Consider the following 144,179-nt stretch of genomic DNA (forward strand, 5'->3'; position numbering starts at 1 on the left):
CCGAAAGTTCAGCTACTTTCTCCGATAATGAACTAATTTCCTCCATGTGTCTCTCTGAACCAATTTTCAGAGTATCTACTGTGTCCTTTAAGTTTTCCTGAGTTTTTGCAAGTTGCGTAACCGAATCGGTGGATGCAACTGAGACAATTTTAGCCCGCTAGGTCTCGTGATTTTCATGAACAATAGTTTGCAGTTTTTTTATGGCTGGTGCGTGATTCTGTAATGCATTTTCATGTCGCGAAAAAATAGGTTGAAAATGCTCACAAATTTGTGTTTTTACGTCATTATAGACTTTTTGACATTTCGATTCGATGTTATGTAACTTAGTAGTTAGATCTTCAAGTGTTTGTTGAAGTGTTACTTTGTTTCTGATTTTTTTCCATTATGTTGCTGTGACTGTTTTTGATTTTGTTCCTTTGCGTCTAACTGTTGCTGTGTTTGTCACTGGTGTTGTTCCATTGCGTCTAACTTTTGAAGATTTTGTTCCATTGTGTCTAACTGTTGCTGTGTTGGTCTCTAATTTTGTTTCATTAGTTGCATTAATTGCAATAATAATGTATTAGTGTCTGGAATCTGTTCCTCTATGCTTTTCGGCAGTGCGTTTGCACCGGCAATATTCACATTTTGCAAAGCAGAAAATGCGTCTTGACTTATTTGAGAAAACGGTGAGGACGCAAATCCTGAATCTTCGGTATTTGCAAGATTGTGTCCTGTCATTGCGGGTTCCTGGGGCGAGCTGTTCCCGACCGATCGATCGATAATGTTTCTGTGTTCACTAATTGTTTCACTGTCTACACCATTATTTGCCGCCTGGTCCATTTCCCTATGCACAATTACCAAATTACTATGTTGCACATTAGTTAATTCATTACACAGTGGCGCTACCACACTGCTTTCGTCTTCACTGTCATTTCTCAGTTTACTTTGGAGCCTAATATTACGTTTTTCACACGCCATAATTGTCACAATATTTCACACGATAACACAGAAAAGCACAATTTGAAGAGTAAAATAAGAAAACACATTAACATAGCACTGAAAATAATATCTAATTAATTGCAAACGCAGCTGCGAAATACTTGGTGCAAATCTACATGCATGCCACAACGGTTTTTTACTGTACAACAATGAAAAACTACAACTACAAAGGAAATTCTCTCTATAATTACGCGCTAGCAATAAACAATCCCGACACTAATTACACAAACTACAAGTAAAATTAGAAGATTCCAGTGAGGTATCCTCGGCTAAGGGTCGACATATGAAACGTCCCCTTTGGAAAATTTATGAATTTGATTTTCAAACAGCTGAGCAAAACTGAACGTACTCAGACATTTCTCTCTTTACTTATTCTGATCAACACTGATCTGACAAACAATATTTTCAGCGCAACGCAATCTCACGGCTCACCTTCAACTGCGCAACACTACGCGCTGTTGACATCCAATTGCCCAACACTACAATAGCAAATATTGCAACAATGCCAACCAGCCACAGACTGCACACAGCGCAGTCAGTGATTTTCATACAGAGCGCTACGTGGCGTTACCAACATAAAAACCTAAACAGCCTACTTACAGTATCAGCACTCCAGGCCCTAGTAAATGTTAATCATCGCATCACATACAGCTGTCACTAGAACCTTGCGTACTAAGCAAGTTGAAATTAATGCATTCCAGGACAGATTCAGTAGGAGTAGCAACGGCCGGTCAAAAAAATGAAGTCAACAGCACTGAACACAGTAGTCGATTCCGGCCACAATTTACAGCACAAGCAAGGCCCTTACCCTCTGGCATTTTCGACGAAGCCAACCGCCGCAGATACCTGAAGCGAAATACACCAACGGCTTCCCAGTAACGCGACTGCTTCCACGCAGGCAATATTTGCTACGGCGCTGTCACCCGGATAAACAGCCCCTTTTAGATGTGCTCTTCCTGCTGCCTCGCACGGCGCCTGTACTGCCCACCAGACTTACCAAATGACGTGACTGCTAGGCGTCCCAAGGCAACAATCCTCGCTGCTTGCTAGAGCTTACCCCTCGCCCCCCGATCGGCCCGTTAGGTGGCGCCACCGCGCGCTCTGCGCACACCACGGGAAAGATGACCCGTACCGGCGGCGGGAATATCGCTGATCCACGATTTATTATTGCCAGTCACTGGTGTTTTTATGTCGTAGGGTAGTGATTCTGTTATATGAGGGGCGTTCAATAAGTAATGCAAAAATTTTTTTCTCGTCCAGTTTCGGTTGCAAAAATGTGGAATTTGCTGTGGGAAATCGTGTAAAATTCCCGCTTCAGCTCCTATAGCTCCATGAAATTCCGATAAGTGGTGAGACTATACGTAACCTACAAAATGGTGACTGTAAAGGATGTGCATTCCAAGCAAAGAGTTGTTATTGAGCATCGCAGATATTCAGAGGCGCTTGCTGTCAATGAAAGCACGGTGATTCGTTGAGCGAGGCTTCTGTCATCACCGCAACAAGTTCACGGAAATCTCTCCACTCTCCCGTGCGCCTGCCGGCCACTCAGCTGTGTCTCCTGCAAGTTCGCAAAGTGCGGACACACTCATGCAATGTGATCTACGGATCACAATCAAACACCTCGCTGCAGAGCTGTACATCTCCATTGGTAGTGTTGATACAACTGCCCACCATTTGGAGTACTCAAAGGTGTGCCCTACAGCCCGGATCTTGCACCTTCCGACTACCACCTGTTTGTCCCAATGAAGGCTGCACTCTACAGGAAGCAGTACTTGGATGACGGGGAGGTTGATGCAGCGAGACGTTTGCTCCACGTCCACCAGTAGAGTGGTACCACAGACCCTCCCAGTAAGGTGGCGCGTGGCCGTCGCATTGGACGGAAAATATATTGAATAACAGGTTTTTGTAGCTAAAAGAGTGGGGAATAATATGGTGTACTGGAGCCCTGAAGAAAACCAATTTGATTCCAGAAAGAAAAAAAATGTTCCATTACTTATTGAACGCCGCTTGTACTATGAGTGATTTGCAAATGTGGTGTGTCTGATCCCCCTATTCAGTGCTTTAGGTGTTCCGACTAGTTTATCTTTCACAACTATAGTGCATGACGGTCATTGAAGGTTAAATGAAATACGTCTGTTTTGCTGAATTGATATGAAGTTGCGCAGAGTGCTTGTAGTCGTGTTTTTCAGTATCACCATGAATCATCTCGAGTATGTAAAAGAACGTCTTTCTCTTCATTTTATATTGGAACCTGGTTGATAGGTACTCAGAGAGCGCACAGGATAAGGTTATGGTTTTGGATGGGGCTGTAAACAGTTACTGTGAGTTGCACAGTCAAACACACAACTTTATTTTTCTAAGAACCACTTATTTACACGTTGCTTTAAAAGATTACAACTAAACAATACGGTTGAAGGTCTATTTAAAGAAAACTTGAGATGCTTTTTGGGATGAAGGCTCAAAACCATACCAAAAACAAGAACGGCTGAAGGCCTGGTTTAGAAATCAAAAGCAATTAAAAATAGAATGTAAAAAATTTCTTTTAAGAAAAACATGCAACTGAAAACAATTAGCGGCTGAAGGCATACACTACACGTCTGAAGAACTACTATAATTAAAACACATTAACAAACAATTTTTCTAACCAAGAAATTTCTTTTAAAACTTACAACACAACGGCCGAAAGCATAATTAAAGAAATATTAACTTATTGCACGGCTGAAGGCCGCAAACAAATTTGAAACAACGGCTAAAGGACTAGAGAACAAGTCAGACAATCAAGTTTAAATAAACCCCTTCCTTCTTATAAAAATTTTCCTTTAAAGAATACACATGGTTGAAGGCCTTATTAAAAGGGGTTCACGTAAATCTTCGCTGAAGGCCACACATAACACTTCGAACAACTAACGGCTTAGGGCCTGGATTACAAATAATTTCAGATAGAACAAATTTTAGGGAAAATTTTTTTAAAAGAAAATCTATCTTCAGAATTTTAATTTAACACAGCTGAAGGCCTTTATGTAAAATTTAAAAGGAACTGAATTAAAACACAGCCGAAGGTCTTACACCATACTTCAAACTAAAATGAAAATCACAATGTAAAACAAACAGAACAAGTGGTGCTCATCAGTGTTCCAAAGGTTGGCTTGGGAAGGTAGCTCAAACATAAGGTGAGGTGAGACAGGCAGTCAAGAGTTGAAGTTAAATAATCGGATGGCAACCCAAACTAGGGACGGCCCAAGGACTGACCAACAATTTAACCAATTCCCTTCCATCTGACCAATGGCACAACGATGGAAAATGTCGGTCGAGGACGAGGATACGAACAGCAATACGTCTTCAGAAATTGGCCTCCAAAACCAGCCAAGGGAACAATAACCACTCTAAACAAAATATGAACCAAACAAATAAAAGGCTTTCGAACTACACGCCATGCAGGACAGCATCAACACAAGGAAAGGCACACAGCCGGAAAACTACGCTAACGACCAGGTCAAGTAATTGGGGCCTTAACGGCCACAGGGCAGAAAATACCACTGGTGCACTTCACTGGTAAGTAACAGTCAATTTGATAATTAATCACCATATAGGAAGACGGCAGGAAGATTTCGCCCACTCCAACACATCATACATTGCTGCTAGCTCGAATGGCCCAGAGAGCAACAACCCACAAATGAACGAAGAGATGTCACAATAGTTGAGGCTTCATAACAGGTTAACTGATGACTCAACTTCAGCGTCCAGGTTCTGTGGGCAACGAACATTGTCACTGTCGCAGCTAGCGCCTCACGATCTGACAGTGTGTGCACGCCGCCAGCAATCCCGGCGTAGCTCTGCACCACCAACAGATCCTCGCTGCTCCGTCCCAACCGACTGACCACATGCAGCACGCAGACAGAATTAAAATAGCTGCTCAGTCAAAACCACACAAGCTACACACGGTTCCACGAAAACATTTCCACAAACAACTCAGACAATACTAAAACCAGTGACTGTGGGACAAGGACGACGAATCACAAGTCGACACACACGAAGAACCCAGAAGCGGTCGGCGACCAAATACACGTCGTCCGATGAGACGACCGACCGAACGACCAAGCAAGGTCTTCCCCACTCAAGTCATGTGTGTTGGCAATGGTCAGGCGAGTCACGGCTGTCCGGACCTCACTGCTGCCCCGTCCCAACTGAACTCCCGACACACGACGACCAGGAAATACTAGCGGTCGCTCCAAAGATAGTATGACGGTGCTCTTATCGATAAGCGCTGCTGTTGCTGCCACTCACAAGCAGGCAAGCCAGCAACTTAGTGATGCCAGTAAATCGAAAACAAAATGTGAAGCAATAAACGGCACGAACACAAGCCGCGCACGGCTCATATATATTTGCAAAACTTATTCCAATTACAGAGGAAAGAGTGTACAGTACTCGTCACATTCTTCTACAGGCACATATAGGTTTCAACAGATTGTAACTTACTTGATAGAATAGCAGGAAATTGATGGAGATTGGTAGCTCCGTATTCAGTCCCTCGGATGATGTTAATAGGTGATACCTGGCGATAGCATCTTGGATTGCATAAACCGATCAACTGCCTACTGTTACACGTAATATGCTTTGAATGAAAATACAGTGAGAGAAAGAGGCGGAAATGTTACAAGACACATTATAAATTCGACATTATAGCGTATGCCGCCTCCGGTTCTAAGGAGCAGTAGACTCGGTCTAATCTTTCGTTCTACTGGGTTACCTCGTGGACAAATACAGATCACTTCTTGGGAAGCAAACAGACTGTTACACGTAATATGCTTTGAATGAAAATGCAGTTAGAGCAAGAGGCGGAAATGTTATAAGACACATTATAAATTCGACATTATAGCATAGCCCGCTTCCGGTTCTAAGGAACAGTAGACTCGGTCTAATCTTTCGTTCTACTGGATTACCTCGTGGACAAATACAGATCACTTCTTGGGAAGCAAACAGACTGGCGAGTACAGTGGCAATGTAATTGTCCACCGCTGTGCAGTGCTCGGCGCCTGCGGCTTAGCCGGGCCCGCGGCGCACAGTGGCTGCCCAGCTCTGGCGCTAATCCGCGCGAGTGCGCGCCGCAAGCCGCTGTCGCCGCCGGCGCTTCCGGCGCTGGCAGGCTGCCCCGCGCCGCTGCTTCCGCCGGAAGCGGCCGTGCTACGCCCCGCTGCAGGGCGGTCTGCGATGCGCCGCTACGCGCAACTTCTACTCCGCCCTATTAGCTTCTGCAAACCGTGGCACACCACGCCGAGAGACAACCATCCACAGTGATCCAAATAAATGTTGCATATTGCCGAAACTTTACTACTGAGCGATGTGACCCAGATATGCATTATAATTTGAACATAATGATGAAACGTTCTTCAACTAAGGAATAGGGAAACAATAGGAAGGACTGGACCTCTTTTGTTATCACTCGTTTTATTTAACCATCATATCAAAAATTCCATTAAAACAACTATATCTTAATCCTGATTACTTTAGGTAATAAGAATAGTAAGTCACAACAATTTAGTGAATCTGCTACCAGTGTCTACTTATGAAACAAAGTCTATCTCATATTCAGGGTGGTCCATTAATCGCAACAGGGCCAGATATCTCACGAAGTAAGCGTCAAACGAAAAAACTACAAAGATCGAAACTTGTCTAGCTTGAAGGGGGAAATCAGATGGCGCTATCGTTGTCCCGCTAGATAGCGCTGCCATAGGTCAAACGGATACCATTTGCGTTTTTTTAAATAGGAACCCCCATTTTTTATTACCTATTCGTATAGTACGTAAAGAAATATGAATGTTTTAGTTGGACCACATTTTCGCTCTGTGATACATGACGCTGTAATAGTCACAAACATATGGCTCACAATTTTAGACGAATAGTTGGTAAAAGGTAGGTTTTTTTAAACTAAAATACAGAACTTAGGTACGTTTGAACATTTTATTTCGGTTGTTCCAATGTGATACATGTACCTATGTGAACTTCTCATTTCTGAGAACGCATGCTGTTACAGCGTGATTACCTGTAAATACCACATTAAAGCAATAAATGCTCAAAATGATGTCCGTCAACCTCAAAGCATTTGGCAATACGTGTAACGACATTCCTCTCAACAGCGAGTAGTTCGTCTTCCGTAATGTTCGCACGTGCACTGACAATGCGCTGACGCATGTTGTCAGGCGTTGTCGGTGGATCACGATAGCAAATGTCCTTCAACTTTCCCCACAGAAGGAAATCCGGGACGTCAGATACGGTGATCGTGCGGGCCATGGTATGGTGCTTCGACGACCAATTCACCTGTCATGAAATATGCTATTCAATACCGCCTCAACCGCAGCCGAGCTCTGTGCCGGACATCCATCATGTTGGAAGTACATCGCCATTCTGTCATGCAGTGAAACATCTTGTAGTAACATCGGTAGAACAAGACGTAGGAAATCACCATACATTGCACCATTTAGATTGCCATGAATAAAATGGGGACCAATTATCCTTCCTCCCATAATGCCGCACCATACATTAACCCGCCAAGGTCGCTGATGTTCCACTTGTCGCAGCCATCGTGGATTTTCCGTTGCCCAATACTGCATATTATGCTGGTTTACGTTACCGCTGTTGGTGAATGACGCTTCGTCGCTAAATAGAACGCCTGCAAAAAATCTGTCATTGTCCCGTAATTTCTCTTGTGCCCAGTGGCAGAACTGTAAACGACTTTCAAAGTCGTCGCCATGCAATTCCTGGTGCATAGAAATATGGTACGGGTGTAATCGATGTTGATGTAGCATTCTCAACACCGACGGTTTTGAGATTCCCGATTCTCGCGCAATTTGTCTGCTACTGATGTGCGGATTAGCCGCAACAGCAGCTAAAACACCTACTTGGGTATCATTTTTTGTTTCAGGTTGTGGTTGACGTTTCACATCTGCCTGAACACTTCTTGTTTCCTTAAATAACGTAACTATCTGGCGAACTGTCCGGACACTTGGATGATGTCGTCCAGGATACCGAGCAGCATACATAGCACACGCCCGTTGGGCATTTTGATCACAATAGCCATACATCAACACGATATCGACCTTCTCCGCAATTTTTTTTCCTTATTGATTTTCAATTCCCCCCGAAGGGGGCGGCCGGCAGCAGCTTACTACGCTGCTCTACAGCCTACAGACTTTTTTTAAATAAAGGAAGAAGAAAGAAACAAGGTAAAACAGGCGAGAAAATGGTGATTTAAAGTGTAAAATGGCGTAAAAAGGCGGAAAGTTAAAACAGAAAGCAAAAGGGGTTGGCAATGTAGATAAAATACACAGGAATCAGACAAGTAACATAGTAGACACACAATTTAAAAAAAAACACGGCGACAGTCTGGTTTCTGTTCGCAAGAGATAAAAGGCACACTCAGCGACAGTATGATGGCCGTTCGCAACAAGTCCCAAAAAACACAACACGGAACACTCACTGTAAAACACGCACTGTAGAACACTCACTGGAGAACACCTTCTCCGAAATTGGTAAACGGTCCATTTTAAGACGAAGCAAATACCCTCCACACTGGCGGTATGTTACGTGATACCACGTACTTATAAGTTTGTGACTATTACAGCGCCATCTATCACAAAGCGAAAAAAGTGGTCGAACTAAAACATTCATATTTCTTTACGTACTACACGAATATGTAATAAAAATTGCGGATTCCTATTTAAAAAAACGCAGTTGATATCCGTTTGACCTATGGCAGCGCCATCTAGCGGGCCAACCATAGCGCCATCTGCTTTCCCCCTTCAAGCTAGACGAGTTTCGTTCTATGTAGTTTTTTCGTTTGATGCTTATTTCGTGAGATATTTGGCCGGGTCACTATCAATGGACCACCCTGTATAAGAAAATTTTAAAACCACTAACAATTATGCACCTAACGGCTTAAATTAAGACACACGATATTTCTGACTAGTCTTTGGACACAGAGAACTAATGTTCTCAAAAACATTTATCTAAATAACAACCTGCCAGAGATGCACCCAATAAATAGCAGGATGAAGTTAATACAAAGGCACTTGTTTCACGCTCAGGAGTCAATCAATATCGCTAAGGTTTACTAAGGTTTCAATCTTCGGCTCCAAGGCCCAGTAACACAATTAGTCAGCATAAAGTCTTACTAAGAGTAGGACGGCAACAACGTTTCACAATTGTATGTTGCTCTTGAGACAAGGTTTAATAAATATAAGAAATACCGAAGTAAATATAATTAGCGCCAGAATTAATTTGTGAGTAGTGACGCCAGGTCGCTCGAAGGCAGAACGAAAACTTAACTTGGAGAAGCCAAAGCGAAAGGCGAAAGGTGGCAGTTCGTACAAGACCCATTTCTCGAGCTTCGACGAGAAGTCACCTCCCGCTACCCAGGACTTCACAGCCCCGGTACCCATGGGTGGAAAGGTAGCGCTTACTCCAAAACACCAGTCAGTCAGCTGTAACATTTAACAAGCGCACATAACAGGTCTACAGGGACAACGTAAACAACCACCAAAAGATATTAAATAACAGGTTAAAGTATTGACTAATAAAACGGCACTCTACCTTTGCCCCATTACGAATGAACTAAACAGGCAAGGTACAACCAACAGCGCAAATCTTATCAATACCCTTAAGTAGAACTGCCTGCTATTAAGATATTTTTAAAAAAAACTTACAATTACTAGCAAGGCCAGAGGGCACTCCAGTCTTAGTCACAATTAAATTACGTGATCTCTTATGCCCTACTGTTCAGTGAAAACCGTAACGAGCACAATTCTGAAAATTTCGTTATAGCTTTACTGGAGCTCACTGCACTAAGGCTACTAAACACTCGAATGCAGTATATTTCATCAACAGATTACGGCCTTGCAGCTGATTACGTATTACATCAAACAACAATTTCCCACTAGCTGGAAGAGGCACGCTCGTGCATTATATTAATATTTAACAGCTGTCTTAAACACTTTGAACTTTTCATAGGCACACCTTTACTTCCATGGTAACACCCATGCGCTTACAGTTACCAGAAGTGAGGTAGCAGCCCTCAACACCTTCACACACATGCCCTAAGAACAATCTCACTTAACTTTTCGCTGGACGTCCGATATGGCTTGCGTCGGGTGCAGCAGGCGGCAATAAGGCAGCGGACGACCGTAGACAACCGTGTCCGGAACCAGCAGCACCCAACCCAAGGCTGTCCACCAAGCTGCCGCACACACGTGGCCGGTTCCCGCTCCACTACAAGGGCACTCCGGCCTCAGGTAACATCGAACTCCAACTGTTCACGTCTTTGGCGAAAGCCTCCAGTTAACTCCTCCGGCAAAGATAAAGCAGCCAAGACTCAGTACGAGCCACAAGCAAAGATAAGAGCGCGAAGGCGAGGTACTTGCAACTACGCTGGTGCACCAGCAAAACGCCACGGCTCAAATGATTTGTTCGCAATGTACATTCTAAGCCAAGAAAACGACGCGCCACGACAGAATGGTCCGAATCGGATGGAAGTCGGTATTCAAGAGAAAGCTTCACAAACTAAGCCAATAACGCGTTGGTCCACCTCTGGCCCTTATCCAAGCACTTATTCGGCTTGCCTTTGATTGATAGACTTTTTGGATGTCCTCCTGAGGCATATCGTGTCATATTCCATCCAACTGGCACGTTAAATTGTCAAAATATCGAGCTGATTGGAAGATCTTGCCTGTAACGTTTCAAACGTTCTCTATTGCGGAGAGACTCGGCAAATTGCTGCTGTGCTTGGCAATCTCGAAGACAAGCAGTAGAAACTCTCGCCATGTGTGGGCAGGTATTATGTTGCCGAAATGTAAGTCCATGATTGCTTGTCACGAAGGGCAACATAACGGGGCGCAGAATATCCTCGGCGTGCCGTTGTACTGTAAGGCTGCCGTGGATGAGAACCAAAGCGGTCCAGCTCTGTAATGAAATAGCATCCCCGACGATCACTCCTGGTTGATGGCCGTATGGCGAGCGACTATCAAATTGGTATCCCACAGTTGTTTGGGGCTTCTCGATACAGGTATTTGCTCGCCAATAAGGTCCAGTTTAAAGCGGGACTCATCACTGAAGACTACTCCAGTCAATGTGATTCCAGGCCGAAGACGTATTTGGAGACGCTCCAGACAGCGGTGGGATACCAAGCTGTCATCTTCCATATGGCCCGAGAGCAAGGAATGATAGTCCGGGATGCTATTTCATTTCATCGCAAGAGACATTTGGCTGGCTTCCGCAGCATTCTTACAGCATAGAGGTACGTCGACGACATTCTAAATCGAGTTTGTACCGTTTGTCTTCGAGATCGCATAACCATACTTTGGTCAACAAGGTCGCCGGGTCTCTCCCCAATTGACGACGCTTGGAACATTATGAGCAGGGCCATCCAAGCAGGTCGGGATTTTGACGATCTAGATAGAATTTGGCACGAGGTAGGAAGATATCCAACAAGACTGTTAATCAATGACAAGGCGAGTAATTGCTTGCATTAGGGCCAGACTTACGTGTCACTGACTTGCACAATTTGTGAAGCTCTTTCTCTTGAATAAATCATCTATTTTTCGAAATTGTAATCTTATTTTTTTCCTCTATACATATACATCACGTCTATGGTTTCCCGTCCTATTCGGATAATTCCTTCGTGGTGTGTCGCTTTTTTCTCTAGTATAGTGCTAGCGGAAACAGTCCATGTTTCCACCCTGGGAGGGGGGGGGGGAGGTGGGGTGTATGTAAAGTGTATAGAAACATTGCAGTATTTGTGCTGTGTGTCATTACAACAGTTGTGTTGCTTCGGGATGGTTCGGACAGCAATGACATAGTATCAGCGGCTCCGTGTAGTCACTCTAATGGATGAGGGAATGAGACGGTTGGACATCGCAGCAAATGTAGTTGTGAGTCAAAGTGATGTCTCCAGACTCTAGAAAACATTTATAGCGACAGAATCAGATGTGGCCGCGGAAAAAAAACAACACGTATGCAGGATCGATATCAGTGCATGAAACCAAGCAGAAACTCTCAACACAATGCTACACGTGTAGAATGGCAGTTCCAAACAGCTACAGGAGTGCAGGCATCAACACAAACGACAGGAAATAGGCTCCATGAGCATGATTTGCTAGCCACAGGAACTCTCAAGACTCCTTCTCTAAATCGGATTCGGACGAATGTTAGTATCGCATTTGCACGAAACCATTCTTTGGGGGACGCTAGGCACCAGTGGGACACGACGCTTTTTTTCTGATGAGATCCGTATCAGTCTCGACCCTGATAATACTGACATTCGTGTGTGGAGGCAACGAGGACAACATTTAAACCCTAACTGTGTCACTGAGCGCCACTTTTATCAAGACGATTCAGTCATGTTTCAGGGCGGAAACATACATGGCAGCAGCCCCCCCCCCCCCCCTTTGTGTCAATAGATGGGAGTATGGCAGGTATGAAGTATCGAGACGACATCCTTGCATGCCTTTTGGTTTCATTTGGTGAACGTATTCGATCGGGATTCACGCTGATGGGTGACAATGCTCGCTCCCATCGTCACAAAATACGTGTACTGGTATGGAGACAACGTCATGAATCCCTGTAGCCTGCATGTCAGCAGCTGGTGGAGGCTCTGCAATAGTGTGCGACGTATGCAAAATCTGGAAATTTGTGGTAAGATCTTATGCGACCAAACTGCTGAGGTCATCGGCCCCTAAGTTTACACACTACTTAATCTAATTTAAACTATCTTACGTAAGGGCAACACACACATCCATGCCCGAGGGAGGACTCGAACCTCATACGGCGTGAGCCGTGCGAACCGTGACAGGATGCCAAAGACCGCACGGCGCGGTATGTGCAGTTGGAGTGATGTGGGACTCCTGATACGTCTAGATACGACTGCGAAAGGTGAGACGTACGTAAGCATCCTGTCTGATCACCTGCATCCATTCATGTCCATTGTTCATTCCGACGGACTTGGGCAATTCCAGCAGGACAATGCGACTCCCCATACTTACTGAACTGCTACAGACTGGCTCCAGGTACACCCTTCTTAGTTTATCAGGCCACCATACTCCTCAAACACGAACATTATTGAGGATATGCTGGATGCCTTGTAACGTGCCGTTCATAAGAGATCTCGACACCCTCGTATTCTGCCAGATTTGTAGATAGCCATGAAGGATTCGTGGTGTCTGTTCCCTCCAGCACTACTTCAGACATTATTCGACTCCATACCACGTCGTGTTGCTGCACTTCTGCATGCTCGCGGGGGCTCTACACGATATTAGGCAGGTGTACCAGTTTCTTTGGCTCTTCAATGTATATTACCCGTCTCTCCCTATAGCTTACCCCTACTTTTCTCGGAATTTAGAACATCTTGCACCATTTCACACTGTCGAACGATTTTTCTAGGTGCAAAAATCCTTTTTTTTTCTTGCTTCCATTATCAACTGCAACGTCAGAATTGCCTATTTCATGCCTGTACCTTTTATAAAGCAAGATTATCGTCATCTAGCACATCCTCAATTTTATTTTCTATTCTTCTGTATATTATTCTTGTCAGCAACTTGGATGCGTGAACTGTTAAGCTGATTGTAAGATAATTTTCGCACTTGTCAGCTCTCTCAGTCTTCGGAATTGTGTAGAGATATTTTTCCGAAAGTCAAATGTCATGGCCGGCCGAAGTGGCCGAACGGTTCTAGACGCTTCATTCTGGAACCGCGCGACTGCTACGGTCGCAGGTTCGAATCCTGCCTCGAGCATGGATGTCTGTGATGTCCTTAGGTTAGTTAGGTTTAAGTAGTTCTAAGTTCTATGGGACTGATGACCTCAGATGTTAAGTGCCATAGTGCTCAAAGCCATTTGAACCATTTTCAGATGGCATGTCCCCAGACTCATACATTCTACACACCAACGTAAATAGTCGTTATGTTGCCACATCCCCCAATTATTTCAGAAATTCTGATGGAATGTTATCAACTCCTGCCTCTTTTGATCTTATATCCTCCAAAGCTCTTTTAAATTCTGATTCTAATACTGGTCCCCCTATCTCTTCCAAATCGACTCTTGTTTATTCTTCTATGACATCAAACAAGTCTTCCCCCTCATAGAGACATTCAGTGTATTCTTTCCACATAGCCGCTCTCTCCTGTGTATTTAACAGTGGAACTCCCATTGCACTCATAATGTTACCACCCTTCCTTTAAATGTCACAGAAGGTGATTTTGACTTTCCTGTATGTTGAGTCTGTCCTTCCGACAATAATTTCTTTTTCCATTTTTTCACATTTTTCATGCAGCCATTTCGTCTTAGCTTCATTGCACTTTCTATTTATTGCAGTCCTCAGCGACCTGTATTTCTGTATTCCTGAATTTCCAGTAAAATTTTTGTACTTCCTCCTTTCATCGATCAACTGAAGTATTTCTTCTGTTATCCATGGTTTCTTCGAAATTAGCTTCTTTGTACCTATATTTTTCTTTCCAACTTCTGTGATGGCCCTTTTTAGAGACGTCCATTCCTCTTCAACTGCACTGCCTATTGAGCTATTCCTTATTTGCTGTATCTATAGCCTTAGAGAACTTCAAGTGCATCTCTTCGTTCCTTAGTACTTCAGTATCCCATTTCTTTGTCTACTGAAGCACTCGCTGATCACGGCACGAGTCAGGAGGTGTGCATCCGACTCAACGACTGAGCATGTTGGACACAAGCGGTCGTACGTCAGATGAATGGAATGTAGCCTCTGACGAGTAGCGAACTTCCCATTTACAACCACATACCACAATGAACGCATCGTTGTAAGTACAAAAGGCGTGTGTACCGCTCGCCACACCGTGTTCCAGGCAACTTCAGAATGTCTGTGTGCGACCGTTTTGATAGGTTGCTGCTGTTTATAGAGGCGATAATAGTCTTTCGTGCTGGGCATCCGTGTCGTCGGAAGGTCTGACCGATAGTAGCTGAGGTCAATCAGAACTGTCTGATGTAGGCGAGTGCCAGTGAAATGTGTCCTTACAGGCACCGGGAAATTCAGAGAGTGTGGTGCCACTTCAACTATCAGGGTACCCGTCAGAGTGGCGTGGGCAGAGATAAAATGATCGCACACGGTTATAGACATCAATGAAACCGGGGTGGCGTATCGGACTTTAAAAACAAGACCAGCGCTCACGAAAAGTCCATATGCTGCATAAAATCTACATCTACATCTACGTGATTACTCTGCTATTCACAATAAAGTGCCTGGCAGAGGGTTCATTGAACCACCGTTCCACTCTCGAACGGCAGGCGGGAAAAACGCGCACTTACGTTTCTCTGTGCGAGCCCTGATTTCTCTTGTTTTATTGTGATGATCATTTCCCCCTTTGTAGGTGGGTGCCAACAGAATGTTTTCACAATCTGAGGGGAAAACTGGTTATTGAAATTTCATGAGAAGATCCCGACGCAACGAAAAACGCCGTTCCAATTCACGTATCACGTCTGTGACACTATCTCCCCTACTTCGCGATAATACAAAACGAGCTGCCCTTCTTTGTACTTTTTCGATGTCATCCGTCAGTCCCACCTGATTCGGATCCCACACCGCACAGCAATATTCCAGAATATGGCGGACAAGCGTGGTGTAAGCATTCTCTTTAGTAGACCTGTTGCACCTTCTAAGTATTCTGCCAATGAATCTTTGGTTTGCTCTACCCACAATATTATCTATGTGATCGTTCCAATTTAGGTTATTTGTAATTGTGATCTCTAAGTATTTAGCTGAATTTACAGACTTAAGATTTGTGTGACTTATCGCGTAATAGAATTTTAGCGGATTTCTTTTAGTACTCATGTGAATAACTTCACACTTTTCTTTATTCAGGGTCAATTGCCACACTTCGCACCATACAGATATCTTATCTAAATCATTTTGCAAGTCGTTTTGATCATCTGATGACTTTACAAGACGGTAAATGACAGCATCATCTGCAAGCAATCTAAGACGGCTACTCAGTTTGTCTCCTATGTTGTTAATACACATCAGGATCAATAGAGGGCCTATAACACTTCCTTGCGGAACGCCTGATTTTACTTTTGTTTTACTCGATCACTTTCCGTCTATTACTACGAACTGTGACCTTTCTGACAGGAAATCACGAATCCAGTCGCATAACTGAGGCACGCAGTTTGGTTAGAAGTCGCTCATGAGGAACGGTGTCGAAAGCCTTCTGGAAATATAAAAATATGGAATCAATCTGACATCCCCTGTCGATAGCATTATTACTTCATGAGTATAAAGAGCTAGTTGTGTTTCACAAGAACGATATTTTCTGAATCCGTGCTGACTATGTGTCAATAAATCGTTTTCTTCGAGGTACTTCATAATGTTCGAATACAGTATATGTTCCAAAACCCTACTGCAAATCGACGTTAGTGATATAGGCCTGTAATTCAGCGGATTACTCCTACTTCCCTTTTTGGGTATTGGTGTGACTTGAGCAACTTTCCAGCCTTGTGGTACGGATCTTTCTGTGAGCGAGTGGTTGTAGATGTTTGCTAAATATGGAGCTATTTTATCAGCATACTCTGAGAGGAACCTGACTGATACACAATCTGGACCGGAGGCCTTGCCTTTATTAAGTGATTTAAGCTGCTTTGTTACACCGAGTATATATACTTCTATGTTTCTCATCTTGGCAGTTTCTCTTGATTGGAATTCAGGAATATTAACTTCGTCTTCGTTGGTGAAGGAGTTTCGGAAAACCGTGTTTAATAACTCTGCTTTAGTGGCACTGTTATCAATGACTTCACCGTCGTTGTCGCGCTGTGAACGTATTGATTGCGTATTGCCACTGGTGTGCTTTATGTATGACCAGAATCTCTTTGGGTTTTCTGTCAGACTTAGAGACAGAATTTCGTTGTGGAAATTATTAAAAGCATCTCGTATTGAAGTACGCGCCATATTCCGAACTTCTGTAAAACTTTGCCAATCTTGGAGATTTTTACGTTCTTTTAAATTTTTGCATGATTTTTTCTTTGCTTCTGCAACAACGACCTTACCAGTTTTGGGTACCATGAGGGGTTCAGTACCATTACTTATTAGTTTATGTGGTATATATCTCTCAATTGCTGTCGATACTGTCTCTTTGAAAACATTCCACAATTTTTCTACACTTACATGATCAGATCTGAAGGAGTTAAGACTGTCTCCTATAAAGGCGTTAAGAGCATTTTTATCAGCTTTTTAAATATATTTTGCGTTTTTTTTTATGGTTGTAGGTACTACGGTATTCAGCGTAGCAGCAACTGCCTTGTGGTCGCTAATCTCTGTATTCGTTACAGTACTCACTATTTGTCTGTCGGCCATCGTAACTGTCACGGGAAGGACATACACAAAATAATTCAGTTTGGAGTCAAGATAGGTGTTGACATAACGTGTTGTGAGGAGCGTATCCATGCGACGCAATTTGCTGTACTGCAGCAGAGCACGTGTCTGGTGTTGGAGACGGCGGTACGTAGCAGCCGCCGTGCGGCACACGTTGCTATAGAACTACACTCCTAAACATTTGAGTACCTTGTCAAAGGGCACCGCCCTTGAATGGGAAAGCCCCCCCTCCGACACCAATGTATTTTGTCTTCTTCACGTTGATGACGCTCCCAGCGACCGCCCCGTACTGGCGTTGCCACTGAAGCGCCATATGCATTTCATCCTATGATTTGGCCAGGACACCACATCATTGGCGAATGCAACACAACGAAAGGTTACGTCCCGCATGGAAATGCCTGTTAATCGCTGCCGTAGGCCATGCAAAGCTGGTTCAAGCGCTGCCGCAAATAATATACTTGACAAGGGGCACCCTTGTCTCACTGACCGTCCAACAACAATATGGCCAGACTGGTAACCGTTGACCATCATGCGGAAGCGCGATCCGTGGACCAGTCGAAGGACCACCTGTGCAGACTGTGTTCCAAAATTGCGCGTAGGAAGCCGTGGTCGACGCGGTCGAATTCACGGTCAAAATCGACGGCGACAAGGGCGCCTCGTATTTTGCAGGCCGCCGTCAAAGCAATTACGTCGCGGTATTCTCCTAACGCTGTATGAATGTTGCTGACACCATCTAAACATGTCTGATAGGTGTGGATGGCTTTCCCGATAGTGGTGTGGAGACGAGCGCGGAGGATGCGGGCGAAGATCTTGTAGTTATTGTTGAGGAGTGTGAGTGGGCGAAAGTCCTGCCACCTACAACCACCATTCGGTTTCGGTACTAGGATCAAGATGCCGTCTGTGAGTTCCGTGGGGACAGTGAAATCAGGGCGGATCAGTTCTTGAAACATTTTGAGTCATAAGGTCATAAAAATTGCGGTAGAATTCCGGGGGTAAACCGTCCGGCCAAGGCCAATTTTTCGGTGCTCCACGTGCCAAGGCCGATGTCAGCTCGTCAGATGTAAAGGGGAACTGCAGAGTATCATCGGGTGCCACGTCCCTAGGGGCGGGAAAATTGTGCAACAGCTCCTCATAATCAAGTACGTTTCGAGGATCTTCCATGTACAAGGTCCCATAGTATGGGACGAACGTGTGCGCTATGTCCGTTTGTATCACTGAGCGGCCGCCCTCCTCCGTGTTTACTGACGTAATGAGCTGACGTTTGCGGTGGTTAATCTCGTGCACAATGTGATAGACCTATGTCGTTTCGTTGGGGATGCAGTCTTGCACTCGCGCACAGAAGCGGACACCTTCTAGGTGGTCTACCCTGATGCGAAGTAAACGAGCTTTGATGCGTCGTACAGACATCTAACGTTCGGGAGACTTCGGTTGCGTCACCAGCTCACGTAACGCTGTAAAATTCCGATGTTGTCCTTTGCCAGCTCGCTCTGTCACGCCCGTTGGCCATCAGGGTCTGTCCGAGTGCAGTTTTGACACATCCCAGCCACCACAGCACCGTAGAATCATACATGGGCAGGAGCCTGAAACAACGACGCCACATGTCAGTAACTGCTTGCCGACAAGCTTCCTCGAAAAGGAGGATAACGTTCAACGTCCACGGGCCTCTGTTGTGTCTTGTGAGCTGTCGGGGTAAAGTGATAGTGCAGATATACGCGAGATGATCCGTGAAGGCCGTCGGCCAAGTTCTGTATCACGGGTTGCTGTGCGGAGGGCACGCGAGACGTATATCCGGACCAGATGACTCGCAGAGTGGCTGGTAAAGTGCGTATATCGGCGCTGGTTCTCATGATGTAAGAGCCATATGTCGTACAGCGCGAGGTCACGAACCAGTGCTTGTAGAGCAGGGCATAGGACGTAATGCGTTATCTGGTCCTCGGGCCGCAGAACACTGTTAAAATCGCCGCCCACTATGTAATGGTCCATATTTCCTTGCAAAAGTGGGGCTACCTCCTCCTAACAGAAGACACGCCTATCATCGCGGAGCGAAGTACCAGAGGGAGCGCAGACATTGACGAGGCGGACCGCACCAAGTGTGAGAGCGATTTCTCGCACGTTCCCCAAGTATGTCACGTCCGTCTCTTCCATGCCATCTCGGAGAAGGATGGCCGTTCCTCCTGCGCCATTACCGGAGGGTAGGCTGTAGCTGGTGTAGCCTTATAGGTCTAAACGCAGCTCAGGACGGACCTACTGGAGAAGGGCAATATCCAAGTCTGCTGCTCTTATCATGTCGTGTAACATGCGGGTCTTGACAGTGAAGTGGACACCATTGACAGTGACTGTTCCCACACGGTATGACTGAGACATATCGGGTGGTGCAGGCAGTGTGCTGGTGTAAGCCCACGCTGAGGTCGCACACCACACAGCCATCCAGCCACATGATGTGCATTACTGTGCCATATAATCCCTTACTGGCACAGCTCTCCAGAATGTCAGCCATGGACTCTGGGGGAGGTATCGATGTGTGTCATGCATCATCAGCCTCGAGAGGATTGGGAGGTCAGTGGTGGCTGGTCACTTTTAGAGGAGCCCACATTTTGGGAGTCGACCCGACGTGCCGCGTTTTCAGGGCCACCAGATGTAGGAGAGTGTTCCTTATCGTCAGGCACCTTCTGGTGAACCGAGCGAGGTGGCGCAGTGGTTAGACACTGGACTCGCATTCGGGAGGACGACGGTTCAATCCCGCGTCCGGCCATCCTGATTTAGGTTTTCCGTGATTTCCCTAAATCACTCCAGGCAAATGCCGGCATGGTTCCTTTCAAAGGGCACGGCCGACTTCCTTCCCCATCCTTCCCTAATCTGATGAGACCGATGACCTCGCTGTCTGGTCTCCTTCCCCCAACAAACCAACCAACCTTCTGGTGAATAAGGCCGCTGGAATCCGTTGCAACTGTAGACGCGTCAATGGAGTCGATGACTTCCGCCAGTCTCACATCCCTGTCCCATTCTGCAGTTGACAATCACCTCTTCTTGTGTCGCTGGGTGATTTTCGCTTGCGGGTTGGAGATTCGACATTCACTGGAGGGCGGGGCTCGACACGGACTCGGTCGTCGGGAATCCCTGTGTCCGATCTCGACAGTGACGGCGGCTGGGTGCCCACGACGCCGCGGTGGGCAGAGGCTGCATGAACGTCTGCACCGTTTGGCTGCTGTGGTGTCGTCGTTGTCGTCGTCGGCGCTGACTCTCCAAAGGAGCTCGCTGCGGCTTGAGGTGGTAGAAGGTTTTGATCATGTCGTGCCACTTCCACGTACGTTAGCGGGAGAGAGGTCATCGTGGATCGTTGGGGAAGGTCATTGCGGGGCACCTGAACGAGGCGGCGCTGCATACACTCAGTTCTAACATGGCCTTCCTGGCCGCAGCCCCAGCAGGTCCTCGTTTGGCCATCATATATAACAATTACGCGGCAGCCGCCAACGAAAACATATGATGGAACGTGCTTCTTAAGTTCTATGCACACTTTTCGTAACCCGTAGGTTTCGAATGTATTCCATTTCTCCTCTGTGTGGGTCAGAACTGTGCCATAACACTGCAGCGCATCAATGACAAGGTTGGCAGGAACATCGAATGGTAGTTCAAAGATCCGCATGGTACGCACCTCCAGACCAGCATGGTCAACTGCTACCACGCTCACATTACCGTCTGCGTGGCAGAAGCGAAAGCCGTTTGCAGATCGTTGGAGGAGTCTGTCGCAGGCAGCTTCGTCAGTCAGTTTGCGATACACTGTGCTGGACAACAAACAAATGAATGCCTATCAGTTCTTGCGGTTCTATGTGCATGTTGTCTCGAAGAAACAGTTCAATTTCATGGCCTTCGGTCTCGTGTACGCTGCGTTGAACGTTAGATTGATTGTAGCTTGTCGATATGAGAACGCCATGGCGGGCCGATACCGGTACTATAAGGCAATACAACGACGCAACCGCGCGCTAGCGGGTAAACAACAACGCCTGCGAAGCGCTGCTCGGCGCGCCGAGTCCGTCCTCACGCTATCACGGCTGAAAGCCGACTGCCCCTAGACCACGGCTGCACAGCGAATGTTCAGCCCATTTTAGCGGCTCCTGCCAGAAGGGCATTTGTGGGAAGACAACCACAACTCTCAGAGGTATCCAAATTGCGCTGTATTGCATGACATCGATTTTTTTAAAGACATATTTCGTATCATTGCCGTAGAGAATGCCATACGATACTGCAGTGTCTATTTTGTTATGAAGAACGATGTGATGTTCCTTCGCTCATACTTGCATGTCTGAAGGAACAAGCACTGCGGTGACTAAAGCCGTTATGAAATACATGAAATACATTCGCAGTTGCGAATATAACCAGCCATCAGCTGTATAATGGAATGACGACAGTGAAAATTTGTGCGCGACTGGGACTCGAACTGGGATTTCCCGCTTTACACGAGCGGTTGCTTTAACCGCTTTGGCCATCTGTGCACGACTCAGTCACAACCAAACTTCCATATTTCGTCGTTCTTGCGTCACAGCCTATTCTCATACACACAGTTCGTAGAAAACAGCAGACAAAAAGACCAAAGAACAACGTAACAGAGCAGAAAAACAAGAAAAAGGTAGATTTTCAACAGAAAGACAAAAATTTCAGAAAGCAAGATGAGAAACATGATGTGGTTTTAAAAAGTCTGAAGAAAATGTCAGGGAACGTAGTTATCATTTTCGGAGTTTGCAACAGTTAACAGGTTACGTACAAGGGTGTGACGAATGGATGGTCAAATTAGACAAAAAGATCGGAAAAGAAGTTTAAAAAAATCGGAAGAGAGTTCAAAATAGGAAACGATCGTATCGATCTTCGCCTCCCCCCCCCCCCCTTTAAGGCGGAACTGGGAGAACGTAACCAGAACGACCTTAGGGCCAGAACCTAGGCATCCGTTCGTGATCTGGCTGCCATCTAGTCATCGAGTAAAACAGAAGTAATATCAGGCGTTCCCCAAGGAAGTGTTACAGGCCCTCTACTGTTCCTCATCTATGTTAATGACATAGGAGGCAATCTGAGAAACCGTCTTAGATTGTTTACAGATGATGCTGTCATTTACCGTCTTGTAAGGTCACCAAATGACCAAAACGAATTGCAACGAATTGCAAAATGATCTAGGTAATATATCTGTATGGTGCGAAAAGTGGCAATTGTCCCTGAATAAAGAAAAGACTGAAGTTATTCACATGAGTACTAAAAGAAATTCGCTAAATTTCGATTACGCGATAAGTCACACAAATCTGAAGGCCGTAAATTCAACTAAATGCTTACGGATTACACTTACAAATAACCTACATTGGAAAAATTACAATTGATAATGTTGTGTGTAGAGCAAACCAAAGACTGCGATTCATTGGTAGAACACTTAGAAGGTGCAACAGGTCTACTAAAGAGACTGCTTACGCCACGCTTGCCCGCCCTAATGTGGAGTACTGCTTGCGGTGTGGGAACCGCATCAGGTGGGACTGACGGATGACATCGAAAAGTACAAAGAAGGGCGGCTCGTTTTGTGTTATTGCGAAATAGGGGAGATAGTGCCACAGACATGATACGTGAATTGGAGTGGCAAAGGCGTTTTTCGTTGCGACGGGATCTTCTCATGAAATTTCAATCACCAGTTTTCTCCTCCGATTGCTAAAACCTTCTGTTGGCACCCACCTACCTGACCGTCACGATAAAATAAATCAGGGCAAGCACAGCAAATTTAAGTGATCGTTTTCCCCGGGCGCCGTTCGAGAGTGGATCGGTAGAGAGACGGCTTGAAGATGGTTCAAAAATGTTCAAATATGTGTGAAATCTTATGGGACTTAACTACTAAGGTCATCAGTCCCTAAGCTTACACACTACTTAACCTAAATTGTCCTAGGGACAAACACACACATCCATGCCCGAGGGAGGACTCGAACCTCCGCCGGGACCAGCCGCACAGTCCATGACTGCAGCGCCTTAGACCGCTAAGATGGTCCATTGAACCCTCTGCGAGGCACTTTATTGTGAATAGCAGAGTAATCACGTAGATGTAGATAACACAACCAGTGACAAGAGCACAGGAGGAACGTTAATATTTGGTTTAAAATAATTACTATAATGGGCACAATTCTGACTGATCCCCCTTCAAAAGGTTTCTTTTCAAAATCAGGGCCAAAATTACTCTCAATCAACCTTAAAGGGTCGATAAAAACTGAAAAAAATTATCTTCAGGCGCGTCTAAATGTGGATTAAAAACAACTTCCCAAGCTCAAGCAACTTTCAAGGGATACTTAAGCATTTAAACAAATCTACACAATTGAAAATAGTGCGGTTGCACAGAGCCGTCTTTAAATGGAGATAATTTTTCAAACTTTAAACGAAATAGTAAGATTACACTGACCAAATCTGAAACTGCGAACACTTTATCTTCTAGATCCCCTGCCCCACTCAGGTCGGGGACAGGAGTTGCAGAATGACAGCACCAACAACCAATTAGCAAGCTGGAAGTTGCGTAGAACGTGAGACACTGGACGAGGCTAAGAAGGAGGGCTGAGCCAAGCCAAATCAAATAACAACTACGCCGACATGATGTAGGGAGACAGTGCACTGCTGATCGGGCAGCTTTAACAGTCACCACTAACGCGGAAAACCAAAGAACAACTGCCAAATAGTAATATTCAAATAAAGCGGCTCACCAGGAAGGGTGCTGGCCAGCAAAGACGCTCGCGTGGACTCACTACTGCAAGCAATGCCGCAAGGTGACACCCATTGCCCGTCGAAACGGTGTTCCACCATACAATGTGCAGCTCCTGTGAAGCGTTGCAGCAGCCACTAGCCGCTCCAAAGTCACCTCTCCCGCCCCCAGGCACACCCTTGCCAGCGACGCTCTGCCACGGCCTGCTTCTCCTTCATGCCTGCTGCCGCTCCACTGGCAGCCCTCACTGCCCCCTCTGTGTCACTCGTGTAACGACTAACCCCCAGCTCCCTTCGAAGAGGCTCTCCCTAGCACTACGATGGCTCCTGCTTCAGACCTGGCAAAACCAAAGAGTTCAAATGGCTCTGACCACTATGGGACTTAACATCTGAGGTCATCAGTCCCCTAGAACTTAGAACCACTTTAACCTAACTAAGGACATCACACACATCCATGCCTGAGGCAGGATTCCAACCTGCTACCGTAGCGGTCGCGCTGTTCCAGACTGTAGCGCCTAGAACCGCACGGCCACTTCGGCCGGCCTGATGTATGGGGAGCGTAGCCATTCTCACCCCAGTTGCAGCTGCTGTCTGCGTGTGTGTGTTCTTTCTCCGAGTAGCGGCCCACCCCTGTGAGATCTGTTCCTCCACACGAACGATAAATCACTCCACTCGACATGGGGCACCACCGCAAAAGCTTACGGCATGTTTGACTGACTTCAGCAGTCGCCACGTCAACCCTCCTTCGGACCAATCCACACCGGCAACGTGAATTATCAAGCACACTGTATGTCGACCTCAATCATTAGTGATCCTGTGTGGGAGATCTTTATGAGGAACTTTCTATAAACACTGAGATACCCACTAGATCACTCTAAACTTATAAACGTTATGTATTAGACAACAGACATAAACTCTCGCGTTAGTTACCCATTTAAATTCTGAGTGATTCAGTACCGGTTCATGCATATTACTGCTGCAAACGCGTCATATTTCGACATTGCTTAGTGGGTTAATGAAGATTTTAATGACACTCGCAACAATCTCAAGTTTTTTGTGAGTAAAAAATATGAGTGTCGTTCAATAAGTAATGCCCCACATTTTTTTTTAAAGAAGCATTTGAAATAAATAGACAAACGTCCTTGTTGGTGCTTCGCATTTGATGTTTGTTGTGTGCGCCGGTGAATTTTCGAACCGTTCTGGCAGATGGCGGAGCCGCAGTACAGCGTCAAAATGGCTTCTACATACGACTCAAGTTACAAGCAGCTTGCTGTTACTGAATTCTTGTGTGCAGATAAAGAAACCGTGGTAAACATCCATAAACGATTGTGTGCAATGTATGGCGGTGCTGAAGTTGAGAGGACTACAGTCTGGCAATGGGTAAAGAAAGTTACAGCCTTGGGAAATGCAGAAACAGAGCTCCATGATGAGCCACGCTCGGGACGTCCTGTCACAGCCACTGCTCCAGACATGCTGAATCGTGCGGATGCCGTTATTCGTGCCGACCGGCGCATCACAACTCGACAATTTGCTCTACAGTTTCGGTCAGCATTGGATGTGCGTCTCCAATGATCGAGGCTCTCGGATATTCAAAGAGGTGCTCACGATGGTTTCCACGAATGCTCACAGCAGACCACAAGATTCTAAGAAAGGCCATTTCATCTGAACTGTTGGAGCGTTTTGAGACCGACTGAGAGGCCTTTCTGTCACAGACCGTTACGAGGGGCGAAAACTTGGTGCACCACTTGGCGCCAGTCCATGGAGTGGCATCATCCTCATTCACCACAAAATAAGAAATTCAAGACAACCCCCTCTGCCGGAAAAATCATGGTGACAATCTTCTGGGATTGTGACGGCGTCATTCTCGTGGATGTGTTGCCAAGAAGGTCAACCATCAACTCGGAGGCATACGTGAAGACCCTGAATAAACTCAAGAAACGTTTCCGACGTGTTCGTTAGGACAAGAATTAAGCAGAGATCTTTCTCCAACACGATAATGCACAAGTCTGAGAACCGGGAAAACATCGCCAAATTGGGTTGGACATCATTCCCTCATCCAAATTCTGACTCTTAACAATAAATATGTTCTGAGGAAAAAAGTGGGGCATTACTTACTGAACGACCCTCGTACTTTTTGACACACACAGTGGTTACTGTTACTACAAGCTACACTACAAGTTGGGAAACGGGGCCAAATTTCTAGTAGTTTACTGTCGAGTTGAGATTTTCACACACAAATGCTTTATTCATATCTTACAGAAACTAGTAGTACGGCCATAAACAGCCTTTTAAACACGCCGCTAATGGCAATCAAATCATTTATAGCAATACAACAATTTTTTTAAAAAATTCTTTTTAAAAAACGGCAATCCAGTAATTTATAGCAATACAACAGTTTAAAATTTCTTTTAAAAAAAACACACAGAAGCTAGCAGTACGGCAATAACAGCCTTTCAAAACACACCGCTAACGGCAAACAAGTAATTTATAGCAATACCACAATTTAAAAAATTTAAGGAACATTAGTAAACAAGCTACTAAAGTAAATACAGAACTTTGTTAATAAAGTACGGTGAGGTAGTAAAGCTACCAACACCGCCATTAAAAAAAAGTCAAAGGTCTCAGCAAACACACGATTAATGGCTATAAAGGAACGGAGGAATTTAAAAAAGTTTTTAAACAAAAGTGTCCTGGAACATCATTAGAACATAACAGATATGACGGACCAATGTAAGACGGCCATAAATTACCCACTAAGAGATGCTCAGGCTAGGCAGAATACTGACCAATTTAAATACGCCAGTAAACACCATTGCCACTCTCAGGCTGGTCACTGCACCGACTTTTAGCCAATGAAAACATGTAATAAGATGGCTTAACTTGCTGACAGAATTAGAACTAACCTCGTGCAAGAAAACATTACATCACACAGTCCTGAATGAGCAACCACATGATCAACCGACAAGAAGCATGAATTTACTCATAACACACACAGAATAGCGAAACAATTAAACTGCCAAAGCTACGCCTCCCATCAGGCAGCAACGAGAGGAGGAGGAAAGATCACTGTCTTCGATTACACCGGTGGCAGGGACAGGAAACCCGGTCGCCGGAGGCCACAAGGCAGAAAAGACACTGGCTACGCAAACTTATTACGAATGATTAAACCTTCCACTAACTTAACTTGTAATTATGCTCGAACAGGCAGTACACGATGGCAAGGATCCACACATCCGACCGCGCACGCGTCGCCAGTGTACCCAACACGCCACGGTAACGCAACAACACGCTCTGTCACCGGAGTTCACGTCTTCTCTGCAACGTTGACAGGTAGTGACCGCTCCTTCGTGTTAGGTGTCTCCTTTTTAAACTCCAGTGTTGAAATGGAGGACTTAAAGAAGCTTGTTAATGTCCCACCAAGGTGAAATGAACAGCAACTACTCGTTGGGCGATTCTGTATACAATCAACCCGCGGGGAGCTCTTCCGTCAACTCTACCCGCCCGTTACACACAACCGACATACATCACGTGGCGACTCGGCACAACCGACCACGCCTCGTCCGCGCTGGCGAGCCACACCACCCTCCCGTGTCCACCAGACTCTCCGAGCGCACGCCCCTACTTCCGCGCCACCACACGAAGTTACCACCGGTCAAAGATTTCACTTCATAGCAGTTTCCCGAAAGCAAAAACGCAGATATCGATATCAGAGGGAAAAGACAACATATCAAACAAACATGTCAGGGGAAGAAAAGGAAAACCAATGCAATTTAAACACAAGGTGAAGCACGAGTCGATACACGGCTCATTTTTACTGTTTCTCATGAATTAATTAAAGACTAGTCAAACGTTAGAGCAGGAAAATCGTGAACTGCATTATGCTGGACACTTTTGTAATGTGGAAAAGAAACAATTATTGTAACGAGCAGGCTACCGACACGAACTTCATGCTAGTTAACACATCAATTACACTCAAGATGTACCATTTGAATGAGCTACAAATTTTGACTTGTGAATCATGTCACATGCCAGCGAGAATACGAACTGCAGCTATGGCCCAAACACAAATTTTCCATTTCCGTGTTTTCTCATGTGTTGAGCGCTTCATAAAAACCATCCATATGACGAAAAGTGTATGGCCCAAGAACAGTCAAGTGGATGCTCTTTTGTCTTATTCTTCTGTTTTTTTTCTGCATTCCAGGGACTGTTGTAAAGACCGATCAGTCAGTCCAACCAACAGTTATTCAATAATTCTAATGCATCTCGTCAGTTGTGCAATAAACATGGTTACAATTGTTGTTTGATAGTATTCACACAGTAATTCTAATGCACACCATTAGAAAAGTAGCATTTTCTGAGAACCTGTGAATTTATAATATTTATGATGAGAACATGCTTATTTATGTCACTTATTGTTTCATACTGCTGTATCCTTGCCAACGACCCCCAGCCACCCACCGACCCTCGGCCGTGGCATAGTGCTACTTTGTGCCTTCGGCAGCGGCGGCCGTGTGAGGTCACGGCCGAGGGTCGGTGGGTGGCTGGGGGTCGTTGGCAAGTAATCAGTTATGTAAAAATGTCCTCATTTGTATTACTAATGTTCTTTTGTGTTACAAATGTTCATTTGTATTACAAATGAAGTTGTGAGTAGGTATATAAGAGGCAGCGTTGGACATTATGGTTAGTTCTACTGAGTTAACGATGGGTTATGGAGTCAAATCGTGGGAAGTTTAAAAAGTATACTGCTCGTGGTGAAGAGAAATGGTTACCTTGGTCAGCAATACGAGAGATTAATCGTAAACGTGCAACAAAACGTAAGAGAGCTATTTTAGATGAATCATTGGAGTTAACTACTGAAGACAAGGATTTTTTTGATGCTTTAGAAGATCTTCATTTAACGGAATTATTTAGTGATACTCCATCTGAAGCGAAACGTCCTAAACAAGACAACGAACCGACACCAGGACCATCTTCAAGACCTGATAATCAACCTAATTTAATAGACAACGAGTTTCAAGATCAAGGATTACAAATTCCCAGTACTTCTGCAGCCACAGAAATGGAAGTAGAAGAACAACCACGATCTTCTCAACAATTAAGGCAAGGTGCTAGTAATACTGATACATCAACTGGAGGTACAAGTTCTGGACAATTAACTACATTTCAATTATGGAAGTCAGTAGAACAAATTAAACACAACAGTGTTATAATTATTAATACACATATATTTTTTGTATGGGGTTATGCATATATATGGTTCTAAAGTGTGGGTTCAATTCGAGGAAGTTTTCCAGGATGTGAGGATATGCAACACAAAGCAAACAATTAGTAATAACTTGTATTAAGAGAACTAAACTTCTGATATGTTGGGCGAAGTAAAGTACAGGATACAATGTTCATAGACAATTTGTTCTTCTCCGCTGGCTAGCTGGTGTACGTCTGCTGTATGGCTCGTCGTCTTCTCAGCAGGAAGACTCGGTGCTGTTCTTCTATTGGCTGCCGCGTGGCGGGGCGCCCTCGTGGCGGGCCGCAGCAACTTTGCTGCCAACCTGCGTTTCGTCTCGTGGCAGGCGCAGTATCGCAGCTATCGATACTGCACACACTGTCTAATTTGATGTCACAGCTACGATACTCATTTACCGACATGTACGTTAGCATGTGTTACGCAAGTTTTTGCGTATGAGAATTTATTTAGTATTCATTCTCGCATTTTTACATGTCTTATGTAGTCAGGACTACATGTCTAAGAATTTACAATTTTTACTGCTACACAACCACGTAGCGCCGTAAGTGTAGTACGTTTTGGCTCTGGCTCTTAGCACTATGGGACTTAACATCTAGGTCATCAGTCCCCTAGACTTAGAACTACTTAAACCTAACTAACCTAAGGACATCACACACATCCATGCCCGAGTAGTACGTTTTGTTTTGATTATGTCTTGTTTAACTTGAACAAGTGTTTCCTTAAATGTCATTCCTGCTTTTCGATGTGATTTACTGTACATGTGTTTCTTTAAATGTCATTCTCATTGTTCAGTGTTACATGGTATTTAGTAGGCTATGGTTGTAATGAAGTGAATGATTTGGAATTGTAATATAATAAGTGTGAATGGAGCAATTAATTGTAGAATGAATTGAGTATGTGTGAATCTTGACAACGAGCCATCAATGAGTGTATGACTCTATGAAGGCATTTAGTATGTGAGTGTAATATTGTAAGCGCTGCTGTTCCTCCGCGTTATTATATGTTCCACAAATATATATATATATATATATATATATATATATATATATATATATATATATATATATATATACTCCTGGAAATGGAAAAAAGAACACATTGACACCGGTGTGTCAGACCCACCATACTTGCTCCGGACACTGCGAGAGGGCTGTACAAGCAATGATCACACGCACGGCACAGCGGACACACCAGGAACCGCGGTGTTGGCCGTCGAATGGCGCTAGCTGCGCAGCATTTGTGCACCGCCGCCGTCAGTGTCAGCCAGTTTGCCGTGGCATACGGAGCTCCATCGCAGTCTTTAACACTGGTAGCATGCCGCGACAGCGTGGACGTGAACCGTATGTGCAGTTGACGGACTTTGAGCGAGGGCGTATAGTGGGCATGCGGGAGGCCGGGTGGACGTACCGCCGAATTGCTCAACACGTGGGGCGTGAGGTCTCCACAGTACATCGATGTTGTCGCCAGTGGTCGGCGGAAGGTGCACGTGCCCGTCGACCTGGGACCGGACCGCAGCGACGCACGGATGCACGCCAAGACCGTAGGATCCTACGCAGTGCCGTAGGGGACCGCACCGCCACTTCCCAGCAAATTAGGGACACTGTTGCTCCTGGGGTATCGGCGAGGACCATTCGCAACCGTCTCCATGAAGCTGGGCTACGGTCCCGCACACCGTTAGGCCGTCTTCCGCTCACGCCCCAACATCGTGCAGCCCGCCTCCAGTGGTGTCGCGACAGGCGTGAATGGAGGGACGAATGGAGACGTGTCGTCTTCAGCGATGAGAGTCGCTTCTGCCTTAGTGCCAATGATGGTCGTATGCGTGTTTGGCGCCGTGCAGGTGAGCGCCACAATCAGGACTGCATACGACCGAGGCACACAGGGCCAACACCCGGCATCATGGTGTGCAGAGCGATCTCCTACACTGGCCGTACACCACTGGTGATCGTCGAGGGGACACTGAATAGTGCACGGTACATCCAAACCGTCATCGAACCCATCGTTCTACCATTCCTAGACCGGCAAGGGAACTTGCTGTTCCAACAGGACAATGCACGTCCGCATGTATCCCGTGCCACCCAACGTGCTCTAGAAGGTGTAAGTCAACTACCCTGGCCAGCAAGATCTCCGGATCTGTCCCCCATTGAGCATGTTTGGGACTGGATGAAGCGTCGTCTCACGCGGTCTGCACGTCCAGCACGAACGCTGGTCCAACTGAGGCGCCAGGTGGAAATGGCATGGCAAGCCGTTCCACAGGACTACATCCAGCATCTCTACGATCGTCTCCATGGGAGAATAGCAGCCTGCATTGCTGCGAAAGGTGGATATACACTGTACTAGTGCCGACATTGTGCATGCTCTGTTGCCTGTGTCTATGTGCCTGTGGTTCTGTCAGTGTGATCATGTGATGTATCTGACCCCAGGAATGTGTCAATAAAGTTTCCCCTTTCTGGGACAATGAATTCACGGTGTTCTTATTTCAATTTCCAGGAGTGTATATATATATGCTTATTTATGTCACTTATTGTTTCATACTGCTGTATCCTTGCCAACGACCGCCAGCCACCCACCGACCCTCGGCCGTGACATAGTGCTACTTTGTGCCTTCGGCAGCGGCGGCCGTGTGAGGTCACGGCCGAGGGTCGGTGGGTGGCTGGGGGTCGTTGGCAAGGATACAGCAGTATGAAACAATAAGTGACATAAATAAGCATATATATATATATATATATATATATATATATATGTGGAACATATAATAACGCGGAGGAACAGCAGTGCTTACAATATTACACTCACATACTAAATGCCTTCATAGAGTCATACACTCATTGATGGCTCGTTGTCAAGATCCACACATACTCAATTCATTCTACAGTTAATTGCTCCATTCACACTTCTTATATTATATTATATATATATTATATTATATTATATTATATTATATTATATTATATTATATTATATTATATTATATTATATTATATTATATTATATTATATTATATTATATATACACACACTTTGCACCAGCAATAATGAGTGAACCTGCGGTGGCTTGAACATAAGTGTGTTTTTATATTTACATATTATTTACTTTTGGCAGTAGGTATATACTTCTAACCTATGGCATGATACTCATCAGATGATGAACATGCGAAACAAAAATCGAAATTCCTATCGATCCCCAGTTAAAACAATTGTGATGAACTTCTAGAGATGAATTTCAGCACAATTTAATCAGTATCCATTTCATTCACTAAAAGGAAGTGATGTAACACAGCAGCTTATCCCTAAAATGTCATGCAACGTGCTTTATAATTTACTATGCACATCCCTGCGGTCAGTCTAGTTGACCTCTTACGCTGCAGCATAACCGAAAAAATTATTCAATACTCTCAGTGACTGCCCATCTGATTGCTTCTTCTCTTCCCTTCTTTTATTACGGTGAGTGTCCTTTTATTTTTTTGCAGACGCACAAGCTTTCTATTTGGCTTGGGCGACGTAGTGCTCTTAAAAGGAGCAGAAGAGGGCTATAAATTTGCATTTTGAATAATGCTTCCTTCAAGGGATTCTTTGTATCATATCGGCCAACATTTTGAGAAAAACATCACGGCCTTTTTTGAGGATGAACTTTTATCATCTTAGTTTCAGTTTAATGACGAATTTTATGAGCAAATTGATGAAGTTGCTACGGCAAGTCTCCTCTTCCCTCTGGTAGCTAATTTATTTTTGGAAGATTTGAGCACAATACACTGGACTCGGAGAGTTTTAAACCAACGGTCTTCTGGAGTATGTAGACGGCACATGTTTAGTTTGGCCTCACGAGAAAGGTGAGTGACATCGATTTCTTGAGCATATGAATTCTATCCAAGCTAGTATTAAATTTGTTATGGAAATAAAAAAAGATGGATGTCTCCCTGTTTTGGATATTTTAGTTCGTCGTAAAGTTAACGGCACTTAAAGACATGTTATGCATCGTAAACGAACATGCTAGTAGCTGTCATTCCCCTTCACAAACAATAGGTGTCCTTAAGACCTTAGTGCACGAGGCGCATTGTATATCCGGTAATGATAATTTGCAAGACAAGCTCACACACCTCAAGAGTATTTTTAAAGCTAATGGATATTCCCAGCAACAAATTTGCACAGCATTCAATGTGAATCCTAGAATACAAGTATGTGATCTGGAAGATCTTCAAATCAAGAGCATTTTTCTCTTTGTGAGTGCACTTTCGTCGAAGGTAAACCGTATGCTCGAGAAACATCATGTTAAGGTAATCTTCCGACCTCCTATGAAAATTGCATCCCTACTCGGTTCTGTGAACGATGATTTATTGCTTCGTAAAGCGGGTGTGTATCAGATTCCTTGCGGAAATTGTGATATGTCATACATAAGTCAGAAAACAGGCACCGTTCATGAGAGGTGCTGGAACACCGAAGATACACAATCTTACACAGTTAAACAAGTCAGCTGTGGCAAAACTTTGTATCGATATGGGCCATTCGATGAGATACATTATCGTGAGAATTCTAACATCCACCTCTTCCTTTTGGGATTCTATTTTCAAGAAAGCCATAGAAATTAGATTAACCAATAACTTAATAAATGGAGGCAATGGTTTTAATTTGGATAAGCATGGAATCCGGCTTTTGGTGTTAATTAAATTGCAGCGCAAAAGAATGTTAGTTTAAAATCCTTGCAACAGTCTTTCTGACTTGCTCATAATATTTATCTCCACAGAACACGCAGTTTTTCAAGTGCGCTTACATGCAAGCCTTTAGATTTGTCAGCTTTGGAATCCTGTAATGGAGAAGTTTTTTGCATTCCTTCCCATGTCGTGGTACCATGGGTTAATAATATAAAGATCCGTAGCAGTAGGAGATTGCTCAACTAATTTACAAAATTATTGCTAGACGTAATTCACAAGATCTGCTGTCATTGGCCGGCGACATTCCTACTCTAGCAGAAACAGCCAAGCTCCGGAGAGTTGAGAACTCTTGCCGCTGGAGACGATAGATTGAACTCTTGCCAGTGGGAAGCTGAAGAGAACACTCACTTTCTTCTGAGAGACCGATGTGACGAGTCTTGGTGTCATACAGAAAGAAGTCTCCACTTTAACAGTGACTACAGAAAGCGAGATGGACTCGGAATTTCCAACTCTTGCAGCGGTCTCTCCGCGATATTTTCAGAAATTTTATAAATTATATAACTCAGTACATACCTCGAAATATCTCTTCTTATCTTGCCGATTCCTAAACTTTAATATACGATGATTATCAATACAAAGTAGTTTCAAGCCCTATTATTCCTTGGAGCGTGCATTTACTCAATGGAATAGCTTCTCTGCTATCTATGTTTTCTCGTATAAAAAGAGCGATTGAGATCTTGCCGATTAGGCGTGAAAGAACGAAGAGGTATATGTATGTATTGTTGAGCTAGTCGCCATCTTGATGAGATTCTGTATGAGAAGGAATTTAATACGTGAACTAAACTAAAGTAAGTGTGTTCGCGTATTATTTAACTGATTATTATTGACAGTGTCTGCTTACTACGCTGTGTTGCACGGGATCAGTGGGGAACGTCTGATTTACACTGTACGAACCTGCCGTTTTGCATGCTCAAGATATCCAGTTTATTACTTCCAATAAATAGGCTAACACGGTCTTACCAGCAGATCTCCGGTCTTCCCCATGTGATCACCGAAAGTTAATAATTATTACAAATGTTTTCAGGAGATCGACTGACAATTTTCGTCGCACCGAGACTTCGAAATTGCTTCACTGCCTTATGAAATTTAAGTTAAGCTCAATTTAATCAGGATAGAACAGTATTGAACTGTGTGAATGTGATAAGCCTGCTTTGTGAATGAAAATTCCCTTAATATACGCATGTTTTTTACTATCCTGATCGGTGAAGCTAAATCAGGCCGGTGTGAGAGAGGTTTTTAAATTTTTAGATCCCACAAAAAATATTAAACTGTATTCCGTCTTCACACTTTATGAGTGTGGTGAGAATGAGTCCACGATGCAGTCTCTGATTCGAGTGGAACTCTATGTTAGTTAACTTTCATCAGAGCTGATTGCTCAGTTTTAACATATGCAACCAGCTAGTTGCTTCCATTATGCACCCTGGCGATGCTACTGGTATGTGTACTTATTTTTCAGGCGTTCTTCCTTTAAATCACTAACCGTTCTTGCAGTAATTATCTATGCCCACGATTTAGTTTCAAGATTTTGCTTTCATTGTGCTCTCCTGCCTGTATCAAGATTAGATTTCAGAGTTATAATCTCTTGTCCATTTATTAAGCGTTCATTTACTTATTTCATTCTGTAATTCACGTGCTGATACGGCAAGAAGCGACTGTTGGGAGGGAGTGCGTAGAGTTGTATTTGTGTCAGGAGGCACTCTCTCAGTTCGTTCCTTGCCGGTTTTCTTCGGTGGGATTGTAGTGACCCGTGGTCGCCGGTAGACGCAGTGAAAGAAGATTCAGAATTAGTAATTTATTCCCATAAAAATACAGATAGCGCCTTGACTTACGTTTGGCATCGTCTGTCAGTGCCTGCTGAAGAATCACTTGCGGCCTTCAGCCAGCCCACGGCAGCTGATACCGCAGACATATCCAGCGCCCGATCCTGAGCCTCTATCAGTAAAACTGCGTAGCGTCCAGTTTTGTTACTCAGCTCATAAGTTTGGATGTTCAGCTTGCGTATACTGTCCGAAAACGCTCCGACGGTCTCATTTGGCAGCTGTCACAAATTATTTTTCTCGAAAGAGACAAACACTATTTTGTTTTCTATACGGTTGCTTTAACCCATCTGCCAGCTCTGTAAAAGTAGTTACTTTACTCAGAACGTCATCGTACATGATGTGCGTCTTAGCCTCACCCGACAAAAGCAAATTTGTCCATTTGCAAATGATGTTTTTCAGACCAGTTGAACAAGCCGGCTGCTGATAAAACGTCCTGAATAAAAATAGTGACATCCTCCGATATTTTGCTAGAAAAAAGGGAAATACGACAAGCGACTAGAGGATCTGTGGATGAGGAAAGTACTGCCAGTATTGATTTAACTTCAGTAGGACCTGATTGTGAAGGATCTCCCATTTGGCTACGTAACTACTGTGCCATTTGCTCGTTCTGTTGTTTCACTAATTAACCTGTTCTGTCACTGCTGATACCATGTCTGTTATAAAAGCTGCCCTATTCAGCCCGCCGGAGTGTCAGTAATCCTGGTATCCTGATCCTGGTTCGACGGAAAGACCTCCAGGTCCTCCCATCTGCGATAGAGGCAGACTGTGGTTTTAAACGTCGTGACTGGTGATTATGGTGAGGTAGCCATCTCGCCCAGTAGCGAATGTTGTCCGTAGTGTCCAGGAAATCTACAACACGCTTGCACCAGATGTAAATTCGCTGCAATCGGGGAATCTAGTGCGAATGTCGTGTACGCCTTACGAGCGAAACTGCTGGGGTATTTATGGACCGACGTAGTGGCAAATATTTACCCGACGTCATTCGTCACGACCGCATAGGTTTTGCTGTTACGAAGGTGTCAGCGATTTTCCTTCTGCCGTACTTGTTTAACGCGTTTGTTGTAGCATAGAAATGGTTCGTAAAAGCTCTTGGTACCATTTGTTGCATTTGTCTTAGCCTTTCGTTCGCCACATAACGAAGGTGGAGTAAGCCTGTTCGGCTGTTCTGATCCACAACATTCTGCTGAAGTTCGCTGCAGGACTCGCCAGAAACGCCTATGTTGCCTTTTACCCTGACCCAGTTTCCGTGGCGACATTGTTTTCATCATGGCCGCCTCTTGTCGACATTGTCGTGATGTAGCGAGATAGCTTCGCTCTGGGACTTTGCAAATTTTACTCTTTTTCCTGACCTATACAAGGTTAGCATGCAACAATACTTTACAGTAGTACCCTAAATTGAGTGTCTGTTTCTATTAAAGATACATTATCTGTCCTCTTATAAATGTATCCGTGTGTAATGTGGTAACCGTATTTTCATTCTTGGTTGGGTTAGGCCTATTAATTATCATTCAATAAGACGTTTCCATTGCACGACATTGTCATTTCCTTAAAAAATTCATTATCTTATGGGGAGCTTTTTGTCCGTGTAGGTTATCAGAGATCAGGAATATACCATCTCTGCGCTAAACAACTCAACCGGCAGCCTACACAGGAATTTGTGATGGTACTAGAAAGAGCTGTAGGGGAATACAGAGCCTGAATTGGGGCCAAAAAATAATTGAGTACGTTTGTTGGAAGCGCTACTCTGAGATGAAGAGGTCGGCACAAGAAAGGAACTCGTGGGGGCCGCAACAAACAGATCAGAATGTTGATGACTCAAAAAAAGAAGAAATCTTATAAACATCACTAAATATCGCTGTAAACAGGAATGTAAAGTAAGACAGGAAAACATTTCTGCTTAACAAGATCAACAGAAAACGTATTTCGAGTTCCTTGAGCAGTCAACGTAAAAAATTCATCTCCTGAGCCGAAAATGTTGATGATCAATGGAGGAAAGTTGTGAGGGATGGGGAAGATGGTTCAAATGGCTCTGAGCACTATGGGACTTAACATCTGAGGTCATCAGTCCCCTAGAACTTAGAACTACTTAAACCTAATTAACCTGAGAACGTCACACACATCCATGCCCAAGGCAGGATTCGAACCTGCGACCGTAGCAGTCGCGCGGTTCCGAACTGAGGCGCCTAGAACCGCTCGGCCACCGTGGCCGGCGATGGGGAAGACCCTCCTGGATTCTACAGCCATGTCACAAAGCTGCAACGAAATCAAAGGCAGTTTGACTGCAAATTTAAATTTATCCAAAGCCTCATAGACAAAAAACTGAAAGAAACCACATTTAAGGTAAGGAGAGGTAAGTCTGAATAAGTGCCCACGGGATAGAAAAGAAATTGAAATCGCTCAATAGAGGCCATTGGACATGATGAGATACCCGTTCAATTCTATTAAATTATGCGAAATAACTTGCTCCTCCTCTAGCAACAATGTACAGTAGGTCGCTGAAGGAGCGAAGCGTTCTTCATGGCTGAAAAAAGAAAAACCTATGTCGTTCCCGTTTTCGAGAAGAGTCGTCTAAAACAATAGGCATACAGCTCTGACACAGATCTGTTGTAGAATTTTGGCACATATTTTATGCTCGTGTATTGCGCTATTTCTGGAAGCCGGAATTCTTGCCAGTGGGGATCAACATGGGTTTCGAAAACAATAACCGTATGAAACTCAGTTCGCTGTGTTCGTCTAACAGACCCAGGAAACAGTAGAGACCGGTGCCCACGTTGATACCGTGCTCCTTGCCTCCCAGAAGATATTCAATATTGTCCGCGCTGCTGCCTATTGAACAAAACACGAACGGCGTCCAATAAATAATAAAAAACCTTTTTTTTCTCTCCCACTTTCGGTTGAAAAAATGCGAAATGTGTTGTGGGACACCGCGGAATATTCCTGCTTCGGCCCCTATAGTTCATGAAGTTCCGGCTATAGACAACCTTCAAAATGTTATCAATGGCGGAGATGTGATCCAAGCAGAGTTCTGTCATTGAGTTTCTTTTGGCGGAAAACCAGAGCATTGCAAATATTCATACGCGCTTGCAGAATTTCTATGGGGACCTGGCAGCGAACAAAAGCACGGTGGGGCGTCTAAAGAAACAAGGTCGCGCAAACTTGCTCGATCTCCTGCGTGTCGGTCGGCAACATACAGTTCTGACTCCTGCAGTGTTGTAACGTGTGACAGGGGGATCACAGTCAAACCTCGCTGCTCAGCTGGACGTCTCTGTTGGTAGTGCTGACACACTCCTCCACCCATCGGGTAGGTGTGTGCACGTTGGGGTCCTCACCGCATAACAAAAGACCGCAAAATAAAAAGCTTGCGCGTTACGAGGCTAATCGTAACAAAAATTTTGTCGAACATCGTCACAGACGATGAAATATGCGTTCATCACTTCGAACCGGAAACAAAACGGCAGTCTATGGAGTGGTGCCGCATCACTTCTCCTCCGAGGAAAACATTCAAAGCCGCACCCTCAACCAGTGAAGTCATGGCGACGGTGTTCTTGGACTCTGAAGGAGTCATTCTGTTTGATGTCCTCCATCATGGTGCAACGATCATCTCTGAACCGTACTGCGCTGCCCTCGGGAAACTGAAGGAACGACTTCAGGGCGGTCGTCACCACAAAAATGCAAACGAACTTCTCCTTCTCCATGGCAACGTAAGGCCTCACATAAGTTTGCGCAACCGAGAGGACCGCACAAAACTTCTTTAGACTGTTCTTCCTCATCCACGTTACATCCCGGATCTCGCACCTTCCGACTTTCATCTGTGTGGATGCACTCCGATGATGGAGAGGTTATTGGTGAAGTAGGACTTTGGTTCCAAGGTCTATCAGTACAGTGGTACCAAACGAGCGTGCCGGCCTTCCCAGTAAGGTGGCATAAGGCCACGCATTGAACGGAGATTATGTTGAAAAATAGGACTTTTTAGCCAAAATACTGGGGAATAATATGGTGTATTGAAGTCCTGAATGAAACCAATCTGCTTCCAGAAAAAAATGTGTAACGTTACTTGCTGCACGCTCCTCGTGAGAGCATATGGAGTATCGGACCAATTGTGTGATTAGATTGAATAGTTTCTACCAAATACACCATGTCATTCTCAAAGGAGAGAAATCTTCAGGTACATCACAAGTGAGTGTTATAAGATCATTATTTTTCAGAATATGTAAATGACCCATTGCACAACATCGGAAGTTCCAGGGGGATTTTCGTGGATGATGCTGTTATACGCACAGAATTCGAATTCTACATCTACATCCATACTCCGCAAGCCACCTGACGGTGTGTGGCGGAGGGTACCTTGAGTACCTCTATCGGTTCTCCCTTCTATTCCAGTCTCGTATTGTTCGTGCAAAGAAAGATTGTCGGTATGCCACTGTGTGGGCTCTAATCTCTCCGATTTTATCCTCTTGGTCTCTTCGCGAGATATACGTAGGAGGGAGCAATATACTGCTTGACTCCTCGGTGAAAGTATGTTCTCGAACTTCAACAAAATCCCGTACCGAGCTACTGAGCGTCTCTCCTGCAGAGTCTTCCACTGGAGTTTATCTATCAGCTCCGTAACGCTTTCGCGATTACTAAATGATCCTGTAACGAAGCGCGCTGCTCTCCGTTGGATCTTCTCTATCTCTTCTATCAACCCTATCTGGTACGGATCCCACACTGGTGAGAAATATTCAAGCAGTGGGCGAACAAGTTTACTGTAACCTACTTCCTATGTTTTCGGATTGCATTTCCTTAGGAATTCTTCCAATGAATCTCAGTGTGGCATCTGCTTTACCGACGATCAACTTTATATGATCATTCCATTTTAAATCACCCCTAATGCCTACTCGCAGATAATTTATGGAATTAACTGCTTCCAGTTGCTGACGTGCTATATTTTAGCTAAATGATAAGGGATCTTTCTTTCTATGTATTCGCAGCACATTACACTTGTCTACATTAAGATTCAATTGCCATTCCCTGCACCATTCGTCAATTCGCTGCAGATCCTCCTCCATTTCAGTACAATTTTCCATTGTTACAACTTCTCGATATACCACAGCATCATCCGCAAAAAGCCTCAGTGAACTTCCGATGTTATCCACAAGGTCATTTACGTATATTGTGAACAGCAACGGTCCTACGACACTCCTCTGCGGCACACCTCAAATCACTTTTACTTCAGAAGACTTCTCTCCATTGAGAATGACATGCTGCGTTCTGTTATCTAGGAACTCTTCAATCCAATCACACAATTGGTCTGATAGTCCATATACTCTTACTTTGTTCATTAAGCGACTGTGGGGAACTGTATCGAACGCCTTGCGGAAGTCAAGAAACATGGCATCTACCTGGGAACCCGTGTCTGCGGCCCTCTGAGTCTCGTGGACGAATAGCGCGAGCTGGGTTTCACACGATCGTCTTTTTCGAAACCTATGCTGATTCCTACAGAGTAGATTTCTAGTCTCCAGAAAAGTCACTACACTCGAACATAATACGTGTTTCAAAATTCTACAACTGATCGACGTTAGAAATATAGGTCTATAGTTCTGTAGCGAAACGCAAGAGACCTGGAGCGGGCGACGGTGTATAAAATAAATAAAATAAATTAAAATATTAATTATTGTATATGTATGATAGTGATTGAATGTAATTAGTATTTGCTTATCTGGAACGTGGACGTTTAATTATTCGGTATCAGACGCTTGGCAATGGCTTTTTCGTAAATGCAATGTTATTCGTAGTTGACCGTGAAATGTGATTCAAATAATCGGACTTCGTATTTAAATCGTTTCCAAAGACTGCTGCGGTAGGTGCGGACTCAAAATCTAAATCTCAATATTAGAATAATTTGCCAGCCATGTCAATACGTCGTACAGAGGTGACAGTCTACTAAACATAAAAAATTTACACAGTTAGTTAAATCAGATATATTCAACGAATAAGCCTACAGTTAAATAACTCTACTTACTTTCATAAATATAAATTCTTTACAGAATCGAGTGCCTAGTAAGATTGCAACTCGCAGTGTTCTTATATAACATCAAATATGGCGGTGTGCCAGTTAATAAAATACAGGTGCTTCCCGCTCCAGACCTACTTCTTCTTAATCAAACATAAGAGTATCGTAATTGTGTTTTGTTTCATCAGCGACACAGCGCTGTGGTTCTGTGCCATAGGCTTTATTTATTTGTCACAGATTAATTATTTAAATAAGATTTCGCGTTTCCGAGGCATGCAAATGTGCCTTTATAGGTGGTGCAGGGATTGCAGTAGACTCAGCATGAGCAAATGTAAAATACTGCACAGAAATGGACAGAAAGTCCCATTATCGAATGATTACTCGATTGCAGAACCATCACTGGAAGCAGTTCCATCTACAAAATATCTAATAGTATGCGCATGGATCGATTTGAAGTGGAACTACCACATAAGACTAGTGGCTGGCAAGGCAAATGCCAGACGGATTCATTGGAGAATTCCCAGGAAACGTAGTCCATCTGTAGAGGAGGTAGCTTACAAAACCCTCGTTCGACTAGCACTTGAATATTGCTCTTCAGTCTGCCATTTGTACCTCACAGGATTGATGGAGGAAATAGAGAAGCTCCAAAAAGAAAGTTTTTACAGGGTATTTAGCAAGCGCGAAAGCGTCGCGGAGATGCTCAACAACTCCAACGGCAGATACCACAAGCGAGCTATTCCGTATCACAGCGTGAATTGCTGTTAAATTTCCGAAGCATACGTTCCTAGAAGAATCAATGAATTTATTGCTTCCGCGTAAGCATATCTCAATAAAAGACCATGAGCGTAAAATTATATTCGAGCTCACAACAATCTTTCTTTCTGCGAAACAGTCGCTTCTGGAACACGAAATAAAAGGAAGGAAGGAAGATTAGGGTTTAACGCCCGACGACATCGACGTCGCTAGTATCGGAGCACAAGCCGATATTGTTTCAGGGGTGGGGAAGTAAATCGGCCATGCCCTTTCAAAGGCACCATCCCCTCATTTTCATGGAGCGATTAGGAGACAGGATGGTCGGACGCGACAGAAATATGGAAAGTGAGTCTGGTACAGAAAGTACCCTTCGCCACACACCGTCAGGTGGCGTGCAGAGTATAGATGAAGATACATATAGTCGATTTTTGATAGAGACCTTAATAAAGACCTTAAACATTGTGTAAATTTTTGTCCTCTCGATGCGCTTATATAGTAAAACAGTATAGAAGTTTGCAAAATCTAGCGATAAAGCGAGTAGTGTTAACTTCTGGATCGTATTTTTTCGTCAGTATTCGTAAGACATATGCGTCCCATCAAGACGACGGAAGATGAAACGATCTACAAGTAGCTTCGAAAAAGGCAGCATGTATAATTATCATCGATAACTATAGAAAAGATATCTTTCGTCAAAATTGAACAACTGAAATAGAATAAACAAGATAGACTTTGTTCACTTGTACGTCACAGCCAGTGCATAGAGAATTGTGGATTGCGCGCTGCGCTAAAAGAGTCCACTAATTCTATATGGAAGACAAGGTCCAAAGGGCTTTCCATAATCGCGATGCGCTTTACATACCTCTGCCCCTGTGTTTAGGAGTCTCACCTACCACTATTTACTTCAGCCAATAACTTCTTTATAGTGCTGAAAATAAAACGAGGTACCATTTGTGTCATGAGATCTCAGTTAAAATATTACAGCCCATTTTGTGCATTGGCGTTAAACGAGACACTTTTCATAAACAACGTTTTTCCTTTGTTTCTTCATAGGAATGTAATAGGATAGGTCGAGGAACAATGAAAATGCCGTACAAGTAACATTGCATCACGTGTTGTATGTTTTAACCGACTTCTCTCTTACAACCATTCATATGGCAGAGCTATTCTTCAGAAAGATCCATTTGGGACCTTGTTTGCTTGTGTGATATATGTATTTTGAATGTTTTGTCTTGAGCAATACCTAGTTTCTAGTTTTTCTCCCTAAATATTGAAACAGTGAATGTTGTGAACACAGTTTATAGAATTAAGATAATGTGAAGTACAGTACCACTAACAACGATATTGCAGACAAACTGACGTTGATGTAATATTACCAGAATGTGCATGGTTTAACAGAGAATATCAGGAATTTGGACATATTGTGCCCAATGCAGGCAGAATTCTCAGTGTAGATATATTTTGAAGACAATTATTTATTGTAAAACAATTCTTGCTTTAGCAAGATAGCGCTATTCATTTGACCCCAAACTTCAGTGTGAATGTCATTATAGGAGAGCAAATACAGATGCTCAACAACAATGGAAAAAAGAAACATCAGTGGTGGTTTCATAAAGTTTATTTTAACTAGCTCTGATTGGCCAAATGCGTAACAATAAATCAGTACTGATCAATGCGCAATGCTTCTCCAAACAACTCATCGGTAAAGTCAGCTCGATAACAATAAAATTCTGCACAAAAATTATTCGTATGATTTACTGAATGAAATGTAGCGAGCGAAATATTATTTGCAAAATGAAATTCCCAGGTCACATCATACACACCACACTGTGGCGGAGGTGCGTGCGACCATGAATAAAACATGAAGCCAATCAGTTTTAAATATGATATAAGCCATAAAATCTGCGTGAATAGCCGTAGCTCAAAAGCGCAGGTAAATCGAAACTGTGTCCAGAGGACGAGGATTCAAGCACGAGTATTTGCCTCGGCTTCTTTGTGACCCATCAATATTAATCCAGGCTGCACTTCCGACCGCTGAGTAACCTGTGATGCATCAAACCCAATGCCAATGTTACTGCTGCTCGTTTCCGTAAATACACTGGTTTCCAAAATTGGAGCAACAAACGGAAATTTTGCAAGGTTTCGTTTATTTTGCCACAAAAATGTATAAACTGGTGATAGCAAAATAGTAACAATGTAAAGAAAACAGAATGTAAACAACTACAACATGCAGAACCGTAGACGAAAATGTTCTTCGTTCTTTCCAACTTTCTGAACACACATTCCGACAACTGGTTAATGTGCACATTATGGGGTGTGACCACCTCTGGCAGCAATAGAGGCCTGACGACGACGGAGCATGTTGTGGATAACGGCATCAATGTCATGTTGAGGCAATAACGCCCGTTATTCCTTCGGGGCTGCTCGCAAGTCTTGGAGGGTGGTTGGTGGATGATTACGTGACGGAACCCGTCTCCCTAGTGCATCGCACGGTACGCAATTCGATTCAAATCGGGAGAGCGAGCAGGGCACACCATGCTTGCAATATCTTCCGTTTCCAAGTACATATCAGCGACACGTGCTCTATGAGTTCGAGTACTCGTATTATTGTCCAGCAATACGACGTCCGCGTGCACAGCACGTCCAGCGACCGTACATGAGGCCCCAAGACCTCGTCGCGGTATCTGACAGCAGTTAAACCTTTCCGATTCATCCGTACAATTTCATGATGACGTATTAGAGTGGTGAACGTAATCCCCGCCCACACCGTTAGCGATGCTCCTCGATATCGATCTCTTTCCACAATGTTCGTGTTTCAAAATCGCGTTCCACATTCCCTCCAGATGCGAATCCATCGTGAATCAGTCTCTAGACGAAATGTGGACTCATCTCTGTAAAGAACATTGGCCCACTGTTTGACTGTCCAGGTGGCATATTGATGGCTCCACTGTAACCGTTCCATTCCGTGAAGTCGGGTCAGAGGCATACATACAGCAGGTCTTCGACAATAAAGACATCATCAAATTATCTAAAAGGAAAAAGGAGGCTAATTTACTAGCTATCCTATAAACAACGGCGAAACGCGCTGTTCTTATATAAAAATAACTTATTAGCTGTGACTTTTGTTTTCGATATTATCTTATACGAAAGTCCAAGGAGAATAGTATCACCACAATCAGTAAGGTAAGTGTTGCTATTATTATTGCGGTCTTCAATCCAAATACTGGTTTGATACAGTTCTCCTTGCTAATCGGTAGTGTGCACGCCTCTTCGTTTCTGCGTAACTGCCGCAACTTACATCCATTTGAACCTGCTTACTGTTTTCCAGTCTTGGTCTCCCTCTACAATTCTAACCACCCACACTTCCCTCCATGAAGAAATTGCCTCAGAATTTGTCGTATCAAGTAATAATAATTGTGACATAAAATTCTTTTTTTCGTCATTCGATTCAATACCTTCTTATCAGTTATTCGATCTGTGCAGCAAATCTTCAACGTTCTTCCTTAGCACCGAGTTTCAAAAGCTTCTGTTCTCTTCAACTGCTTACTGACCACATTTCACTTTCATATAACGTTTCATTCCAGACAAATACCTTCAGAAAATTCTTCCAAGCAATTAAAGTCATGTTAATTGTTAACAAATTACTTTTTTGGAAATGCTTTTATTGCTTGACCAGTCTGCTATTTGTATCCCCTTTGCTTCGGCTATCATCAGTTATTTTACTGCCCAAACAGCAAATCTCATCTACTGCTTTTAGTGTCTCTTTCCTAATCTAATCCCATAGGCATCACCTGATTTAATTCCACTGCATTCCGTTACCCTTGTTTTACATTTGTTGAGGTTCCTTTTATAATTCCTTTTAAAATAGTATCCGTTCAAGTGTCTTCTTAGTTCCTTTGCCGTCTCTAACAGAATTGCAATGTCATCGGCAATCCTTGAAGTTTTCGTTTTATCTCTCTGAACTTCAATTCCTTTTCCAAATATCTCTCTGGTTTCCTCCACAGCTTACTTAATGTTCAGATTGAATAAAAGCTCGGGTTAGACCACAACACTTCCACACTCTCTTCTCAATTATGGTTTGAATTTCGTGTCCTTCGACTCTTGTAATTGCTTTCTGATATCCATAAAATTTTAGGGAGTCTATTCTTGTCAACAGTATCAGAAGCTGTCTCTAAATCTACAATATTGTGAATATAGGTTTTGTTGTGTCCCGTTGAGACGGCGTTGGGTTCTATGGCAGAAAATATACACTCCTGGAAATTGAAATAAGAACACCGTGAATTCATTGTCCCAGGAAGGGGAAACTTTATTGACACATTCCTGGGGTCAGATACATCACATGATCACACTGACAGAACCACAGGCACATAGACACAGGCAACAGAGCATGCACAATGTCGGCACTAGTACAGTGTATATCCACCTTTCGCAGCAATGCAGGCTGCTATTCTCCCATGGAGACGATCGTAGAGATTCTGGATGTAGTCCTGTGGAACGGCTTGCCATGCCATTTCCACCTGGCGCCTCAGTTGGACCAGCGTTCGTGCTGGACGTGCAGACCGCGTGAGACGACACTTCATCCAGTCCCAAACATGCTCAATGGGGGACAGATCCGCGATGGAGCTCCGTATGCCACGGCAAACTGGCTGACACTGACGGCGGCGGTGCACAAATGCTGCGCAGCTAGCGCCATTCGACGGCCAACACCGCGGTCCCTGGTGTGTCCGCTGTGCCGTGCGTGTGATCATTGCTTGTACAGCCCTCTCGCAGTGTCCGGAGCAAGTATGGTGGGTCTGACACACCGGTGTCAATGTGTTCTTTTTTCCATTTCCAGGAGTGTAGATTGGAAACACATACACTGGTAAAAGTTTAATGTAATTGTATATTTAACTTGGTACAATGATTCCACTGAATGCCACGATATAAATCCAGATAGCAGCCTGAAGTACGTATGTACAGGTACTGCTACTAACAACAAGTCCTACTTGAACTTTAGTCACTGTATGATAACAAGCAGAGGCCTGACTCTGTTACACTTTTATTCGCAACACTGTATCAACTAAGCTTACTTCGGACATAGACCGAAGACTGAACATCCTAGAGACTCAAACGCTGTAGCCAGAACGCTGGAGCTCGAACACTGGAGACTGGAGGCTCCTTGCGATGGCGATATGGTATCATATTTGGGGGTAACTCTACAAACAGAGAAAACATTTTTAGAGTAAGGAAGCGTATAATAAGAGTAATGAGTAGTGTAAATCCGAGAAACCTATTCAAAGAATTGGGCATATTAACCACAGCTTCTCAGTATATTTATTCCTTAATGAAGTTTGTTGTGATGGCTGGGTGCTGTGTGCTGTCCTTAGGTTAGTTACGTTTAAGTAGTTCTAAGTTCTAGGGGACTTATGACCACAGCTGTTGAGTCCCATAGTGCTCAGAGCCATTTTGAAGTTTGTTGTAAATAATACATCTCTTTTTCCAACTAACTGTTTAGTACACAGTATTAATTCTAGGAATAATAATAATATACACAAAGATTTAAAATCACTTACTCTTGCCCAGAAACGAGTCCACTATTCAGCAACGCATATTTTCAATAAGTTACCAGCAACCATTAAGAGTTTAGTTTCAGACAAGGCACAATTTAAATATAATTTAAAAGAATTTTTGGTGGCCAACTCCTTCTATTCCATCCATGAGTTTCTCAACAAGTACAGTAGACCATTTTAATGAAAATTTATTATACTTTATTTTTTGACAATACTTGATTGTAATCGCCAAGAAACTAGCAAATGTCTGAATGATGGATTTAATGAAAGCAAATGTAAGTATTAAATATGTAAATATTAGAAGTTTAAATTTAATTCATGTTCATAATTTTACTGTTTATTGACTGAGGGTCATTAAAAATAATGTAATTCAAGTTTTTCTGATTACATTTTTGTGGGTCTATGGAATGAATAATTAATCTAATCTAATCTAATCCTCTCTCTGGAGGCGTCGACGGGCCACCGGCGGTTGGAGGAAGTGGTCGCTCGTGGCTGCACTCTCGGTAACATGCATAGCGGAATGATGCCCTCCTCTACGTGGTATCTTTCTCTGATGATACTACAGGTTTGACTTTCTTCAACCTAGTCGTAGGGACAGTATCGCCTAACATGTTCCTACACTTCTCCAGAACACAAACTGATCTTACACTAAGACATATTCTAGCAGTTTATCCATTCTTCTGTAATAAATTCGTTCCAGTATTTTGAAATCATAACATTTTAAACTGATGGTTCGATAGTATTCACACCTGTCAACACTTACCTTCTTTGAGGATTTGGAATTCGTACATTCTTCCTTTAGTCTGACTCTAAAAAGAGTTCTGCAAGTTTTGAAGACTGCTAATCACCTATGAACATTTAGTCATATGGGTATTGTATTTACAAGAACTCCACTTGAGTGTTGTGCATATTCTTGGAAAGGAAAATGTCATTGCAAACGCTCTCTTGAGGTCACCTCTAAGGCTGAATAGTGAGCCGAAGGGAGATCACAGCGAGCTATTTTTGTGTTCTATATTTAAAGAGTGCTCCATTTGAGAATTTCGTCACATGACCGCTTGTGGATATTGACCTAGAATAGTTGCTTGACAGGAGCTTTATGATTTTATGTTGCACTTCGTTACTGTTTTATATGTAGCTCTCTCCCTCTTTCTCAGTAACGTACGTGCGGCCACTTTTAATAGCCCATAAGCATAATAAGCAAAATACAGCTTCAGCGCAGCCTCGAAAAGAATGGAATGAACAAAAACGCTTTGTTCTCCTTCAAAGCTTCCAGTTCCCTTAGCAGTCCATGGCTTACTTGCCTTTGTAATGGCTTTTTTGCATAACGTTTTAGGAAAGCAACTCTCAAATACTGAGACAAATTTACGGTGGAGTAAATTGAATTTGGCATCAGCATCATTTTCTGTGTACACTTCGTCCCATTCTACCTCTTCTAGGCTGCTCTTAAAACTCTGTACCCTGTTCGCATGAATAATCCTCCCTGTCTTGTATGAACCTGCCTGAAGCCTGTAAGGTGCTATATGTGTTTTTTCCATTAACTGTGCATCATGATCAGATAGCCCATTAACAACTAGGTATACATTAATTGTTTCTGCCTGAGCACTGTCTATGAAAATGTTATCGACAAGTGACCTAGTATCCTGCTGCACATGAGTTGGAAAATTTACAACAGATACTAGACTGAAACAACCAAACAAAGATTCTAGCTAATTTTTCCTATCCGTATCTTTTAAGAAAACTACATTAAAATCACCACAAACAAACTAACTAACTGCTTCTTTTTGTCTGGCAGGTAACTCAATAACGCCTCCTGAGTTTTCATGAATAGCTGAAAGTTACCTTGAGGGGATCTGTAGATTGTTACAATTACTACAGAAGTAATTCTTGAGTTTCTCCCGGCGTATTTGATAATCAAAATATCCACGGGTGTACTGCCGGTGTACAGTGTCCAACGGGCACAATATTTCGGCGATCATACATGTCACCACCATCAGGTGAACTGACGGACTGAGCTCCTGTGAACGTGCCGGCACGGTGATCCGTACGCTATGGCTGCTCAGAGAGAACTGGGTTCGGTCGCGGCGGCGGCCGACTTAAATACCCTCCGTCCGCGGAGCGCTCCCTCTGCTGTCCGCGCCCCGCGCCACGGTCGCGCGGTGGAACAGATTGCGACGGCGTCTGAGATGACGTCGGTGTGATGGCTCTGTCCGCCGTGGTCGTCACAACTATACGTTTGATCGATTTACTCTTGATTAACCCAATCGCTGGTTCCCAAGCCTTGCTAAGATTATAGCCACAGTCACGGTTTATGAGGTCGTCATTGGTGCGAATTTCGATGGCCTCTCTAACAACGCTGTCCCAGTATCTCGACGTCTGTACCAGAATCCTCGTGCGTTCATACTCCATAGCGTGATTTTCCGACAAACAATGTTCAGCGACCGCCGACTTGCTCGGATACATCAGTCGAGTGTGCCTCTGGTGTTCACGGCATCGATCCTCGACGGTACGCATCGTCTGACCAATATACGACTTGCCACATTGACACGGAATCTGGTACACGCCGGCCTTCCTCAAACCGAGGTCATCTTTGGCGCTCCCCACCAGTGCACGAGTTTTATTCGGAGGACCAAAAACAGTTCCGACCTGGTGTTTCTTCAAAATGCGGGCGATTTTCCTCGAGAGTGCGCCTGTATATGGAATAAACGCAGTGCCTACCTCCTCCCTCGTGATTTCATCCATCTCCACAGGTTGTGCTGTAGTAGTTGGGCGGAGAGCACGTTGAATCTGCCACTCTGAGTACCCATTTTTTCGAAATATAGTTCTCAGATGTTCCAATTCCTGGGGTAGACTCTCTGTGTCAGAGATAGTGAGCGCCCTATGTACTAGAGTTTTAAGTACCCCATTCCTCTGTGAAGGGTGGTGGCAGCTGTCTGCGTGCAAATACAGATCAGTGTGCGTTGTCTTCCGATACACCCTATGACCTAGGGTGCCGTCAGCCCTTCTCTTGACCAAGACGTCAAGGAAAGGTAATTTACCCTCCGTTTCAGTCTCCATAGTGAATTTCATGTTGGGGTGTATGGAGTTTGGATGTGTCAATGTAATGATCGCCGAAATATTGTGCCCGTTGGACACTGAAGACCGGCAGTACACCCGTGGATATTTTGACTACAGAAGTATATTGCAGTAGCAACTCACAAGCACATGCTTCAAGGATCTGATCTACACAAAAACTATTTGTTTCAATATTTTTAACTTTGTGTCCAGTTTTTATATAAGTAACAACTCCTCCTTTTTCCATATTGACTCTACATGAATAAGATGCTAATCTGTAATCCCTTAAATTTAACTTCTCTATCCCTGCGGTTACATAGTCTTCAGAGAGACACAAAACATTTATACCTTCAGAATTTACCTCATTTTCTAGGCAATTTGGTTGCACGAGCTGTCTGTATTGTAAGTTACCGGCCACATTTTACGAGAATTGACGATCTCTGTCAAATATTTGCAGGTATGATGTGGTTGACCGCCATCTGCCCCTGGTTTGCACTGCTGCTGCTTCCGTGTTCCAGCAGCCTCTTCGAGTCGTCCGTTCGCCGCCTCCGTGTCGACTCCAACGCGCTCACCGCACAAACGCTTCGCCATCTTCTGTCGCTGGGTGGATGACAGCACACGAGCGTGCATTTCCTGGTACCAGGACCTGGTGAACAAAACGCCGTCGCACTCCAGCGGGTCATGTTGCGCCACCTGTTCTCCTACTACGCAGCGTCAGCTCCTGGTCCCGTTGCTCAGGTGACCATCCTGCTGCAGACGACCTTCCACAGATCACTAATGTCAGAGCTGCCTCCAGCACCAGAATGGGCCTACTGGAAGCCGCTGCTCATTGTCCACGCCGGCGAGGCGAACGACTCCACCGTTGACACTGCCAGGTCAATCCTGCGTGAGGCACTTAACAAGAAGTATAACAAGGTGAGGTTCGTGGTGCAAGTGGCTGGGAGGCTGCGAGTATTCGCACTAAACCCGTACTCGGGCACCGACTCTTCTGGTTGCGTCTTGGAAATAGCAGAGAGAGAAGTAGAAAACTACGACCCAGCGCTCGACATGAACGGACGTCCGTTGATAGCAAGTCTGATACAGTTCCCTCCGAGAGCTTTCAAGGACAATGTCGGCGTGTGGGGAGCAGATATTCGTATGTATGAAACGCTAGTGCGAAAGTTGAATGCTAGCGAGAAAGTTTTTTGGCGTTCACTTTTAGCCAGAGATGGAAATATTCCTGGTACTATAACTGATGCGGAAGAAGGAACTATCGATATTATCGCTAACTCGCAGTTTTACAAACTTGGAAGAGCCTCCCAGGATTATCTTTACCCCCACCACTGGTGTTGCTACTGTTTATTCGTGCCAAAGGCGCAAATACTTCCTCGGTATCAGAATTTGTTCCTTCCGTTCCAGCGTCCTACTTGGCTGTGCCTCCTGATGAGCGTTATCAGCGCCTCCTGCTTGTGGCGTCTCGTCTCTAAGGCCAGGCAGTTCTTGTTTGGCGGTCTTCACAGTGACTTTGTTGTTGCAGTTTTCCTCACGATCCGCATCGTTATTACAGGTAAGTACGAGGAGTAACAATTAGCCTTGCATGAACTGACACAACTGTGTTAACCAGTTTCTCGTCTACACTACTGGCCATTAAAATTGCTACACCAAGAAGAAATGCAGATGATAAACGGGTATTCATTGGACAAATATATTATATTAGAACTGACATGTGATTACATTTTCACGCAATTTGGGTGCATAGATCCTGAGAAATCACTACCCACCACCTCTGGCCGTAATAACGGCCTTGATACCCCTGGGCATTGAGTCAAACAGAGCTTGGATGGCGTGTACAGGTACAGCTGCCCATGCAGCTTCAACACGATACGACAGTTCATCAAGAGTAGTGACTGGCGTATTGTGACGAGCCAGTTGCTCGGCCACCATTGACCAGACGTTCTCAATTGGTGAGAGATCTGGAGAATGTGCTGGCCAGCGCAGCAGTCGAACATTTTCTGCATCCAGAAAGGCACGTACAGGACCTGCAACATGCGGTCGTGCATTAACCTGCTGAAATGGAGGGTTTCGCAGGAATCGAATAAAGGGTAGAGCCACGGGTCGTAACACATCTGAAATGTAACGTCCACTGTTCAAAGTGCCGCCAATGCGAACAAGAGGTGACCGAGACGTGTAACCAATGACACCACATACCATCACGCCGAGTGATACGCCAGTATGGCGATGACGAATACACGCTTCCAATGTGCGTTCACCGTGATGTCGCCAAACACGGATGCAACCATCATGATGCTGTAAACAGAACCTGGATTCATCCGAAAAAATGACGTTTTGCCATTCGTGCACCCAGGTTCATCATTGAATACACCATCACAGGCGCTCCTGCCTGTGATGCAGCGTCAAGGGTAACCGTAGCCATGGTCTCCGAGCTGATAGTCCATGCTGCTGCAAACGTGGTTGAACTGTTCGTGCAGATGGTTGTTGTCATGCAAGCAATCCCATCTGTTGACTCAGGAATGGAGACGTGGCTGCACGATCCGTTACAGCCATGCGGATAAGATGCCTGTCATATCGACTGCTAGTGATCGAGGCTGTTGGGATCCAGGACGGCGTTCCGTATTACCCTCCTGAACCTACCGATTCCATATTCTGCTAACAGTCATTGGATCTCGACCAACGCGAGCAGCAATGTCGCGATACGATAAACCGAAATCGCGATAGGCTACAATCCGATCTTTATCAAAGTTGGAAACGTGATGGTACGCATTTCGCCTTCTTACACGTGGCATCACAACAACTTTTCACCAGGCAACGCTGGTCAACTGCTGTTTGTGTATGAGAAATCGGTTGGAAACTTTCATCTCAGCACGTTGTAGGTGTCGCCACCGGCGCCAACCTTCTGTGAATGCACTGAAAAGTTAATCATTTGCTTATCACAGCATCTTCTTCCTGTCGGTTAGATTTCGCGTCTGTAGCACGTCATCTTCGTGGTGTAGCAATTTTAATGGCCAGTAGTGTATATCATAATAGCTGACCCACATATTCCACTGATAGGCTGACGGAAATGGATAATATTGCGTGAAGCACCAGTCCGCTACCTATCAAACCTGATGGAGATATTTTTCACACAGCGGGTACTGAATGATTAAATTTCATTATATTCCGAACTGATGTTCTTCATTAACACCAGCATAAGGTGTGGCCCACAAGGGCACTAATAGATTCTTTCGTTAATTGTGGCATGACATCCCCAAATATCATTTCAAGCAATTTCTTGTTATGCCTGAAAAACATTCTGTGTTAGTTCGTGAAGACTGCTGACTGCAGGTTAGCATGAAAGTATACGTCTTCCCGTATCATCCTACGCATGATCTACGAGTGAAAACTCAAGGGATCGAACAGGCCAGCCAAAGATCCGTACACACGATAGTAGTGTGAACTGCGGTTTGGGGTCTTGCGTTATCCTACTCGAATATGCCTTTTGGTATCCTGGACATGAATGGTATAACAACATACTTTACCATTCTTGCCACATACTGTCGCTAGACATCGTGGAATACCAGTAGCGTCTACTACGTAAGTTCTTGTTGCCTACAGTACGGTGTCGCCGATAAACAAGGTCTTCACCCACCTTGCAGTAATCTGTTCGCTACGTTTCATAGCGACACTCGGCTTGTAACCTCTTTCCATACATCAGTTGTTATCATCTTAATATTCGTCAGAGATAGCAGAACAGTCCACCAATATTCTCGTGATATTGTCTTTCTGAAAGCATGTATACCTACTTCTCTGTTGTCCTCAGTCCATCTCGTCATAACTCGCTGCAGTCATTGGACTGCAGCAAGCTCTCTGCTCGAACTGTAGTGTTATTGTCATGTCCCTCACGCCAATGATTCGATCTTTCTTAAACTCCGAAACAGGCGATAAGCTGCACATGCGCGCCCTTTGCGCATGCTGTGATGCTACGACCACCCGAATATTTCCAGTAACGTTAGGCTCACCCAACAGCCATCGTACACTCACGCTATTCTTCATTTGTAGGGATGGATTTTTCTGTATTGAAAATAAACTCGCATAAGAATGAAATTTTAATAAATATATGCCACAGACAAGGAAATATTGCATTATCAATTTAGTAGTGTTCTGTCAAGTGTCCATTGTGTAACACTTTCAGTTTCCGTCGGTATATTTTAGTGTCCCATAAAGAAGAAAAGGGATCTTAAAATTTAATTTTTAACAAATTCATATATTAGTCATACACTGACATAAGAAAGCTTACTGTTTTTTTTATCTGTTGTGCATTTTGCCATTTTATTTAAGCGCCATCTTCAACACGACAAAAACCAAATAAATATTCTTGTTACTTATTTCAGTCACAGTTGCAAGATAATTCGACTTCAACGTCTAAAGACCATACTGAGAACTATAAGCAATACCAATGACATCAGCAAGATGGCACATTGTGGAAAACTTAAAAATCCAAGATTTCGGGTGGGGAGGTTATTCAAAAATTAAAAATGGCGGATGGCGGAAAATTTATAAAAATGCAATGTGGAGGATGGGGAGAAATTTTTTTTTTAAATGCAAGATGACTCTTGGCGGGAATAATAAATAACAAAAAACGAAAGATGGTACTGATAGGAAATTTTTTTACAGCGAACCACAGCGCAGTATACATTTTTGTCAAAGTCTGCCTTTCTCAAAAGCATACAGTCATAATACAGCACTAAAAAGAATTTTTCCAAAAAAATAACATAAAGGGTGTAACCTCCAGTATTTCCGACTGTGCTCGAAAGTATTCAGATGCTCCATCTTTTGTGTCGTGTTCAAAAATATTTATCCTAAAAATTGCGTAAAGGTTGTTACTTGCAGTATTTCCACATGTAAAATTACTTTACAGGTCATTAAAATGTAACGGCCAATCACTGTGTAATCATCGTGGCTATGATCGAAAGTAGCTAACGTTCTAATTTGTTTTTCTCTTTTGGTCGTGTTCAGAATGTTTATCCAAAAAAAATCATACAAAGCAGCACTTTCGTGCAGGAAAAGTTCGATATCTGTACTGTAGATGGTGTAAGGCACAACACAGCCTCAGATTAATTATGTTCCACATCTAAATTGTCCTATGATACTTATTAAGTGTTATAAGGCATGCAGACAGGCATCGGTAAGACTGATTGAGTGTTTTACTTGTTCTCACAAGTGTTGTCTTGCCAACATCCATTGCATTTCATTTTGGGGTCTATGTATTAGTTCGACATGCATGCCGCATTCTAATACCTATATGGTCACTACTCCTCATCTGATTTGCAGCTTACATTGCACTTGTCATGAGAATTGCCAAGGTAAACTGTGTTATACACACATAAAAACCTCGTCTCTAAAATACTATAGTAACCCAAACTATAGTATTAGCTTCATTTTGCAGTTCCAACCGTTTGTCCTCTTCTGCTGTCACACAGCGGAAACTACATGACAATTCATTGGAATACCGTATTGAACAGCAGTAATACACAACTGTACAGGTAAGAACCGACGGTTGCTATACTTTAGAAGTCAGCCAAACGCTATAGCGACTCCATGCTACGGCACTTATTTCGTCTACCAGTACAAAACGTTTCGCATCTTCTGCTTATAATGCTAGCACAGAGAGGAAAATTGTGTCTTTGAACTGGATATTTTCCAGAAATTTTATACATCAGAGGTTTTCTGGGAACTTTGTACAGTTTACTAGCACTTGTTATGAGATGTCAGCTACTGATGGTGTCAGCTGCTGGAGATCATTTTCCAGTGTAAATGGGAAAATTGCACTTTAACTTGCAAGTTAGATCAGCAATAGTGTCCACGTGTGTTTCGCAATTTGTCACGCATCGTATAAAACGCTGACCCAGAATCAAGTGCATAGAATGTCAGTAAGACCAGACTTTTTGGAACAAGGAAAGGCTCAGTCAGCGAGTTCAGTCTTGCCATAGCTTATCTGTGACATTTGAAAATCACCATAGAACAGTTAAGATGTGGGAGATAAATAATTTTAGGATCTGTTGTGCCTTGCATGCTCTGTAGCGCAGAAATTGGGCTTTGCACCTATCCAACTGCTAATTTTTGTATGTTTTTGGACTAATACGTTTCAATACGAAGCAAAAAATTCAGAGCAGTCACATACTTTTTTTGCATAAATATTTCTGAAAGTGACTAAAATTCAGAGCACTTGGATACTTTTGAGCAAGCCGAGATGACTACACTATGATTATCTCTTTCATTGAAATGATCTGTATAGCACTTTTAGATGTGGAAATACTGCAAGCTACACCCTTTAGGTAACTCCTTGTATAAATACTTTCGAATATCATCATGCAAAAAAATTCAGTATTCCTATATTTTTAGCTTGGTAAAAAATACTGCAAAATACAACAATTAGTCAATTTGTTTCTATAAATGCTTTTGAATATGGCAAAAAATAAAATTAAGAGCGTTTGCATACTTTTGACTCAGGTCAAAAACATTGCAGATTGCACTCCTTGTGTAATTTTTTGGATAAATACCTTTGAACATAATGCAAAACCAAGTCAGGGGGTTTGGATACAGTCAGCATCATCAAAAATACTGCAAGTTATACCCTTTATGTATTTGTTTGATAAATGCTCTTAAACTCACCACAGAAAAAAATCAGAGCATTTAGATACTTTGGAGCACGACCAAAATTACTGCTAGGTACATGCTTTATGTAAGTTTTTTGACAAATACTTCTGAAAAGATCACCAAAAAAATTCAGAGTTCTTGGGTACTTTTGAGCCCAATTAGAAATACTGCAAGTTACATTCATTACATAATTTTTTAAATAAATACTTTCTGCACTGTTGGAAGTACTGTATTATAAGTGCATACTTTTGAATATGGTGGACTTTGTGAAAAATAAATAAAACGTATTACGCTATGAGTGGCTGCAAAAATTTTCCCACCAGTACCATCTTGCATTCTTTAAATTTCCTGCCATCAGCCATTTTTAATTTCTTTTAAAATGTCCGGCCATTGACATCTAGCATTTTTTTTTAATTTCCTACTATCAATCATACTTAATTTTTAAATTTCTCAAGCATCCACCATTTTGGATTTCAAAATTTCCTGCCATCCGCAATCTAGATGACATCACTACAACTGGCATGCAGGCAAGCCTATACCTCTGCATGTAGGCAATCTGACAGACAAAAATTAATGTTGTCCCGAGCCCTAATGCATTCCGGCTCATTGCCAGTGAAACTGGGTTTCGAATTGTAGATTGAAACACAGTTTTAATTTATAACAAACAATTACACCGTAGCATTGGACATGAGAGATAATTCTTCAGGAACAGAGGGCTCATTGTTATTGTACAGATGAGATACGTGTCCAGGAAGATAACTATGTGGCCATCACACTGATAAAATAGAGGAGGGGCTGGGCACATGATAGTTTACGACTGGTCAGTGGCCATTAGCCATGAGAAACATTTCTTACATAAATAATTACTATAGTTTAATAAAGATTCAGAATATTATGAGTAGGCCCTAGTTGTTTAGTGCTCGTTCCAAATATTTTTAAGTAACGTAGATACATCAAATCAACGACTTCCATTCCCTTATCCACTTCTGATAAAATGGTGGGATATTTGAAGAAGATGTAACTAGCTTACTTGTCCTCATAACAATTCAATATGGGAGAAACAGGTTACTTCTATTTGGTACGTTGCAGTCATGGTTGTCAGATGTTCATACCCTTGCCGATCATGCACCAACTTGTTTTAGACCTACATTCGACTGGTTTCAAATACCTGCTCATATCCTACAGGTAAATGTGACTGAATGTTGCATGGGAGAGGAGGGAGGATGTTCATAGCAGAATACTTTCATTGTGTGAGAATGGTAACGTAATTCATAGGTATTTTAGTACTTAGTAAGTTGGTTAAGATTTTCATTAAGATGTAGTGCAAAACAGTAGTAATAATATAAGGTACATATATCAATTAAGCCCCATATAAGGTTCTGCAGCTCCTGTACTTTTAATTTGGACTTTCAGGAAAATACTATCCACATTATTAGAAAGTCAATTGATTTCTCTATGAGGTAAAAAATTGGGGAAATCAAGTATTTCATAATTTTCACTGGTGTAAATAATGGAGAGTTCATCAAGTGGGCCTTATTAAAACCATGGGTCTTAAATAATGCCCAGTGGGTCTTGTGATCCCTGTCCTAGCTTTTTGGCTTTGTTGAGATCACACATGACTTTTTTCCTTGAGAGAAGCAAAAACGCTTATTAATTTAGGATTGTTTGTTTTATGAACATAAGTAAAATCGTCAACTCCATGCTCCCTAATCACCTAACTGTGAGAAGATTGGCGACAGGTGGTAATCCTCACATAAACAGCTATGGCAGAGAACAGTATGATTCTAAGTAAGGAAAACTAATAACTCTTACTATAACAACAAATGTATTAAACCAGACACACTCAGGCATTGATAGAAGCTTCCTACTTTTCCTCTTTCAGTTACTGACTACTTCCACAACACTAATAATTTCGCAAATTTATTAATAGTTTCGTAGACAAGCTCTCTAATACAACGAGTTCATTAGAATGCAGATGTCCAGTTCTCTCTCTCTCTCTCTCTCTCTCTCTCTCTCTCTCTCTCGCACACACACACACACACACACACGTTCCCTGGACACTAATGGCTATGTTAAACAGGAGATACAGTACTCCACATTCAACATGCACTTTTCCTTTTGGGTCATCAGTCCATGAGCACGTTGATGCAACCTGCCATAAGTTCATTAGAATCCAGATGTCCAGTACACTCTTACACACACACACACATACACACACACATTCCCTTGACACTAATGGCTATGTTAAACAGAAGATACAGTACTCCACATTCAACATGCACTTTTCCTTTTGGGTCATTAGTTCTTGAGTACTTTGATGTGGTCCACCATAAGTACTACTCCTGTGATACCTTTTCATCTCAAGATAGCACTCACACCAAAAGTCTGGAATTGTTCGTTGAATATATTCTAATCTCTCACTTCTGTACCAGTTTCTACCCTCTATGGATCTCTTTAATACCATGGAAATTCTTTCCTGTTGTCTTAACACATGTCCTGTCATCCTCTCCCTTCTTCTTGTTGATGTTTACCACACACTTTGTTCCTCGTCGATTTTGTGGAGAGCCACCCCGGCTGGTAAAAACTGAACCCTTGTAGGATCACTTAGTTGTCTGCCTGTGTGTCTGTCTGTTAATACTGATTTTTCTCAGGACCGGCTAAACATATTAAGTTGAAATTTATGCTAAATACTAAGGACTATGGTCCCTTGGCGATGTAAGAAATTTAAGCTTACAAGTCATAGTAATTAAAAGGCACCATCATTTATGCCACATATTTTGATAATCGCGAACGCACTCATCAAAACCTATAGATTAACTGTCTATATACATTATTATTTTTTAGGTAACCCTCACAGCGCTAATTCTACTCGCATTTGTCAGTTTTTTTTAATTTTATCAGTGCACCTAATTTTCAACATTCTTGTACAGCATCACACTTTAAACATTTACAACGCTGAGAACAGTCATTTGTAGCCAACATACGGATGAGGCAGCAATTGGAACTTTTAAATGTACACAATTTTGGTCAGTAGAAAAAGTGGTATTTTGAACTTCCTTTGCAATTACTAAAATACTGCTATAGATCTCTTTTCCCCTGTTTAAGATCACAGATACTTGTTGCGTATATTTCCATAAAAATGCATTATAAAAGTGTTGGCGATTTATTGAAATTTATTTCAAATGACTCTAGACTGCATGCTGTCAAACTTTAAACTTCTTAGAACTTATTTTGACTATTGCTGCATCCAGAACAACAGAGAAGCGTTCCAGGCTTAAAAAGCAACTAGAAGTTGCACCAACATCCTTCATTGAAATTAACACAGTTGTACATATTCTAAAAACAAAAGCTCTTGTCAGGTGGATGGAATTTCAAACAGAATTCTGAAAAGCTGTTCCAACTTAATAAGCAATGCCCTTAATGATATACACAGAGCATCACTCACACACAATTATTAAACCACTTCAAAAGAAAGATGACAAGATAGACTTAAATAATTATCATACAGTTTCCTTACTCAGATCTTTTTTACAAAATATTCGGACAAGTAATGTACTCAAGAGTAGTTACACACTTAAGTGGAAACAATTTACTTAGCGTATAACAGTTTGGAATCCAATAAGGTTGATCGACTGAGAATACGATCTATACATTTACTCACCAAATAGTACAATCCTTAAATTGAAATATATCAACTGTTGGTAATATTTTGTGAGCTGTTCAAGGCCTTAGATTGTGTAGATCACGATACTCTCTTAGAAAAACTCAAGTTTTATGTAATTGATGGTTTTACACACAGCTGGTCTATATCGTACTTGACAAACTGATATACTTGACAAACAGATATATATTTTCTTCCACTTAACATTCAACAAGAAAAATTGGTACATTTAGCAGATGATACTAGTGTTATAATAAATCCAATTGGAGAGAAAGCAATAGAAGTGAATTATTAAGTGGTTCTCTGAAATTGGACTGTACCAAATTTTGAAAAAACACGTTACATTCAGTTCTGCCTAACAGTGTCATACCACCAATTGATCTAGCACATGAGTAGCAGTTGTAAGTAGGGTAGAATGCTCCAAATTTTTGGTTGAACATATTGATGAAACTTGAACAAGAAAAAGCATAGTACTGAGCTACTCAAACAATTAAGTTCAGCTACTTTAATTCTTCACATAATTGCTACTCTTGGAAACAAACATATTTCTCCTGAGATATTTTGCATATTTACACTTAATAATGTCATATGGAATTATTTTCTGGGGTAACTCTTCACTTACAAAGATAGTACTGACACCAAAATAGCGAGCAGTTAGAATAAAATGTGAATTTCGCCCACAGATGTCAAGTAGGTACCTATGCAAGGAGACACACATTTTAACAGCGATGTCAAATACATATTTTAGCTAATGAAATTTGTCATAAATAATCCATCAAGATTTGACAAGAAAATGTATGTACATACCTACAACACTAAAGGGAAAAATAACCTTTATTACCCACTGTTAAAGCTGTCAGTGGCTTAGAGGGGAGTTCAATATGTAACAATAAAAGTTTCTGATCATTTGCCCAATAACATAAAATGCCTGACAGGTAGTGAACCAAGTTTTAAATCTAACTTAAAATCCTTTCTCTTGTACAACTCCTTCTATTTCACTGAATAATTTCTATTTAAAAACTAGTAGCGAGGGAAACAAGAAAAAAAACATGGACTAAATTTCTTTAAGTTTATCTGCATGAGTAAGACTAAAATAACAATGTGTTCATTAATGTTAGCACTAATCATGCATACATATCATGTAAGCTGGGGTTCCACATCACTTCCATAAAATAATCGTACAAACGATCTACAGACCATCTAACTAACTCCTTCGGCAGCTGAGATCTGAGTTTTATGGCCCAGTGATCAGTGAATATGTCCAATAGATTGCTTCATATTGTAAACGGACATTTTATCGTTTCGTAACTGCTCTCCTTAACGAAAGGGTCAATACACGCTACTGGATCCTATAAAAGTTCGTCTCACTCTTTTCTCATCTACAGCACCGCATCGTCGCTACCCATACAGTTGCGTAGGGTTGCTCGTTGCAACATTCTGCTTCCTCTGTGGCGCTTTAAGAGTTATTTCTCAAGATATTGTTCCTCAGTTAATGAGTACAAAACCCGACAGAATTCTGCGTAGACCCACAGCAGCCTGAGACCTTACGATGCGGGGCTGGTCGTGACCATGGCACTGGGTGCACAAAAAGTCGCCTAGTAAATCTCCTTGTTGATTAACTGAAGTTTGTCGTCTAGATCACCGATGGTTTGTTGTGGGGAGGGAAATCTTCATTGTGGGCTATGTCGTTCATTATATAGGGGCGTCCACTGCATCATCTATATGAAATACGCTACCTTGTCGAATAAAGAATGATTGTAGTTGAATTACACGGATTGTAACTTAAATACAGCAACCAGTCACAAGTATGGCATTACAAAGCTATTCACATTTAACCACCAATTTCGGATCTTTAAGAATAGACCAGCACATCGATATAACAAGTTTCCATGTTGGGGCCTCGCCTTGTAGTGGTTAATGGTTTGGTGGTCTATGATAAACATTTTTTTCTGTTTAAAATACAGTGAAGAGATTTTTAATTCGAGGAATCATAAAGGAATCGGTCTTAAAATTGGTAACTATGTAACCTGGGAAAAACCACTGCTGCTCTTTCTCGTTTTCAAGTAAAATTATGCTTTCTGAGAAATTTCACTGAGCAGTTAGACACAAATATAAGTAAGCTGCACTACAAAACTCCATACTTAGAATTCGGTATGTACGAATAAATAAGTAAATACATGATTTGTTGCTTTCATTTGCACACATATGAATGTATGACACATATTGCCTATATCTTAATTCCTAGGGATCTGACGATGGATAAAAAAACAAGAACAATGTCCCAAACAATGTCCTTCACTTAAGGTTAAATAGTTTCTATTACTTGTAATAATTCACAGTATGTAATGTAACAACAGTGTTTCATCGCCGTCTCTGCTGTGACTTACTTTAATTAAATTTTATAAGTATATTCAGCGGCGACTCATTGTTAATTGCTCGAAGGCGGAGCCATCCTAAATGATATATTAAAATATATTCTTAAACAACATGTTACATAACCTGAATTATCGGGAAGCATTCTGAAAATTTTCCATACAGATTTAAATAATGACACTCAATTTTTTTTAAGTTGTTGATATGGTGTTATGTTTATCAAGCAGGTAGTAGCTACTCTTTAGGCTGTGCCTTGAAGTGTGGTTAGCTTCGTGTAGCAAAGATCTGGGGCGCGGCTTCTACGAAGTGCAGTTCTTATGGTCTTGTAAAACGACAGAGCTAGGTGGCGCTGTGATTAGTACACTGGACTCGCTTTCGGGAGGACGACGGTTCAAACTTAAAATAGAGTCCAACCACCCTGATTTAGGTCTCCCGTAATTTCCCTAAATCGCTTCAGGCAAATGCTGGGATGGTTACTATGAAAGGGCAAGGCCGACTTCCTTCTCTATCCTTCCCTAATCCGAGGGGACCAATGACCTCGCTGTTAGGTACCCTCCCGCAAACCAACCAATCTTCGAAAACGCTCACCTAGTTGAGAGTAAGGAAGTTAACCTCCACATGATTTTCACCTTCCACACAGCGAACGGGAATCAACAGAGTGGCTGGACCTCCACATTCGAATCCCTGTCTCTATATGTCTCTATTATTCCTTGATGCATCACTAATCGATGTTTAATGTTAATGGCTTAATAATGCTAAAGACAATTTTTCGTTTCTGGCATTGGAAGTTCCGTCCATCATAGTAAAGGCAAGCTAACGTTGTATATGTGTCGCTAGAATATAGCAATGTGTTACCACCTAGAGAGAGTTTCACGAACGATTAGGTGAAAATAAGGGCGGAAAACATATGTCGTTTCTTTTTGTTGCTAAGATCTTCCTTATATGTCATCGGCGTTTGCCTTATAAAGTGCAATTTAAGACACTCTTTTTGGCACTACTTGAGATGCATTTTGTCAGTTCTTTAGCAATGTATGCATGAGATAGCATTGCCAAAAACATACATTTTGATAGGCAGCTAAAGGGCCGAAAAGGTCGATAAGACACTTCTGCACTCGAGAATTTGATCATATTGGATACAGATTCGCAGCCTTCCGAACCACGGGTCACGTCTTTGAAGACAAGAGAAAGCTTATGTGCAGATCTTCTGCCCCTTGACAGTGGAGGCGTAAGAATTTTACTTTATTACAGGTGTTTCTGTTGTCAGAATAACTGATACACCAAGGGAGAATGGGAAGCCTACAAACAAGTAACACAAGCAGTAAATTAATGGAATAAGGTTTCAGGTTAGGTAGTTTTATACAATATGCAATGACATGAATCCACAATTCTAGATTACTCGTCGCTAAGCTGGTTTTAAGTTGGAAATACAAATAACACACTAAAATCAACTGAACAGGAAACGATAGAACGTCCAGTTGTATCTACACTACCGGCCATTAAAATTGCTACACCAAGAAGCAATGCAGATGATAAACGGGTATTCATTGGACAAACATATTATACTAGAACTGACATGTGATTACATTTTCACGCAATTTGGGTATATAGATCCTGAGAAATCAGTACCCAGAACAACCACCTCTGGCAGTAATAACGGCCTTGATACGCCTGGGCATTGAGTCAAACAGAGCTTAGATGGCGTGTACAGGTACAGCTGCCCATGCAGATTCAACACGATACCACAGTCCATCAAGAGTAGGGGAAGAAGGCCAGTGTTCACTCTGTCCGCTTGCCGAGGGGGTCTCATCCGAGATGTGGAGGAGGCCCTGCCGGCGGCGATAGAGAGCACTGGGTGCACCCGACTGCAAATTGTTGCTCATGTCGGCACCAATGACTCCTGCCGTCTGGGTTCAGAGGTCATGCTCAGTTCGTACAGGCGGTTGGCGGAATTAGTGAAGGCGGAAAGCCTCGCTCGCGGGGTGGAATCAGAGCTAACTATTTGTAGTATCGTTCCCAGAACCGATCGCGGTCCCCTGGTTTGGAGCCGAGTGGAAGGCTTAAACCAGAGTCTCAGACGATTCTGCGGAGATCTGGGGTGTAAATTTCACGACCTCCGCTATCGGGTGGAGAAATGTAGGGTCCCCCTGAATGGGTCAGGCGTGCACTACACGCCGGAAGCGGCTACAAGGGTAGCGGAGTACGTGTGGAGTCCACATGGGGGTTTTTTAGGTTAGAGAATTCCCTCCCTAGGCCGGACAAGACGCCTCCTGAGACGCGGCAAGGTAGGAGAAGGCAAAATGAAACAGGGAATAACAATATTAATGTGCTAATAGTAAACTGCAGGAGCGTCTATAGAAAGGTCCCAGAACTGCTCTCATTAATAAACGGTCACAACGCCCATATAGTACTAGGGACAGAAAGTTGGCTGAAACCAGACGTAAACAGTAATGAAATCCTAAACTCAGATTGGAATGTATACCGCAGAGACACGCTGGACAGTGAAGGGGGAGGCGTGTTTATAGTGATAAGAAGTGCAGCAGTATCGAAGGAAATTGACGGAGATCCGAAATGTGAAATAATTTGGGTGAAGGTCACGGTTAAAGCAGGCTCAGACATGGTAATTGGATGTCTCTATAGGCCCCCTGCCTCAGCAGCTGTTGTGGCTGAGCACCTGAAGGATAATTTGGAAAATATTTCGAGTAGATTTCCCCACCATGTTATAGTTCTGTGTGGAGATTTTAATTTGCTGGATATAGACTGGGAGACTCACACGTTCATAACGGGCGGCAGGGACAAAGAATCCAGTGAATTTTTTTAAGTGCTTTATCTGAAAACTACCTTGAGCACTTAAACAGAGAACCGACTCGTGGCGATAACATATTAGACCTTCTGGTGACAAACAGACCCGAACTATTTGAAACAGTTAACGCAGAACAGGGAATCAGCGATCATAAAGCAGTTACTGCATCGATGATTTCAGCCGTAAATAGAAATATTAAAAAAGGTAGGAAGATTTTTCTGTTTAGCAAAAGTGACAAAAAGCAGATTACAGAGTACCTGACGGCTCAACACAAAAGTTTTGTCTCAAGTACAGATAGTGTTGAGGATCAGTGGACAAAGTTCAGAACCATCGTACAATATGCGTTAGATGAGTATGTGCCAAGCAAGATCGTAAGAGATGGAAAAGAGCCACCGTGGTACAACAACCGAGTTGGAAAACTGCTGCGGAAGCAAAGGGAAGTTCACAGCAAACATAAACATAGCCAAAGCCTTGCAGACAAACAAAAATTACGCGAGGCGAAATGTAGTGTGAGGAGGGCTACGCGAGAGGCGTTCAATGAATTCGAAAGTAAAGTTCTATGTACTGACTTAGCAGAAAATCCTAAGAAATTTTGGTCTTATGTCAAAGCGGTAGGTGGATCAAAACAAAATGTCCAGATACTCTGTGACCAAAATGGTACTGAAACAGAGGATGACAGACTAAAGGCCGAAATACTAAATGTCTTTTTCCAAAGCTGTTGCACAGAGGAAGACTGCACTGTAGTTCCTTCTCTAGATTGTCGCACAGATGACAAACTGGTAGATATCTAAATAGACGACAGAGGGATAGAGAAACAATTAAAATCGCTCAAAAGAGGAAAGGCCACTGGACCTGATGGGATACCAGTTCGATTTTACACAGAGTACGCGAAGGAACGTGCCCCCCTTCTTGCAGCGGTGTACCGTAGGTCTCTAGAAGAGCGTAGCGTTCCAAAGGATTGGAAAAGGGCACAGGTCATCCCCGTTTTCAAGAAGGGACGTCGAGCAGATGTGCAGCACTATAGACCTATATCTCTAACGTCGATCATTTGTAGAATTTTGGAACACGTATTATGTTCGGGTATAATGACTTTTCTGGAGACTAGAAATCTCCTCCGGAGGAATCAGCATGGGTTTCGAAAAAGACGATCGTGTGAAACCCAGCTCGCGCTATTCGTCCACGAGACTCAGAGGGCCATAGACACGGGTTCACAAGTAGATGCCGTGTTTCTTGACCTCCGCAAGGCGTTCGATACAGTTCCCCACAGTCGTTTAATGAACAAAGTAAGAGCATATGGACTATCAAACCAATTGTGTGATTGGATTGAAGAGTTCCTAGATAACAGAACGCAGCATGTCATTCTCAATGGAGAGAAGTCTTCCGAAGTAAGAGTGATTTCAGGTGTGCCGCAGGGGAGTGTCAGAGGACCGTTGCTATTCACAATATACATAAAAGACCTTGTGAATAACATCGGAAGTTCACTGAGGCTTTTTGCAGATAATGCTGTGGTGTATCGAGAGGTTGTAACAATGGAAAATTGTACTGAAGTGCAGGAGGAGCTGCAGCGAATTGATGAATGGTGCAGGGAATGGCAATCGAATCTTAATGTAGACAAGTGTAACGTGCTGCGAATACATAGAAAGATAGATCCCTTATCATTTGGCTACAAAATAGCAGGTCAGCAACTGGAAGCAGTTAATTCCATAAATTATCTGCGAGTAGGCATTAGGAGTGATTTAAAATGGAATGATCATATAAAGTTGATCGTCGGTAAAGCAGATACCAGACTGAGATTCATTGGAAGAATCCTAAGGAAATGCAATCCGAAAACAAAGGAAGTAGGTTACAGTAAGCTTGTTCGCCCACTGCTTGAATACTGCTCAGCAGTGTGGGATCTGTACCAGATAGGGTTGATAGAAGAGATAGAGAAGATCCAACGGAGAGCAGCGCGCTTCGTTACAGGATCATTTAGTAATCGCGAAAGCGTTACGGAGCTGATAGATAAACTCCAGTGGAAGACTCTGCAGGAGAGACGCTCAGTAGCTCGGTACGGGATTTTGTTGAAGTTCGAGAACATACCTTCACCGAGGAGTCAAGCAGTATATTGCTCGCTCCTACGTATATCTCGCGAAGAGACCATGAGGATAAAATCAGAGAGATTGGAGCCCACACAGAAGCATACCGACAATCCTTCTTTCCATGAACAATACGAGACTGGAATAGAAGGGAGAACCGATAGAGGTACTCAAGGTACCCTCCGCCAAACACAGTCAGGTGGCTTGCGGAGTATGGATGAAGGTGTAGATGTAGAGGAGTAGTGACTGGCGTATTGTGACCAGCCAGTTGCTCGGGCAGCATTGACCAGACGTTTTAATTGGTGACAGATCTGGAGAAACTACTGGCCAGGGCAGCAGTCGAACATTTTCTGTATCCAGAAAGGCACGTACAGGACCTGCAACATGCGGTTGTGCATTATCCTGCTGAAATGTAGGATTTCGGAGGGATCGAATAAAGGTAGAGCCACGGGTCGTAACACATCTGAAATGTAACGTCCACCGTTCAAAGTGCCGTCAATGCGAACAAGAGGTGACTGAGACGTGTAACCAATGGCACCCCATACCATCACGCCGGGTGATACGCCAGTATGGCGATGACGAATACATTCTTCCTATGTGCGTTCACCGCGATGTCGCCAAACACGGATGCGACTGTCATGATGCTGTAAACAGAACCTGGATTTATCCGAAAAAATGACGTTTTGCCATTCGTGCACCAAGGTTCGTCGTTGAGTACACCATCTCAGGCGCTCCTGCCTGTGATGCAGCGTCAAGGGTAACCGCAGCCATGGTCTCCGATCTAATAGTCCATGCTGCTGCAAACGTCATCGAACTGTTCGTTGCAGATGGTTGTTGATGTGTCGGCAGCTGGGCCAACACCTTGTAGAATGAAGTGGCTGAAAGTGCACGCTAAACTAACGCAGACGGGCGTGAAGTACTGGAACATGAGACTTATTAATGAATAAGAAGAACAGTACGTAGCTGGAATAATATACTTAACTTTATTCTCTTGTTAGAATACATCTCTTGAATAGTAGTAAGCTATAAGCACTGATACAAATGGCGCCTTGCTAGGTAGTAACTATGGAATAAGCTGAAGGCTATTCTATCAGTCTCTCGGCAATTGAGAGGAAGACTTGGTAGGTCTGGTCGCAAGCTATGTCGTCCGTACAACTGGGGCGAGGTCATGTCCGTGTCTTGTGACCTGCCATGTGGTGGCGCTAGGATTGCGATTACACAGTGGCGACACGCGGGTCCGACATGTACTACAGGACCGCGGCCGCTTTAAGTTACCACCTAGCAATTGTGGTGTCTAGCGGTGACACCACAGTTGTTGTCTTGCAAACGTCCCCATCTGTTGACTCTGGGATCGAGACTTGGCTGCACGATCCGTTACAGCAATGCGGATAAGATGCCTGTCATCTCGACTGCTAGTGATACGAGGCCGTTGGGATCCAGCACGGCGTTCCGTATTACCCTGCTGAACCCACCGATTCCATATTCTGATAACAGTCATTGGATCTCGACCAACCCGAGCAGCAATGTCGCGATACGATAAACCGCAATCGCGATAGGCTACAATCCGACCTGTATCAAAGTCGGAAACGTGATGGTACGCATTTCTCCTCCTTACACGAGGCATCGCAACAACGTTTCACCAGGCAACGACGGTCAACTGCTGTTTGTGTATGAGAAATAGGTTGGAAACTTTCCTCATGTCAGCACGTCGTAGGCGCGATCCTAGTGTGAATGCTCTGAAAAGCTGACCTTTTGCTTATCACAGCATCTTCTTCCAGTCGGTTAAATTTCGCGTTTGTAGCACGTCATCTTCGTGGTGTAGCAATTTTAACGGCCAGTAGTGTAGAATGAGTGATGATCTATCAGAATAACATACAAGAGAGATTGTAGTTGGCCATTAGTAGTATAAGAAGTGAGCACAAAGGACGGCAACAGTGACAGTTCTTGCCCGATCAACATCGGTGAATACGTTGTGCAGCTCGTAGTGCAAGCTGCGTGCTCGCGTAGTTACGACGAGCGATGTAGCCACGAGCATATTTTCCTGCCGTGAGCAAAATTCTACTTATACTGCTTCACACAAGGCTGGTTCCAAGGTAATGGAAGGCGATTCATCTTAAATAAGATAGCAGCAATCAACAACAACGTTGTGCACCTATGCACAAATGAGCATCGTCTGAGATTTGTAAAAAATAGGGGTCCTAAAGTCTCTCTCCATGTCTTTATGGTCTCCGAGGAATCACAGTGTGCCTACCCTGAGAAAAAGTAGTTCCTGCAGCCAATCTTACTGCGCTGGACAGCGCTGGCCGTTCCTGCGAATTTTTGGTAGGACGGGCGGGAACACATCTTGGCGCTTAGGTTGTGCACCCTGTGGCGGCACCAGAAGAGCGGGTCCCGTGGGAAAAGCTTCTCCTTCCCCACTACCTTGCCTGGCCCAAGATCTGAACCCATTGGTTCCATCTTTTACCACGCCATCTTGTGGCTTCCTTAAATTAAGTTATCGGCAAGTATTAAAATCATTCCTCCCGTGACATCCAATTGTTCTGTACCTTGTCAACATGTCGGTGGGTCGAGAAAACAAAGGAAAATTGATAATATAATATGTCCGCCTATTGATTTTTTGGCTCATTAAATAATCAAACGATTTGTCTATGATTACTATCGTTGGAGTTGTAATTTATTCTTCCATATGAATCTTGATTATAAACATTATCAAGAAATTAAGTACTTTTGGTTTTAAAGGGTCCGCACTACACAGTATATGAGGATTTTCCACATGTATATTATGCGTCACGGAATAGTCTCAGGTTTATAACGTCTGTAATTTAGCCCTCACGATTCACAGTCTAACGGCTGATGGTCAATATTTGTTCTGTCGTGCTTAATATATGCACTGCATGGAACAAAAAACTATTGTTTATTCCAGCATAGAGGCATCAGTATAACTATTCGTCTCCGTTAGAGGACAGTCTAGCTTTCTTATGTCAACAATTACAAGTTTCAGCTGACAAGCCTACTTATACGTGTTTAAATCTCAAATAGTAAACAATTAAATTAGTACGTACAGGTTAACTATCTATCATGTTTCTTTAAAGTAAATATTTGCTATCTCGCACAGTTCCACAGCCAGTCGAAATGCACTATCACACCATCATGGTGGAAGAGTGCGACGGATTTACGCTTGCTACGACCGAAAACAATTATTATAGTGGGTGCGTCATGTGGAGCCGAAATTAATCAGCTGAAAGGCGCTGTTTCAGATCTTCAAACGATTATTAGTATTTTAGGAAGTGAACTAATTCAACTTCGAAATGAAATTAATAGTTTGTCACCTAAGCTCAGACCGAACAGATGCCTATAAAATATTTAGATTAAACCCACAAATAATGTAAACATAACGTTGTGTGCAAATAGTGAAACATCAACAGAACATCTTTTGCTAAGCAGCTAACAGTTAGTGACAGTGATCGTAGAGTACTGCGTCATAATCACGTACATAAAAAAGTAAACAAAAGTGTTAAGCGCCATCAAAGGTCTCAAGCAATGGTAATCAGTAAAAAGCTCTTCTTATATCAGACAGTTATGGTTGGCTTTGAGCATGAATCTCGAATTAGCTTCTACAGCTAAAAAGTTTCGTTTCGACAGTGGTTAAAGCAAATACCCAACTGAAGGACAATCGTTCGTAACTTCGAGGAAACAACAACATAGTTTAAAAAGAGCGACTGTCTGATCGTTTTAGGCGGCGCTAACACGGACTTGAAAACGGTAGTGGTGGTGACAGACTATCTTAAAAAGATTATACACACCAAGTTGATTGTATGCACTATTCCAGGTCCGGTCCCGGCGTGCCATACTTTATGCGTGCTGCGTGTGCGGGCCGCGGACGGGCCAAGGTCTGGGCTGTCTCGGCTTTGCCCGGTTCTTCTCGGAAATGGCAGGAAGAGCGAAACGTTTCATTTAACACTGCGGCGGGCATTTTTCTGGAAGCTCAAATCTCTACAGTTCGGCAGAATCGTGGTGTCGGCGATGTTTTCCCCTTTGCTGTTTGTTCATCGAATGGAGGACGTTCACAGGTTCCTGGCCATTTGAAAAATAAATAAATAAAAGAGGTAATCTAAAGATCTATCGTCACAAGCCTTTAAAAATGAATCGAAATGATAGTAGAGAGGGATGAGAAATCTCAATGTATATTACGGGTACTGTAAATTTGCTATGGAACGACGTTACAATACCATGCAGAAGGAATTTAAAGATTTAGTTGGCTACGAAAGAGTCAACATCTACAACAGTCGGGACGGGATTCATTGTCCTCTACATCAGAAAGCACTTTCTGTTAAATTTGCAGACATGGACCAAGTGAATAAGTTGGTAATTGAAGCGCCAAAGAAACTGGTATACGCATGCGTATTAAAATACAGAGATATGTAAACAGGCAGAATATGGCGCTGCGGTATGCAACGTCTGTATAAGACAAGTGACTGACGCAGTTGTTAGATCGGTTACTGCTGCTACAATGGCAGGTGAGTTTCAACGTGGTATTATAGTCGGCGCACGAGCGATTGGACGCAGCATCTCCGACGTAGCGATGAAGTGGGGATTTTCCCGTACGACCATTTCACGAGTGCACCATGAATATCAGAAATCCAATAAAACATCAAATCTCCGACATCGCTGCGGCCGGAAATAGATCTTGTAAGAACGGTACCAACGACGACTGAAAAGAATCGTTCAACGTAACAGAAGTGCAACCCTTCCGCAAATTGCTGCAGATTTCAATGCTGGACCATCAACAAGTGTCAACGTGCGAACCATTCAATGAAACATCATCGATATGGGATTTCAGAGTCGAAAACCCACTCGTGTACCCTTGATGACTGCACAACACGAAGCTTTACACCTCTCCTAGGCCCATCAACACCCACATTGGACTGTTGATGACTGGAAACATGCTGCCTGATCGGACGAGTTTCGTTTCAAATTGTATTGAGCGGATGGGTGTGTACGGGCATGGAGACAACCTCAAGAATCCATAGACCCTGTATGTCAGCAGGGGACTGTTCAAGCTAGAGGAGGCTCTGTAATGGTGTGAGGCCTGTGCAGTTGGAGTAATAAGGGACCCCTGATACGTCTAGATACGACACGATACACGTGACAAGTACGAAAAAATCTTGCCTGATCACCTGCATCCATTCATGTTCATTGTGCATTCCGACGGACTTGGGAAATTCCAGCAGGGCGATGCGACATCCCACACGTCCAGAACTGCCTCAGAGTGGCTCCAGGAACACTCTTCTGGCCTCCAAACTCCCCAGACAAGAGCATTATTGAGCATAACTGGGATGTCTTGCAACGTGCTGTTCAGAAGAGATCTCGACGCCTCGTACTCTTACGGATCTATGGTCAGCCCTGCAGGATTCATGGTATCAGTTCCCTCCAGCACTACTTCAGACATTAGTCGTGTCCATGCCACGTCGTGTTGGGGCACTTCTGCGTGCTCGAGGGAGCCCTACACGATGTTAGGCAGGTGTATGTTTCTTTGGCTCTTCAGTGTAGTACGAATATTAAAATGTCTGAAGCCGCACGTGCTATTCCGCTGTCAGTCGCACAGCATTCGATGGAACTGAACGAAATTTATTACAAATTACTTAGATCAAGTTAAGGGGCATGTAAGGAATGTCTATTTAAAACTCGCTATTGTTGAATTTGTGAAGGAGAAAGGAGTGCAGAAACGAAAATTAGAGCATCCAGAATGGATTGCAGACCTCGCATTTTGGGCTTGACCGCACACTGCCCACAGTAGGACATTGACATTGTAAGGAAAGAAACAACGTATTTATGGTTCAAAAATGGTTCAAATGGCTCTGAGCACTATGGGACTTAACATCTGTGGTCATCAGTCCCCTAGAACTTAGAACTACTTAAACCTTACTAACCTAAGGACATCACACACATCCATGCCCGAGGCAGGATTCGAACCTGCGACCGTAGCAGTCGCGCGGTTCCGGACTGCGCGCCTAGAGCCGCTAGACCACGGCGGCCGGCAAACAACGTATTTATGATTTGTTGAGAATGCGTTTAAAGAGAAAATCGCATTGTATAAGGAACACATTCTGACAAACACAGTACAGTTCCCTAAGCTCAATGGTGTTGAAGAAAGCGCGAGATTTGAAGAAATCATTGTGGCCTTGAAAGGATTAAAAGTTTAGTTTCTTACTGGTTTTGAGGAAACTGCCAACCTTACATCTGTTTTAGAGTAGTTTCCGAGACCGTTTCCAGTTTTAGTTGAAAGCGCCCCTGTGCATGTGCAGATGTAACAGAAAATTTATGTCGTTTTTTATCTGTGTAGCTGAGAATTGTGATATATAAAACAGGTCGTATGCAGTGCGGCTGCATTGCCAATTAAATGCGGCGCGTTCGCAGTTACCCCATGCTCACGATCAGGCAGCGTTGCGTGGCGGTGGGAAAAACGTGAAAGCCACACTGACAAGGGAAACTCCCCATCGGAACCCCCTGAGATTTAGTGGTAAGTGGGCCCGGTGGACAGCCCGTCAAAAACACAACACAGATCAAGCATGAAAACAGGAAGAAGGTGTACTGAACTGTGAAAAAAATGAAGCGAAATAGAAACAGTGAAAGGTCCAAGAGCAAGAAGTGCAATATAGAGCAGCCTGAAACAACAACGTCGTCGCAGTTACGTGATCACGTGTTGGACTGCCAACCTGGCGACACATGTTCAAACCTCCCTCTTCCCAATTCTTTTCCGCTGTATTCAAATTTGTGTCTGTGTCGTACTTTTTTTACCTTTCGCTGTATTGAAATTTGCAACAGCAAGGTCTAAGGTAGGGACCCATAGACAGTTGATTCTACACAAATACTCTATTAGGAGCCGAAAGGAAGGGGCTTTCGAATGGGAACCGCAAATTAATGATGACAAAGCGACAAGTCAACCGAATTCTCCACCGGAAAACACGTCTGGTGTGTCGCACACAGCATTAGTGACAGTACGTGCGTCGTATGATTTGAATCTTATCGACGCTCCTAATTTGTACACCTGGTAAGTGAGTGAGATAAGCCACCTTGCCCGCTGTAGGTGTTCATATGAACAAATTATGAAAACATAATAGTTTGTCACATAAGCTGCAAGAAATTAACCCAACAGTTTCACAATCACACAGTTTCTCTGTACTCTGACAAAAGAGGTTTTCAAAGTTTTTGAATTTGCGTTCCAGTTTGGAAGTTTTGAGTCTTGAATTCCTTTGTTGTAACATTGTTCACAACAGCTTATTTGTTGTTTTCGTTTCTGTGAGACGTCTATGTGGTATCTCGCCTGCCCTTACTATTCATCACATTTACTTGCAACGGTAACGTATTCTTAACACATGGCTCATATTCTGTAACCAATGTACAGTATGACAACTGTCAATACTACAGAAAGAGCACAAACATTTCAATGACTGGACGGACAGGTCATAAAGTTGTGAAAAGAAAGAAAGAAATAGAAGGAGGGAGTTTTGAACACAGTTCGCCCACTTGGCAGTCCAACACCAACATCACTTAACCACACAACTCCGGTATTTTTTTTCAGTGTAGCCGGCCGCTAGTGGCCGAGCGGTTCTAGGCGCTTCAGTCCGGAACCGCGCGACTGCTCCGGTCGCAGGTTCGAATCCTGCCTGGGGCGTGGATGTGTGTGATGTCCTTAGGTTAGTTAGGTTTAAGTAGTTCTAAGTTCTAGGGGACTGATGACCTCAGATGTTAAGTCCCATAGTGCTCAGAGCCGTTTGAACCATTTTTTTTTCAGTGTACTCTATTGCATTTCATGTTTTTGGACCATTCACTGTTCCTATTTTTCTTTTTTTCACTGTTCGCTACTCATTCTTGCTGTTTTCATGCTTGATCTGTGCTTAGTTTTTGACAGGCTATCCACTGAGCCATCTTACTACCAAATCTCAGGGAGGATGCAATGGGGAGTTTCCCTCGTCAACTCTATGGCACCTTCAGGGCAAATGCTCAGCAACTATGTCAAAGGACGAGCGTACTAAATTCATACAAATAAAGTCAGGAAACCTAAATGGGGTGCACTCATCTATATGTCATGAAACTTGGTGTGCCAGAGGGCTCAGTTTTAGGTCCCTTGTTATTTCTACATTACATAAATGGCCTTTCTTCGACCCTACCAACTAGTAAGGCATTTATGCACGCTAGCGATACTAATGTCATTATCTCAAATTCTGATGAATTTCCCCATTCAGCAGTTAACAGAAATACAGTGCAACTAGACTCATGGCTTGCGTCAAACAGATTGCTTCTCATTGCAAAAAAGATAGTATGCCTAACATTCCACATCGTTCATAACAGAACGCACCAGGTTTCAACAGTAATAAGTGGCAGCAATGTTGAATTTATCAATCATACAACATTTTTTGGGATTCACATCATGGTCTAATTCACATTCACATGATTACTTCCAGGCTAAGCAAAGTTTGTTCCATGCTCCACTTAGTAATGAGTTAAATACCAGCAAATTGACATGATGGGTTATGCTCTGTTCTGTTTAGTACTATGCATGGAATTAATTTTTGGGGTCATAGTCAATGAAATAATTTCCACTGCAAAAAAAAAGGAGTTGGAATAATCCTGTACAAAAAAGCAAACAGGAAACTGTAAACCACCCTTTAAAAAATGAAACGAACTGTATCTCCCAAGTCAATATATATTTGAACTCTCTGCTGCTCTGTTTCATCAAGCAAAACATCAATATTCTTGACATCTTTAATGCGAGTCCAGTAGTGTGCTAACCAGTGCACCACCCCACTCAGTCTCATCCGTTTTACAAATCAGGTACGTCGTCGTTCTAACATACTGAACATCTGTTCATAGAAGCAAATGTTACGATGACGTATCAAATGACATCTTTAAAAATGAACTCCATCGTATTCAAATAAATAAATAATTGTCAAGCAATACTGTATTATAAGTTTCCATTAGCGGACCCTATTTCTTTCAGCTGTTGCTCCATCTTACTTTATTTAATCGGCAACTAGACAGCGTTATTCCTTAGTAGTACAAATAGTTTTTATGCTTATGTTGACTGAACTGGCTAATCAGCAAATCCGTAGAATCTCCAAACATCAACCTTATGATAGCTTGTGAAACAACAGCTGTTACTGTATCTTTATGTAATATGAGTGACACCTTCTGCTGAGTTGATAGGTCTTACTTTATCTGCAGTTAGTTTTAGTGTTACGCAAGGTTTTACAGAGCAACCTGAAGATGGTGTAATGTAACGCCAGAAACTGGCTGTAAATAAAATGAGTAAATACAGCTGAAGGTGTCAGCATTCCATAAAAAAGTTAGTGGAAGGGTAAGAGCAGATGATTTTCCCACACGTTGATTAAATGACAGAAATGAAAAGAGAAGGATGATTAAAGATCGTTTAAGCCTCCAGTCTTCCAAAAGAATCACACTTACACAGATGAGTTCACACTTTCTCCGTTCCACCTACTTCAAGACCCTAATAACAATTTCCATGTATAATATTCCTTTTAGGATGCATCACGTTTACGCTCTTCATAACACTATTCTATATTTTCATATTTCATTACCTTTTTTCCCTTTAATATCTTCCTATAATAAAATGCGTCTTTTTCTATTCATAATTCTCACTACTATAGAAAAATGATGACTGTATTTATCTTTAATCATTCGATCCCCTTATCGATGTATATTCGGCGGCAGTAACGCTTTGACGCCTTCTCTGCAATTTAATTATACCAAAATCCGGTTTCAATAATAAAAATTAATTTAGATAAGATATGGAATCCGCCCTTCGAATGTCTGTACACTTTCACCACAAGTGGTGCGTATGTAATTGTTCCTCTTTGCCGCCGACCAGCGTCTGTGACACACATCTGTAGTATCGGGCTCGGCACCATGTTGTCAGTCTTGTGACTAATTCTGAGGGTGGGCGGACGATACGCGGCCGAAATATCAGCTGAAGAGGTAATATTTGCGCCGCGGAATGCACATAATTTAATGGATTATCTCAGTAATACCCATTCTGTTCTGAGCGCTACAAAAATATTAATCTTAGGTCGCTGCTCTGCCTATTTATATGTCGTAAATCATTCCCCATTATATATCATTTCTTCTGCCCATGTTATTGAAATTCGTGTGTCTATATTTGCGTTGACAAGATGAACTTTACTGTGTGAACAGACATGCCTTCCACGCAATAGGCACGAGGAAAATGGAGAACGAGCGCTTTGAGAAAGAAATACAGTTCGTCATTTTGATAGACTGGAACGATGTGCTCAAAGGAACTGGCAACTAAGCCAAATAGCCTGATGTGGAGTGCGTGACGATGGACAAAATAGTCGATTACCCTTTAAAAATAATAATGCAATGGCAGTGGGCCTCATGTGTCCGCTAGGATAGAACATTGCTTTTGTATTTATATATATTTCCTGAGTGTCACAAATCCAACTTCGCTACACAAATAATATGCATTGGGATCTAGGATTCCAGGAAGTCCAAACTTTTGTGGTTAAGAATCACGACCTGTTAAATGTCTTCTAAGTTCAAAAATTCTCTCCTAACCAAAGAAAATAAGAAAATATAAACACTTCTTTGGAGAACCGTATGTAAATTTTAGCACTGATAGTACAAAATTCTTAGATAATAATATAACTGATACAGAAAATTTCAAAATTCGTGAAGGAAAATCGTTAATAAGAATTATGGAAAACATGTCAATGTTTATAACCAGAATTAGTGTAAACAAAAAATCGAAGCTAAAATAACATATTTTAAGTCTAACTCAGAAAGACTGCTCACACTAACAGTAAAGTACAAATAAAAAAATTATGCCCCCACAAAATCTCTTGTCCCTGTAAGTGAACATAATGGAAGTAATCTGCAGAAAGTAAATCAATGTTGGGATCTTTTAGAATCTCAGATCTCCAATATACTAAATAATAATGTTTAAAAATTTATTGAGAGCCTCAGTGAACAATTTGGTAAGGAAAAGGAATTTTGGAATATTGTTGGAGGATATCCAACACTGCTCAGGATAAACAGAAATTGTGAAAGATTTACCAATATGTGTAAAAGGCCTTAGTTAAAATCGAAGTCCACACTTTTTTTGCAAACTTGTATATCATCACAACCAAAGTTAGGAAAATTTTGGCTGGATCACCTCATCATACCAAAAGGATTATCAACAAAATTATGAGTGTTAAACTGATCATAAATGAGGAATTACATTCACAGTGTTATCTCACTAAAACGTGAAGTAACAGATAAATCTCCTGTAGAGACAACAGTGCAAAACAAAAATGTAAAGAAGAAGTTGCAACAACACGATAAGGTTACTGGCATGAACTCCAAGAACAAACTACTGCAGTGTCAGATGAAACATTAGGATTGGCCAAGAATAAAAAGGAGAGATGGTGGAACAATGAGTGTGAAGAAGCACAAGAATAAACATCACAAAACTGGAGAACCTACAGGTGTTCAAAATAAGAACACCTATAATACTTCAGACAACAAATAAAAGCAACATAAAAAAATTCCAGAGAAAGAAAAAAAGCTTTGAAAATTTTCAGTTCATAAATATGTAAGAAAATAATATAAAAAGTAATGCTAGATATTTTTGCCAAACTTTTAAACGGGCCTCAAAGGTATCAAGCACAAAGTTATTGTTTCAAAGAAGATAATAATGGAAAAATAGGATTAAATAACAAAGGAAATTGTGAAATATTAGTAACATCTTTTCACTCACTCCTAAACTGTCCAGTACCAAAAGTTAAATTAGAATTTTCAGTAATACCAGAGGATCTTGAGGAAGATGACCGCCAACCGCATTATAGATTTGTGAAACCATCAAAACACTAAGAACCAAATAAAAAATTGGTGAGGAATTAATCACAGCATAAGTATTGAAATCCCCAGAACCAAAGATTATAAGAGATCTATACTTGGTTTTTCAGAATATATGGAAAATTTACAAGATTCCAGAAGAGAGGGAAATAGCATTAATGCACCCATTACATAAAATGAGAAACAAACAAAATGTCAACAATTCCAGAGGAGTGTAACTTCACCCCTAACACAAAAATATTATTAAAATTTCTGTTGAAGAGAACTGAAAAAACTTTAAACAAGCATTGGGGAGAAAATTAGTGTGGCTTTTGAAGAATAATATCCGTTACAGAACATACTTTTAAGTTAAAATCGTCAATTCAACAGAGAAAGTTAAACAACAAACCTATAATTGTACCATTTGTTGATTTGACTAAAGCATTTGATTCTGTATCCCCGAGAAACCATAGACAAAAACATGAGAGAGGTTGGTCTTAAAACAAAATTAACAAACATAATTTGTGAAATTTCAACAAAAACAAAATCTAATCTGAAATGTAAGAGGGAAAATAGCTCATCAATTTGAAACAAAAAATTGGGTTGGGTTGTTTGGGGAAGGAGACGAGGCAGCGAGGTCTTCGGTCTCATTGGATTAGGGAAGGATGGGGTAGGAAGTCGGTCGTGCCCTTTCAAAGGAACCATTCCGGCATTTGCCTGGAGCGATTTAGGGAAATCACGGAAAACCTAAATCAGGGTGGCCAGACGCGGGATTGAACCGTCGTCCTCCCGAATGCGAGCCCAGTGTGCTAGCCACTGCGCCACCTCGCTCGGTCAAGAAATTGGAGGATGGCCTACCACCTTTACACGTGCTTTGGACAAATGTGTAAGGAAACAGAATTTGGAACTCAAAAATCACGAAAGTGGACCAGTTATTCCAGTAAGGAAATCTAATTAAAAGAAACTGGCTGGCTTTTTCATGAGATTTTGCAATACTTCCTGGAAATCTGACACAAAAAGTTAGTCAAATAAATCTTCTAAGAAGGATAGCAAATAGAACTTATATCACAGCTTCATCTGAGAAAACAAAAATCATGACGAACATAAGTACTAAATTACATAGAATCACAAGTAATTAAAAACAGTAAGTTTTTAAATTTAAATATCTTGGACAAAAGTAGAATGGTCTGGAAAATTTGAAATACGTATGATAGTTAATAAAATGGAGAGAGTATATGGTTTAGCTGAAGATATCTACAACAAAAAAGGCAATTCTAGAAACAAAAATACTACACGTCAGTGGAAACACAAGAATGTTATTTGAACGTGAATACTTAACGATGAACTATAAGCGAAAGAGAATAGAAATAACAGAAAGAGATTTTACGAGAAAAATAATGAATGCAATGCAAACTACAGATGGTTGAATAATGTAAAGTAATGGAAATAACTACTAGCATACAGAGAAAACATAAGAAGCAAAGGCAAGGTAAAGCTTATTCTTCTTCGAAAGCCTCTACCAAATGAACAACAGGCCAACGAAACGTATATTCGAGTATATCTGAGCAAGGAAATCAACAATAGCATGAATTGAAAAAATTATGAAATAATTTGAAAGAAACAACATCAAAGAATTCGAAATAGCACACAGAAGCTACTTTTTAATAAAACAATAAATTTAAAATTCTTCCAAGGTAGAACAAATAAAAATTAACAAACAACATGCACAAAACAAAGGAAAAGGCTACATGGGGAGAAGAGCTGGAGAAATAATAAGTAATAAAGAAAGAAAATGAGCTGAAGTTGTTACATGAACCTAGTTGACCAGTACGAAGATAAAAAAAAAGATTGAAGTTTTAACTACTGGCTATTTGTTTCAAGATTTTTCTGAATGACTAAAGTAGGATAGCGTGATTACGAAGTGTTTCAGTATGTTTCTCAGTGCCTGAGTGCATTCTTTTGGAAGGTCTATAATAAATTTTCACCTTTGAAACTGGCACCTTTTCCGAATGTTTTTTGCCTAAAACAATGTACCTTTTTTTGCACACTTTTCGTTTCATTTTTGCACCTAAAACTCTTATGTACAGTTATTATCGACATTAATTGGTAGTCTCTGGATCATGGGATCTCAGATTCGATTCCCGGCCGGGTTGGGGATTTCCTCTGCCTGGGGACTGGCTGTTTGTGTTGTCCTCATCATTTCATCATCATCATTCGTGACAGTGGCTAGATTGTACTGTGTACAAAAATTGAACTGTGTAAAAATTAGGACTCCGTACTGGCGCTGATGACCGTGCAGTTGGGAGGCCCATGAAACAAACATCAACGACTTTAATTAGTGGTCATCAGTGGAGACCTTACGTCCTGTTATCACCAAACTTTTCTACTTCTTTTTAGTTAAACTACTGGTACTATGAACTTTCCTTGTCGGCAGGTTCGAGTACTGACTCCTGTTTACGAGGATGGTCTGACAGGACAGTGTTGCTGGCACTGGCGGCCTTCAGCCTTGTAGCAACCAGTGCGTTCCAGTCCTCACTTACCAGCTACTTCGCTGTACCCAAATACCAGGACGACATTCACACTCTTGAACAGTTGGACCGGACCGGCATGGGTATCTACGTACACCCAAGTATGAAGGCGTCTGTAGTCCCCAGCGGAAAGGAAGACGTCGTCAACAGACTTATATCGAAGGTACAGTTATATGGATTTCGTACAGCTCTTTCTGTTATTTTCCAGTGTTTCTCCTTGGTCATGTTTTGGAAATGATTAAACGACAAGACAGTGTCCTATATCTACAGCCATACTCTACAAACCACTGCGAAGTGCATCGCAAAGGGCACTTCCCGTTGCACCACATATTAGGTTTTCTTCCCGTTCAATTTGCACATGGAATGCAGCAACAATGAATGGTTAAATGCCTATGAGAGCCCAGTATTTACTCTAATCCTGTCTTCCCGGTACCTATAGGAGCCGTAGTACATTCTTAGATTCCTCACATGATACTGGTTCTTGAAACTTTGTAAGTAATTTCTACTGTAATAGTTAATATATTTGACTACGAACGGCCCTTGTTCAATATCTTCAATGCGTTACAAGTTTCAGTCTATGTCAGAAGAGTGTTCTGTGTAGTTTTGAGAGTATTATGTAGGAGCTCAGGACATTCGAACGCGATCAAATTGTGGGTGCTTCCATAACCAGGGCAGCCGAAGTGTTTGGTTTTTCAAGAGGCACCTTATCCAAGATTTATACTGCAACAGCGAAACCAGAAGAACATCGTCCACCAAGTCAAAATGCGGACGAAATTGTATGTTGGGTGATGATGACGGACAGTCATTGAAGAGATTTCTAACGAAAAATACACACATCAAAAAAAGTTTTGCATCACCTCGGTTCCGGGTGTTCCGGAAACTGTACAGAAAATTGGAACAAAGACCAGCATAAACATCATTTCCGCACACTGCATGTTGTACCACCATACAGCGAGACCTTCAGAGGTGGTGGTCCAGATTGCTGTACACACCGGTATCTCTAATACCCAGTAGCACATGCTCTTGCATTGATACATGCCTGCATTCGTCGTGGCATACCACCCACAAGTTCATCAAGGCACTGTTGGTCCAGATTGTCCCACTCCTCAACGACGATTCGACGTGGATCCCTCAGAGTGGTTGTTAGCTCACGTCGTCTGTAAACAGCCCATGTCAATCTGTCCTATGTATCTTCGATAGGGTTCATGTCTGGACAACATGCTGGCCGCTCTAGTCGAGCGATGTCGTCATCCTGAAAGAAGTCATCCACCAGATGAGCACGATGGGGGCGCGAAATATCGTCCATGAAGACCAATGCCTCGCCAATACGCAGCCGATATAGTTGCACTGTCGGTCGGAGGATGGCATTCACTTATCGGACAGCCGTTATGGCGCCTTCCATGACCACCAGCGGCGTACGTCGGCCCCACATAATGCCACTCCAAAACTTCAGGTAACCTCCACCTTGCTGCACCCGCTGGACAGTGTGTCTATGGCGTTCAGCCTGCCCGGGTTGCCTCCAAAAACGTCTCTGACGATTGTCTGGTTGAAGGCATATGCGACACTCATCGGTGAAGAGAATGTGATGCCAATCCTGAGCTATCCATTCGGCACGTTGTTGGACGTATCTGTACCGCGCTGCAAGGTGTTGTGGTCGCAAAGATGGACCTCGCCATGGACGTCGGGAGTGAAGCTGCGCATCATGCAGTCTATTGCGCACACTTTGAGTCGTAACACGTGGTCCTGTAGCTGCACGAAACGCATTATTCAACATGGTGGCGTTGCTGTCAGGGTTCCTCCGACCCATAATTCGCAGGTAGCGGTCATCCACTGCAGTAGTAGCCCTTGGGCGGTCTGAGCAAGGCATGTCGTCGACAGTTCCTGTCTCTCTGTATCTCTTCCATGTGCGAACAGCGCCGCTTTGGTTCACTCCGTGAGAGCCCTCCCTGGCACAAAGTAACAATAAGGACGCGATCGAACCGCAGTATTGACCGTCTAGGCATGGATTAACTACAGACAACACGAGCCGTGTACCTCCTTCCTGGTTGAATGACTGGAACTGCAATTGAAATTTGTGGTAAGTACTTATGGGATCAAACTGCTGAGGTCATTGGTCCTTAAGCTTACACACTACTTAATCAAACTTAAACTAACTTACGCTAAGGACAACACACACGCTCCTGCCTGAGGGAGGACTTGAACCTCCAACGGGGGAAACCGCGCAGACCGTGACAAGGAGCCTCAGGCCGCACGGCAACCCCATGCGGTTGACTGGAACTGATCGGCTGTCGGACCCCCTCCGTCTAACAGGGACTGCTCATGCTTGGTTGTTTACATCTTTGGGCGGCTTTAGTGACATCTCTGAACAGTCAAAGGGACTGTGTCTGTGATACAATATCGGGAACTGGGGTGATGCAAAACTTTTTTTGATATGCGTAAGAAGACGATAGCTGCAAGAGACAGTAGAACAGAATGTGGCACTCGTGAACCCGGTCGCCATTAAAACAACACGAAGCTCCATAACATAAGCAGGGGATTGCAGGACGAGCTGGAATTCCCAAACCACTCATCAGTTATGCAAACGCCCTTAAAAGAAAAACGTGCTGCCGAGGCCATAAAACCTGGACTATGTAGCAATCGGAAAATGTCATTTGGTCGAGTGAATCTTGTTGCACATTGTTTCCAACTTCAGGCCGAGTTTACATCCCAAGAGTGAGACGTGGCTGGAGTTTGGTGATTAAATGGCTAACGAAAACGTGATATTCCATGGACCCCAAGGGTACTCTGCAAGGTAGCATTATTGCCAATGATTATGTGACCATTTTGGTTGATCAGATCTATCCCATGATACAATGTTTGTTCCCCCAATGTTGATGTTGTGTTCGAACACCACAGGGCTCCTGTTTACATAGCTCACATCATCCAGTATTGCGTTTGAGAGCACGAGGATGAATTTCCGCATCTCCATTGACCACCACAATCTCCAGATCTGAATATTATTTAGTCTCTGTGGTCTACTTTGGGTGCATGAGCCCTATTCACCTCCATCATTGTTACCTGAACTTGCTATTATTTTGCACCATGAATGGCATAAGAGTCTCTTGATAACAATAGATGGCCTGTATTTATTCATTGCGAGACAAGCTGTTTTGAATGACAATGGTTTTCCTACATTAACTATGCAAGTATAGGCTATCTGTACAGAGTTACATTGATATGCAATCAAGTAATTCAAAACAGCTTGTCTCATAACGAATAAATACAGGCCATCTTTTGTTGTCATACAGGTGCTTCAAATTTTTTGTCGGACAGTGTAGCTTGCTAGAACTTGGGATGAAAGTAGACAACAGATGAATGTGAACAACAAACCAATATGTGGAGAGTCAATGGTCCCTTATGTTATGTAGCGGTACCACCATTTAAGAAGGGAAAAGGTTAGCTTCGGTGCAATATTTCTGAGCGCACTAGTTACAGCCAGGTGCGGGCCTGTTGACAGTAAGTTACACTACCAGCGGTTGTGAAGTAGAATGGAGGCCACAGGACGTAGACCCGCTGAAAACAGTAAACGCAGCAGTTTGCATTCGCAAGTTACAGGCAGAGGGGGCCCACTGGGCCAACCCCAGAGTTATGAGTACATGACTCGGAGCAGTGCATTAGCAAAACAGAGGCACACAGCCACATATAAATACTGTAGGTGCCAGTTCACTAACAAGGCATTCAGTGCGGCAGCTCTCCTGGACGGTGTCACACCACTAGCTACACACAGCAGCAGATGGGGCGCCAGTGTTCCAGTCCATGGCGGGTCACTGGTTCGACCCTCTAAGGTCAACACAGGGTCCGTAGCCAGCCAGAGATGGGCCCCTTGACAGCTCGCTACCGCGGACAGTCTTGTTGGCTCACAACACATGACGGATTCATCCAGGGTCGAAGACCAATGAGTCAACTGCAGATGCATCCTGACGTCATCACAACTCCGCAACCATACAAGGCTGACACACAGCAGTGCGCTGCATGGGTCACTGAGGCAGCCATTCTGCACCAAGCCATTTTGCAGACGGCGAAGTGGTGTCCTCAGCATTGCAGGACTTGGTGATGCAGAATGAGAGGAACAGGGGCACTGTAGCTGAAAATAATAAATCACTTGGGAAACTCAGACGAGTTTTAATACAGAGTACCCTGACAGTTTCCATCCTCATCCAACATTGCCTCTACATTTGGTGTCAGAATAGCAGGTGTCGTCTGTACAGTATGACGTTCGAGCTCACCGCCTGCATTACAGTCACAAAATGTGGTGAGTAGTGACCAATTTTTCTTTTTGAGTGCTGAACATTTCCTTTTCTTTTTTTTGTGTTTTGAGTATGGCTCCTGGCAGGCCATTTTAGATGTTTTGCAGAGGCATACATTTTTTGGTCATAATAAATGTTAGTGTGTTTGGGGCAGTAAGATGTTGTTTTTCGTGGCATTTGATTACTTTTGTATTGATGTATGATGATACTAAGAGGGTGCAGAGCTGTAGGAAGTCAGGTTATTCTTGTACTTAAATGCTTTGTTTTGGAACTAACTGGGAACAAAAGCAACACAATGGCAGAGTCAGAGATGCAAGGTATGTCGGAACCAGATGCGGCACGTATTTTGTTGGAAAAGGTAACACAATGGACAGCAGACAATACGCAGTTGAGAAGTGAATTAACAGCTAGAAGTGAGCGGGAAACCACATCAGATCAGTCGTTTTTTGGCTAGGGTGCCACAACAGGAGATTGATCCAGCCGAGGCGAGTTTGATTATTCCGTTTCCTGGCAAGGCATCTGAGGATGTGCGTTGGTTTGTGGACGACTTGGAAACTTCAGCTGTGATGAATGGTTGGTCTGATGAATAGTTGTTACATGTAGCCAAGATTAGGTTAACAGATGAAGCAAAGACATATGTAAGGTGTTCTGAGGCCTTAAGGAATGCAGGACAGTTTAAGCAGTTGAAGGAGGGGCTTTTACAGAGGTACAAGACAGCGCTCAGTACATCAGGGAGAGGTTGCGTACAATGACGAAGAGGCAGGGGAAGATGGTGGAGAAATTTGCGGACAGGATAAGAGAATTTAACGGGTATACTTACTCGTTGGGCCAGAGCGAATGTGAGGAAATAGACATGGCAATGGGGGTATGTGATAGACAAGTAGTGTTTGCAGAGGGTATAACATGTTCAAAGCGTGGTCGTACAGGACACGTGCAGAGGCAGTGTACCCAGTCACAGAGGAATAGAGGAAGGGGTAGAAATCAGCAGCGTGGAGGATGGAGAAGTGGAGTTAGTAGAGGTGGACAATCGTTAAACGGCAGAAGGGGCTCAAGACCCATCTAAGGGAACTCGTGTTTAATTTCAATGCTACAAATACGTATGCAGATGTGGTGTGTTCAGTGGTAGGATCCATAGGAACTAAAAAGTTTCAGTCTGGAACCGCAAAGGCCGCTACGGTCGCAGGTTCGAATCCTGCCTCGGGCATGGATGTTTGTGATGTCCTTAGGTTAGTTAGGTTTAACTAGTTCTAAGTTCTAGGGGACTAATGACCTCAGCAGTTGAGTCCCATAGTGCTCAGAGCCATTTGAACCATTTGAACTAAAAAGTTTAAGATTTTGTTGGACAAAGTGGCGCAAGTGTCAGTGGCTACTAAGCGGGATGAATGAAGTTAGACCCATCACGTTATAGGTAGCGTGGAGTGGGGATAACGAGGTCACAGCTTTGGGGTCAGTGACAGTTGACTTTCACATAGGGAAAGTCCGATTTGATGCATGCATCGAGGTAGTACCATGGGTAAGCGAGGGCTACGACATGATCCTAAGAGTAGATTTCTTGCATCAACATCATGCCAAAATTGACCTTGGACAACGAACTGTGGAACTTGGTGGAATGTTATTTCAGCTAGGGGAAACTGTTGTCGATGCAGAGCTGTCGCGAGGGGCGTTCAAAGTAATGAAGAAACCAACTAGCATTAAGGCTTAATTCGCATGAGTGTGTGTTTAGTGGCACCAGGAAGCCGCTTTGGGTAAGTGTAGAGTCAAATCTAGCTGTGAGTACGGTTTGTGTTATTGAACCATTGGAGGATAATGAATTTTTGGATCCATTAGGTTGTTTTGTGAAACGTGGTATTGTAGGCATACAAGGGGGAAATGACGGGCGAGTAGTGCCCTTGAACGTGATAATTATAGCGCTGTAGACGCGAATTTGAGAAAAGGAGTTTTAGTAGCAAATTTGGATGTACCAAATGACAAAGACTGGCGTTCGAGAGGTAGGTGAGCGATCAACCACTAACTGCCGATATAACTGCATTGCATAACAAAGTTAAGCACTTGAAAGGAGGAGAAAAAGAGCACGTGGAAGAATTGTTGTGGGAATTTAAGGATTTGCTCTTTCCGCGAGGGCCGTTACCAGCAACTTCATTAGTTCAACACAGGATACCAACAGGGAACGAAGCACCTGTTTACCGTAGACCATACAGAATACCGACGTATTTGCAGCCGATTGTGGAGGATTTCATTGATCAGCAGCTTGCGGACATTATTATAGAGCATAGTAATAGTTGCTGGGAAGTGGTCATTGTCGTTGTGCCTAAAAAATCTATGGATGGATCTAAGAAATACAGGTTCTGTTGTGACTACCGATACCTCAATAATAAGACAGTAACGGACGCATACCCCATTCCAAACATATCAGAGACTTTGGATCACTTAGAACAGTGCCAGTACTTTTCTACGATGGATTTGACAAGTGGTTATCATCAGTTAGAGGTGGCTCCAGAGGGTAGTCCAAAAACTGCTTTCTCTACTCCTGGATGCCATTACCAGTACATCAGAATGCCATTCGGTTTGAAAAACGCTCCAGCAACGTTTCCGAGGTTGCTAGACAGTGTCTTGATGGGTTTGAAACCATGGCAGTGTCTTGTCTATTTGGATGACATTACAGTGTTGTCAAGTAGTATGGAGCAGCATAGACAGCGGTTAAGGGGATTCTTTATGAGGTTAAGAGAGCAGCTCGTTTAACGTTGAGCCTGGAGAAGTGTCATTTTGCATTGGGAGAAATGAAATATTTAGGTCATATCAACAGTAAGGACGGAGTGCGAACGGATCCGAGGTTGCTACAGGCTATTACGGATTTCCACGAGCTGAAAACAGTTAAGGAAGTGCAATCATTCGTCGGAATTTGCAATTTCTATCGAAAGTTCGTGAAGCGTTTTGCAGATTCAGCACAGCCATTGAAGCGATTGTTACGGAAGGGTGTGAAATTAGAGTGGACAAAAGAGTGTCAGAAAGCGTTTGACAAACTGAAAGAAGTGTTAACATCAAGTCCAGTTCTTGTGTTTCCAGATTTTGAAAAGGAATTTATTCTAGCATGCGATGCATCGAATCAAGCATTAGGGTGTGTTCTTAGTCAGGAAATTGATGGGATAGAACATCCTGTAGCCTATGCGTCGAGGCAGTTGAATGTAGCAGAGAGGAATTACTCAATCGAGGCAGTTGAATGCAGCAGAGAGGAATTACTCAACAACAGAGAAGAAGACGCTTAGCGTAATCTATGGAATCACATATTTTAAATGTCATTTATATAGGAGAAGATTTCGGGTAGTGACAGGTCATGTTGCGTTGAAGTGGTTGTTGGGGGTGAAGGATCCGTCCACTAGACTCGCTAGGTGGGCTGTAAAGCTTAGTGAATTCCACTACAAGGTGGTGCACAAGCCTGGGAAGAAGTACGGTAACACGGATGCACTGAGTAGGAAGGTGGCAAAAGTAGAAGTCATAGGTTGTGACCTAGCAGTATTGCAAGAATTACAAGACGCTGACAACGATTGTAAATTGTATCAGACACAGCCACAATTTAGTATGTAAGATGGTCTTCTGAGCAGGGAAACGAATCTATGGCCAACAGTAGTAGTGCCAGCGAAACTGAGAGAGGAGGTTTTAAAGGGAGCACATTATCACGTGTTATCTGGTCATGGCAGGTGTAGAGCGACGAATAGGAGAGCGGGGGAGAGGTATTGGTGGACAGGTAGGAAAGTGGATGTGGATCAGTATGTCAAGAATTGTATACCATCTGTTCAGAGCGCAGATTTGAGTCGGAAACAAATACAGCTACAACGATGGCAGGAAGCGACAAGTCCTTTTTTTTTTTTTGTTGGGAATTGATGTCTTAGGACCTTTCAGCTGAATACCATCGGGGAACAGATTCGTTCTCACAATAATCGACCATCTTTCGAGGTATGTGGAGATAGTGGCTATGCCAAATCAACAGGCAGCAATGGTCGTGCAAGCATTAATAAACAACTGGATTTTGAACTTTGGTGTACCAGAGACAATAATTACTGACCAAGGGACCAAATTCATGTCAGATTTAATGAAGGAGTTGTGTAAATTGTTGAATGTAAAGAAGTTGAGGACGAGCTCATTGTAGCCACCGGTGAACAGGACAGAAATGTTACACACAACAATCGGGTAGATGCTGAGTTTTTATGTAGATTCTCATCACCGTCAGTGGGACGAGTATTTGAAGCATATTGTATGTGCATACAACGCAAAAGTTCATACCAATACTGGTTTGTCTCTATATGAAGTAGTGGACCGGCGAAAAATGCCACCACCGTTTGATTTAGTGAAGCTACAGAAAGGAAAGACCAGTGAATCTGTACGTCATTTCACAAGGACAATTCGGGATGTCTGGAAAAGGGTACAAAAGGTGAATACGAAGGCTTTGGAAAGGCAGGAAGATGCAGTGAAGTGGAAAGGAAGTTTACCGCAGTACAGAGTACGGCAATGGGTGATGCTATCCAGCCCCTATACGCCAAAAGGGAAAACAAAGAAGTTCATCACGAGGTATCAAGGGCCATACCAGGTAGTTGAAAACACATTTCCCGTTAATGTTAAGCTTCAGCTGCCAACAAGAACAACGATAGCACACATTGGGCGGTTGCAGCCATTTAAGGGTTGTCCTGATGTGATTCCAGGGGTGTCACAGGTAGGAACGAGGAAGAAAGAGAGAGTGAAGATAGGTGTTCAGTGCAGAGAAAACCAGGGAGATAGAGAAGCATGATGTATCATATGCTTTGCGATCCAGAAAGTAGTGGGGTATTTATAATTTTTTTCCTGTTTGGTTTGAGTAGATTAATTAGGCATTGCATTTTCATATGTTGTATGTATTTTTGAGTATTGTGAGCCTGCTCGGGACAGCAGTCTTTTTGAGGATGGAGGAAGGGTGATGGAGATCACTAGAAAGGGGTGCGTTGAGCAAGTTAGTAGAAGAAAACTGAGGAGGTATTGCTGATTTCGGCAGTTCACAGCCAGTACGCCGAGATGACAAGGGAGGAATTACAGAGCTGACATAGAGGGAAGGTAACGGTATGTCCAGCCAGGGCGATAAGCACAAATCCAGACACATGCACGGTGCACTTACTGTTAGCCAGGAGGGAAGAAATAGACTGTCCAAGGGACATCGTGGAGCCAAAACTGAGCTTTCAGTGGGTCAGGATGCATTGAATCTTCTCCACATACGAAAAATTACTAGTAGTAGCAAGTTGTTTTGAGCATGGAGTATTTGCTGAAGCGAAATGTATAGAGCTTGAGCGGAGCGGAATTTTAATCACTGGAACTGCGTGTAACATAATAGGACCAACCTTCCATCTGCCAGCGTCAATTTCAGGAGTCACGCAATTGAATGTTACACAGCCACAGCTGTACTGGCCAGAAGCAACTTTAGAGTTTTGCCAAGGCAGAATCTGGCCTTGTTAAATCAAACTCTGGAGTCATATCTGTTGAGATCCATAGACGAGTTCATTTCAGAGCAAGAGGGGCGCATATCAGCTGAACAGCTTGTGCAGTATGTCACTCGATATATGGAAAGGCAATGACAATTAACGATCGTTTTGAACACCTCTACGCAAAGTGCCATCGCAGCCTTAACTTTGTTGTGAGTTGTTTCCATTCTGATCAGGCAGAGAGCCAATTCCAAGAGGGAATCAACAGTAGTCCAAATCCCAGTGGATTGGATACCAAGGGTTTAAGACGGGTATGTTAAAAAATGTTCAAATGTGTGTGAAATCTTATGGGACTTAACTGCTAATTTCATCAGTTCCTAAGCTTACACACTACTTAACCTAAATTATCCTAAGGACAAACACACACACCCATGCCCGAGGGAGGACTCGAACCTCCACCGGGATCATAAGATGGGTATGTAAGTGGTTGATCGAGCATTAAGTGGAGTGGTCATCCAGTTAGGAATTTTTTGCTTTGTCTCATGTCATGTGTTTTAAGAGGACTAGACCACATCTAAGTTTTCTAATGGTAGTAGTAAATATGTCATAAGTACGTGTCGAACCAAACAAGTTTAAGAGTAGTTAGAGGTCGACCCAGGGATTGGGTCTTTCCAAAGGGGGGAATAATGTAGTGGCACCACCATTTCAGATGGGAGAGGGTTAGCTTCAGTGCAGTATTTCTGAGCGCACAAGTTACAGCCAGGTGCGGGCCTGTTGACAGTAAGTTACGCTACCAGCGGTTGTGAAGTAGAATGGAGGCCACAGGGCCGTAGACCCGCTGAAAACAGTAAACGCAGCAGTTTGCATTCGCAAGTTACAGGCAGAGGGGGCCCACTGGGCCAACCCCAGAGTTATGAGTACATGACTCGGAGTGGCACATTAGCAAAACAGAGACGCACAGTCTTGTATAAATAGGCGCCGGTTCACTAACAAGGTATTCAAGTGTGGCAGCTCTCCTGGACAGCGGGGTGTGTCACATCACCAGCTACACACAGCAGCAGACGGGACGCCAGCATTCCAGTCCACGGCGGGTCACTGGTTTGACCCTCTGAGGTGAACACGGGGTCTGTAGCCAGCCAGCGATGGACCAATCGAAGGCTCGCTACCGTGGACAGTCTAGTTGGCTCACAACACATGCCGGAGACATCCAGGGGCGAAGACCACTGAGTCAACTGCAGATGCATCCTGACGTCATCACAACTCCGCGACCATACAAGGCCGACACACAGCAGTGCACTGCACGGGTCACTGAGGCAGCCATTCTATGCCAAGCTGTTTCACAGACAGCAAAGAGGTGTTGTCAGCATTGTGGGACCCGGTTATGCAGACTGAGAGGAACAGGGGCACTGTAGCTGAAAATAATAAATCACTTGGGAAACTCTGACGAGTTTTAATATGGCGCATTCTGACTGTTTCCATCCTCATCCAACATATTCTCTACAATTAGGTCATTCTTTTTCTGCACACTACGACCACAAACTGTGCCAAGGCTGAACATAACAACATTAATATCTATGTGTACTTTTGTCAATTTTTTTATTGCCATTTCAACCTGAAGATTATATTTGTGGCTCGAAACATGTCGCTTCTTAAATAATTTAAGCAGTCAGTAAATTTTGTGACTGGTAGTCGTAACTGGAAAGCTTTTCAAATAGTGTTTTCTGTATTTTTTTATTTTTGGAGCTCTGTATCTCAGTCGGTAAAAACGGTAGGCTTATAGGATCACTACGTTGCCCATCTGTCTGTGCATCTATTAAGACCATTTTTTCTTAGGAACGAGTAGAGGTATCACGACGAAATTTATGCCAAATACTACGCTGTATGGTTCTTTGACGCTGCAAAACATTTAAGCATCTACGTCAACGCAGTAAAAAGATACGGCCATTTATGACACGTATTTAATCACTCATAGACTCACTCATCAAAGCCTATAAGGTACTTTCCGTTGACCTAGAATTATGACATTTGGCAAAGAAGCAAGGTTTCACAGTATTAGCAAATAAATAAATCCGAAAATCGTTAATTTATAATGACAGCATATAAGAAATATTTTTAACATTTGTTGTCCATCTGTCTGTCTGTCCGTTAAGACCCCTTCTTCTGAGGAACAGTATCAGAGGCATCAATATGAAATTTATGTCAAATAGTAAGGTCCACGGCCCTTGTAATGTAAAATGTTTAAGCTTTCAATTCAATGGAACAAAAGATACGGCCATCTGTTAAGATGCCTTTTTCTCAGGAACGGATGGAGGTATCAAGTTGAAATTTATGTCAAATATTAAGGTCACGGACCCTTAGCGGTATACAAAATTCAAGCTTCTACATCAGTTCAATCAAAATTTATGTCTATTTTGGTCACAAATTTTGATACTCGCAAACCCTCTCGTGAAAACTTCTGAATGAACTATATGTATATTAAATTGGTGCATAAGTTCCTAGCGTTTTCCGAAAAAATTTGATAAATACGACAGATACAGTCTTAGATAACATACTCTCCTTCAGTATTTACAACAGTCTGTCAAAGATGGGCTAACTTTTCGATTCTGCGACTGTAGAAATCACATGCTTTTGAGGCGAGGAACTTTTCGAGCCATGTTCGGAGCCCTTTTCATTCGGAAAGGAAGTTCCTTGAAAGTTGATCGATAGAGAGCATAAAAGGAGAAAAAGTGAGGACGTAAGATCAGATGAATAATGTGGGTCGGAATGACTCCCCAATCCAACTCCTATATAATATTTTTTGGTCAGGCTAACAGAATGAGGGTGGGTGTTATCGTGGAGTAGCACCACTTCACGCCGTCTTCCTGGTCGTTGTTCTTGGATTGCGTCTGCAAGACGTCTCAATTGTTGACAGTAAATAATTGATCTCGGGGAAGAAATTTATAGCACACTACACCGTCGCTGTTCCACAAAATGCATAACATTAGCTTTTGCGGATGAACTTCCGTCTTTGTACGGGGAAGTTGCTGTTTTGTTTGGGCTCAGCCACTCCTTTCTTTATGTTAGGATAGAGTGACACCATTTCTCATCACCAGCAACAGTATAGAATAGGATAGTCGGTGTTGTGCGCGAGCCAACTGATGACGAGCAAGCAGTGCTTTTTGTGATTTTGGCTTAGGGCTTGCAGTACCCAGTACCGATACACCCGATGTTTGAACCTTCCCTATTGCACGCAAATGTCGTGCAGTGATGAAATGATCACAGTTCGTCACATTTCCCAGTTCTCGTGTACACTGACATGCATCATTATTCATTAATGTGTTTAAACGATGATCAGCAAACCCTGAAGGTCTTCCTGAACCTGGAGTCACTAATGTGAAAACGATCGTCCTTAAAACGGGAAAACCATTCTCCCGCCGTGCTCTGTCCAGTGGCATTATCCCCATACATGGTACAAATGTTTCTGGCTGCCTCCGCTGCTGTCACCCCTCTACTTGACTCAGACAGAAGAATATGTCGGAAATGTTTCGATTTCTCCACTTGGTACTTCATTTCTAGCGTCCACAACTCCATTCATTATCTTCAAATGGGAAAATGAAATAAAATTCTTCATTTGTGTTGCCATATTGTCCGTAGTTACCCAAATAGCAACAGTGAACTGCAAATAAAAAATGACAATCGATAAATAAAGCCATAGCAACCGGGACATCAACATGCAAAACAAACACGCTACGAAGTTATGCGCCAACCTACTACAGAGCGGCGGCTCGTAGGTATATAAGCTGGATGTTCACACATTTTTAAATTCCGATAAATATGAGAGTGCGAAATTAATAGCATCTGCTATATAACAGTTATGCTTACCAACATATTTATACAACTTCAGCGTCTATCAATAATAATAATAATAACAATAATAATACAAATAAGAACGAAATAAAGTTTAAGATTTCGCTACTCTCCGTTTCGCATTTTTGTGTAAGTGCGAGTTTCAGTGCTTTTTTATTTTTTCAGACAGACGTACAAGACTCGTAATTCATGTATTAGTTAACGAATTAACTTCTGGGCTGAAGATCAGACATTCTTACACTGCATCCACACAACAACTTATGCTTATTATACACTTCTCTGTTAAATGTTCGCTTTTAGTCACGCTTATTTGATTTCGTCACTTCCTCAGACAACGGATCTGGTCTGGAATGCCCTAGTTTCTTTGCGCCTAACTTTTCCTGATAATTTTCTTTTCTGTTAGTGCTTAATACTGGTTCAAAAGGAGTTCATGTAGACACTGAACAGGAAAGCCGACCGTGCACAGTAGACAATCACCTCCAAACTCAAACTGCCGTTTGCGGAAATGATTAAATTCAAGTAGAACTATCTACCAACAAGGTCACCTCAGCAGAATACAAACAAGGCAATCAGAGCAATAAGGGCCAAAACACACTGTCTTCGACTCTCCCATATTTAAATGAATATCAGAGAAACCAGTGAGACAGCTTTTCGAGAATGTTCAGATATACATACAATGTGGGCCTACAGTACAGATAAACCTGACCCACCATGAGATCAACAGATGTCAGAAGCATGAATAAATACTACAGTCTCACAATGCATGATGATGTGCTTTATGGTTCTCAGAGCTTCAAATGGATTACTCTAAGATAAAATCCAAAACTTGATGTACTATATCTCATTCAAAATCCCACAAAATAGGTTCTTCTATCAGTATAACTACACCATATACTGATATCCGATATAATTTTACTACACAGTGAGTGAATTCGCATAGCTGTGGAGTGTGCTACTGCCTAGCGGGATTTATGCAAGCGAACGTATACAGGGTGGTCCATTGATAGTGACCGATCCAAATATCTCACAAAATCAGCGTCAAACGAAAAAACTACAATGAACGAAACTCGTCTAGCTTGAAGGAGGAAACCAGATGGCGCTATGGTTGACCCGCTAGATGGCGCTGCCATAGGTCAAACGGATATCAACTGCGTTTTTTTAAATAGGAACCCCCATTTTTTATTACATATTCGTGTAGAACGTAAAGAAATATGAATGTTTTAGTTCGACCAATTTTTTTGATTTGTGATAGATGGCGCTGTAATAGTCACAAACATATGGCTCACAATTTTTGACGAACAGTTGGTAACAGGTAGGTTTTTTAAATTAAAATACAGAACGTAGGTACGTTTGAACATTTTATTTTGGTTGGTCCAATGTGATACATGTACCTTTGTGAACTTATCATTTCTGAGAACGCATTCTCTTACAGCGTGATTACCTGTAAATACCACATTAATGCAATAAATGCTCAAAATGATGTCCGTCAACCTCAATACATTTGGCAATACGTGTAACGACATTCCTCTCAACAGCGAGTAGTTCGCCTTCCATAATGTTCGCACATGCATTGACAATGCGCTGACGCATGTTGTCAGGTGTTGTCGGTGATTCACGATAGCAAATATCCTTCAACTTTTCCCACAGAAAGAAATTCGGGGACGTCAGATCCGGTGAACGTGCGGGCCATGATATGGTGCTTTGACGCCCAATCCACCTGTCATGAAATATGCTATTCAATTCCGCTTCAACCGCACGCAAGCTATGTGCCGGACATCCATCATGTTGGAAGCACATCGCCATTCTGTCATGCAGTGAAAAATTTTCTAGTAACATCGGTAGAACATGACGTAGGAAATCAGCATACATTGCACCATTCAGATTGCCATCGATAAAATGGGGACCAATTATCCTTCCCCCATAATGCCGCACCATACATTAAGTTGCCAAGGTCCCTGATGTTCCACTTGTCGCAGCCATCGTGGATTTTCCGTTGCACAATAGTGCATATTATGCCGGTTTACGTTACCGCTGTTGGTGAATGACGCTTCGTCGCTAAATAGAACGCGTGCGAAAAATCTGTCATCGTTCCGTAATTTCTCCTGCGCCCAGTGGCATAACTGTACACGACGTTCAAAGTCGTCGCCATGCAATTCTTGGTGCATATAAATACGGTACGGGTGCAATCGATGTTGATATAGCATTCTCAACACCGACGTTTTTGAGATTCCCGATTCTCGCGCACTTTGTCTGCTACTGATGTGCGGATTAGCCGCGACAGCAGCTGAAACACCTACTTGGGCATCATCATTTGTTGCAGGTCGTGGTTGTCGTTTCAAATGTGGCTAACACTTCCTGTTTCCTTAAATAACGTAACTATCCGACGAACGGTCCGGACACTTGGATGATGTCCAGGATACCGAGCGGCATACATAGCACACGTCCGTTGGGCATTTTGATCACAACAGCCATACATCAACACGATATCGACTCTTTCCGCAATTGGTAAACGGTCCATTTTAACACGGGTAATGTATCACGAAGCAAATACCGTCCGCACTGGCGGAATATTACGTGATACCACGTACTTATACGTTTGTGACTATCACAGCGCCATCTATCACAATGCGAAAAAAGTGGTCCAACTAAAATATTCATATTTCTTTACGTACTGCACGAATATGTAATAAAAATGGGGGTTTCTATTTAAAGAAACGCAGTTGCTATCCATTTGACCTATGGCAGCGCCATCTAGTGGGCCAACCATAGCGCCATCTGGCTGCCCCCTTCAAGCAAGACAAGTTTCGTTCGACGCTTATTTCGTGAGATATTTGCCCCGGTCACGATCAATGGACCACCCTGTATTAAACGCTGCTGCGGTTTGACCACCTGGTGGCACTGATGTAAACTTGTAGTTGAGTGGTTGTAATTTTTCCTCCTATCTACGTAATTCTGTAGCTCTCAATTCGTTCGAGCAATCAATCATTCATGATAGGAAACACAGTCATAGCTTAGTCACTCAAAATGATTCTGAAATTTTACTTGTTAGAATGAAATCAGGCGATGATTCTTCTTCTCTGCAGTCTGCTAATCTGTACAAATAAAATGCCTCGTAATTTTGGGAGCGTCGTATAATCATCGGGAAACCTCATATCAAGCGGATATTTGGCTTCGATGAAGTTTAACCTTCCGAAGAAGTAATGGAGCTCTTGGATTATTAAATGCAGGTTCGTATCCAGTCTTTCGGAAGTTCCCTTCTGATTAACAACTACGCAATATATCGATAAATATCATTAATTCTCAAATGTCAAATACACACCTTTTATTTGAAGGAGCAATCTATATATATTTCCTTTCTAATCGTACAGTTCGTATCAATTATCTTCTGTGATAAATCTCAATAATCAGATTACAGTTCTTCCAAACCAAGCTTAGGCTAATCGGCACGAAGACCATCTCGGAAGCTTTTTCCTTTTTTTTATTTTTTTTTAACAACCACCAGAGAGAGTGCTACAAAGAATACTTATGCGCTCATGGCATAGCTATTGTATGAACTACTTTTCGCGTGGATTCTGCTAGTATGAAGATAGAAAATTAGTAAACGTCATTCAAGGGTAGAATTGTATCAGAATAATTCATCGAATATAAAGAAATATTACATGGTAAAGGATAGCTGTGCACGCGGTGCACGTCCACATTGTTTATCAAAGCCGTATGTATTTGGCCCGTAAGGCAATTACATCACGCGAGTTGCGTATGCGCAGAAGCCCCTTAAAACGTGGGCAAGTGAAGGTGTGCTCGCGACGCTGATGTCACGTTTCATCGGGTCTAGAGGAGCAATATGTAACACAGCGCGGTAGATTTAGTGCCGTGTATTTCAGATTACCGCATCTACGTTACTTTTAACAGCATTCAAAGACAAACAACCAGTTAATCCCCAAGATGTCAAAAGTTAGAGTGTTAACGTGCTCTTGTGCTCTTTCACATCAGCCGCCACTGTAAATATGTACACTACTGGCCATGAAATTGCTGCACCACGAAGATGACGTGCTACAGACGTGAAATTTAACCGACAGGAAGAAGATGCTGTGATATGCAAATGATTAGCTTTTCAGAGCATTCACACAAGGTTGGCGCCGGTGGCGGCACCTACAACGTGCTGACATGAGGAAAGTTTCCAACCGATTTCGCATACACAAACAGCAGTTGACCAGCGTTGCCCGGTCAAACGTTGTTGTGATGCCTTGTGTAAGGAGGAGAAATGCGTACCATCGCGTTTCCGATTTTGATAAAGGTCGGATTGTAGCCTATCGCCATTGCGGTTTATCGTATCGCGACATTGCTGCTCGCGTGAGTCGAGATCCAATAAGTGTTAGCAGAATATGGAATCGCTGGGTTCAGCGTTGCCCGGTCAAACGTTGTTGTGATGCCTTGTGTAAGGAGGAGAAATGCGTACCATCGCGTTTCCGATTTTGATAAAGGTCGGATTGTAGCCTATCGCCATTGCGGTTTATCGTATCGCGACATTGCTGCTCGCGTGAGTCGAGATCCAATAAGTGTTAGCAGAATATGGAATCGCTGGGTTCAGGAGGGTAATACAGAACTCAGTGCTGGATCCCGAGAGCCTCGTATCACTAGCAGTCGAGATGACAGGCATCTTATCCGCATGCCTGTAACGGATCGTGCAGCCACGTCTCGTTCCCGGAGTCAACAGATTGCGACGTTTGCAAGACAACAACCATCTGCACGAACAGTTCGACGACGTTTGCAGCAGCATGGACTATCAGCTCGGAGACCATGGCTGCGGTTACCCTTGACGCTGCATTACAGACAGGAGCGCCTGCGATGGTGTAATCAATGACGAACCTGGGTGCACGAATGGCAAAACGTCATTTTTTCGGATGAATCCAGGTTCTGTTCACAGCATCACGATGGCCGCATGCATGTTTGGCGACATCGCGGTGAACGCACATTGGAAGCGAGTATTCGTCATCGCCATGCTGGCGTATCACCTGGCGTGATGGTATGGGGTGCCATTGTTACACGTCTCGGTCACCTCTTGTTCGCATTGACGGCACTTTGAAGAGTGGACGTTACATTTCAGATGTGTTACGACCCGTGGCTCTACCCTTCATTCGATCCCTGCGAAACCCTCCATTTCAGCAGGATAATGCACGACTGCATGTTGCAGGTCCTGTACGGGCCTTTCTGGATACAGAAAATGTTCGACTGCTGCTCTGGCCAGCACATTCTGGAGATCTCTCACCAATTGAAAACATCTGGTCAATGGTGGCCGAGCAACTGGCTCGTCACAATATGCCAGTCACTACTCTTGATGAACTATGGTATCGTGTTGAAGCTGCATGGGCACTGTACCTGTACACGCCATCCAAGCTCTGTTTGACTCAATGCCCAGGCGTATCGAAGCCATTATTACGGCCAGAGGTGGTTGTTCTGGGTACTGATTTCTCAGAATCTATGCACCGAAATTGCGTGAAAATGTAATCACGTGTCAGTTCTACCATAATATATTTGTCCAATGAATACCCGTTTATGATCTGCATTTCTTCTCGGTGTAGCAATTTTAATGGCCAGTATTGTAACTAAGTATGTACCCTCGGAAAGCGATCTTACTCACATTTGTCCAGGTCTTTTTAATTTTGTTGGCGAATGCTAACGCAGAGAACTAGAAGCAAGCGCCCGCTGCTGCCGGCAGATGGTGGAAGAGCGTGCGCTGGTGGAGCTGCCGCGGCTCGTGCTGAGCGCTGGCAACATGTCGGGCACGCTGGACGAGATCTCGGCCGGCTACCAGCTGCGCCGGCCGCAGCACGTGCGCGACGGCCGGCCGCTGCTGCACGTGGTGGAGGAGTGCCTGATGCCCGGGCTGCTGTCCTACGGCGTGCGGACGGGCTGCCCGCTGCGGCGCGCGCTGGAGGCGGCGGTGCGGCGCGCCCTGGAGGGCGGGCTGCCCGCGCTGTGGCAGCGCGAGGCCGACCACCGGCTGCACGTGAGCCGGCAGTTGGTGCCCGGCGGAGGGCCGCGCGCCTCCCAGCAGCCCGTGCTGCAGCTCGCGCACCTGGCCGCCGCCTTCGCGGCCCTCGCCGCCGGCCTTCTGCTGGCGGCCGCGGCCTTCGCTGCGGAGCTTCTTTTAGACAGCAGGCAACTGAATTAGAGTTTTTTTTTCTTTCTTTATTGTGATTTCATTCCCCTGCCCATATGTGCAGGGGAGGGCTGTCAGCGGCACAATCCGCCGCTCTTCAGCCGAGTGACATGACAACTTAAAATAAGAAGAAAACGTTACATACATAAGGCGAAAAAAAAGGGGAACTTAAAACAGAGTAATGGGAGAAAATGGAGGTAAAAATAGATTGACATGGAGATGTTCATGGGATACAGTTAAAAAAGTCACCAGAAAGTTAAAAAACACAGTTGGCGATTCTTAAAACACAGAGAAGACACTGAATGGACATGCACAGGTTAAAAGTCGGTCACAGCATTAAAAACACTCCAGAACAACACACTTAAAACCCACTTGGAGCACACACGACGAAGAATAAAACTGCTAGGTGGGACCTGCTGAGGGAAAGGTCAGAGAGGATGGAAAAGGAGGGGAGAGCAAGGGGCAGCAGGGGAAGCAGCGGGATGAAGAGAGTAGGGGCGTTAGCGGGTACACGAAGAGGCAGGAGACACGTGGGGCGGGAGATGAAGAGGGAAGACAGGGCAGGAGGGAGTGCAGAGACACTGAAAGGGGGGCACAAGAGAGGAAGGGGGAGTAGGTGGGGGAAGTGTCAGAGGTGCCAACGATTGAAAAACACGAGGGTGTACCCAAACAAAAAGCCGGAATAACACTGCCGTGGACGGAGATTTAGCCGTACGCAACTCTGCCGCTACACGTGTATAGCGTAAACCCGTCCGCACACGGACCGTGCTGTCGAACGATAACGTTGAGCGCGCCAAGTTCAATGTGCTGCTGAACGCTCAAGAACGATGCGCCTTGTGCATACGGTACGTGGGCCCCAACATGGTACACGCGACCGCAACGCACTCCGGCGGCAGTTGCGGGAAGTTTCTAGTTCGTAAATCACACTGTTTACTAAACGGGCGCGCGTAAAATTCCCACGTTAGCTCTATCAAAACGCACATTTCCTCCATTGTCCACGAAAAGGAAAGTACCACGTCCAATCAATAAGGACACAGGCTTATAAAAGTTCCATTACAAACAGTGCTATAGAAATTTGCATACTTCTTCACATAAGATTAACATTATTTCATCATTCTCACATTTTAGTAAAACTCTAAGGTCAGTCTAGCTTGAACACTGTTCGTACCCAGTAGCAGAATCTTTGCAACAAGCGTAAAAGAAAAAGGAGAAAAATAGCTTTACACAAGTAGCGTAAGGTATCCTGTAGATCAAGACAATCGAACACCCAAAGAAAAGTGAACTTATATTTACATAACATCAACAATTATAGTATATACTTATATTAAACTAATAATAAAGTAACAGAACGCAATAAAAACGCAAATGTTAGGTAAAAAATTTACATACTGGTGCGTCGTGAACCACCGCCCATACCTTAAAATCTCATATATCACTGACGCTACTCACCACGCTAGACCAACACTTGGATGTTAATTACCATTCCTAGCATCTTACCAATCTTAGCACTTGCTGAAAGCTTTAATGGTAACTATGTTACTAACTGAAATTTAATTATAACAAATTGTACCAAGAACAATGCGTTTTGGGTGCATCCTCAGTGTATTGCTGCCTTCAAATAGCATACTCTCATAATACGCAAGTTACAATAATTCTTTTGCCACGAATATGATGTTTCTCATTATTTTATTGCAACGGATCACACAGTTAACAACGGGTTTTCCAGTGATTCTCAATTTGCTGGTGCTCAGAAACGGCATATATATGTGTAGCCTTGAAATGAATGCCACTATGGCGCCTCACAACTTTGTGCTGAAGGGAGATGGTTTGCATGTAACATAGGTGGCGCTGAGCCATCTCATTGGTCAACGCTCAGACGCACGCTCAGAATACCTGACGTGCTAGATATTGCTCTCCACGTTCGGAAAGATTCCCGAACGTGCTATTCCACTTTATGACGTCAGAAACTCGGCACGCTCAACGTTCGGATGCAGCGTCCAAGTGCCGGCGGCTTAACTCATCGCCAGTTCAGTGACGCCTGTGTTGCCGACCTCACCTGTTCTGTTAGTCTGCAGTGATCGTTTTTGCTAGGGCTGTTTTGTTCTTGTTTCGCTTTTTGTGATGACAAGTTTAAGTGAACAACAGGCAGCTGTGGAATTTTGTTTTCTACTCCGTAAAAATGCTGCTGAAACTTTTTGACGTAGAAAACAGCTTACCAAGATGACGCTATGGGAAAACCTCAAGTGTACGAGTGGTTCGCTCGAAAAACGGCGACATACGGACTGATGACAAACCTCGTTCTGGATTGAATGAGATTTTCACTCTACAGCGGAGTGTGCGCTGATATGAAACTTCCTAGCAGATTAAAACTGCATGCCGGACAGAGACTCGAACTCGGGACCTTTGCCTTTTGCAGACAAGTGCTCTCCAGTGAGCTACCCAAGCTGCTTTGGTAACTCAGTTGGAAGAGCACTTGCCCGCGAAAGGCAAAGGTCCCGAGTTCGAGTCTCTGTACGGCACACAGTTTTAATCTGCCAGGAAGTCTCGTTTAGGATGTCTTTCAACTGCCCGAACTGACGAAAATACTGATAGCATTGAAAAGATTCGGTCACACCGTCAATCAAACCTTTTATTTGGAAGTTTTAAGAAGTTTTCGTAACAGTGTTCGTCGAAAAAGACCCGATTTGTGGCAGACAGGAGACTGGTTCTTCCACCACGACAACGCACGTGGTCACACAGCCATCTATGTTAGACAGTTTCCGACTAAAAATGGCATGGTTCCGCTGTCCCACGCATCTTATTCGCCTGATCTGGCTCCGTCCGGCTTCTTCTTATTTCCACACATGAAAAGGGGCATGAAAGGCACCGATTTGACAACACTGAAGAAGTAAAAAAACAAAGGAGGAGCTTTCAGTCATTTCCAAGTACGACCCCCGCATATTACAAACTATAGATAGTAAAATATCGCTAGTGGGAGTTTTTTGTGATTTTTCTAGAGCGTTTGGTTCTGTAGATCAAATTACGCTCTCAAGAAAACTTAGGTTTTATGGAACTGGTGGCTTTACAGACAAATTGTTTGAATCACACAAAACAAGCAGAATGCAAAAAGTTGTGCTGAATAATCCAAACAGCAATGGATAGGTACAATATTTTAGTGACTGGGAAGTAATCACAAAGGGAGACCCCCAGGTTTCAATTTCAATAGGAAAGGGGAAACACGAAGCAGCTCTGCATTCCACATAGCAAACCATAGCAGACAGCAGTAGCCTCGTCTGTAGCACGCAACTGCCACCCTCTTCCTGAAGGGCCTCCAATACAGGGTGTTTCCGTAAGAGCGTGCAAAAATTGAACAGGACATAAAGAATGCTCCACTGAACAATTTGAGGTAGGGAACCTGGGGTCGGAGAAGTCAGTTTAAGGAGGTAATAGGAATAAAATCACATTGCTGTGTACTTTTTTATTTATATCAGTTACAGTTAACTGCAGATACCACCATTGACACAATGAACGTACCATTTGTACTGTATATTAAAAATTTACTTAAACTGAGGGAATAAACATCAATGCAAGCGTGACATCGGCGAACAAGATTATGACGCACCATGACAAATATCTCCGATGTCTTTCGAATCGCTTCACAGGCAGCAACAGTTCTGGCAGCTAATTCCATCTCCGTATCCACTAGGGTCTCATACACAAGTGACTTTAGATGTACCTATAGGAAATAACACAGAGGATTCAGGTCAGGTGACATCGCAGGCCATGGAATAGGGTGTCCCATTCCATTCCAGCGACAGGAAATACCGCTTTGAGATGGTTGCGGACGTCCACACTGAAGTGAGGCGGTGCACCGTCACGTTGTATCCGCATTCTCTCACGAACAGCCAAGGGTAAGTTCTCCAACAACTCAGGTAGAAATCTTTGCACGAACCTCAAGTGGAGGTGGCCACTCAGACGGTCTGGTAGAAGATACGGCCCAATGAGATTCTCGCCTACAATACTGGCCCAGATATTCACAGCAAAGCGCATGACTCTACTACAGCGTAAGGGTTTCCTCATCCCGCATATGGCTATTCCTACTGTTCGAAATACCATAACTACAAAATGAGGCCATGTCAGTAAACAACACGATTTGGAGGAAATCTGTCGATCAATCCATTACTGGGGCAACCACTGACACAATGCAACCCTTGGTGCAAAGTCAGCCACAGTCACTGCATGGACTCATTGTGGGTGATATAGATGTAATTGTTGTTCGCGACGTATTCGTCACACGCTAGTATGCGCAGCGCCCATTTCACGTGCAATACGACGAGCACTTGTAGTAGGGTCTGCTGTAACATGTTCCAGCACCTCACCTTCAAAATAGGTTGTACGAGTGGTCCTCATGTTGCCACGTTCCTCGTTCCTTCTTTCCGATGAACCACACTCTCGCATTCGTCGATCGAGAGAAATAAACACTCGTCATGACGGATGACGCCTGTTAGGAAATCGTTCCCTCTGCAGCCTTTCAGCAGAGAGAGCATTGCAACTTACTTCCCCATACACAAGGTGCATATCATTGAGTTCTGCAAAACTGTAACGGTACTGCTCCATCGTATTGTACTGTACGTCTCTGAATAGCACTGAATAATGAATGGGTCTGTCGTTGATTCATAGCACGTTCTGTCATGGGACAATGTAAATACCATAAAACAAGGCCACCCTACGGACAAGTAAAGTAAACAAAACCTGCATTATGACTTCCTAGTAATCAGGCTCGTCCTCCTTGTTTGGCTATGGTTCAAATGGCTCTGAGCACTATGCGACTTAACTTCTGAGATCATCAGTCGCCTAGAACTTAGAACTAATTAAACCTAACTAACCTAAGGACATCACACACATCCATGCCCGAGACAGGATTCGAACCTGCGACCGTAGCGGTCACGCGGTTCCAGACTGAAGCGCCTGTAACCGCACGGCCACACCGGCCGGCCTCCTCCTTGTTTCCTTGCAGGAAATAAAGAATGTACATGTAATGAACAGCACAGTATGTGTAAAGTAGTACGCATGTTAATTGTAAACAAGCTGGAAAAATGTAATGCTAGACAAAGCGGTAGACACTTTTACTTCCATTATCTCCTTTAGTTGGTTTCTCCGACCCCTCACATTGTTCAGTGAAGCATTCATCATGTCCTGTTACATTTTCGCATGCTCTTACGGGAACACCCTGTATATCTCACATCTTTTCTTGAGAATAGATAGAAGTTGCGCTCTCCGTCCACAGCTAAAAATAATTTTTGTATGTTAGTGATATTTTGTACACAACAGTCTATGACATAAAATCCATTTAACGTAAGCTGGCCAAAGACTACATTCTTCACCACAAACTTTTCAAAACATGCCCAGTGGTTTAGTTACGTGTGAAGTATCACAAGAACTATGGGAAGTTATGAAAAGAAAACTTGTTCGTTATCAAATTATGAAGTCACACTACAAAATGCAGAAAAAAGCGTTTTTTAACCAAATAGTTTCGATTGAGAAGGACTGCTTAGCAGAGAATACGTGCAAATCCCAAAACAGTGCTTCTTAATTTTTTATACAAAAGGTAACAGTTTTACTGAGAAACTTACTGCAGAGAAGGATATATCTTTGCTTCTTCTACATATTGTTCTATTTTTGTGTGTGTGTGTGTGTGTGTGTGTGTGTGTGTGTGTGTGTGTGTGTGTGGCAGTCAGGTTATTTGAAATCTACGTCGCTGTGTATCGTACGAGAAAGACTGCATGGAGCGACCAGCACTGAATGCTGCATCAGGCAACATGACACAGATACGCATCGGTGTCGTACCATATAGCATCCCCATAACAACATGTAATAATAATATTTTTAGCAAGCGAAGTGAGACAGACAAAAATGTTAAAAAAGTCATGTGGCTATGAGATGCACAGTGTTTTTGGCGTAAAATTACAAAAATTAATAGTTTAAAAACATAGACAATAGCGATGCATTTGGAAAGTAAACGTTATCATTGAACTGATAAGTGTTCTGTCTTCCGAAGCTTTATTACGTATACTGCTTATCCAGGTCTGTAATAGACAATAAGATAAAATGTCAGCTGAGTTTTACTTATAGAAGTGTTAAACCCGTGTAAAATAATCCGAGTTTTCAGAATTATAGCTTTGTCTGCAGCCGAGCGACGACAGCATCTCTGGAGCCCTACAGTCCGCCGCCATTACGCGGCACATTTTAAAATTTGTATTATTGCTCTATGGCGCGTTACTGTCAGCGCAGATTGTTTAACAATTTGTCTTCTAGCAGAGCTGGATCCATGGACCATGCAGTTTTGTTGATGAATTTGCCAGTCATATTAAGATTTTGTGTGGAATTAAGCCCTGGCCTGTACTACGTCTAAAGGACGACGTCTTCCATTTCAAAGAGTCAACACTGTATTTTACCTACCACGTTGGAAAGTAAAGTGGCAGCTAAATGTGCATTTGATTGCGTTTTAGTGTGTTCGTAAGATATCGATCGTAGAATTTGCATAGTATTGCTAGATTGTTTTTACTGTTTTACCAATTATAGGCGCCGGCCGGGGTGGCCGAGTGGTTCTAGGCGCTACAGTCTGGAACCGCTACGGTCGCAGGTTCGAATCCTGCCTCGGGCATGGATGTGTGTGCTGTCCTTAGGTTAGTTAGGTTTAAGTAGTTCTAAGTTCTAGGGGACTGATGACCTCAGAAGTTAAGTCCCATAGTGCTCAGAGCCATTTGAACCATTTGAACAAATTATAGCAATATTACTCCACATACAGACAATTTCACTGAAATAGTAACATTTAATTAACATAATAATATTATTTTCAAGAAATATATGAAACATCATTTAATCAGAGTACAGGCACATTAAAGTATCACTGTCATTCCAATGCGGACTATTACATCGCTTCAACTACGTTTCTGTGCACTCCACCAATGCGAGCTGGTTCTGCGTCGTATCGCAAGTCATGCTGTGTATCGAATAGCATATATTATCACCTCAATCTTAACTGTGCTTTAACCTCACAAAGACTCAAATTACGCAGTTTCAAAAAAAAATGGCTCTGAGCACTATGGGACATCTGAGGTCATCAGTCCCCTAGAACTTAGAACTACTTAAACCTAACTAACCCAAGGACATCACACACATCCATGCACGAGGCAAGATTCTAACCTGCGACCGTATCAGTCGCGCGGTTCCAGACTGCAGCGCCTAGAACCGCTCTTCCACCGCGGCCGGCTATGCAGTTTCAAAGAAGCAATAATGACCTTTGTGACAGTTAAAACTTTCCTGGCATGCACATTGTTCACTGAAATTGTGGACGAACTGCCAGTTGTCAGTAACTTGCTGCTACGATATTTCAGTGCAGAGTCTTCTGGCCACCTTCAGGTGTATGGGCCTACTAGAAAAATTACTCTGAGCCACCCTGTTTAAATTGTGGTGCCACGTTTGTGATTTACCCAGTTGTCACTGCATTCATAGGGCACAGATGTGTCTGTTGCCAGTCTGTGCACTGCTATGAGTGCCCTCTTTGATCGTCTTCACAAGGCAGACTCGCACAACTATACTGGTTACACAGAGCACGAAGTTTCTCTTTGACAGAATTCCTTACACTACGAAACCTGAAATCGCTGTCCCACAGCCAACGATTCGTTGATAACAGTGTTATGTGACCATTTTTTCCAAAACTGTCCCATAACTAATATAAAATCAGAATTAGATTGGAAACATTGATCAACACTGAAAAGTGAAATGCATATTAGTACCGGTGAATGTCGGTAGTCAATCATTTTAGTTTGTATACTTATTTGGATCTGCATGGTGTATATAAGTATGAAGCCATTTGAAAGCAGACTGGGAGAACTGCCAGGCCTCAGGCGCGTAGCGAGCCTCCATAGCTCAACAGAGGGACCACCCGCAGGAGAATTCTCAGAAGCCTGAAGATAGTATCTGTTCTTTCGGACATGTGATCTTGCAGCTCCAGAAGAATGAAATTACAATGAGATCCTGACCTTTAGCTGCTTACAAGCGTCGATAAATAACAACAAGCACAGTTGAAAATGCGCGCCCCAACAGGGTCTCGGACCTGGGATCTCCTGCTTACAAGGTAGACGTTCTATCCGTCGGTTTTTCTATTTTTTTTAATAGACATGGCTGTTTTTGTCTACAATGTCCAAATTTTGAGCAATAGTGACTAATGATAAATTGATTAAGTAAGTTAATGAATGAAATTGAAAACGTCCAAATAAAAATGACATGACGACATCGCTGATAATACAAATACAAAAGAAACATGCTCCTCTAGCAATGAAATGAAATTCAAGTCGGGAGCAACACTTGATCACCACCCGACGGTCGACAGAGCAATAGAGTCATCTATACCCGTTCTCCAGACCTTGGCGTAAGACTGGGTCGTCTTCTCGAAAATAACTAAGGTTCTATTAAGTGTGATCGATGTCTGTCTCGGCTTACTTCGTCTATCTCATCTCTCACCAGTCACACCCCACCTGGCCGAAGATAATAAGCGAAGTCTTGCCTATTTTTCTTATGCTGTTGCAGCTTGACGTGTCCATCCAGGAGAAAATGCCAAAATCCATTTTGTCCTTTTCCGATTCGTTGTAGACATAGACCACAACCATTCCCCGTACCCATGTCACTGCATTACTTTTATGGCTCGGAAAATAAGATTCTTTGGGAAAAAGGAGTGTGGCCAAGGAAATTCAGTGAGTGGCGATGTGTAACAGGAACGCCAATACCTCTCGTGCCAAGTGCCACGCCGGAGCCGCCCCACTACCTACTAAAGGATGTACATCAGTGTCCACTGTTGCACAGCTTTAACATAATGGAGTGTCTGCCAAATGAATAACATGCCGCAGTTGGTTCGTTGCGAACTTCCTATTAACCACCACATACCATGTTGAGCATACCGACGTTGGGAGGTAAACGTTCCGTATAATGCGCCATATCTGTCGCCAGTTCTTGTGTGGGAACTTCTTTTCCAGGGTATTCCTGGGGCACTGGCACAGTAATATTTGGTACACATCTCGCTTCGTCAGTAATCATGAGTACTAGGGCAACCATCGTGTCACCCCACTCTCAGTTGTTGACAGATGTGTCCAAGATGGCGGCGATGACGTCATCCAAGATGACGGCGTGTAGACTTGGCAACAGCGCATAACGACATCCAAGATGTCGGCTGTGACATCATCCAACATGGCTGATTTTGCTGGGAAGTATGAATTTTTGCACGAAGATAGATTAGTTGGGCTACCTCCATTAACCTAACCTCCCTACCCTACCGCCCCGCCTCCCAGAAAAATGGCGGCAAGTTCAAATTCCAACAGGATAATGCATCACACTGCAGTTATCTCTACTAACCTAAGAAAATCGCGGGAAGATAGGTCACTTGGGCTACCTGTACTAACCTAAGTCAGTCGACCGCCACTTCTTCCTAGGAACTGGCACCAAGTTTGAATTTTGATGGTAAAGAAAGGCGTGTTCGGCTATCTCTACTAACCTAACAAAATAGCGGTTTAGAAAGGTCACCCCCACTAACCTAAGTCACCCAACCGCCACCTCCTCCTATGGATTGGCTGGCATAGGACTCAACCCTCGACATAAGTCTTTATTATTATGCATGCACTATTTTATTTAAACAATTAGAGGAGGTACCACCATCCAGTGTGGTTGCGGAGTGGTCCGGTCTCCAACTGATCTAGTACACAGTACCACCATCAGAGGGTGCTGTCAACCCTCCTGTGACGTAACCCAAAATGGTGGAGGGAAATGGCGGGTAACAGTGTGGTCGCCATGAGATCCAGACTCCAAATGACCTAGTACACAGTACCACCGCCAGAGGGCGCTCTCGTCCGTGATGCAATCCAAGATGGCTGCCAAGATGTCAGCTGATGACACAAGTACCGTTATCCAAGATTGGGGGAAACAGCGTATTTGCCACGAGGTCTTGATCTAGTACACAGTACCACCATCAGAGAGTGCTGTCATCCATTCCTTGACGTAATCCAAGCTGGCAGTCTGGGGTGGTGCAAATAGCGGAAAATGGACTCTGTGCTGGACATAAGTCTTTATTTTGCAGACAGTGTCTGCACCATGAGATCTAGAGTCCAACTGACCTTGTACACAGTACTGCTACCAAAGGGTGCTGTCATCCCTCCTGTGACGTAATCCAAGATAGTGGTCTGTAGGGGGAAAATGGCGCGAAAATGACTCAGCCTGTGCTGGGTTGCTGCAGAGAGTAAGGAAGGAGTGCACTTTATTTATTTTGGAACAATTTATTTAGGGATAGAGTATATAAATCACTCTGATATAATACACATGCTTGGGGTCACGCCACACCACCCACAGACCTGTAAACTACTACTAAATAATGCTCTGCAGACACTCAAACAACTCCTAATTCACCGAAATAATTTCAGTGCAGACATGCAGACTCTTCTTAAATAATGCAATACACTGATGTGAAGACACGCTCAGTAGTCGTAACCTGTCCAAATAATGCATAGCACAGCCTACAGACCAGCTCACAAAATAATGCAACAGACACACAAACAACATACGCAGACACTGCCTGTCGCCCCCAGTCCATTGGTCTCCACAGGAAGCTACCACACATGCTTCCAGGAGTCAGGATGCACCGACACCCCCCATAAAATGACACACAGATACCCTCTCAGATCCTGCTCGCATTAGACAGAAACATCCCTTTCATACGTACTACCTGAGAAATTCCTCTCGAAATACATGTTCACCTAGCCACCACTGCTGATGCGACCAGATGGGAATGAAGACCTATTTACAGAGCGCAAATGTCCCAAGGTGGGCCACACGCATGTGTCTTCGCTGCTGCTGGCATGAACCCTCCCTCTACCTGCAGTCTGGCACAGAGCTAATTGCCAAACGACACTGCAGAAATCCGTTCCACAATAACACAAGCTGCTTTCTCCCTAGTGATTCTAATGGACCATGAGTGACGTGTGGCTGACATATCACCGCACGTAGCTACATACCATCACAAGCGCATCTAGCAACGTTCTTAATGTTATACTGAAGGCACATGGCTGTCTAAAGTAATAACCCAGTCGAACTCTAAAAAATTGCATTGTGTCCCAGAAATACTTAACGTGCGCTGTTGTAGGAGTTCTTGCCCTAACAGAACCTGTTTAAGAAAATAGCACAGAATAACATCGAATGCAGTCTTCCTAGTGGTCCTAAAGTGGCATCCTGTCCATCACATATTACGCCTCCTGCTTTCAACATACGGAAACATTCTCACTGCTATGTAGAGACTTCTATATCCCTGCACAAAGCATGTCTTGTGAATGAATGGGGGATTATGATTAGTTCTTACCTGCCAAATTATTGATGCCATTGGTGTGGAAGCACCATCCGCCTTTTCTCTTTCTTTCTGCAGACGAGACTTTCTGTGGAAAAAAACTATTTTACACTGATCGCCGTATTGCACTGATAACTAAACCTCACAATGTGCCCTACATATCACAAATATGGAAAGACTCTTACTCAATTACACTGCACTGCTACTGAGGACAGGGGCTTGAATATTAGAGCATGAAACCGATCTCCAACCCAGCAATATGTTACCCCATACCATATCGATGTAGTAAACATACAATTCATATCCTACACCATACAAAAATAGCCCCTTTTACATCATTCGTATGTATACCATGAAGACAGACAGCACTGTAGATATACTCGTGGCACTAGATAGCTCCCTGTGAGGTCGGACGTCATCCACTCCCGACGTGTGACCAGAACGCCCTCAGGGGCTGAAATCACTCTCAGAACTGTTCTACAAATTCAGGCTCGATCCCCGTCCACACAAACGCGTTACTGTTTCTGGTCCGGACCTACTTCCCTGCTTGCTTTTTTCTACACCCATCTCCAGACTCTGGGATTACACGAACAAATATATTTTCACGTGGTTCACACACATCAGTATCCTACCGATTGCTCACACAACATAATTCTGAAGATGCAGACGGGGAATTATTTCTCAACAATTTCTGGTAAGAAGTATTATCGTAATTTATGGGAATAGACAAGGGAAAGAACCTTTAAATTGCATTACAGTAAAGCACATATTGAAGTCATACTGTTATAAAGTAGCGTAGTGTTAATTTTATATTAATTGTTGAATGTAACAGGAGAAGTGCAGGAAAGTTGAAGTTTTGAGTGGGGAGAACCCCTAGATGTATCAGAGAAATGGGAAAATTAAACGAATCACGACAAATACGTAAGAGTAGCATAAAAGTGGAGAAACCTACACACTAAATTTTAAAAGAAAAGCCAGTACATACCAGACGAATATCGACAAAAAATAAAGAATATTGGAATCGATAACTTGAATTAACCTCTGTAGGTAAATTCCAGTTACAGATTCCAATTGCTCCATGATTCACATGTAAATTATTTTTGCAGCTTTCAGAGTTTGCCTCTATGTAGCTGCTCTGCCTTACGTATGATGTCTTTGCTCAAAGCTGACGTATGGAATTGGACACTAGAATTGACCCACCTCTAATTGTTTAAATAAATAGTGCATGTAAAATAATATAAACTTATGTTCAGCACAGGCCGAGTCATTTTTCCATCCAATCCCTTGTAAGAGGTGGCAGTCGGGTGACTTAGGTTAGTGGAGGTAGCCCAAATGACCTATTTTCCCGCCATTTTCTTAGGTGTGTTGCATTGTCCTGATGGAATTTGAACTTCCCGCCATTTTCTGGGGGAGGGTGATTAGGTTGGTGGAGGTAGCCCAATTGACCAATCTTCCCGCCAAAATGCGCCATCTTGGATTACGTCACAGTCGCCATCTTGGATGACGTCTTCACCGCCATCTTGGATACAAAAAAATGGTTCAAATGGCTCTGAGCACTATGGGACTTAACTTCTAAGGTCATCAGTCCCCTAGAACTTAGAACTACTTAAACCTAACTAACCTAAGGACATCACACACATCCATGCCCGAGGCACGATTCGAACCTGCGACTGTAGCGGTCGCGCGGTTCCAGACTGTAGCGCCTTTAACCGCTTGGCCACCCTGGCCGGCCCATCTTGGATACATCTGGCAACAATGGAGAGTAGGATGACATGAAGGTTGCCCTACTACTGTTGTGTTGTTGGGAAAGCCTGTCTGACATAGCTAAGCTCCAAAAAGAAAGACTTGAAATGTGACATCTTTGGTGAAATATGGCCCACATTGACTGGGGACACCGTTGTAGTGGGCGCCAGTGCATCGGCCAACACACCCGAGATACCGCAAAATTGACCGCACCACTGTCGAAAAACCGTACTGACGAATAACGCTTGTGCCTTTTCATATACGTTCACCAGACGAAGTCCACCCTCTTCAGGTGACAGCGTAAGTGTTGTATATTGGATCTAAAACAGGTGTCCCACACTCACGTAAGTTCCAAAAGCTGCCAATGTGCGCGTTAAAGGCAGGACATGCACTTCGTGTGTGAGTCTTGGTGCTAGGTACATGTTAACATAGGCCACCCTCTGAATCATATCCAACGCTCTTAATTTCTGTAACAGCACCATTGTCCACATCAGCTTCAATATGTGTTGCCGGCCGAAGTGGCCGTGCGGTTAAAGGCGCTGCAGTCTGGAACCGCAAGACCGCTACGGTCGCAGGTTCGAATCCTGCCTCGGGCATGGATGTTTGTGATGTCCTTAGGTTAGTTAGGTTTAACTAGTTCTAAGTTCTAGGGGACTAATGACCTCAGCCGTTGAGTCCCATAGTGCTCAGAACCATTTGAACCATTCAATATGTGTTGGTAGTTATCCGCTGCTGTCCGCTGCACATCTGAGTGGAACGTGACACCTAAACATTTTATGGTGTTAACTAACATGAGCGGGCCTTCCTCCCCCAGTCGTAATCCTCGACTGACATTCATGCAACGTGACTTCTGTAGATTAAGCACGCTTCCCGCCGCCATCCCATATCGCTGTATCCATGCCAATGCCGTACGTACTTCGTCGCCTGTCTGTACCAGCAGCATCACATCGTCAGCACAAGCGCGGCAATGACAGGTCAGCTGTGGCAACGGCACTCCCTCCAGCCGTCTTTGGAGACCATATAGGCAGGGTTCCAACGCCATCGCATAAAAAAATGTCGTAAGGAGGAAACCTTGACGAACTGACCATGAAATGACAATTAGTCAGTGCCTTGTCCATTCACTGAGACCTTTGATTGCACGCCGTGTAACAGTCGCATGATCACTAGAATGAAGGCCTGTGGGCTTCCCAAACTGCCCATCACAGCGTGAAAAAATATATGATCCACCCTGTCAAATGCATGATCGAAGTCAATAGAGACTAGTGTCCTGCGCAGTCGGCACACCACTGCTAATGCGACGATATTTCGGTAATCACCAAGCGCCGTATGGACATTACTCTTACCGCCTTTCTGGCGATGGTTGTTGGGTCATCAGCTCCCTCAGAGCTGTAAAATAAAAATCCGCCGTAGCGCGGTTCCACTGCGATTTGTCCTGCATGTATCGTAACAACGTTCTCTGTAACGTTGGTTTTGCGCATTTCATCCACGACTGGACAACTGAGGTGTACGCCCGTTAGTGGCCGGCGACATGCAGCGTCATGTAAAAGTGCTCTATTCATTTTCCAGTGACCCTTACCCCGCCATATCTTCTGCCACGTTAGTAAAATCGTACAGACGCACACCATATGATTGGTAAAAGTCGCCAGCCAGATTTCGGCATCCAGTATCACCGTCCCTAGAGCTTTTGTCACATACTCTCTATCAAGCCTACTCGCCGAATAACCCGTTACATACGTGTAACCCATTCTTTCGCCATGCCACAGTTCCCAGGTATCCAGAAGCGCCATTCCAGTAATCAAAGCCCGCAGTTCCATGCATGGCACATAATGAGGTACTTGGTCCTTTCGGGAGACGACACAACTAAAGTCGCCGCCCACTACATAATTGTCATGTCGGCTGGAGAACAACGGTGCTACCTCTTCGGTGTAAAAGGTTGCCCTTTCTCTTCTTTTTGTCCAGCCAGACAGCGCGTATATATTGATGAAACGAACGCCGTCGACAGTGATCGCTATTCTACATACCGAAGGGAGAGAAATGACTTCCTCCACTCCTATTACTTCCCTAGTGAGGAACGCCATACCGCATCCACTCTCATCGTGCACTGAATAATGTGCGTCATAGCCGTAGAACTCCGGCGGCGATGTGAAACGCACTTCTTGTACGAGTACAATATCCACGTATGTGGCGTGTAACACATCTTTCAGCATTTGAATTTTAAGTGGTGTCCGAATGCCATTAATGTTGATCGTCGCAATGCGGTGTACCCTGAGTGTGTGTTCATCGGTTGGAGGGGGATGTCATCAAGTGATGGTGTTGAAAACCGAACTGCTGTCGGTTATCGGCGCCCCCATCGCTCCTCACGACACAAAGTTGTTCAAAATTCCCCGGCCCCTCCCGGCGCATGGCCAGGACTATCTTCAATCACCGCGTCCGTATCTTCATCCTGCTGCTGTTGGTCCATTTCCTGCGCCCAGTCCCTGTTGGTCCATTTGCTGCGCCCAGTTCCCCAGCATATTTCCAGAGCCGGCCGAAGGATGGCCGACAGCGGTGTCACCGCTTTGATGTTGGACAATCGTCATCTCCACTTCTGCCTTCCGGTCACCAGAAGGAGAATTCAAGTTATCGTCGCTGTGCAACTACTGCACCTTCATCTCGGTATCTGTTGAATCCACTGGTCGCAGATCGATACTGTCATTGTCGTCTACTGTCCCCTCGGGACTATGGCTATCGTCAGCAGAAGTCAGTCTTCGGCGAAAGCTGTTTCCTTTGTCGTGCTTCCGCGTCGGCTGTTTGGATGGCGTATCCTCCGTCTTGGGCCTGGTCTATCATGCTCTCGATGGAAGCACTGGCAGCAACCACGGTTGAGCCTGGAGCAACCTTCAGTTGTATCTCTTGTATGTGGAACCGGTGACGGGTGGTCGGAGTCCCAATCCGTTGGTGTCCATGTTGTCTATAGTGTGCAACTGCTGGCGCCCATCGGAAATTCCCTCACTTCTTTTCTCAGGGCCTCCACAAAGGTCATCGGTAATACAGTCATCTGTTGTGGCGGCTGAATGTCATCCCGCGGGGTTTGCACTAAACGACGCTGGAGGCATTCCGAGCGGACGAGGCCTTCTTTCCCTCACCCTGAGCAAGTACTAGGTTGTCCATCATACAGTATAATCGCTCGACAACCCCCTATATACAAATAAGACGGGACTTGCTTTCTCAGTTCTATGCATATGTGTTTCACCCCATTTAGGACGGGGTATGTTGTAAAACTCGCCCAGTTTTCGGCCTCGTGGGATAGGACTGTACCGTATGGTCGAAAGCCGTCGATCACAAGTTCAGACAGGACCTCAAACGGAAGCTCGAAGACCTGTACGGTGCGTATCCCCATTCCCGCGTGATCGACTGTAACCGCACCAACACTCCCGTCGGAATGACAGAAACGATATCCGTGCGGTGACCGTTGTAGAAGTCTTTCACAAGCCGCCTCGTCAATAAGCTTGACATAGGCGACGCTTGAAACGATCGATAAATGGATTCCCACTATTCCCCGTGGATCGATTTTAGCCTCTTCTCTTAAAAAAACGTTCAATCTCGTGTGCCTTTGATCGTGTATAGTCGTTCACAAAACTGAATTTCAAAGTCGTTTTTCTGTACGAGTGTTCCATCTCGTTCTAGACTCAAAACACCGCAAAAGCGAAGCTGTTCCGACCTAAACAAACAGGCGCACGCACCGCAGCGCGGCCGGAGGGCAACACGGTCCGCACAGTGTCACTGCCAAAGGCAGACTTCCGTCTGAGCCACCGAGGACACAGAGAATAGTGCGACTGCAGGGCCTTGTCTCTGGCATGCTCCCCATGAGGTCCAAATTCCCAGCTTACTGTCCACACACTACGTTTGTAGTGCTCCTGCCCAGTATACTCATCACTCGCGGCAGTCAATCTACACATTCCCGTAAGAGTTCGGGCAATGTGAGTGCAATCGCACTGAAGAAGATCATTGGCCGGTGAGCATTATCTACATGAAGACGGTATCTGTTCTTTCCGGCACGTCCAAAAGATCAGATACCTTTGGTGATCTCGCAGCTCTCGAAGAATGAAATTACAATGAAATCCAGATCTTTAGCTGCTTACAGGCGTTGATAAATATCAACGGGGACAGTTGAAAATGTGTGTCCCGTCCGGGAGTCGACCCCGGGATCTCCTGCTTACTTGACAGACGCTCTATCCATCTTTTTCTTTTGGTTGATCTCATTATGTTCTATATTGTTCGTGTAATTTGCTGACGGCCTTGGGAGAGCCAGTCCTGACAAAACTGTAACATCTGGTGAGCAAGATGTATGAGACAGGCGAAATACCCTCAGACTTCAAGAAGAATATTATAATTCCAATCCCAAAGAAAGCAGATGTTGCATGGGGGGCTTAATTAATATAATGCAAATAATTTTTTTGGTTTTAGTAGCTGTATGTCCGGTTACGAGGTCTCGTAACCGGTTGGCCCTGACTAGTATTAGTACGCAATCTGACTGCATAGAATAACAACAAAGAATGAAAGGAAATTTCCGTTAACACAATTAATTAATTAAGTCCCCAGCAACTATAAAAGCTACGAAACAACAAAGCACAAGTGTAACTGTTCTGTGTGTGGAAGTGTGATTCAACTTACACATCTGGCACGGTTCTTCCTCAATAAGACAAGGTATTTTAAGCACTGAAGTAATAAAAAAAACAGAAATACTATAATTGCACATAGAAACCAGAATTACACTCTAATACATGAACACAAGCCAGATGCTTTGTTGACTGAACCTGTGACCAAGAGACATTGTTAGTTAGGAAATTTGAAATAAAAAAAATGTTTTTTACCTTCATATATATTGACGCATGAAGAGCTGCATCAAACCAGTCTCAGGACTGAAGACCACAACAACAACATCATATATTGACGAAAAATACACTCTGATCATTACAACATCCCCATTCGAACAGAATCGGCTGTCTAGCCCATCAGAACAACTGCACACGACATGCTCACAACTAGTACTGCTATCGACATCCTCTCAGCAAGCACTGACTACGGCAACCTCAGAACTACTCCTGCCCACAGCAACTTCTGAACACGCACTGCCAGTGGAGACGGCGGAATAATACTCTTTGGCGCAATCTCTGGCGCTGTGGCTCAGTGTAGCCACCTTTCATATGCCCCTCCTCCACGGACTAGAATTTGATGGTATTTTTGCCAGCATTGGTGGTGAAAATACCACCAAATTCGTCCAAAAAAATACAGACAAAAGTAAAAGATAATATTAATAAGTAAATATCACATAACTAGATAAATTTTGGCTTTGCACTGACCCTTCAATAACCTAATATATAAAATACAGTAAGGAATACAAATGCTTGCATACACGTGATTTTACATAATAGTTTACACAAGTATCATTTGTTAAACAATGTGGTTGAACAATTCAATCAATAGCGTCAGCAATGACGAATAGGTGCAGATAAGAGTCTCATAACATTTCATAAACAGTAAATACACAAAAAATCAGTTTATATAAATATTCACATAAAATCTTTTCACTAGTTCAATAAACAAGTAGCACTCCTCAGAGTAATTGACAGTTCCAACAGTAGCACCCAGCAATGGTCAACAGTTGCAAATAGCAGTCTCATAACATTTCATCAGCAGTATTTAAACAGCTCCAACAGTGGCACGCAGCAATGTTGAACAGGTGCACACACCAACAAGTGACATTATCTCAGTAGAAGCAGTTCCATCAGTGGCACCCAGCAATGTTGAACACGTGCAGACACCAACAAGTGACATTATTTCAGTAGAGGCAGTTCCATCAGTGGCACCCAGCAATGTTGAACAGGTGCAGACACCAACAAGTGACATTATGTCAGTAGAAGCAGTTCCATCAGTGGCACCCAGCAATGTTGAACAGGTGCAGACACCAACAAGTGACATTATCTCAGTAGAAGCAGTTCCATCAGTGGCACCCACCAATGTTAATACGTGTAAGCACGAACAACAGTTTGAACGCACACACAATTGCTTTTACAAAATTATTATCGATGCTCTTACACTAAACATACACATTATAATAAACACACAAATGATATCAGATAATTGTCATATTAACTATTACAAATACACAGATATCAGTAAACCTATAATATTTATGGGTGTCAGTGCAAGCCACAACAAACAAGTAAGATAATATTTAGGGGATAGGTCGGTACCAATTATTTGGGATTAGGAAAGGAAAACACACAAAACACACTCACTCATCTTTCATCCACATTAAGTACTACTGTGTAATTGAATAGTGTTAACTGTGTAAATGCAATTCTGTCAAAATTTGATGTTCAACATGTGTATCAAGTAGTAGTGGCAACAGTGTATAACAGTCAATAATAGTTAGTCAACGTCATAGTCATCATGTCAAGACCAATGTTTGCCAAGCCAAATCAAAATGTACGGTTGCTGAACAACTGTCAGTGTGCCAAGATATGCAATTACTTCATCTCTCCAAAAAAAGTATATACTGCTTAGTGATTTAACAAAGTGTGTGTGTAGACAATCTTCCTTCCACTTGAGTGTTCTAGTCTGCCATCTTCATCCTCCTTGTTCCATATAAACCAACAAAAAAATATGCTCCTCACTTACTTTACCTCTTATCCACCAAAACTCTAATGATCATCAGCATCACATAATCTTAATACTTCAATAATACCTCTTACGTCGATACATATAAACCTTATCATCAATATCATTTACCTTACCTCTTGTCCACCAAAACTCCAATAATCATCAACTTCACACAATCTCAGTACCTCAATAATACCTCTTCAATACGTCGACACATATAAACCTTACCGCCAATATCATTTCACTTCCATAACAACTCTTTCCTCTAGTCAGTCTCCTCGAACAAGTACAGATAAAATCCTAGTGCAAACTTCAATTTATCATCCCATGCAATCCGAAGACACAATGTCGACACAAAACCTCTGTGTAATCTATCTGACCCAAATCTTCTACTCATTATGAATTATAAAATACATTTTGGTTACCTCGTCCATCATTAAATAAGAGAAATGCATACATGACCTCTAACAGCCTTTAGTTTGAATAACTTTCAGTAAGTAAGTACGAGTACGGAGTGTGAATGATCGTAATATTTCACAGTGTGTACACCACTACAAGAATCATGGCAAAACAGAAGCAAACATGTGGAGTATTTCTTGTGTCAAGTGTCACGTGCTATTTCAATTGCTCACGAAGAATGCAGTGTAACAGCTGTCAATGGTCTAAACCTAGCGTTGGTATGTCATGTCGTTAGCTTCCTTCCTATTAGCATAAATTTATACAGCTTCCATAAAACCTCCAGCTCATGTGACTTCAATGAAGTTTCTTGTACCAATGTCGTTCGTAGAATTATAGCAGTTCATTTTCTTATCTTAAAATATAAGGCACTAAGCGTAAGCAAAACATGCAATAGCGAGTAAATATAGCAGTAGAGAACAAAATGTTAACAAGTGGATGTAGCACAATCCCTATAACGAGGCTCTGCCAAGCGAACAAGTGTGACCTAAACTCAATGTTCGTACACCGTATATCAGCATTTCTATATACCAAATTAAAGAGTAGTTATGACAACAAAACAGAAATATGTAAATATGCAATCCATACACAAAGCAGCAAATATATATCTTACATAATAAACAGGTCATTAGCATCATATCAGCATAAGCAAATAAATGTTCATATGTAACCTTAATAAGTAAACATGAAGGCGCAAGCAGATAAATCACAAAGTATAACCTACATACATAACCATATCAGCACAACTAATCAGGTGACAATTATAATTTAAATAAATAAGCACAGCAGGCACATAATAAAAAAAATGTGACATCAGTGAAAAAGCATAGCAGCCAAGCGATGCATAATATACACAAGTAACAACCCTGTTCATTAATAAAACATTGTCAAAATCAGCAAATGTACGCAAGCACGTCGCTTCACAAGTAAATTCATAGAACATAAAATTTAACACAAAGTATAAATCACATAATCGCGAGCAGCAAATTACGTATAAAGTACGTACCTAAGTGGAAATATGTTACCTGAAAAATAAACTCAATTAATAGTTACCTTTTTAATTTATTAGTTTCTTCTTGAAATTACATTCTTCCTGAAATTTTCTCGATAGCAAGTCCTCTTAACGTCGGACACACACAGAATTTACCTGAAGTTCTTAAATATTTTATACAACCGTATCCTGAAAAATACTGAACGTTAATAACATAATTTATCAAGTCACTATAGCTATATACTGAATTTAATCAGAGAAATTAGACTGTGTATTTGTTTACTGCTGTCAGTGCATTCGCACTGAGCGCTCGATCAGCTGTGGTACGCGTGACGTAGGAAGTAATTGTTTGCGGTCAACGACTGCCTTGTGCGGCGCGCAGACTTGACTGTTGCTTTGAGTATGTGCCGCCGCCGGAACACGGCGCGGTATCCTTGTACTCTCCGTGTGTTTACGTATAACTGTTAAGTTTCTCAAAAGTATGTCATTCCACAAAAATTTTAACGTTCGATATATGATGTATTCCCCTAGAGCGCCGTGATTTAAGAGTTTCTACTTCGACAGTGTTATCATGAATAATTTTGCGAACTCTATATGGACCGTTATAAAGCAGAAAAAATTTGCGAGACAAGCCTTTTCCTTTGTGAGACAAACGATGAGACTTAATTAACACCTTTTGATCAACTGACAAGATTTTTAAACGACCAGGACGTTTAGCTGATTTCTCTCTTCTAGCAGCCGCAGATGCAATATTTTGTAGAGCCAGGTTGACAACTTCAGAATGCCGCAGTTTCCGTGTAGGTGGAAAGGAACTATTTCAGAAATGCGATTTGTCGGTGCTTTATTTTTTAATATCAATATAGGCGGTAAAGAAGTTGAATCATTAGGGAGTTCATTAAGAATGTTTTGAAAAATATGAAGATACTGATCCCACGTTCTATGATTCTGATGACAATAAAGTCGACACAATTTATTGATTTCCTTCATCCATCTCTCTGAAGCGTTAGATTGAGGGTGAAAAAGTGAAATGAAAATTGGTTTAATCTTACGACGCCGTAGAGTACAAAGCCAAATTTTAGAGCGAAACTGTGATCCATTATCTGATATAACTTTATCAACATGACCCACTTCTTTAAGAAAATGTTTGATGAAAGCATTAGATACTGAACGAGCTGTTGCCTTGCGTAACGGTGTAAAACACACATATATTGATGTCAATTCCACTGCTACCAAAATGTACGCAAAACCATTAGTAGAACGAACCACTTGACCGAACAAATCGACTGCAGCCATGTCCTTTAATTTCGCTGGAATGATAGGAAACAACGGTGCTCTGTGAGAAATAGTTGGCGGCTTAGCCTCTTGACATAATTTGCATTTGGTAAGAACAGATCGAATACGTTTTTCCATATTACTGAAGTAGCAATTTTCTCGTAATTTATGAAAGCATTTTCTGGGACCAAAGTGTGCATAACTGAAATGTGTATACCAAATCAATTTATTAACCCACTCATCAGGAATGCAAACTAACCAAACAGAGTTGTCGACCGATTTTCGTTTAAAAAGAATATCATTGCGAACTAAATAATACTGTCTAATCGCTACGCTTTCCTTTCTCCTCCACTTCTCCTTAATGTCCTTCCAGATTGGATCCTTATTTTGTTCCTTAGCGATGTCCTGGAGCGAAGACGAAATAAAATTTTCAAACGCAACACCTTGAATATACATCAAACAATAATTGTTTTCTTTGCAGTCCTCTTCAGCACTCTGTTTAAAATCCATAGGTGCACGTGATAAAGCATCAGCAACAATATTTGAAGAACCCTGTATGTAAACAATACTAAAATAAATTCCTGTAGATACAGCGCCCATCGTGACAATCTTCCATGTGTTAATTTTGTTGACATAAGAAATTCCAGAGCTCGGTGATCGGTGTAAACCTTAGTATGTCTCCCATACAAAAATGTCCGAAATTTTGTGAAAGCCCAAACAACAGCCAAGGCTTCAAGTTCCGTAATCGAATAATTCTTTTCTGATTTAGAGAGAACACGACTTCCAAATGCAATAGTTTTCTGTACTACAACGCCGTTTTCTTCTATTTCTTGAAATAAGTGTGCACCTAGGCCCTTGTATGATGAGTCCGTCGCCAAACAAAAATCTTTAGATACATCCGGATGTGAAAGAAGTGGAGCCGCAACTAAAGCATCACGAAGTTGTTCAAATTCTGATTGAGCTTCCTCGTCCCAACACCAATTAGAATTCTTTCCAGATAGTTCACATAAACGAAGTGTGGCCAAATTGTCCAATCAAACAAAGCGTCTAAGAAAATTACAGACACCAAGGAAACTACGAACATCACGTTTTGTAGTAGTAACAGCATAATTACGAATAGCGTCTAGTTTCTCTGGATCAGGAAAAATACCTTCTGTAGAAATAATATGACCAAGAAATTTCATCTGAGAACGACCAAATTCAGATTTTTCCAAGTTCACTTTAATGGCAACTCTTGCAAAAATACGTAATAATGAATCCAAAATTTTGTTGTGCTCACTCCAAGAACGTTTAGCAATAAGAATGTCGTCAACATATGAAGTAACATTGTCACGAAGATAAACAGGTGAGATTTTCTTACTTCTTCGCCCACATTACAGTGATTCTCGTAAAATTTCCACTGCTCCAGTGAGAATTTTTGCTAGTCGTTCGGCCTCGATTTACGCAGCCGTGCGACTTTGATTTATAAGCTAAAAGTTTATGAATTGAGGTTCCCAGGAAGGAGATTTTCTTACTTCTTCGCCCACATTACAGTGATTCTCGTAAAATTTCCACTGTTTCAACATTCAATTTACGGCTCCGTTTTAGTATTTAGCTGTATCGTAATTTCTTTTAAACTACGAATGAATGCTGCAGAAAATATAGTAAGTCCAAACGGTAATTTCCGAAATCACTTTTGGGTAAAATAGTCATATCCGGTTATTCTTTACCGACTCTCTAGATGGATTGATAGTTGAAGAGTTGTTTTGATAGATACAAAGAATAGTAAAAGAGTAGGTAGCAGTGCAGAAAACTAAAAGGGAAATAGCACCACTACAGCTCGAGGCCCTGTGCACGCTACCGCACACATTCACTTAGTGTAGCGAATCCCCTGAGGACGTAAATAGCCACGCACAAATTCCAGTTTGTAACTTAGTGGCAAATTTGGCGGAAGTGCGTACGTAAATTGATCTAACCATGAACATGGATGTATGTCAGTCTTAGAATTGCGAAAGATCTTAAATTTCCGAACAGTTAAAAAGTGTTTATAGTCGAAGTTTTCGCCTCGTGGCGACAAAGACCTACCGCGTCTGTCCCAGTCCGAATGTCGATTTTTGTCAAGTTCGCGCGCCTGGCGCTGCTCTCTTGTTGAATCTCGTAAATGAAATAAATTATTTTCTTCAAAGCCCTCTGCTATTTGTGATTCTAAATTTCTTCTACTGTCCTTTCCTACGATTTCGCCTTTAATTTGTTTGACTTGCTTTCGTAATGCCTCAAATTCCCTTTTAACGCGTTCATTAAATTTTCCCTGATTTTCAACAGGTTTATTTATGTTCTGGTACTCTTCGGTTTCTACAAATGGCAATGGAGCTGTATCATCTGAATCTCTGTCCCCATTTAAACTAAGATTTGTCAATTTATCTGAAATCTCCTCAACTCTTTCCGATAAGTCACCTATTTTTTCTTTCTGTTTATTTACGTCTTCCATAAGTGTCGCGACTCGGGTTTCAGTATTGACACATTTAGTAGTTAACTGTTCATACTGTTGTGTTAGGTTATTTATTCTGTCATTTGGTACGGATGCCTCGATTCTTTCAAATATTTCTTCCTTATCGTGCGCACGTTGTAAATTTAACTCTGAAAATTTTTGTACTATCACGCGATCTCTTTCTTCCTGTTCTCTATCCTGTTCTTTTGTCTAATTTCTATTGAAATTAATCTATTATTGTGAGCATTCAAAATCGGTTGTACTTCTTCTCTAATTTCCTTATTTAATTCATCTTTCATGTTTTTGAAACATGTCCCTATTCGTGAGTCTAACCGTGTTTCCATTGTTTCCATCTCAGTTTTAAATTCAGATCGTAACTGTGATCCCACTGTTTTTAATTCAGATCCCAAATTAAATATTGCACTCATCAACTGCTCCATATTAACTGGTTCGAAATTCTTTTCACCCCTAACATTTCCCGCAAAACCAACTTCTTCCGTCAAAGCTGTAAAGCTATCTGTGTTCGATACTATTCCAGTCTTCTGTCGTTAATCTCGTATTCTGAAAATGTTTTGATTGTGAAAAATTTTGAATTGGTTCCGGCCTATTTTCCCGACTTATTAAATTGTTTTCAACTTCATTATTCATCATACTGTTCTCCTGTGTTGGCGAGTTCGCCATGTCAACAATTTCGTCATTCTGACTATCCATCATTTTTGCCTTTTTCATCGATCGCGTAATCATTTACAAAACATTCATAACTCGTCACTATACGAAAATTACACACAATGACACTTTATCTCCAACAATACCATTCACACGAAATGCTTTCCGACAAACACGATTAACGAACAATTGAAATCTTCATAATTGCACAAAATTGTCAAACCTGTATACAAGACATCAAAAATTAAATTCTGCAAAAATACCATTAGAAGAATGACAAGACAACTACAAATGTTCAATTACCAAATCTACACATGCAATATAGACTACAATTACTAAACTACGAATTACTACAACAATACTACTGTCTGCTATTTTTACTATCAAAAGAATTCCAAGGGACGATCCGAAGCAGCGGTCGCCGCGTGCATGGGGGCTTAATTAATATAATGCAAATAATTTTTTTGGTTTTAGTAGGTGTATGTCCGGTTACGAGGTCTCGTAACCGGTTGGCCCTGACTAGTATTAGTACACAATCTGACTGCATAGAATAACAACAAAGAATGAAAGGAAATTTCCGTTAACACAATTAATTAATTAAGTCCCCAGCAACTATAAAAGCTACGAAACAACAAAGCACAAGTGTAACTGTTCTGTGTGTGGAAGTGTGATTCAACGTACACATCTGGCACGGTTCTTCCTCAATAAGACAAGGTATTTTAAGCACTGAAGTAATAAAAAAAAAAAAAACAGAAATACTATAATTGCACATAGAAACCAGAATTACACTCTAATACATGAACACAAGCCAGATGCTTTGTTGACTGAACCTGTGACCAAGAGACATTGTTAGTTAGGAAATTTGAAATAAAAAAAATGTTTTTTACCTTCATATATACTGACGCATGAAGAGCTGCATCAAACCAGTCTCAGGACTGAAGACCACAACAACAACAACATATATTGACGAAAAATACACTCTGATCATTACAACATCCCCATTCGAACAGAATCGGCTGTCTAGCCCATCAGAACAACTGCACACGACATGCTCACAACTAGTACTGCTATCAACATCCTCTCAGCAAGCACTGACTACGGCAACCTCAGAACTACTCCTGCCCACAGCAACTTCTGAACAAGCACTGCCAGTGGAGGCGGCGGAATAAAACTCTTTGGCGCAATCTCTGGCGCTGTGACTCAGTGTAGCCACGTTTCAGTGTTGACAGATGTGAAAATTACCGAACTATCAGTTTAATAAGTCACAGCTGCAAAATACTAACGCGAATTCTTGGAAAAACTGGTAGAAGCCGACCTCGGGGAAGATCAGTTTGGATTCTGTAGAAATATTGGAACACGTGAGGCAATACTGACCCTACGACTTACCTTAGAAGAAAGATTAAGGAAAGGCAAACCTGCGTTTTTTGCATTTGCAGACTTAGAGAAAGCTTTTCACAATGTTGACTGGAATACTCTTTCAAATTCTGAAGGTGGCAGGGGTAAAATACCGGGAGTGAAAGGCTATTTACAAAAAAAAAATGTTCAAATGTGTGTGAAATCTTATGGGACTTAACTGCTAAGGTCATCAGTCCCTAAGCTTACACACGACTTAACCTAAATTATCCTAAGGACAAACACACACACCCATGCCCGAGGGAGGACTCGAACCTCCGCCGGGACCAGCCGCACAGTCCACGACTGTAGCGCCCTAGACCGCTCGGCGAATCCTGCGCGGCGGCTATTTACAATTTGTGCAGAAACCAGATGGCAGTTATAAGAGTCGAGGGACATGAAAGGGAAGCAGCGGTTGGGAAGGGAGTGAGACATGGTTGTAGCCTCTCCCCGATGCTATTCAATATGTGTATTGAGCAAGCAGTAAAGGAAACAAAAGAAAAGTTCGGAGTAGGTATTAAAATCCATGGAGACGAAATGAAAACTTTGAGGTTCGCCGATGACATTGTAATTCTGTCAGAGACAGCAAAAGACTTGGAAGAGCAGCTGAACGGAATGGACAGTGTCTTGAAAGGAGGGTATAAGATGAACATCAACAAAAGCAAAACGAGGATAATGGAATGTAGTCGAATTAAGTAGGATGATGCTGAGGGAATTAGATTAGGAAATGAGACACTTAAAGTAGTAAAGGAGTTTTGCTATTTGGGGAGCAAAATAACTGATGATGGTCAAAGGAGAGGGGATATAAAATGTAGACTAGCAATGGCAAGGAAAGCGTTTCTGAAGAAGAGAAATTTGTTAACATCGAGTATAGATTTAAGTGTCAGGAAGTCGTTTCTGTAAGTATTTGTATGGAGTGTAGCCATGTATGGAAGTGAAACATGGAAGATCAATAGTTTGGACAAGAAGAGAATAGAAGCTTTCGAAATGTGGTGCTACAGAAGAATGCTGAAGATTAGATGGGTGGATCACATAACTAATGAGGAGGTATTGAATAGAATTGGGGAGAAGAGGAGTTTGTGGCACAACTTGACAAGAAGAAGGGACCGGTTGGTAGGACATGTTCTGAGGCATCAAGGGATCAGAAATTTAGCATTGGAGGGCAGCGTGGAGGGTAGAAATCGTAGAGGGAGACCAAGAGATGAATACACTAAGCAGATTCAGAAGGATGTAGGTTCCAGTAAGTACTGGGAGATGAAGAAGCTTGCACAGGATAGAGTAGCATGGAGAGCTGCATCAAACCAGTCTCAGGACTGAAGACACCACCAACAACAACAATTTGCTCAGGGAGGACGTCCGAAGATACCCGTTTAGTTTCTTCGTTGATCCGTTCGCTCAGTTTTTTTTTTTATTACAGAGGGTAGCTAACCCTCTGACCGAACGCGCTGAGCTACCGTGCCGGCAACCATCTGAGCCACCGAGGACACAGAGGATAGTGCGACATGAGACCCACATTCCCAACTTACTGTCCACACACTACATTTGTAGTGCCCCTGCCCAACTATACTCATTACTCGCGGCAGTTAATCTACCGATTCCCGTACGAGCTCAGGCAATGTGAGTGCATCCACACTGAAGAAGATCAGTGACTGGTAAGCCTTATCTAATTGTGGAATCGGCAGACTGACTGCCGCGAGTAATGAGTATAGTGGGCAGGGGCACTACAAATGTAGTGCGTGGACAGTAAGCTGGGAATGTAGGGCACACGGGGAGCGTGGCAGAGGTAAGTCCCTGCAGTCGCACTATCCTCTGTGTCCTGTGTCGGAACTCAGTTCCGCTTCGAGCGCCGAGCGGGAAGGTTCTTGTTTATTACACTTGCCGCATCGTCGCTTGTGTGTTTTCCTCGTTAATGTTGTTCTGTCTGCCGAGTGAGTCGTTGCAGCTCCGCTCCGCGTTTATTGTCTGTTTGTGTCCGTCTATTGCAGCAACGTCGGCCGCTCCGCTATGACTACCATGGTTTCCACTTGTATTCCACGAAAAGGTACTGTGAGTTTTACTTCCGATAAAACAACACGACACGTGCAGCTCGGGTCTCTAGAAATCCACGATTGGCCTGTCGATACAATTCATGTGAACTCTGATCACGTCCATACCGCTTATTTTGATGCTGACGAGTACGTGTTTTACGTGAAATTTATGGATCCCCCTTCACGTTGAAAGATTACTGTCGCGACATGGTTCTCAAGTCCCGTTCAGGCATCGTGATAATTTCTTTAGTATGGTGTCACTCGCAGATGCTGAACTCGAATATACCAATGTTCAATGGTTCAGCCTCCAACAGGAAGTTTTCTAAAGGATACATTGACTCCTTATGGTAACGTGAAAGACGTCCGCCGTGAACGCTGGTCTACTCAACACATTGTAGTGATATAGTGGAATTCGTTCCGTGGAAATGCATTTCAAACGCAATATACCATCACATTTACAAGTGTGTGGTTACTGCGTCCGTGTCATGTATACTGGTCAAGAGGGAACCTGCTTCCTGTGTAATGAAAGTTGTAACCTCCCTACAAAATATAATAAATAATATAAATAATATCCTCATTTAGTGTAACGTCAAAACAGAAAAATTCCTTAACCTCTCAACGGTAAAAAAATTTTCAATTATGTCGTTCACTTAGTGTAACGTCCTAACAACAAATAAATTCAGTAACCTGGTAATAATACAATGTAACTAACCTCTCAATTAAATTGTCGTTCACTTATAACTTTTCAATAATTGACTGTGAATTTAACCTGGTAAATTTTGGACGTCAGCAGTGCTGCGTCATGGCCCTGAAAGATTATTCTGAATAAAAAAGAAAAATTCTTACCTCAATGAAGTCGCCGGATAACGCATATATATATATATATATATATATATATATATATATATATATATATATATATATATATATATATATCTGCTCTTACAATAAATTTTTCTGGCACAGCCCTGTGCAATGCTGGCCGATAGATTTGTCTTTTATGGAAGGAAACAACTGATTTTTCTTTTGCAATAATCGGGATGATCATGGATTGGAGAAATTAGTAAATTCTTTAAATTGAAATGAATGATTGTTAAATGTTACTTTTTATGAGAAAGATTATTATTAGGAGATTTTTTTAAAACATTCACATGGGACTTGAGATAACAACACTACATATGCGCGAGGCTGCTTTTTACCTTATACAATAATGCTCAGGCTCCGGCATCGCTGCACCACGACCGGCCCAGCTAACACGATACACCAGACTGCTCGCTAGCAACTACTTACTGCTACAGCTACACAGTTCCTACTGCAGTCAACACTGCTCTCTGGTTACAAAGTGGACATGTTCGGTCAAATTGTCCACGGAGGGTTTTTGTATTAAAGCCGTCATTAGTGCAGCGTCGCGAATTTGCGGTTTCTGATCTTGTTCCTTCTACTCCCACCGTCGGCCCTACTTCTCCTTCGGATTATAATGAACAGTCGGTTCTGATATTCGTGTCAATGAATTTTCACCATTACCTCCGCGACAGGTTCAGAATCCTATTGGCCCCAGGACAGATCTTATAACGGCGACAAACAAGTGACGTCGCACTCAGGATGGTGATGGTGAGGATTTGGCTGTACCTTCTGCACCAGCCTCGTCCGCATCGATTGTGTCCCCTGCTCCTCTCGATGCTACGATACCTGCCGTCCGGGGTACGGTGAATGGCGAAGAAGTTATGTCCAGCATCCCTCCTGCTCGAGAAGTGGCCCCTTTTGAGCTGCCTGTGTGTGAAGAGGGAGCGGAGTCCCCCCTTCGTCTTTTGGCCTCCGTTATAGTCTGAGACGATGCAATGTCCTCCTGTTCCTTCGTCTTAAGCCGCCGACGGTTCCCTGCATTTGCCACCTACAGCAACTCCCGAAGAGAAGAAATTTCGCGACCAAACATCACCTGTTGTACTGGTAGTTCCACAGAATGCTTCCGCCTTAGTGACTGGAACTGCATTACCTGACCTAGTTCTGAGGGGGGGGGGGGGGGGGGGGGGGGAAGCTGACCCTTTCCACGCCTCAGTCTGCAGACGCCGCCATCCCACGTAGCCGACAGAAACAGCGTGGCACGTAAGAAATCTAAGAAAAAAGGTTGCGATGACGGGGGTTCTGGTCCCCCGATGTCTGATTCCGCTGTGGGTTCCGCAATGGACCTTGACTCTCAGCTGTCTACATAATTCTGCTCGGAGGTTCCGTACATCCCTGTCCATCTGTGATTAATGACCCAAGCCTGAAATCAGAACTGCAGTTGGCTTCACTGACGTGCGTCAGTTCATTTATGATTCATGTGCGGACATAGTTTTCTTACAGGAGGTGTTATTTAGTAATTTCTCCTTACCTGGTTTTCGTATGATCCTCAATGTAGCACCCAAATATTCAACGGGGACCGCCTTATTCTTTCGCGAAGGCATTCCTGTTGCCGAGGTGGAAATGTTGGATTCTGGCAGGGGCATAGGTCGTCAAATTTTTAATCTTACCTTGGTTCTTTTATATGCCCCTTCTGGCACTGGTCGCGCAGTGGATCGTTCGCGGTTTTATATAGAGGATATTGCTTATCTGTTGCGTAAGAATCCTCCAGGTATTCTGTTGGGTGGTGACTTTGTGCACTGCCTCCTGCTGATCAATCTCCAAATTTTAATTTCTGCCGTGAATTACGAGACGTCTGAATATGTGAATACCCGACATTAGTTAAATTTACACACTTTACTGCGACTTCTAGTAAGAGGTTAGACAGAGTTTACTTATCGGACTGCCTGAGCGCTAGTACTCTTAACGTCGAAGTTGTCCCAGCTTTCTTTACGGATCACTGTGCTACGGCCACAACTCTCAATCTTGAACGGCAACCAGTCAAATTGCTTCGCACTCCGTGGATGCTAAACATCGCTCACCTAACTGACCCCTCTCTCGATGACGTGATGCCAGTCGTGTGGGAGCGTACTCTAGGGTCCACTAGGAAATACTCTTCCATCCTCGACTGGTGGACACAGCTAGTGAAACCGAGGCTCAGGCAAACTTTGATACGTTTCTATGCTGCCAAAGCGTGAGACTTTAGGAAACTTATGAATATTACTATTCCATCCTGAGTGAACTTTATGCTGCTTCGGATCACGCTCCTCTGCGAATTGCGGATGTTAGGCGTGTAAAGGCAAAATTGTTAACCTTGAAGAGAGTACAAATGGAAGGTTTGAAACTCCGATCGAAGCCGCATTCATTGATGACGGAGGAACTGACTTCCTTACATAATTTGCTCTCAAGATAAACGATGGAGTATCGTAATGGCGCAAGCTGATATAGTGCGTATCTTACACCAGTACTATGTAGACATCTGCGATATCGAGGAGTTCAATGAAACCTTTTACGACCCACTGGTCAGCATCTTGGATACAACAATTACACCTGAACATAATGAAACGCTCTTATCTGCCTTTCAGACTGAGGAAGTTTACAAAATTAGTGTGGGATGGCCTTCTTAAAAGTCCCAGGGTCTAGATGAACTTCCAAAGGAGTTTTACGTGCGCTTTTGGTCGTTGTTTACTTCCATTCTCAATGGCGTGTTACAGGGTAGTGTGCCACCTTCGTTCAAAGTGGGAAAAATTGTTTTAATCCCGAAACGCACTGGACCAGCTGCCCCTGATCGCTTTCGCCCACTTTGTTAAACTTTTATTATAAGACTGTGTCGAGGGCAGTTAATAGTAGGATGTCGGCACTGATGGATACCATTGTTGCAAAACATCAAAGCTGCGTACCTGGTCGTACCAATCTTACCCCTATAGTCGAGCATCCGTGACGTTGTTTCGGTTGCTGCTGTAACGTCCGTCCCTTGTGCCCTTGATTTTCTAGACTTCAATAAGGCATTTGATCGTGTTAATCACGACTTTCTGCTTCGGATTCTGGGGGCAGTTGATTTCACTGCTGACATCCGGCGAGTTCTCTCAAATCTGTTTACGGGTTCTTCGGCTTCGGTGATTGTTAATGGCCAACTGAAGCCCCAATAAATATCCGTAGGGAGTGCCTCAAAGAACCCTGCTGTCGACGACTTTGTGGTGTCTCTGGAGCCCCTACTTCGGATGCTAGCATCCCAGCTGACAGATTGGGCGCTTTCCGGCGGGTCTATAGCTGTTCGTGCACACGTGGATGACGTGATGGTTCTACTTCGCAATCCTGCTGAGATACATCGACTGAAGGCTGTCATTGATGATTTTTGTCGGAGTTCAGGTGCAAAACTTAATGAAGGTAAATGCAAGCTTCTTCTCTTGCGAGGATCAGATGACGCGGTTGTTCCATGGGCTACTGAGGTGAATCGGCGTACGTCCCTCGGTATCATCATTGATCGTTGTCCACTTAAAATGGCTGCGCTCAACTGGATGTCTGTTACGGAAAAAATTCAGAGAGCGATATTAGAGCATGAAAGGCGGTCTCTTACTCTGCTCCAAAAAGTCCGAATACTGGATAGACAGGGTGAGTCACCTAACGTTACCGCTGAATATATTTCGTAAACCACATCAAATATTGACGAACCGATTCCACAGACCGAACGTGAGGAGAGGGGCTAGTGTAATTGGTTAATACAAACCATACAAAAATGCACGAAAGTATATTTTTTAACACAAACCTACGTTTTTTTAAATGGAGCCACGTTAGTTTTGTTAGCACATCTGAACATATAAACAAATACGTAATCAGTGCCGTTCGTTGCATTGTAAAATGTTAATTACATCCGGAGATATTGTAACCTAAAGTTGACGCTTGAAACCTCCGACGTTCAGTTGCGTGTTGTAACAAACACGGGCCACGATGGGCGAGCAGCATCTGCAGGGACATGTTTACGAGACGACCGTGTTTACGAGTGTGGCTGTAGTGCACTGTTGTGGTTTCGTCTAGCTGTCGCAGTGTCCGCATGTAGCGCTTGCTGCTATTGTTATTCTGCATTCGTCTCCACACGCAGACCAACTGTAGTACACCGTATTACCAGACGTCTGTGATAGTGTAGTGTTGTAGGAACTGTGACCATGGTGTATTAGAACTCTGAAAAGGCGGAGATGATACTCATCTATGGCGAGTGTCGACGAAATGCAGCTGAAGCATGCAGGGTGTATGCAGAACAGTACCCGGACAGAGAGCATCCAACGTGCCGCACATTGCAAAACATCTACCGCCAACTGTATGCAACAGGCATGGTCGTAGCACGCAAACGGGTCCGTAACAGGCCCGTCACAGGAGAGGCGGGTGTAGTTGGTGTGTTAGCTGCTGTTGCCATGAACCCACACATGAGAACACGGGACATTGCGAGAGCCGGTGGACTGAGTCAAAGTAGTGTCGTGCGCATACTGTATCGTCACCGCTTTCACCCGTTTCATGTGTCGCTACATCAGCAATTACATGGTGATGACTTTAATCATCGAGTGCAATTCTGTCAATGGGCATTAACAGAGAATGTGTTGCAGTTCTACCTGTTTACCGATGAAGCGGGTTTCACAAACCACGGGGCAGTGAATCTACGGAACATGCATTACTGGTCCGTGGACAATCCTCGCTGGCTCAGACAGGTAGAGCGACAGCGACCGTGGACTGTAAATTTATGGTGCGGAATCATTGGCGACCATCTCATTGGTCCTCACTTCATTGCAGGGGCCCAAACAGCTGCAACATACATCGCGTTTCTACAGGATGATCTGCCTACGTTGCTCGAAAATGTCCCACTGGAAACGCGTCGACGTATGTGGTATCAGCATAATGGTGCACCTGCACATTCCGCAATTAACACTAGGTTGACCCTTGACAGGATGTTCGACGGGCGTTTCATAGGTCGTGGAGGACGCATAAATTGGCCAGCCCGTTCTCCTGATCTTACACCTCTGGACTTCTTTCTGTGGGGTACGTTAAAGGAGAATGTGTACCGTGATGTGCCTACAACCCCAGAGGATATGAAACAACGTATTGTGGCAGCCTGCGGCGACATTACACCAGATGTACTGCGGCGTGTACGACATTCATTACGCCAGAGATTGCAATTGTGTGCAGCAAATGATGGCCACCACATTGAACATCTATTGGCCTGGCATGCCGGGACACACTCTATTCCACTCCGTAATTGAAAACGGAAACCACGTGTGTACGTGTACCTCACTCCTCATGGTAATGTACATGTGCGTCAGTGAAAAAGACCAATAAAAAGGTGTTAGCATGTGGACGTAATGTGCTGTTCCAGTCTCTTCTGTACCTAAGGTCCATCACCGTTCCTTTTGGACCCCTACGTAATTCGGTGCTCTCCGATACACACGATCGAACAGCGGAGGAGTGGTACTCAAGCGTGAACTTTAGGTTACAATATCTCCGGATGTAATTAACATTTTACAATGCAACGAACGGCACTGATTACGTATTTGTTTACATGTTCAGATGTGCTAACAAAACTAACGGGGTTCCATTTAAAAAAACCTAGGTTTGTGTTAAAAAACATACTTTCGTGCATTTTTTATGGTTTGTATTAACCAATTACACTAGCCCCTCTCCTCACGTTCGGTCTGTGGAATCGATTCGTCAGTATTTGATGTGGTTTACGAAATATATCCAGCGGTAATGTTAGGTGACTCACCCTGTATATGTCTCATGGAAAGCTTATTACGTGGCCCAAGTTTATCCGCTTCCCCCGATGATGGCGAAGAAACTACAACAATTGTCTGGTCGTTTCTTATGGAAAAGACATATATTTCGCTTACGGTATGGGGGCTCTCGAAGCCTCGCTCTTTTGGGGGGCTGTACCTGACAGATATACGCAGGAAGTCGCAGATGCTATATGTACGTCGTACTGTTTTGACGATGACTCAAGAAACTCACACATTCACGTCTCACTTATTTCTCTGTGTCCGTCCCGCTAGTCTTGAACCCCCTATTGATGTTGGTCGCATAAATTATAAGTTAAAACACATTCGTGACTTCTATGTTGCGGTGAACAATTTAGGGGCTGACTTCTTATGGAGACCTGTCCTCACGAGGAAATTCCTACAGACTCGTGGGAAAGCAGCCCCTTGCCCGAACCTCACTGAAAACGACTCGCCGCAAACAACCAGGACGAATGTTTGGTTCAATATCAGTCTTCCGATTTTGCCGATGTAGCGTCCTCGTGGTATAAGGTCGTAAATAACTTGATTCCAACGAACGAGCGATTTTTCCGTATTGGGCTCAGTGACACGGATTTATGTAGTCGTTGTACGTCTCCCGATACGATACGACATCGCTCTACTTGTGGAGGTCATAAGGCAAACTGGTCTTGGATCAGGACACAATTGACTTTCCTTACTCGAACTTCTGAGACTGCCTACACTACGGACATCGTAGTTCGCCCAGATTCTTCTTTCTTTCCACGGTCGAAAACCCGTACCATTATGTGGTTGCTGGGACATTTCGTTCATTTTGTTGTAGAAGGAGAGGGGGACGATCACATGAACTTCATGCAGTACATGATCACGTCCTACTGGACATGCCTGCGAATGCCTCGATACCGAGACCTCTTCGCCAACATGTTGAATCTTGTTTTCCGTCGGCAAGGTGTTGGTTACTTTAATTTATTCTGATGATAAGTGAGGCATGAAAGGGAAGCAGTGGTTGGGAATGGAGTGAGACAGGTTTGTAGCCTATCCCCGATGTTATTCAATCTGTATATTGAGCAAGCAGTAAAGGAAACAAAAGAAAAATTCGGAATAGGAATTAAAATCCACGGAGAAGAAATAAAAACATTGAGGTTCGCCGATGACATTGTAATTCTGTCAGAGACAGCAAAGGACCTGGAAGAGCAGCTGAACGGAATGGACAGTCTTGAAAGGAGGGTATAAGATAAACATCAACAAAAGTTAAACTAGGATAATGGAATGTAGTCGAATTAAATCAGGTAATGCTGCGGGAATTAGATTAGGAAATGAGACACTTAAAGTAGTAAATGAGTTTTGCTATTTGGGGAGCAAAATAACTAGTGATGGTCATAGGAGACAGGATATAAAATGTAGACTGGCAATGACAAGGAAAGCGTTTCTGAAGAAGAGAAATTTGTTAACATCGAGTATAGATTTAGTCGTTTCTAAAAGTATTTGTATGGAGTGTAGCGATGTATGGAAGTGAAACGTGGACGATAAGTAGTTTAGACAAGAAGATTCAAATGATTCAAATGGCTCTGAGCACTATGCGACTTAACTTCTGAGGTCATCAGTCGCCTAGAACTTAGAACTAATCAAACCTTACTAACCAAAGGACATCACACACATCCATCCCGAGGCAGGATTCGAACCTGCGACCGTAGCAGTCGCGCGGTTCCGGACTGAAGCGTCTAGAACCGCTCGGCCACCGTGGCCGGCAGACAAGAAGAGAATAGCAGCTTTGGGAATGTGGTGCTACAGAAGAATGCTGAAGATTAGATGGGTAGATCACATAACTAACGAGAAGGTATTGAATAGATCTGGAGAGAAGAGAAATTTGTACTATAACTTGACTAGAAGAAGGGATAGGTTGGTAGGGCATACTCTGAGGCATCAAGGGATCACCAATTTAGTATTGGAGGGCAGCGTGGAGGGTAAAAATCGTAGAGGGATACCAAGAGATGAATACACCAAGCAGATTCAGAAGAATGTAGGTTGCAGTAGGTACTGGGAGATGAAGAAGCTTGCACAGGATAGAGTAGCATGGAGAGCTGCATCAAACCACTCTCTTGACTGAAGACAACAACAACAACAAGTGTTTTTCCTTGTTATGTATGTTTCCATCCGATCTGCATCGGCTTGTCCTCTCCTGGTTTCCCTGTTCGTTTTGTTTTGTGTCCAATTCTATTGTCAAATGTGTATCGATGAAGTATAGATACACGTCAGCATTTACAATCCTTAGTTTTTCTTAGTTTACTTGGCATTTTTCTTGGCTTGCTATTTCGAATGTAACCTTGTTTCGTTTTCCTACTACTCGTACTTTTAGAACTGTAAAAATATATAAAACACACAAAATAAAATATAAAAGAATTTAAAATTACTAAAAAACCGTATAAAAATAATTGTTGATACACATCTTGTGAGCTTGGTGGTGGTTTGTCGGTTACGTTCTCGGATTATTTTTCTTTTATTTATTGATAATCAATCCACAATGTTGTTGTTATCAAAATGACTTGGTACTATCATGACAATTCAGTAGACCATTGTCATGATAGTACCAAGTCATTTTGATAATAAAATTCAAAAACGCAAAAATTAAAAAGACTAAACATAAAAGACGGATAGAGCGTGTGCCACGTGAGCAGGAGATCCCGGATTTGAGTCTCGTTCGGGGCACACATTTTTAATTGCCTTCGTTGATATTTATCAACAGCAGTAAGCAGCTAAAGGTCTGGATTTCATTGTAATTTAATTCTCAGTAGGGTGCGCCAAACGGGCTGCAAGGTCAATGCCTGTAGCCTGACCAGACTTTCCAGTGCAGCTAGTCCTGGCGGAGGTTCGAGTCGTCCCTCGGGCATGGGCGTGTGTGTTTGTCCTTAGAATAATTTAGATTAAGTAGTGCGTAAGCTTAGGGACTGATGACCTTAGCAGTTAAGTCCCATACGATTTCACACGCATTTGAACATTTTTTTTTTTTTTTTTTTTTTGACCAGACTTTCCTTTTGAGTTGCTACAACTGGACACTCGATTCCCCACAGGCAACTCAGATACGATCTCCAATGCCGTAGGGCCTCCAGCAGCGACTGTTCCATGACTGGAAGGTATAAAGGGCAAGGTCCAGGAAACGTACTCTTGGCAACAAAACGTAGAAAGCTGTGTTTCCTTGGAACACACTGGACGCTACAATAACATCTAACATATGGAGTGACAGCCCACAGTTTGGGACCTCTTTGTAAGAGTTAGATGCCACCAGAACTTAGGTCCACAAAAACGATATATTTACACAATGTAAGAACTGCCAGGATTGACTGATGTATCGTACATAAACTGGAAGTTAGAGAGAGAAAACGACTGTGTTGCCGAGGTTCCATTTCATTGCCACAGAAAGAGACAGAGAGAATACTAATTGCTAGGATGTGCGTTACTGGTAACCGCATGAAGGAAAGCTTAAGGAAGGCGACCTGTATCTTATAAGTAATCTTTTTACTGCTTGGCGTTCAGAATTCCCATAGTCAATCCAAACGCAGTAGAGGACGCAAAACGTAGAATACGAGTTTTCCTTTTAAGAGAAGTCGGTACTGATTCATTCGATTTTCTGCTTTCGACTCTACGACTTCTTCACCTCCGGGAATCTCCACGTCAAACTTCTCCTCCGCTAGCATGCGAAGCCGCCAGAGTTCATCCCCCGGCAGAGACACTGTTGTTGTTTTTGTGGTCTTTAGTCCTGAAACTGGATTGATACAGCTCTCCATGCTGCTCTATCCTGTGCAAGCTTCTTCATCTCCCAGTACTTACTGCAGCCTACATCCTTCTGAATCTGCTTAGTGTATTCATCTCTTGGTCTCCCTCTACGTTTTTTACCCTCCACGCTGCTCTCCAATGCTCAATTTCTGATCCCTTGATGCCTCAGAACATGTCCTACCAACCGGTCCCTTCTTCTTGTCAAGTTGTGCCACAAACTCCTCTTCTCCCCAATTCTATTCAATACCTCCTCATTAGTTATGTCATCTCCCCATCTAATCTTCAGCATTCTTCTGTAGCACCACATTTCGAAAGCTTCTATTCTCTTCTTGTCCAAACTATTTATCGTCCATTTTTCACTTCCATACATGGCTACACTCCATACAAATACACTCCTGGAAATTGAAATAAGAACACCGTGAATTCATTGTCCCTGGAAGGGGAAACTTTATTGACACATTCCTGGGGTCAGATACATCACATGATCACACTGACAGAACCACAGGCACATAGACACAGGCAACAGAGCATGCACAATGTCGGCACTAGTACAGTGTATATCCACCTTTCGCAGCAATGCAGGCTGCTATTCTCCCATGGAGACGATCGTAGAGATGCTGGATGTAGTCCTGTGGAACGGCTTGCCATGCCATTTCCACCTGGCGCCTCAGTTGGACCAGCGTTCGTGCTGGACGTGCAGACCGCGTGAGACGACGCTTCATCCAGTCGCAAACATGCTCAATGGGGGACAGATCCGGAGATCTTGCTGGCCAGGGTAGTTGACTTACACCTTCTAGAGCACGTTGGGTGGCATGGGATACATGCGGACGTGCATTGTCCAGTTGGAACAGCAAGTTCCCTTGCCGGTCTAGGAATGGTAGAACGATGGGTTCGATGACGGTTTGGATGTACCGTGCACTATTCAGTGTCCCCTCGACGATCACCAGTGGTGTACGGCCAATGTAGGAGATCGCTCCCCACACCATGATGCCGGGTGTTGGCCCTGTGTGCCTCGGTCGTATGCAGTCCTGATTGTGGCGCTCACCTGCACGGCGCCAAACACGCATACGACCATCATTGGCACCAAGGCAGAAGCGACTCTCATCGCTGAAGACGACACGTCTCCATTCGTCCCTCCATTCACGCCTGTCGCGACACCACTGGAGGCGGGCTGCACGATGTTGGGGCGTGAGCGGAAGACGGCCTAACGGTGTGCGGGACCGTAGCCCAGCTTCATGGAGACGGTTGCGAATGGTCCTCGCCGATACCCCAGGAGCAACAGTGTCCCTAATTTGCTGGGAAGTGGCGGTGCGGTCCCCTACGGCACTGCGTAGGATCCTACGGTCTTGGCGTGCATCCGTGCGTCGCTGCGGTCCGGTCACAGGTCGACGGGCACGTGCACCTTCCGCCGACCACTGGCGACAACATCGATGTACTGTGGAGACCTCACGCCCCACGTGTTGAGCAATTCGGCGGTACGTCCACCCGGCCTCCCGCATGCCCACTATACGCCCTCGCTCAAAGTCCGTCAACTGCACATACGGTTCTCGTCCACGCTGTCGCGGCATGCTACCAGTGTTAAAGACTGCGATGGAGCTCCGTATGCCACGGCAAACTGGCTGACACTGACGGCGGCGGTGCACAAATGCTGCGCAGCTAGCGCCATTCGACGGCCAACACCGCGGTTCCTGGTGTGTCCGCTGTGCCGTGCGTGTGATCATTGCTTGTACAGCCCTCTCGCAGTGTCCGGAGCAAGTATGGTGGGTCTGACACACGGGTGTCAATGTGTTCTTTTTTCCATTTCCAGGAGTGTACTTTCAGAAACGACTTCCTGACATTTAAATCTATACTCGATGTTAACAAATTTCTGTTCTTCAGAAACGCTTTCCTTGCCATTGCTAGTCTACATTTTATATCCCCTCTCCTTTG

This window comes from Schistocerca nitens, chromosome 5 (assembly GCF_023898315.1).
Source record: "Schistocerca nitens isolate TAMUIC-IGC-003100 chromosome 5, iqSchNite1.1, whole genome shotgun sequence".
NCBI classification, from domain to species: Eukaryota; Metazoa; Arthropoda; class Insecta; order Orthoptera; family Acrididae; genus Schistocerca; species Schistocerca nitens.